The 137,780-nt window shown below is 38.1% G+C and overlaps 6 protein-coding genes and 1 non-coding gene across 11 annotated transcripts; 1 reads left to right on the forward strand and 6 right to left on the reverse strand.

Moving 5' to 3' along the window:
• Window positions 1-4,607: 4,607 nt before the first annotated feature.
• On the reverse strand, window positions 4,608-13,460 carry LOC104597117 (ethylene receptor 2-like). Of its 4 annotated transcripts, none has more exons than XM_088899050.1 (3): window positions 13,003-13,460; window positions 11,428-12,735; window positions 4,608-5,311 (listed from the first exon to the last, which is right to left on the reverse strand). In XM_088899050.1, the coding sequence occupies exons 1-3, from the start codon at window positions 13,075-13,077 to the stop codon at window positions 4,742-4,744; spliced, it is 1,953 nt and encodes a 650-aa protein (XP_088755176.1). In that variant the 5' UTR covers window positions 13,078-13,460; the 3' UTR covers window positions 4,608-4,741. The 4 variants fall into 4 exon arrangements, with proteins under 4 accessions (XP_088755176.1, XP_010256828.1, XP_088755175.1 ...); XM_010258526.3 differs by having other exon boundaries at window positions 4,608-5,290; window positions 13,003-13,456; XM_088899049.1 differs by having other exon boundaries at window positions 11,428-13,459.
• Window positions 13,461-19,676: 6,216 nt separating this feature from the next.
• On the reverse strand, window positions 19,677-19,748 carry TRNAM-CAU (transfer RNA methionine (anticodon CAU)). Its single transcript has one exon. It is a non-coding gene; the product is annotated as a tRNA-Met (tRNA).
• A 19,698-nt stretch (window positions 19,749-39,446) lies between these two features.
• On the forward strand, window positions 39,447-40,872 carry LOC104597116 (uncharacterized). The gene is made up of 2 exons (XM_010258524.2): window positions 39,447-40,223; window positions 40,324-40,872. Exons 1-2 carry the CDS (start codon window positions 39,447-39,449, stop codon window positions 40,870-40,872), a joined length of 1,326 nt encoding a protein of 441 aa, XP_010256826.2.
• Window positions 40,873-45,988: 5,116 nt separating this feature from the next.
• Window positions 45,989-49,677, reverse strand: LOC104597115 (uncharacterized). Its single transcript, XM_010258523.3, has 3 exons — window positions 48,456-49,677; window positions 46,832-47,380; window positions 45,989-46,728 (listed from the first exon to the last, which is right to left on the reverse strand). Exons 1-3 carry the CDS (start codon window positions 49,323-49,325, stop codon window positions 46,621-46,623), a joined length of 1,527 nt encoding a protein of 508 aa, XP_010256825.1. The 5' UTR covers window positions 49,326-49,677; the 3' UTR covers window positions 45,989-46,620.
• A 22,519-nt stretch (window positions 49,678-72,196) lies between these two features.
• Window positions 72,197-75,078, reverse strand: LOC104597114 (uncharacterized). The gene is made up of 3 exons (XM_010258522.3): window positions 74,038-75,078; window positions 73,336-73,896; window positions 72,197-72,615 (listed from the first exon to the last, which is right to left on the reverse strand). Exons 1-3 carry the CDS (start codon window positions 74,875-74,877, stop codon window positions 72,502-72,504), a joined length of 1,515 nt encoding a protein of 504 aa, XP_010256824.1. The 5' UTR covers window positions 74,878-75,078; the 3' UTR covers window positions 72,197-72,501.
• Window positions 75,079-87,332: 12,254 nt separating this feature from the next.
• LOC104597113 (uncharacterized) lies at window positions 87,333-87,905 on the reverse strand. Its single transcript, XM_010258521.2, has one exon. It carries the CDS (start codon window positions 87,903-87,905, stop codon window positions 87,333-87,335), a length of 573 nt encoding a protein of 190 aa, XP_010256823.1.
• Window positions 87,906-107,398: 19,493 nt separating this feature from the next.
• LOC104597112 (zinc finger protein 10-like) lies at window positions 107,399-115,057 on the reverse strand. Of its 2 annotated transcripts, none has more exons than XM_088898840.1 (2): window positions 113,833-115,057; window positions 107,399-107,513 (listed from the first exon to the last, which is right to left on the reverse strand). In XM_088898840.1, the coding sequence occupies exons 1-2, from the start codon at window positions 114,739-114,741 to the stop codon at window positions 107,451-107,453; spliced, it is 972 nt and encodes a 323-aa protein (XP_088754966.1). In that variant the 5' UTR covers window positions 114,742-115,057; the 3' UTR covers window positions 107,399-107,450. The 2 variants fall into 2 exon arrangements, with proteins under 2 accessions (XP_088754966.1, XP_010256822.2); XM_010258520.3 differs by lacking the exon at window positions 107,399-107,513 and adding an exon at window positions 111,284-111,969.
• Window positions 115,058-137,780: the final 22,723 nt, after the last annotated feature.

A 137,780-nucleotide genomic window follows, 5' to 3' on the forward strand; every position in this document is an offset into this window, starting at 1 on the left:
AACCCCGTTGCATTCTTGTGCTCTAGAAGTGTTGCCAATGGAGACACTCTTGGTATGAAATGTAGTGAGATCGGAGGGTAGTGTTGACCCATTTGTTTAGGCTAAGTGTATGTTGTGGTTGGGTAACACTAATGATCTACAGTCAAGATTCAAAATTTGTTTGGTGGGCGATGGTTCGAAATTAGAATAGACTCTGTTTTAAGGTCCGTTTAGATTCAGGACACGGTTTCCGTTCTCTCCATGAACATAGCTGGCAGCAGCTGCAACCACGATTCCATCAGTTGATGTTATCAAACTACAGAGGTTTGAATATATTGAAGTTAATGTTTCATTTTGAAAATTTGAAAGAGAATAATGGGTAAAATAGTCATTTTCATCTTTTCTTTAATGGATGTTAATGTCAATGAGGATTTAGTTAATTGTCAGAAAACTTAGGGGGTACTCTAATACAATATGTAAACAGTAAGAATAGAGTTAGTCAATCAACTAAACTATAATGGCAGTTTAAGAAATTTTCCATATTATGTATTCATCATATTAAACAAAAATAGGTGTGATAGATAAGAGTTATTTTTATTAATGGTAGAAATAGAATTAAAAAGTAAGTTAACATAAAATGAAAATTATTTTTGCATCTAATTGATGGTCAATGGTCCATAGGGAGGCAAATTAAGTGGGCTTGAATCAAGCTCAAATTGATTCAACTCGTTATTTTAGAAAAGTTAGCTTTGATTTTTGGTCTTCAACTTGGGCCTAGACCTAGGCTTAAAAGTTTGGGCTTTTTTTTTTATTTTTTAGGTTGGGACCAAGCCTAGCTCTTAGGTAGCTAAAGTCAAGCTTGATTATATATACATAATACAATCATAAATACATATATAGCACACATTTGCATACATGCATGTACATGCAATTATACACAAATTAATAGAACCAAGTCCAAGGCTAACCCAAGTGCATCAAATTTCAATGCAAGTTGGGCCCAAATTAGATAAATCAGGCTTGAGTTTGGTATGAAGCCTTAGGTCCAATGCATAAGGGTTGGGTCTAGGTTAAGATTAAATTCAGCCCAACCTACTTGACTTGCACCATAATGGTCCAATCATTTGAGTAAATGGGTTAACCAGTGCTGTCATAATTAAATAATAAAAAAATTAAAATAGATAGAAACACAAAAAATAAAAATAGGTGTGGTAAATAAGAATTATTTTTAGAACTAATTATGTAAATGGAATGAAAAAAATATAAAGTTGCCCAAAAAAGAGAGTGGTTTTTTTTTTCAAGTCAAATATGCCAAAACATGATGTCATAATTATATAATAAAAATCCAAAAAAACAAAAATATAGAAAAAAATGTCTATAAAATTTGTGTACATCTCTAATAATATATATTTATCATATTAAACAAAAAATGAATATGATAAATAATAAATATTTTTATTAATAATGAAAATTAAATATAATATCTAAATCTACCAGCACATACACCATGTTGTAATTATTTATCCTTTTTAAATTATTCTAATAAAGATATTAAAATTATTAATGTTATCTGAAATTACTAATTTGCCACATACAGTGCGTGTGCATATTTACTAGTATGACTCGAGAGCACTACCATCATTCAGCAATTACTTGCACTTGTGCTTCTTTACTAACGCATGTATTCTGTAAAGCAAGATTTCAAAATTTGGATATTTCAGCTATTTTAGGTACTCTGTCTGTGATGAAACCTTTCAAACTCTCAGAAAATTGGGTTAATTCTTCTGATAAATTCAAATTAATTTATTAATAATTGATATTAGCTTATAATGAGATTTTTACATTTATACAATTTGTACTATTCCCCGAAAGTGACTCCAATATGTGATCAAATGAAAGAAAGTAGTTTGGATTTTTGGTGGTTTAATCATTTAAGAACATCAGCAGCACCAGTGAGACGTAATTTGGATTTTTGGTGGTTTAATCATTTAAGAACATCAACGGCACCAGTGAGAAGTAATTTGGATCTTTGGTGGTTTAAGCATTTAAGAACATCAACAGCAGCACCATCATTAATATTTTATAATTTTTTACAAAAGCATTACTACTTTTAATAATGTTTTATAAGACAAAATAATAATAATTAATTTTAGTTAAGTTTATTTATCAAACTGATGAAACCAACCAACCCGATCAACCCGATTTGAGTTGCTTGATTTTCTAGTATTTTAAGTTGGCTTTGGTTAAAAAATTTCTCAATTCGACCAACTTGGATCATCAATTCCACTTCAGCCATTTGTAAACCGACCAAAATCAAACAACCTAACCATGGTTATATATTAATATTTTATATTTTAAATATAATTTTTAATATGAAGAAGTGGGAAATTTTCCATATTTCTTAATCTAAAATGTTTTATATCATAAATCTAATTTTTAAATTTATTTTTTAATAATTACATTGTAATTTTTAAAATTAAATTAAATTTTTAAGTTTAAATCTTTTGAATTGAATGACCAAAGTAAAAATCGATCCAAACAGATAAAACTTGAGTAGGTTGGATTTCACAAAAGGTCAAACAGTTTTACCTTACCAACTCCCCAACCTAACCAAGTTAATTTAGTTGGCCAAATAGCCTACGACCAAACCGAACCAAGTCATGAACACTCATAATTTCAGCTAAATTAATAGTCTCATCTCTGATAAATAATTAAGAATAGCTTAATCTCCAATAATTATTGAAAATTTATAGCGAAAATACACAATTATTGAAAATATATTAATAATGAAAAAATACAAAAATTACAAAAATACAATAAGTACTAAAAATATATTAACTTAGTCAATAAATAGTATAATCTCAAATAATAATTTAATATCTTATAAAAATAATCAATAAGTTATAACAGAAATATAATAAATATAATAAATTAAATTTAAAATTTTCAATAATAGTAATTTAATCTCCAATAATTATTAAAAATTTTTGTTAAACAACAAAACAAAATAAATTTATACATAATCATTGAAAATACATTTATCACAAAAATCAATAAATAATTACTGAAATGCAATAAATATTAATTTTAGTATATATAATTATATAATAAATACAAATTAAGAGTTTAAAATTATTATAAATAAATATCATTTTTTAAAAGTTATTTTCTCAAATTATTACTTGATATAATTGAAATCAGTTAATTATAATTTTATGTAAAAATATTAAATTATTAAAAATTTTAATATTATGTTATAATTATTTTTCTAAATTTCAGTTTTTTTATTTATTACATAATTTCTTTATTTTAATTATTTAAAATCTAATTATGTTAAATATTTTGTTACTTAAAATATTTATTTGTTTAAATACTTAAATAATGTGTAAAATATTAATTATTTTATGAACTTAGTTATCCATAAAATCATAATTTATAATATTATCACATAATTTCATTATTAATTTTGTAATATATTAAATTATTATTAATTTCAATATTATGTTATAACTATTTTTCTACTTTGAAGAAATTTTTAAATTTATTACATAATTTCATTATTTTAACTATTTAAGATCTAGTTATGATAAATATTTAGTTAATTAAATATTTAAATATTCTATAAAATATTTAAAATATTTTTTTTATTTGAATTTTATTTATTTAAAGCTATTACATATTGTTAAATATTTAAAAAACATTTAAATTGATAGTCCAAAAAAACATAATTTAAATTGTTAGTTCATAGTTTCTTGATTTATTTTGTAAAAATATAAAATTATTTTTTGTGTTTTTAATAAATATTTTAAAGTTATTATATAATTTTGTTAGAATATTTAAATAATTTTTTTTAATCTAAACTTTCTTTAGATAGATATAGATAAAAAGTAAGGGAGATGATAAATAGGAATTAGAGAGAATTTTGGAGAGAAATTCTCTACTAAATTAGAGATAACTTTGGAGATAAATATGAATTAGAGTTAATTTATAAGATAAATAAGAATTAGAGATAATTTTGGGGAAAGTAAGGGACAGTGGGAGAGGTAGTTTAGGAGAAATTTTAGGAGAAGAGATTATTTAGGTTATTGAGAAAGTGCATTTCATTAGTTGTCTTAAAAATGACATAGAATAAAAAAAATATAAAATGAGAAAAAATGAGAAAATTTCTTAATCACATTGTTTTAATATATATATATATATTATAATTATATAATAATATATTAATAAAATAAACAATTTTTTTCAATTTCATTATACCAATTTATTTAATTCTTGTATTTATAAGCAATTGTATGCCTTAAAATTCATATAAAATTAAAACTTCAAGTTTTTTAAATAAATAGGCAAAAATAGCTTTGGCCTGGTCCATGGCCTGACTTGGGCCAAGGCTTGGCCCACGGGCCAGCCCAGCCTGTGGCATGGCACAGGCCCACGTAGGCCTGGGCTGTGGGTTGTGCTGGGCCGACCCCCAAAATTTTTACCGGGGTGGATGACACGGCCCGTGATGGCCCGCGGGCCAGCATGACACGGCCCCCACTTTGCACGGGCCGCCTGCGGGCACTTTACACCTCTAATTCACCCTCTCTATCTTCTTCGTTTTATCATCTTTTTTGGCATTGTACAAGTCATGTAAAATGACAAACTTCATTTTGGTAACAGTAACACAGAGAGAGAGAGAGAGAGAGAGATTCATTTTCATACTCTAATCACTATGAAAGGATGCCAGAACTTTGCAGGATGATTTATTGTTACTTGTTAATCCTCATTGCAAAAAGGAGGGGACAGTACCAGCACTTCGGAAAACTCTCTGCAGCTCATCTTCCAACTCCGGCAGTATAACAGGTTTACAAATAACCCCATGGATCCCATTCCCAAGACACACATCACGTGTATTCCTATCAGGTCTGGATGTTAATGCAACTATCAGCAAACTAGTTTCCAATCTTAGTTTTCTTATTCGAGCAAACATCTCGATTCCATCTTCCTCAAGAATACCTAGGTCTATTAGCAGCAGGTGATGGTTGTTTCCACCCATGTGAATTGTTTCTAAGCATTGATGCCATGAATTTACAACTGCTATATGGCATCCCAAGTTTACCAGAAGCTTTCTTGTAATGGATTGGTTGAAACCATGAACATCTGCAAGGAGGATATTCATCCCTTTCAGAAGGCATCGGGAAGTATCAGGCTCCATATATCTAGGCTGAATGAAACCACCTCCTGATTGTTGTAGCCGCAATCTGATTGTCAAATTCATACACCTATCCACACCTTCAGAGGCAAGGCCACTCGACATACTCCCATGCATAAGCTGCACGTACAAAACAATGGTCTACACTAAATTCTCAATTGAGTAGAGAGCAAAGATTGTAAACACTTTGAAGTTGGCAGCAGAAGGGGAACTTGAAATTTGAAAGGGTCGTCACAAAGGAAAAATCATTGAAAATATTGCTTTGAATCCTTTTAAGCTAAGCTAACAATAGTAAGCAGGCAGTCTTCAAGGTTATATAACCTTTAAGCAATGAAAGCTCAACAAGGACTAGCTTATTTCCGTGCATAAAAAATGGGTTGTTTTGCACCTTCCTGATATTTCTTTTTTTTTATAAAATTCTAAACCCACTGTAACGTACCAATAAATTTCTGAGTGGGGGGTTGAAGTTCAAATAACAACTCTGCTATTTAGCGTTTACAATAAAACTGGGTTTATTTATGTATTTTCTTATTTTAGATTAATTAATAGAGTGAAAAACAAAATATTACTTCCACGAAGTAATATTTTATAGAACAAGACTGCTGTCAAGAAATTAACTTAAGTTTGTTCACTTTTGATACTACAAATATTGATACACTCCCATAACAAAAAACTGAAACAGCCACCCGTAACCAAGTTAAAAGTAAAAATACGGTCAATAGCATCTGGATTCCTGATGAAATCATGCTAATGTAGGACTACATAGGGCAATAAGCTCTAAAGTGAGATTTAAGATGAAAATACAGTCAAGTAGCATGCTAGCGTTTTGAAATTTAAGGGATTTATTTGAGGATAAGACTGGTGAATGATTTTACAGTGATTAGGTAGTTAAGTTTGATTGACATTCTAACCTGAAATCTTAGAATTCCAGAAAGATTTTAGATTGAAAATTGTAAGTTTATTTATGTTGGAGTTATAAGGAATGAAGTCTAAACAGTTTGGCACAAATTCTAAGGAGAACAAGTTGGGTTTAGATAGAAAGAGTGGGAAAAATTGAAGAAAATGTAACATCACCCTAGGGTTTCAATGGAATCACTCCATAACTTGATTTGTGGTTGGATCATAGATGGCTGCTATAGTTGTCAAAGCTTGAAGATGTTAGAGAAAAGAAAGATAAAAACCTTGGGAATTGCTCAAAGGGGCCTAACATCACCCTAGGTTTCAAAGGAATCATTCCATAAAGCATACACGCAAAGGAAGTGAACATTCAAGATTTCAATCAATCATCAATTCCAGTACTAAAAGACAAAGGAATAATTTATAGGTCAACAAATATGGTGTGGAACACTGTTCATTTTTTTTTATAAATGTGGAACACTGTTCATTGTAATTATGATAATGCCACTACAACCCAATGTGCAAAAGTGAGAGAGCATCTGTATTCTGTAGCTTTCTATCTACTAAACTTGTGACTATAAAACTAGAAACTTAACTAAATAGTGACAAGACAAACAACTTCTATTGACCACATCCTACTAGCAATATATTAAAATGACAAAAACACACTTGCAGGCTAAATCAGCATACTTCCAAGAGTTGGCATCTTACTAAGTCAGAACTTGTTAAACGAATTTCTCCCACATAGAATAAGTCTTCAAAGGCATAGAATGTTCCCCATCACATGGACTAAGGACGTCAGGACTCAGGAGTCTTAACAAAGAAACCATCAAGGAACTAGAAATTTCTTGATATCAATTTAATTGTTGAAAAGAAAACCATTGCATGATTCTTAACTCTCATAATAGAAGGGAACTTGAAGCATAAGGCACATTAACAGTCACTTGACAGAATTTAGTAAAGAAACTGACCAAGAAACTTACAATCACCAAGAAACTTCCCATGCACCAATTATGTTACAACAGTCAGATAAATAGAAAGACAACCCTCACATTTTCACACAAAATTTACTTACCCTTGGGATGAGTATCCAACCTCTGTAATGCTGAATAGGGATGTCAATAGATCAGGTTCAGTATGGTTCTAGCTCAACCCAAACCTGATCCATAGTCACTCCAACCCGAACCTCACTGAACCTACCTAAATGAAGGGGGGTATCGAACCTGAACCAACCTGTCCTAATATACACTACAGCTATACTCAACCAAGCCTATATATACTAATATTTCAATGGCGCAATGTCAATGGGTTGGGTTCAGCATTGAACCACCTCAACCCGAACCCAAGGCTGACCCCACACTAACCCAATAGGGGCCAGACAGTGTGGGTTTACCACTTAACCCGACCCACTGGCATCCCTAATGCTGGAACTCTCCAAATACAACCTCATTCCTTAGTAATTATCTTATGATATCTAATAAAGGCTGGCTTGCATCTGTTTGTCCTAGTTCAAATCTGAAATCCAATTCTATAAAGGAAATCTACCATATGTGCAATGTCTTCGGGTCCAATAGAAGTAGGTGATTCAGTAAGGGCAGAACTTTGGGTAGTAGTATTTAGGGTACAAAAGCTAAAGAAATGGGGGTCGAAAGGTTGATGATTGAGAGGGATTCGAAAGTGGTAGTTGGATGGTTATTCAAGGAAAAGAATGTGATGTGGAATTTCAGAAATGAATTAAGACAGTTCAAATGGCTCTCAAAAGACATGCAAATATGAATCAATACGAATCAGATGGGTACATAGGTCTGCAAACTGTTTGGCCAGACAAAGGTTTAATAGACAGCAAATGTTTTGGGCTCAAATGTAAGAAGGGTGGTGCAATGTGATTCTACTTTGCTCCTTTATTGTATCCACAACCTCTTGTTCTAACTTTTCAATTGTTTAAGGAGCAAATTCCTTTCTTTGTTGCTGATAAAAAAATCTATAAAGGAAATCTGAAATTGATCCTTTTTAATTGGATCAATTATGGATACATCCCAATCCTAAATGATTCAATCCAAATGCAATAGTATCACTATATGTTTGCACATATCTATATAGAGTTAAACCAATTATTGTATTTTTACTAAGGGCTAGTCTAATAAAGTTATTTCTAATTCATTTTAATTATGATATATAAAATATAAAATTTTTGGGATCTATCAAAAAATATAAAATATTCAGGTCAGTTTTTTAGTTTAATTTATAAATGATATATATTACCAGAGTATCCATGTCTGATTTCAGATGCAAGTATATCTAATCTACATCAGGCCCATTTACAGCCTAATCCAGTTGGAGATCTTTGGCAATGCATGGTTCCAGTCAAGGGTTTGACTTGGGCTAGACTGTGGGCCCATATTAAAGGCCTAGAGGACCCTGTGTAGGCAATAAGACTGCAAAATTCTAGCTGGTTATGTGGTCATCAACAAACTCCAGGCCAAAAATTCTTTGGATCAGATCTGAACATTCAGCAACTTTTTCTCTTTGAAATCAACTAGAAGGGGTGTTCTAAATCCAATGCATCTATTTGATTAGATCTCAATTCTCAAGTTCCCAACACTCAACAGCTTTTTCTCTATGAAATTAACTAAATCCAACAAATCTATTATCTTCAATTTTGACCAAACATGGTGGATTGGAAGAAGCTCATTAGTTTGCAGGAATATGACAATATTTGGCTTACATCGAGTACACCAAGATGATCTATTGTATTGCCTTAACGGATTTTCTAAAAGAACAAATAGTAAATTAACTCTAAGCTTACAAAGTAGGTGACGGTCCTTTGATTCTTGTACATCTTGTCAAAATGGTTTCCTTGGATTCTGAAAGAAAAAAAGTACTAGCTCAAACTGAAACCAACAGAATTATGATCTATTCAATTGAATTTTATTCTTTTGATGGGTAAAGTATTAGCAACATATAATAAAATTATAAAGTGTAATAAAATTAAAAAGTGAAAGAAAAGATATCCCATATACAAATTTTAATCATTGTTTAAGTATGGTACAGTGCTTTTAAAGTGAAAGGCACAAGAAAATTAAGGTGCAGGTTTTAAAAATACGTAAACCTGAATTTTAAAAGAAATTATAAGTTTTGAAAGACCTATTAGCTCTAAGCAAAATACTTAGACTCTCTTGGTTTGTAGTGCAAATCTGAACCGAATACAAATTTTGAACCCAATTAGGTTTTGCATTTGTTTGTTTGTAAATTGTAACTATGATTTGTTACACCTACTGGTACAAAATTTGTACTTTGCTCATTTGCACTCACTGCAATGTTTTTTGGAAAATTCTCACTGGCAGTGTAAGTTTTGCATCCCAATTCCAAAAAATTGATACAAAATTTGCACCACCATCATCATACCTCTATTCTCTCCATATAAAGTGGGGACCAAATCATCTTGCTTCCTACAACACCCAAACAAAAAACTCTCCTCCCATCTCCATTATCTTTCATATAAAGCGGGGACTACTTCATTTTAATTCCTATTTATTTCTCACAAACAAATAAGAAAAATTAAAATCTGAAGCAAAAAAGTAAACCAGAATTTACACTCAGCCTATTTGCACGCCCATGCATTTACACCAGTGCAAAAGAAATTTGCACTGCAAACAAACTGAGACTTAAGCACAAAATATAAAACAAATTCAAATTCAGAGTGAATGCAAACAGATGCAGAATATCAAAGTGCTTCAAGCACTTGATAATCAAGTAATGCGAAACTCTCAATGTATTTGTATCTCCTACTTGCATCACCTCAAGTAGCTAGTGTGATGTTAAATGTCTTGCATTCTTAATACTAGGAGGCTACGGCCTTACTGATGGCAAAGAGCCGATAAAGAGGTTGATTTGTGATTTTAGTCAAAGTTTGTTCTATTTTAGGGTCAGTGATCAAGTATCAGTTATATTCTCATTACTTATTTAGTGGAATTTTTTTTTTTTTTGATAAGTGACTTATTTAGTGGAAATTTTACTAACTAAAGGTATCCAAAAGGTCTTTCATTTCATTTTCTTTTCAAAGTTAATATTCCATTACAAAGGTGTAAAACACATAAGAATGTACAAAGACAAAGTAACTAAAAAATCAAACTTAACAATGACTTGTAGGGAATGCATTGCACTTGAGAGAGAGTGTTGGCTGTTGATGAAAGAGTACCTGTTTCGGGTGGGGCGGGGGGGGGGGGGGGGGGTAATGGGGTGATTGGGTGAATTCTGTTCATTCTGTTCATTCAGTAAAAGCTTTTAGCCTCAACAACCACACATTTATTGTTCTTGTGTGCTTAGTCTTTCTACTGTAACTTTCCATAATAGTGGCTTTTCAACCACCACTTTAAATCAAAGAATTATTTTTGTAAACAAGGGATGAAAGTAAGGGGTGGGTTTTACCATATGGAGGATTATAAGCCCATGTATGTAATTGAGTTAATTACATTTATGCATTTTGAACTGATTAGACAGACAATAGAAATTGGTTCAAATAGCCTACATTTCCTAATCAGAACCAGTGATCTAAAAGGTGTGCCTAGGCGCACAGGCAAGGCGCCTTTTAGGGTATGCAACTCGCCTAGGCGTGCGCCTTTTTTAAATTTTACCCCCTGTTTGCTAATGTCGCTCATTCATTCATTTTAATAAAATATCTTCTTAAAAGGCAACTAAAGTTATAAAATCGTTATTTTTTTATGTGAGATTTAAGAATTTAAGACCCTAACATGGACTTGTATGGGCTTGCCTCAAGGGGCGTGGTACCAAGGCGGCTCGTAGAATTAGGAATGCAATATGTTTTACATCACTTTAGCTACTTAAAGTAATGCAATTGAAGAAAAAAAGAGATTATGGGTTTTACATACTTGAAAATGCTTTATATGTTTGATTTTACTTTTAAATTTTCATTTGAATACTTTACATGTTATGTTTATGTATTTTAATTTTAATTTTAATTTTAGATAATAGGTTTTTTAAAACATTTATTTTAGAATTTAAGTTTACATTTTTTTATTAATATTATGTTTAATAATTTTTTGCATTTTTTGAATTTTCTGACATTTTTTATTTTTTAGCATTTTTTTGTATTTTTGTGCCTTACTTCAAAAAGGTGCAAACCTCGCCTTGCACCTTGTCCCTTGCCAAGTCATTATCAGGCATAAATGGTATCAAATTACACTTCAATAATTGAATTTAGCATGAAAAGTTTGGAGGTTGTTCAAATAGTCGAACATGTATCTATGATTTTTTCTTATGCAAGTACCAGTAAAATCTCTAACCTGATTGAAGATAAAAAAAGAAAATGAAAGGTAAAAAGTTAAGCTTCCTGTGCTAACCTGGGCCAACTTCTCGCAGATATTGAATTTAGTCTTTTGACTCCCAGCTTCACCGCTGCAGAGCTCATCAACCGGTAAACTTGAGTCATCATCTTCCATAGAATCAGTTTTAACCACCTTGAATCTCAAGAGAACATACTCTTCACTTCTTGCCGGCCTCCATGCTGGGTAATTAGGATCCAATCTATCCCCAGAGTGATACTCCCTAGAAACACTCAGGGAAACGGTACCACCAACTCCAGAACCCAAAACCTTTCCAAGCATGTACATGACAGCCTGAAGAATACGCGTCTCGTCTCCAACTACCTGATCTGGAACTTCTTTAGAAATATGGAAATCAAGATCTACGGCCTGGGAAGCACATAGAAGCTTTGATACAACCACGGCCTCTTTCAACATGGAACGAAGGCTAAAAGTACGTAATTTAAGTTCAAACCTACTGCCCCTCAAACCAGAAATCCCTGTAGCATCCTCAATGAGAGCAGACAACAGAAGACTCCCTTTTGCCATTGTATCAACTATCCTCTTCTGGTTTTCAGATCTGAAATTCTCATTCTGCAACACCGAGAGAATTGCAGCGACAGATCTGCTGGGAGTGATCATCTCCATAGCCATAACCTTCTGGAAGGAGCGTCGTGCCTCGTTCGCCATCAAAGCCATTTGCCTGGCTTTCTCTAGAGCCATGTTCCGCTCCAATAGCTTTTCCCTCATTAGCAACGATTCTTCAAGAACAGCAGCATGAGACAGAGCCACAGCGACCTGATCCGCAACGACCTCCACGATCTCAAGTTCCTGCGAGCTCCAGTCCCTATTCCCATTCGCTGGAAGGACCAATACCAAAATGGCATAGCAAGTCTCCATCATCTCCGGCGTGCCGGTCTTGAAATTGGAAACTCTGAGCATGGGCATCCGAATAGCAACAGCAGGTCCATTTCCGGCCACCCATCCTAACCTGGAATCAGGTCCCAAAACCCTAACCCGCTTATCTTGGAGGATGTCCACCAGCTCGGGGTCATCGACGGGAATAGAAACCAAACCGTCCCTCCGCTTTAACTCATGCGTCAAATTCATCATAGAATTGAGCTCATCCGGCATCCAAATAGCACAGTTGTCCAGAAACAGAACGTTGGAGAGCTGGACGAGAGTGGTATACAAGATGGTGTGGCGGTCGAGCGACTGGCGGATTTCTCTAGTGAGCATGTGAACATAGTGACTCGCCTCCTCTTGTCTTTTCATCAAACCAACCTCCCGGCCAAGCTCTCTGGTTTTCTTGATCAACAAACCCTCCCTAACCATCACCTTAAGCACCTGAGGAATAAGGGTAACGAGGGTAATGGAGGTGGCGCAGGAAACGAGAGCAGTGAGAATTTTGAGAATGGTTAAAGCAAGCATAACATAGAAGGAGTGAGGGGCATAGGTCCAGATAGTGAGGAAGTGAGTCAAGCCGCAGAGAACTATGAAAGCACCGAACTGAGTGAGGACCCAACGAAAGGGGAAGATGGCGGAGCAGCTAACAAAGTAGAAGAGCTCCAGAGGGATGGAGAAGTAAGCGAGGGCAATGAGAAAGTCACTGACCTTCTGACATTGGAGAATGTTGTCGACGGTCCAGAAGCCACCGGCGACCTCGTCATCGCAGGCGCAGGATAGCATGGTCGATGAAGCTTCGGTTGAACGAGGGGAAACAGGGAGGAAGATGAGGGGAAGAATAGTGGTCGTCGTGGTGTAGTAAACATTCTTAGAATTTAGAGAGAGAGAAAGGGGGGAAGGGTAAGAGAAATTTAGAGAGAGCAATCGGTGAATGGGTTCAAATTCAATGAATCAGCCGCACCCACAGGAAAACAAAGAAGGAAAGGGCGCTCTCTCTCTCTCTCTCTGGGGCACGGAAGCTTTTGCAGTTTCCGTTTTAACTGCAACCCAAATGAATATGACTACGACTATTCATTGATCCTTTCAGACATCCATACTTACGCTCTTCCTTTTCCTTTACTCCACACTCTCGTCTCTCTCTGGTCTGTCTGGGCTTTTGCGAAAAGATAAAAAATAAAAAATAAAAAGAATTAAACTGAACGTCTCCTTCTCATCCTAGGTAAGCAAAGGTAGGTAGGTACTATGTAGCGGTTGATGGTACGTAGTGAGTGGCATATTTAGATATTCTAATGGACTAGAAAGTTTTGACCAAGCAATTGATCGGACGGTCACCTTGATTTTACAAGTAAACGCGAAGATGGTAGAGCCGTAGAGGTGCCCACTTGGCCACTTGCTGTAGAGAGAAGTACATAGGAATCAAAGGGTGTTTGGCTTCTGAATTTTCCACTCTCATGAGTCATGAATAACGCCGAATCACCGTACATCATGCCAACAAAAGGCCCCACCGGTGTGATGTGTCAGGCGATCACGGTCTCAAATATTGAGCCGTTGATTTTGCTGGTAATGTACATTTGTCGTAGACGGGCCCCTACACCAACTAACCTAGACCTTGGGCCCAGGACCACGACGTTTCTTCTTTTCCTTCTGACAAATTCGAGGACTAAGGCCCCAACATTGTTAATTTGTTACATGCCCCAAGTCCAGTGTGGTCTTATAAAATAAAACTGTCACGTATTGTTCTAATACTTCTTACTATTGATTTGATTTTTGTTCATCTCAATCTCAACTTCTCAACTGAACTAACTATATAGCGGTACTTTCTTGTATCAGTACAGCTGCATCGTTAGTAAATTACTTGGGGAGAAATTAGTATTACAATAGAGCTTGTTAACAAGGGAAAGCAGTCAGGAAGAAAAAGACGCTCGAACCTAAATATTTCGGGGCCAAATTTTTAACGTATTATTTGAGACATCGAACCATTTGTAGTTTTGTGAATTTATAGGATGTTTTGGAGGACGGCTTCAGGAAAAAGTTCTCTCTACTCCATTTTTTAGCAAGAGTCCAATTCAAACGCAATGATTAGGGGTGCAATATTTTCGGGTTAGGGTTGGGATTTTGTCAAAATTTCAATAGGCTTATCCTCAAGCCCGAGCCCGAAACAGTGTAAACTGTTAATTCGGGCCAACCCTATCTATGATGCCCTTAAATCTTGATCCTGATAGATTTAATGATCTTTTCTTTAAGAAGTTCTGGAATATTATAAAAAAGGATTTTTGTAGGATAGTGAAGTCTTTTTTTTATATTGGAAAATTGTCTCATTTTGAATAAAACTTTCATAACATTAATCTAAAAGATTAATAATCCTGAAACAGTTAATAACTATAGACCAATCAGCCTAGGTAATGTTATCTATAAAGTAATATAAAAAATTCTGGTTAAAAAGGATAAAACCTATTCTTGAAAATATTATTTTTCCCTTCCAGAGTATTTTTGTTCTAAACAAACAAATAAATGATAATATTATGATTGCTCATGTTCCACTCTAGAAAGAAAAAATGGAGGAAATTAGTCATGGTTTGTAAAATCGACATGGAGAAAGCCTGTGATAACCTGGAATGGAATTTCATTGAAAAAGTTCTTAGTATGGTTCAAAGTATCGATACGATACGTATCGTATCGCCTCTTTTACAGATGATACAGTCCGAAACACCTGTTTTCAGGTGTTTTGGACCCCCATTTTTTAATTATAAAAAATAGCTTATAAGCTTTCCAAAAAACTAAAGTTTGAAAAAAAAACTAAAAAAAAAATAAGTGTTTCGGCCGTTTCTAAGTATCGATATGATACAGCCGAAATTCGTATCGTATCAATACTTTGAACCTTGGTTCTTAGGAAATTTGGCTTCCATGAGAAGTGGATTAGATGGGTCATGGAATGCATCAAAATGGTTTCCTATCAAATTTTGATAAATGGGGCTCCCTCTAGAGGCTTCACCCCTTCTAGAGGTATAAGATTGGGTGATCCTCTCTCCCCTTACATTTGTCTTGTGTGCTGAGGTGTTAACTAGAAAGCTTGAAAAAGCAGCAGAGACTGATGTGAACCCTATTGGGTGTTGAGTCACTAAGGATTGCCCTAAAATTCCTATTCTCCAATTTGCGGATAATTGCATTATCTTTGCTGAACCCAAAATTATTGTAGGCCTGAGGATTAAAGAAATTCTTTCTGAGTTTTCTAGGACTTCAAGTCAAAGCCCAATTTTCAACAAGTCAACAATTTAATTTTCTAAGAATATTCCCAATAGATTTCAAAAAATAATTGCTCAGGTTCTAAAGAACCCCATGCAGTCTGAATCAAGTTTTTATTTATTTAGGAGCTCCAATTATTAACTCAAGGGTCACAAAAAACACTTTTCGATTTGTGAATGACAGAGAGTAAAAGATTGGTTTGATGGAAAAAAGATACCCTATCCTTTGCTGAGAGGCTAACCCTTCTGAATCCTATAACTTCTATATACGATGCCTCAGTTCATTATGAGGTCCTTTAGATTCCCCAACAATATTGTTGAGGAGATTGAAAAAGCCTAGAGAATTTTTCTTTGGAATAACTCAAGGGGTAATAAGCCTTTTCATTTAATGAACTGGAGAAGAGTTTGTACTCCTAAAAGCCGGGGTGGCCTTGGGTTAAGGAATCTTAAGTGGTTTAATGAAGCAAGCCTTGCTAAGCTAGGTTAGAAGATTATTACCGAAGAAGATAATTTGTGGGTGAAAATTGTTAAAGGGAAATATTTAAATAAGGAAAATTTGTGGGAGGCTAAGAAAAGGAATGGATCCTCTTGGGCCTGGAGAGGCATTCTTAGTGCCAGAGTGCTTCTAAAATTGGGTCTTAAATGGGTTGTTGGTAATAGGGATTCTATCAAGTTTTGGATAGATAACTGTGTTGGCGGATTCACCTTATTAGATTATAGAAACCCTTCTTAGGATTCTCTTGAAAATGATATTTTAAGTGATTTTATTGATAAAGAAAGAGGAGTGTGGAAGGATAATAAGATTCAAAGTGTGGTCCCTCTTGATATTTGGAATAAAATTAAATTGATTTTTTATTCCTATGGACAATAAGGAGGACAATATAGTGTGGTACTTGAACCCGAGTGGGAACGTCTCATTGAAATCGGCTTACAATTTGTCCTCTAAAAATAAAGGTGTTTATATATCTCTTCCTAAATAACAGACTTTTGACAAAAGGATTTCCTTAGAAGGAGAGGTCTCAACATTGATGGAGATTGTAGTTGGTATGGTTCTACAGAAGACATCCATCATATTTTCTTTGATTGCCTAAACTCAAAAAAATTTGGGAAATGTCAAATATTAACCTTGCTAGCTTAGATGGGGCTATTCTGAATTTGGAAGATTGGTGGACTAAAATCCATAATAAAGATGTGATTGAGCAGATTCATCTAAAAGAAAAATGTGCCTTCATCCTTTGGTTTATTTGGAAGAATAGGAATAAGAAAACCTTCAACAATAAGGAGGTCCCCCCTCAAGTTATTCTTGATAGGGACTTTAAATCTCTTAATGAGTTTCGGTTCGTTAATGGGGAACTAGACAATAGAAAAGATGTTAAGAAAATAAAAAATGTTTCCTAAGTTCCCCCGAATTTGGGTGAAATTAAAATTAACTTCGATGCGTCTTACACTAGAAATGGCCCCTCTATTGTTGCAGCTATTGCAAGAAACCATTTGGGCAAGATTTTGGATTATAAAGCTTATACCTTGGGTTAATCTTCTATTAATGCTGCAGAGGCATGGGTGGCGTGGAAAGCTCATAATTTGGCTACGAACTTCAGCGAGTTCTCAAACACTATTGAGGGGCATTCTAATCTAGTTATAAAATATCTAAAATGCCTGATCCTTCCTCCTTCGAATCTTAGGAACGTAATCTCAAGCTACTGGCAGATGAAGGAAAAGATGGAAGGTAAAGTTTACTACAGGCACGTGTATCAGTAGGCAAACCAAGAAACGAGCAAGGCTAATTCGTTGTCTAGTGGTGTTATTTCTCTCAATCTTTGTACCCTTCATAGTCATTTAACTTCTATTTGTTTTGGTGATTTTGTGGAGCGTGTTACCCCCTTTCTTGTGTAGCACCTTTTGTTTATACATGTTTATACATCCATATTTATACATGTTTTCATAAAGTTGTAGGATTTCAATTATTGATGATATATAGTTATCTTCTCATGTCGTATCTTTAGCAAAGCAATAGGTTGTTGAATTCTTTTTCTTTGGCTAAGTAGTTGCTGAGCTTCTATATTCTTCTTATTACCCAAAAATAAAAAAAAAAGAAATATAAGAAATAGACAGAATAAACCCAGTAAACCTGGCAAAAAGTTGACGTAATCCAACTCCAAAAATAAAACAAGGTAAGGCCCATCTAAGAGGTGTTTGGCATCAATGCCATTTTTTGAGAAAATGGAACATCGAAGTGCTTCATAAAACAACTTCTTATTTGTCATTGTTTTTTTCATAAAAACATTGCTCTAAACCACGCCTTGGAAATTGGGAAAGTGTGGTATGAAGAAATGCCAAATTCAGTATTTTCTCAAAAAAGAACCCATTGCTACCGGCGTGCAATGATGTGGCATCATCTTGGGCGTTGGATAATATAGACCAATGGTGAAAACAATTATACAACACTCGTATCAAACAAAACTAGTACTGTTTTCCCAGAAAACAGCCTATGTGGCAACATCGATGCCAAACAAAAAAAAATGTCATTTTCTAAAAAAACAGTGCAACAGACCTTCATGCATGCAACACCGTTTTCTCAGAAAACATCTCTAAAGCAACAACATCAATGCCAAACACCTACCTAATGATTCAAATTAAAAGATGAATGAATCGAATTGGATTGAGCCATGAATCACCACCAAGTCACCTTTTTGTGCACCGACATTTTTTTAAACTAGCATTGATATCGACAGTTGAACTGTTGGAACCATTAGAACTAGATGGTTAAACCTACATTTTTCAGTAAAAAAACTGTTGACTTGATTAAAGATCAATTGACCCAGGTGGTTGAATCATTTAACTGGTCTGACACGTGGTTCAATCTTGACTAGAATATTTAGGATTGGGTCTATGACAACACAATCTAAAGCATGACTTAATCCAAATGATCCAAAATCGTCTTGAGGCATAAACCTGACCCAAATCGACCCGACTACCAGATTTAAGACCCAGGGAATCTAACCTAAACCACGTAAAAAAGAAAACATTTTTCTTGATACATTTTTTCTTTTTTCTTTTGTTTTTCATATTCTTTTTAAAACCACATTTACAATGTCCAGGCCCACCTTAGGTTGAGACCTCAGGTAGCATAAGCCCAGCCTAGCGAAGCCCAGTCTATCAGTTTATGTATTTAGATTTATGGAGAATGTCTATATCTAGGATCAGTAGGACCCACACTTTTGGACAAACGTGTACAAACAAGCATATTAAATTATGCATTCCTTATTTGTACAAACATTCTTTTGAAAAATTTATTGCCATGTATCTTTTTTTCTGTATTATTTTTGTTTCTATTTCTTAATCGTCTTATAAGTTATAAAGCCCGATGAAAAGTCAATATACAAAACATGTACTATCAACCTAACCAACCCTCTCAGCCTCAGGCGCAATCAAGCCTTCTAGAGCCTAATCTGTTTGTGCTAGGGGTTTATCTTGGGCCGTGCCAGAGCCCATGGTCCATGCTAAACAGGTCTGGATCTGAATTGATGATTAATTCGATATCTTAGCTTGGATCCATATCCTATCCTTTATGCATTTTAGGGGGAATGGTGGATTAGGGCTTGGATCCTAAAGGAAATTACAAAGTCTACAATGTGTATAGGAACTCAGGCCCAACCCAAAATGCCATTGTATTGTATAGGTATAACTGTTCTTTGACAAATTAGGACGCATCTAATTGTCTCATGCTGCTTGTTTTAGAAGTCCATATATGAGTTAGGTGAATAGAGATGCAGCTTAACAAAGTCGATCGATTTAAAATCTGCCATTAGTGTAGAATCAAAGGATGATCTTGATCTGTTACACATAATTATCCGATACCCGATGCCTCGAACCAGGTAGAACTTGACCTGGGCCAGCCCAACTTTTCAGGCCCAGCTCTATCTCTAGCTATTGAGATTTGAGACCGACAGCACCAATCCTTGGGTTCAGAAGTTGGTTGGTTATTTAAACGAGATGCTGGTCTTATTAACTATTTAAAATTAGAATTTTTTTGTGAAAGCGATTAATGTTATTACGTAGGTTTTTACTAGTTAGGCAGTTATTTATTTTTTCTCAATTTATCCAAAAAGGGCGGTTATTAATGTAGGACATTCTTTTCCATATCAGAGCCAGGTTTCGATCCTGGGACCTGTGGGTTATGGGCCCACCACGCTTCCGCTGCGCCACTCTGATTTGATTCAGTGTAATAAAGTATTGTGGGAATTTATTTTTAGCCATAATCTATGATGTAATCAGCAGTCGATGAGCAGCTTAGTTTGGTTGTTACTTGTGTTCTTAGGGGAATGACTGAATCCATATGTCAGCTTCATTTTTTTTGGACCTATTTGGGGTAGTTTGTGACATATTTATTGTTCTATATCTATAAATAAATTGCTATTTATGTTATTTGTTTCATAATCTCTACAAATTTTACAGAAGTGTAAAAAGAGGAGAATTGCATTAAAGTGGTGTGGTGTGGTTTGAAATCCACTATCTCGTAGATTTATTATGGTCATGTTTGATGCGCCTTTTCGCGCAGTCTGTTGGTTATTTACAAGGATGGCAGATTGTGATTCAGTCTTTTCCTGTTTGGTTTGTGGCAGATCTAGTCACCAAAAGTCGATGCACCAAAAAAAATGCGATAAGCCTAAATTGAGCGATTTTCGGGAAGCTCCAAATGACACTTTTGCGTTTTTTTCGTATTCATCTTTGCATGGAAAGACAGGTGAAAAAACATCCCTTAACCAAATGGGTTTCAGGCTGCTCAGATCTTAATGCAAAAACTTAACGCGTCTTTTGATTGTCAGAACTACTAGAAAATCTTTCCAAAAAGACTTGTCAAACGGCCCCATCGAACACCACCTAAGTAATATCAAACTCCTTTTAACGAAATTTCAGTAAATCTATAACTTGAACCAATGACATAATGACATGCAATAATTGAATCTTTTAACATAAAATAGTACACATCATAAAATGTTAATCATAAATGTACATAAATAAAACATATGATGCCATGTGATTATGTGCAACAAATAATTGCAATGTACCATAGTTGGATTCATGAAATGGAGATCAAGTCAAGTTGAGAAAATGAAGAAAACTTAAAACAAATGCTTTTTTTTTAAGAAGCTTTATGAAGTAGGCGAACCAAGGGGGTTGAGCTGCTCCATTGCTGCGTTGCTTGAACAGAAGAAAACTTCACTACTATCATCAAATCAATTTGAGAAAAATCAGATTTGTCATTAAGATATGAGTGGGAGCTGCTGCATCGCCGTGTTGCTTAAAATTTTAAATAAATAAGGAGAAAGAAATGCATTAAGATAATTACCACTTGCATGTTTTTTTAATGGATAATGGATAACTCACATGGCTACTTGTCCTTGGAAAAAGGGAATTAATTGTGTGGGTTCAAGACTTCGAGTGGGGGTTAAAATTTAAAAAGGAAATAAAGAAGAAAGTTGTGATGTGCCTCAAGTCAAGGCTAAACTATTGGATTGGAATTTGGAATCTTTTAATTTCAAGAATGGCACATGATGAGGATCAAAATTGACCACAAGGGCAAGGATGGAGTAGGGTGTCACCTCCTCTTGGAGTGTCACCTCGACTATTAAGAGAGACCTACAACCATAAGAGATGTCAGAGGCCCCGAGTGATCATAGGGGCGTGAATTTTGATGGTGAAGTCAATAATCACCAAGGGAAAATAAAGTGAACTGGTATGGTTTTTAAAAATGAACCGGTGATCGAACCGGTCAGGGGTCCGGTTACCGGTTTGAACGGTCCGACCGTTTGATCCGAACGGTCAGCCTGTTCTGACAAAAAATAAAAAAATAAAAAAAAATGAAAAATTGGAAAACGGTCAAAACCATTCGAACGGTTCGAACAGTTAACCGGTCGGTTCAGCGGTTTGCTAACCAAAATCAACGGTTTTGAGGGAATAAGCGGCTTTGGAGGAAAACGGACCAGTTCCTGGTTCTTCCGGTCCGACCGTCCGGTCCGATTCAATTTTGAAAACAGTGTGAACTGGAGAGCTTGGTGAGTTGAGGTGAGAGCTTGTGTGGAGAGTTAGAGGGCTCGTGAGGAGAGTTAGAGAGCTCGTGAGGAGAACTGGAGAGCTATATGTGATGAGCTGAAGAGCTCGTAGGGAGAACTGGAGAGCTCCATGTGATGAGTTGAAGAGCTTGCAAGGGGAGCTTGAGAGCTCCATGTGCCGAGGTGTTTGGCGTGCCTTGTTCATAGTAGCGTACTACCATGTTCGGTTGTCCAAAGGAATGAGGGACTCACCAATTTATAGGAGAGAGGCTTCATCCAAGAATCGTTATGCTTCTTACATGTGGTCGGAGCTCAGTTCACTTGTTACGTCCTCAATTGACACATTATGTGCACGTGGTAGGCAGTGGGCCTGCATGGAGTGCGTTGGCATTGATGTTCTAATCAGCTCAGCCACGTGTTTCTTGTCCATGTTATGAGTTGATTTCAGATCATCTCGTTAGGACCAGGTCAGCTCACCAAGATAGGTTAGCTTGTCAATTGACAACTTTACCCCCCAACATGCTACCACTTGACGATTTCTAACTGGTAGTTGGTTTTGGCCTTATCAGTGCCTTTATGTGATAATCAAAATTCCATGTAGGGATTATATTTTGATTTTGTTTCCGTATATATGACTTACAGGAGGTTATTTCCTTAATTATGCCACCCCTTGTATCCTAATCAAATTGGTTGCCCCCAATTAGTAGGGCTTGGGTCTTTAGACGTTGGATCTGATCTTATTTGGGTCCGTAGATCAATTGGTATCATGAACAATATTGAGATTTACACAAAGAGAATAAGTAAATTCATTTTTCCCTTTTGGTTTTCAGGTGAGGTGAGGCCCATTATGAAGTTTAATGTTTCAAGTATAAAATTTTCTATAGAAATTGTTCTTTAAATTCGGACAAATTAATACACTAGTATTTGTTATTTGATGGACTGGTCCTGGACCCAATTGCATTATGGCCCTACCTCCTTGGAAGGACTAGAAACTGGTTCATTCATAGGGTCTTAGTTGAATTGGCTCAATACCATCCTTATTCTTTTGGAATGTTAAATCTTATCTCTAAAATTCTTTTTTTTTTCTTTTTTAACCCCAAATTTTACTCTAGGCGGAGGGGTGGCTACCTTTTATTAACCATTTTCAAAAAAGAAAATTTCGAAAAGCTGAGAACATAGCCCACCTTGCCCCAAAGCCCAATCAAACAAAGCTCCCTCAGCAACTCTAACCTGCCAAAATGAAAGAAATATAATCTAATCAATTTTGAGAATTGGCAAGTTGAAATTATCTTCCGGAATAAACCTTGCTAAATCTCTTGGAATTTGAGAATTACTTTCAAGAACCATTAGAGAGCATCTTTCATCAAGTCCTTTATTAGCTAGGAGATTCTTACACCAATTTCCTTTTCATAAGATATATGTTGAAATCTGATATTCATTCTTTGAATGATACTCTTAATCCTACACAAAATATAAACGGAGTTCCAAAGATAATCCAGGTTACTCAATAGAATGTCAATAACTAACTTGTTGTTGCTCTCAACCTCAATCTCCTTATAACCTCTTTGGAGACAAAGTCTTAGACCATGACACAAGGCCAAAAGCTCCACTTAAATGGAAATAGATTGTCCATAGGAGCTATGAAAAGATAAGAGTCCTATAGTTTCTTAATTAATAAAGCACCTCCTCCCCTTCATGTTCCATCCACATTCAGTTTATGAGCAACTTTATTAGGATATTTTCAAACAATCAATCTGTAGTTTCTTTTTGAGACTTTAGGGTGATGTTCTACACTTAAAGCATTAGAGAGTTATCATCCATCTTTGATGGATCATTGGTGAGAGCAGTGATATCTTTCAGCCCTTTTTTCTTTTTATTTTTTCTATAAGCACCTAGGATTGAGAACCCGTACCTTCTTAGATGTGCTTACATCTCTCTTTCCATATGATCCAAAGGATTATAGACAGAGCAATGCAAATGACTTGGTTTGATTGGGCATCTCACTCCTATAATTCTTATTAAAATGAAGAAAAAGTAAAAAAAAAAAGAACTATTAGTCGTTTCATTAACATACATATCGATACTCAACTTTGGATATTGGATGTATCAATATTTTAATCCTTGTGATGACTTAAGATCTGCTATACAAACAAGATGATTACAATGGGCTACCAAAGCCAATCAGGAGTGAGACACGTGAACAGTATAGATCATTGATGCATTTGTTTTTTATTCAGTTTCATAGCCCATTGTACACATGTTGTTTGCGGCAGATTTAAAGTGTTCTTAGTTCCATGTCAACAATCCCAAATTGGACTATATGTTAAAAGAAAATAACTAAAAAACAAAATATATATCAAAGTTAATATTGATTAATACAAGAAACTAAAAAGTAGGTGAAATTGAAAAATGCTTTCTTCTAAAGGTCTTATTATTTCCCTAATTTGTGATGAACGTTTCTATGAATCAGTCTGGATCAGGTAGGCACAATGTTGTAAGTACGTTCAATGAGTACTTAGAAAATATTTTGACACTTGTCCCTTAAAATACCCCCAGTCTACCATTGAAAAAGATAAAAAACCACTTTTGGTAGTTGTTAGAATATTTATCAAATGCTCATTTAACATGCTTACTATATTGTGCCTACTAGATCCGTTCCCTCCATGAATACCCCATATTACATGCATCGGTTACCTATTAGACTTGAAAATGGAACAACGACAAATTTAATCCTCAAGCTGTACTGTGAGCTCCATTTGTATTTAGGTTTCGTTCGCTTTCTGGTAAGTTACTTATCAGGGTAAATGCACTTACCTTTCTCCATGTTCTTTTATTTCTCAAGTAAATAATACAATGGCCATTTTAGTCATAAAATCCATTATTAAAAGGGACATTTTTGTCCCATCCAAGTGTTGAAAACTTTCCATCAGATGGAAAAATTATTTACACACATAGGAGATGGATAAGTGCTACCTATATAAATAAATTTTCCCTGGTCTCCATTGACCAACTTCTCCCCCTCTCAAAATCTAAAAAACCAACGCTGCATTGGAGATAGCTCCCAAGTCTCAAGATTTCAAATAATTCCTACTATAATTTGTTACTGATATTTCTCTTATGTAGACGAGGATCCAATAGTAGCTCGTCAGTCGTGACTCCCGTTTTGCTTTCTCCTTTTTATTTTCTTCCTCATCTCTATTAGACCTTGTATTAGCCTAGCTTACCTGGTTTGTTTTGGATTTTGTTTCAGCATAGAATTTCCATGAAACAATCTTCTTGGCTTCTGTTATAGCAATGTTGGTGGTCTTTTGGGCCTTTAGAAAGGGGTATGTGTGGGGTCATGGGCCTTCCCAAATTCAACTTCAACCCTTGGTTGGGTAACCAACACTGACAAGTACTCTCTAAGGTTCTTCCTCTGATTCCAGCTAGAGTCACGAGAACAACTCTGCTAAACTTCCCAACTCACCAACAAAGCATGTAAAATGATGCCTCGTTCGAGAGAGAGAGGATTATAAAAACCTAACTCCAAAGTTTTATATTGAATATCTTCCCAATTTAAATTTCAACATAAACCCAACTCCAAAATCCTTGCTAGTATGCTCCATACTTGATCCTTTAATTTGGTTTTGTCAATTTGATGTATATTTCCTTGGCAACAAGTATGGTTTCAGCAATATTGGCGTCCGGAAGTGGTATTCCGCCTAGGCAAATCACTAGCAATATCTGGACTAGTTTTCTATTCACTATACATCTTCCTCTCTACCCACCCCTTCTTTGAATCTTCTTTGCAGCTCTTTGCTTCCTTACAACAAGGATTATGTTCGTTTACTACTAGTCCTTTCGTTGGTTTTGCTACGAATATCACTCACATTGTGTTTGGCATAGCGGCTTTTGTGAATACATGAACAAACAAGAGACATTACTTTGAAGCATGGTGGCGACCAAACATAACTCAGGGTTTTGTTTGGTTCGAAAGATATCCGACAAACTACCTCCCGTGTCCTTCATCTTCTCCCTCTTTCCGTATTTCTGAGGATATCGAAAAGTTCAAAAAATTCAACGAACACAAGATAAACACATGCCAGCCAAATGGTTTGAGTAATATTAGAAACATTCATTGAGGATCAAGAGGATGTGAGATGGTACATGATGGTTGAGGATGACACAGTCGTCATTCTCGACAATCTTGAAGATCAGGTTCTATCTAGATATGATCATAACAAGTACTTCTACATCAGCCATAACTTGGAGTGCACTTCAGCAAATTTGGGAAACTCATTCGAAATGGCATTTGTTGGAGATGGGTATGTGTTAATAATCTAGACAAGTGTATCAAGAGGTATTCCACCTTTTATGGCAGCGATCACAACATAATCTAGATTTCATTTCATTTTCTCTGGAATGGTGTCAGATACGAAAGAATGGCAAGAAATGTGAATAATTCATTAACTTGGTAACACATGTATTTATAGATTAACAAAGAGGTCCACGTGGGCAAATGCATGCTCTAGAAGTTTCATTTTCTAAAGTTTTCGGTAGTTGCAACGAGTGATATTCTCTAACACTAACACTCCCTTCAAGTTGGAGCATGTAAAGTATTGATGCCCAACTTGGATAGAAATTGAGTGAATTTTTCATGAGTTAGAGCCTTGGTGAGAAGATCAATAGGCTGAGAATGATTGGGCAAGTGGGATGTCTAAATTTCCCCTTTTTAGATGCATTCACGAATGAAGTGATAGTCAATTTCTATATATTTTGTATATTCATAAAACACGGGGTTTGCAGCAATATGCAATACTGCCTTACTATCACAATGTAATTGCATAGGGTTGTGTAAATGTATGTCCAAAACAGCTAGGAAGCGCTTCAACCAGAGAAGTTCAGAGATTTTGACAACCATGGCACCATATTCAGCTTTGGCAGAGGACCCTGAGATAAGTCTGTTGCTTCTCTTCCAGGATAGAGGTGATTCACCTAACATGGTGATGTTTCCAGTTGTTGAGCGTATGGTCAATGGGCAGCTCACCTAATCGGAGTCACAAAAACCATGTAAAATGAATTCAAATTTGGATGACGAAACGATGCCTTGTGTAAGTGTCCCTTTGAGATAAAGAACAACACGTAAGGCTGCCTCAAGATGCTCCTGTCTTGGATCATGCATAAATTGGCTGAGGTAGCTAACAACATAACATATATCTGGTCTGGTGATTGTGAGATAGACAAGGCGACCCACTAAGCGGTGGAAGCATTCTGGATCAAAGATTGGTGGGCTATTTGAATAAGTGAAATGTCGTTAGATTTCCATGGGAGTAGGACTGGGTTTGCATTCTGTCATGCTAGTATCTTGAAGAATTTCTTTAAGGTATTTTGGTTGACATAAGAAAACAGCTGAATCAGAATGATTGATTTCAAGGCCCAGGAAATATTTGAGAGGCCCAATATCCTTAATCCCAAACTGATCATTAAGGTACTATTTGAAGAAGGTGACTTTGGATGGGTTATTGCTAGTAACAATAACGTCATCAACATAAACAAAAGTTGTAGTATAGGAATCACCATCTGTCAGTGTGAACATATGTAGTGGATTGTTTGAAGCCAATTCATGTTTTAACTGATACCTTGTGAGAATCATTCCTCTAATTCCTTCCAAATTTCAAATGTTGAATCTATAAACGCAACATTCTCATAGATCTCTTTGTTCAGTGAGTTAAAGATCCAGGCAACAACCGTTGCGTTACACTTGATCCAATCATTTTCATATGCGGATGATCGTGGAGGATGGGGCAAAGATCTGTCTACGAAATTGCATTTGTTCTTGGCACGGAATGCATTTTTCATTGCAACGTTACCAAGTCGGAAATTGTCTCCTGTCAACGGAGAAGGCACAAGAATGCATCTAGGATTGTCAGACGATTGCGAGAAATACAGTGATGATGGATCGATTACATTGGATGAGCTGATATGTGCTGCCATTTTCTTGTGGTGAAGAGAGAGAGAGAAAAGAATCAACAGCCACGAATTTAGAGTACAGTGGAGACAAAGGACAAGAAAATAATTCGCAGTTTCAAATTTAGAGTACGCCAAAAGACGATGGTGATGGACTTTCTTGAAAGTTGAAATAGAGGGAAGAGTCTTATAGTCTTTTATAGCTCTAATACCACGTAAGAATGGTGTCAGATACGAAAGAATGGCAATAAATGTGAATAATTCATTAACTTGGTAAAACATGTATTTACAGATTACAAAGAGGTCCACGTGGGCAAATGCATGCTCTAGAAGTTTCATTTTCTAGAGTTTTCGGTAGTTACAACGAATGTTATTCTCTAATAGTTTCTAATTGCATGTAGACTGATCTTCATGGGGATATATCAGGTTTCTTATCAGCTCACCGTCAAGCTCTTTTCTCTCCCACCACGACCTTGATCTAGTGGATCCCATTTTTCCTTGTATGGATCGTTATCAGTCCCTTGGACACCTCATGGAAGCTGCAAATAGAGGTGTCAATTGGATTGGATTTGGTCCAGTCCAATCGATTCCAATGTGAGTCTACTCACAAATGGACTAGATCCAATACTGTCCAAATCCAATCCAATCCATTAAAATGTAAATGGATTGGATTGTATCCAATCTAAATCGAATGAAATATAAAAAATTATAAAAATATATTAAAATGAAGAAAATCTGAAAATTATAAAAATATACCCTTTCGGTATTGAAAAAACACTTTTGTAAAAGTGTTTTCATCAAAACACTTTAATGAAAATACTTTTGTAGAAGGGCTTTTATAAAAGTGTTTTTATAAAAGTACTTTTGTAGGTGCTTTTATAAAACTACTTTTGTAAAAGGTGCTTTTGTAAAAGTGCTTTCGTAAAAGTATTTCCATAAAAGTACTTTCATAAAAGTGCTTTTATAAAAACTAAAAAGTACTTTCATAAAAGTTCTTTTATAAAAGTGCTTTCTTGTAAAGTATTTTTATAAAAGTGCTTTTATTAAAGTGTTTTCGTAAAAGTACTTTTTATAAAATTGCTTCTGTAAAAATGCTTTCATAAAAGTACTTTTGTGAAAATGGTTTCATAGAAGTATTTTTGTAAAAAATGTTTTCATAAACATACTTTTATAAAAGTGATTTTGTGCCGGTTTCAGTTCTGATCGGTTTCAAATTGGACAAAGGTTTGGCTTCATGATTGGATTATTAGAAATTTGGTTTAGGTCCAATTCAGACCAATAATAATATGGACCAATTTATTTTGGATTAGCCCAATACAATAATTATAATTGACTGTCAAAATTCGATTTAATAAGATTTGAATCGGATTGGATCCAATCCAAAACCAATTGATTGACACCCTTAACTGCAAATGTCGATTCATCTCGACACTTGCAACAAACCATCTATTACGACTAGGAAAAGAATTGGACTTCCATCTCGTGGGGCTATTCTGCTCAAATCAATGAAGATATTCATCATCCAATCAATCTACAGAAATCCCTCAAAACGTTTAGACCATTGGGAAAATGGGCACGGCCGCCTTCCGTGTTCAATACCAGACGTCTCTCCGATGATCCATGCCAGCTTCCCCATGTCTTCTTCTTCCAATCCTTGGTTGAACCTGCAAGCAAGGCTGGAGTTATTAGCAATTACATCCGAAGATCACTGTATAATCTACCACCTTGTTCAAGAAGTGGGAATCATTTTGCCAACCTTGTCTTGAAGATTCGGGTCTTCTCTCCCTTTAAGAGACTCCATTTGGTTAGTTCGTCCTTTGTCTTGAGTGGCTTTTGGATTGTATTATTATCTAATATTAATTAAGCCTTTAACCTATTAGTACGTTTATTGAACTGAAATGGGTCTCTCTGTAACTCTGTCTAACAGATAGTAAATCGAAGGAAATGCTGTGACATAATTCATCCTGCATCTGGAATGAACATTAGGCTCAGTTTGGAAGGAATATAAATATAAATATATAAATTGTAAATACAAATAAAATAATATAAAATACAAGGTTTTACACTCTATAAAATTGTATTTATACTCATTTCAAATTGAGCCTTAGGTCAATTTAAAAAAAATATAAATACAAATATGTACAATAAAAATACATATAAAATAATTCAAAATATAGAGTTTTTCACTCTATATATTTGTATTTATACTCCTTCTAAACTGAGTCTCACGGAAATTAAATTTAGGGATTGCATGAAAGACAAAGCAATGACGTGATTGTAATTCTAACTGATTTATACGCACAAAATTTGAAACCAGATAAGTATTTTGGTCATGGTAATGCAACAGAAGCTAAAATAGATTCAAGCTGCATGACCAAAAAGCAACAGCAGCTAGCTACGGGCTAAACTAAAGTTATATATTGATAGAAGTTGTTGCCATATCTAATCCAAAATTAAGAGGCAATATAATTAAAAAACCTTTATAATAATTTTCAAATAATAGGAGTGATTTGGGTGCATTCCAAATTTATCATCATAAATAACAATAATGATGATGATGATGATGACGACAAAGGGGCATACCACTAAATATTGTTCAGGAATTGAGTGCCATGTGAAGAAGTTAACTCACAAGAAACCATATCAAAGTTATTTTTTCTGTGAATCAAAGGCATTTTGCATAGTCTTATATTTTCCCTTTTGTGCAAGGTTTAAGTGTAATTCCAATGCATCCACGACTAATTAGATTTGACGCAGCGTTGAAGCAATGAGAACCGGAGCTGGCTATGCAAGCATCGGGCGTTCGCTAGCACCTAGCGAATAACACGATTTCTCTAGGAGAGAGAAAATGTGGCGAAAATAGGAAGAAGAGAACTTGAAGAAATTCTGAAATCTGAAGTAAGAAATTGATGAATAACTTTGGGAAAATAGCAGTATTTATAATACATTTGGGAATTGTAAAAGAACTAGGAAAGAACATGAGTCTTGATCTTGATCTTGATCTTCTTGGGCTGTCTTGATAAGGTCGAACCCTCTTGGAATTCTTGGGCTTGATCTTCCACCGTCCGATCTCCCTGGTTCTCCTTATGCATGAATCTGGGAGTCTTGGATTTCTTGATGCTTCTTGGAGTCTTTGTTGGATCTTGATTGAAGTCTTGAATTCTTGCTAATCTTGGAAGAGTCTTGATAAGCTTGGATTCTTGACAAGTCTTGGAGTCTTGGAAGAGTCTTGATGGATCTTGAATTATCTTTTCTTGGCTTATCTTGGACTCTTGGCCTTATCCTAGGAGCTGCCGCCCCTAGGAGTGAGATGGGCCTTGGGATGGGCCTCCATCATTCTCCCCCACTTGGAGAGAACTTGACCCCGAGTCGTGATGAGGATAGGCAAGTGTTATCTCTGGCAGGTACCGGTGAAGGTCAGCAACGTTGAAGGTCTTGGATATACCCATATGATCTGGTAGGTCCACTATATAGGTATTATCATTAATCTTCTTCACGATCTTGTATGGACCATACATCCGAGGCTTCAACTTGTTGTAGGTACCTACGGGAATTCTTTCCTTCCTTAAGAAGACCATAACCTCATCACCTACATCAAACACTTGAGGTCGGCGGTGTTTGTCTGCGGCCATCTTGTACTTGGCGTTGGATTGTTCTAGCTTCTGCTTCACGACATCTTGGACGGACCGGATTTGTTCTGCCATCTGCTCTGCTGAGATACTGGCGCTGGGTACCTTGAGTAGTTTCACTAAATCCAGTGCATGGTTAGGGACCTTCATGTACATGATGGAGAATGGGGATCTGCCTGTAGAACTATGCATTGCATTGTTATAGGCAAACTCGGCCTGGGCTATGGCGAAATCCCACTGTTTCGGCCGTTCCCGGCATATGCTGCAAATTAAATTCCCTAAGGTTCGATTTACCATTTCTGTTTGTCCATCTGTCTGCGGATGGGCTGTATTGCTGAAATTAAGTGATGAATCAAACAACCTCCACAGGGTCATCCAAAAGTGACTAAGGAACCGTGTGTCACGATCTGAAGTAATGGTCTTGGGTACCCCATGTAAGCGAACAATCTCCCTGAAAAATAATTTGGGTGTTGCGGATGCATCTGCAGTTTTCTTGCATGGGAGGAAGTGAGCCATTTTTGAGAACCTATCAACCACTACGAAGATGGAGTCCATGTTCCTCTAGGTCTTTGGCAAGCCGAGAACAAAATCCATGGACAAGTCTTTCCATATAGCAGTAGGAACGGGTAGGGGCATGTAGAGACCTGTGTTCTGGGTTTGTCCCTTAGATGTCTAATAAACATAGCACCTGCTTACTATGGTAGAGACGTCCCTTCTCAATTTCGGCCAGTAATATCGCCCCTTAACAGCTTCTATTGTTTTGTCCCTTCCCAAGTGTCATGCTAGTCCACCCCCATGCAAATCCCTGATGATCTTTTCGCGGAGGGAGGTGCAAGGGATACACAACTGTTCCCCTTTCATAAGAAACCCGTCATAAATAAAGAAGTCTTCTGCTGACTGCTTATTCACACATTTCTCTCATACCTGTTGGAAGTCTTCATCTTGGGCATATAAGTCTCTTAGGCACTCAAAATCCACAATCTCAACGCTGAGGGTCTTGATGAGGGCTACACGCCTACTAAGTGCATCAGCCACTTTATTTTGCTGTCCTGTCTTATACACAATTTTATATGGGAACTTGTCTAGGAAAGCAGACCATCTGGCATGTAAATCACTCCTTAATTGCTTTTGCCCACTAAGATATTTTAGGGCCTGGTGGTCAGTATAGAGAACAAATTCTTTTGCAATTAAATAGTGTTCCCATGTTTTCAAGGCTCTTATCACAACATAAAATTCCTTATCATAGGTAGACCACTTTCTCCTGGTTTCACATAATTTTTCACTAAAGAAAGCAATGGGCCTTTTCTCTTGGGACAATACAGCCCCTATGCCAACTCCACTGGCGTCACATTCAACTTCAAATAATTTATTGAAGTCTGGTAAGGCAAGAACAGGAACAGTACATAACCTTTCTTTTATGAGAGCAAAACTTTGCTCTTGTTCTTCCCCCCATTGAAATTTCCCCTTTTTCAAGCATTCAGTAATGGGAGCCATGATACTACTAAAATTCTTAATAAAACGCCTATAGAAGGTTGCCAACCCATGAAATCGCCTGACATCTATGATAGTGGATGGGGTCGGCCACTCCCTAATGGCTTTCACCTTTTCCTCATCTACTTTCACACCATCCTTGCTTATAATAAATCCCAGGAATAATAAATTATCATTCATAAAGATGCATTTCTTCAAATTAGCATATAATTTATTTTCCCTCAATGTTTTCAGGACCTTCCTAATATGTCCCACATGCTCAGTGATAGACTTGTTGTATATCAAAATAGACTACCACAAATTTACCAATGAAGGGGCGCAATACCTGGTTCATCAGCCTCATGAAAGTGCTGGGTGCGTTGGTTAGTCCAAAGGGCATGACCAACCACCCCAACAAGCCATCTCTAGTCTTGAAGGCTGTCTTCCATTCATCTCCGGGACGGATCCTGATTTGATGATATCCACTCCTGAGATCTATTTTTGAGAAAACTATAGCTCCGCTTAGTTGATCCAGCATGCCGTTCAGCCGAGGAATGGGAAATTTGTACCCAATGGTGATCTTGTTAATGGCCCTGCTGTCGACACACATTCTCCAACTGCCATCCTTCTTAGGTGTTAATAAGGCAGGTACTGCACAAGGACTTATGCTGATTTGAATGTGTCCATTTTTCAATAATTCTTCTACCTTTTCACGTAAAATTTCATTCTCCTTGGGACTCATCCTGTAATGTGGGAGGTTAGGTAGACTAGCACCTGGAACAAAATCAATATGGTGCTGTATATCTCTCATGGGAGGGAGTTCATTTGGTAACTCCTCTGGAACTACATCATTAAATTCATCCAGTAGTGCCTGTATTTCAGTTGGAATTGTATTTTCATCATTAACATATTCTCATTTTACTACTAACAAATGTATCTCATGAGTATCCTTACATTCTTTAACAAATTCAGCATGATGATGGGTGATGGTAAGGAAATTTTTCTCATGTGCCTTTGGAGTATTTGTAATATTTTTTTCTGCTATAGGTAACAAAGTATAGCGTGTACCTTCTTTTTCAAGTTGGTAGGTATTCTTCATACCCATGTGCCTTGCATCTGTATCAAATTGCCAAGGCCTCCCTAATAAAATATGGCAAGCATCCATATCTACAATATCACAATATGCTTCATCATGGTACTTACCAATTGAAAAAGGTACCTTGCAGCGTTCTTCTACTCGTACGCCGCCTCCTTCCTTGATCCACCAATTGTGTATGGGTTGTGATGTTTTTCAGGAATCAGCTGTAATTGTTGGATGACATCCCTGCAAATAATATTTTCCTGACTACCACTGTTAATAATTAAATTAAATAATTTTTCCTTGACAGTACATCTGGTATGAAATAATCTGTGCCTTTGAGAAGTATCCTTATTTTTCTGGGACAACATCAATTTTCTTACCACACAAGTATACTCCTCATGTTCATATGGACACTCTTCATCCTCCCCATCAGGTCCACAATATACCTCCTCCTCAATATCTTCTTCCTCCTCCATTTCTACCATATTAACTGCCTTCCTCCTGGGACAGTCACTGGATCTATGTCCAACCTCATTACATTTAAAACATTTAATAGGAGCAGGCCTTGCATAAGGGTTACTGGGTTTAGGAGGGTTGGAAGGATTACCTCGAGTATGTCCTCCTGTAGTAGCCTTCTCGGCGTTACTTGTACTTGCCGGGTGAGAAGGTTGTATTGCCGGAACTGATTTGTTCCTATCGACAGTTGCCGGTCTGTTGTCGCTCCCGCTGTACCGGCGATAATTATCACTGCATGCCTTGTCCTGGAACATTAATTCTACTTTCAAGGCTAGGTTCCTTGCTTCCTGCACACTAAGAACCATCTGTACGCCAATTTTATCTCTGACAGATGGTCTTAAACCACTTAGATAACGGGCTGCCTGCTGGTTATCACTTTCAGATAATTGATTTCTTTCAGCTAATCTCAAAAATTCAGATGTATATTCATTAACACTACGAGAACCCTGCGCACACCTCTGATAAGATTCAAACATATATTGTTCGTAGTCAGGAGGTAAAAATCTACCTCTGATTAATTGTTCATGCGCCTCCAGGTTCGAACAGGACCCCTTCCTTCTCTCATTTGGGTCTCTCTCATCCGTTCCCACCAAACAGATGCGCATCCCTTTAATCGGAAAGCTACTAATTTTACCCTTCGTTCCTCTGGTATTTCCATGTAATCAAAGAACCTATCGACTTCTGTGATCCAATCTAGAAGTCCCTCTATACCAAGATCTCCACTAAAAGTAGGAATATCTACCTTGAGTTTAAATTCATCATTATTCCTACGGGGGTTGAAATTACCTTGATTGTGCCAATTTCTACCGTTTCTGTCGTTGCCGGGAAGAACTGGAGCACCACCAAATTCGAATTCATCATCACTATCGTCGTCAAGAACTGGACATCAGGACACAGTAGCGACGGGTGGTCTGTCGTGGTCGTCTCCTGCGATCTGCTATGGATTTTCCCGGATTCGTGGGACAACCTCCCGTAACAAGGTTTGCAGTTGTTCAGTCACCTCTGCCAACTGCCGTTCGATGTTACGTGTGGCTGTACGCTGCTCTTCGATTGCTCTCCAAACAACTGGGAACCCCTGATCTCCGTCACGGGGTGGGTTGCGACTGCTACCGTCTGGGTTGGACATGACTGGGCGAATTCCCTGCTCTAATACCACCTGACGCAGCGTGGAAGCAATGAGAACCGGAGCTGGCTATGCAAGCACCGGGCGTTCGCTAGCACCTAGCGAATAACACGATTTCTCTAGGAGAGAGAAAAGGTGGCGAAAATAGGAAGAAGAGAACTTGAAGAAATTCTGAAATCTGAAGTAAGAAATTGATGAATAACTTTGGGAAAATAGCAGTATTTATAATACATTTGGGAATTGTAAAAGAACTAGGAAAGAACATGAGTCTTGATCTTGATCTTGATCTTCTTGGGCTGTCTTGATAAGGTCGAACCCTCTTGGAATTCTCGGGCTTGATCTTCCACCGTCCGATCTCCCTGGTTCTCCTTATGCATGAATCTGGGAGTCTTGGATTTCTTGATGCTTCTTGGAGTCTTTGTTGGGTCTTGATTGAAGTCTTGAATTCTTGCTAATCTTGGAAGAGTCTTGATAAGCTTGGATTCTTGACAAGTCTTGGAGTCTTGGAAGAGTCTTGATGGATCTTGAATTATCCTTTCTTGGCTTATCTTGGACTCTTGGCCTTATCCTAGGAGCTGCCGCCCCTAGGAGTGAGATGGGCCTCCATCAAGATTCCAGCTTTCAAAATAAAACAAAGAATAGAATATTCAATATTAGATCATCCTAGCTATGGTCTATAATAAATACTTAATTATTTTTTACGTATAAAAGAAACAAATTATACATAAAATTTTCCTTGGTAGAGAAAGGCAGGTAGTATACACTCTACAGTGAACTTGAACTCTGATCTTTGGAAAGGGCCAAGGTTTTAAAAGTTAAATGATGTTCTTGAAAGTTTGACCAAATGACCAATTAGATTCTCGAAAAGCAAACAATTAGAGAAAACTTTGGCAATCTGGCCTCCTTCCACAGCTTGTGGATAGTACTATCCACAGGTTAACTCAACGTGACACGTTAGTCATGCCATTGCCTTCAGAGTTCAGAACGGTTAATACTCTCGCATGGATCAAGGAGGTAGAGGCCTGTGCAAAGCATAGGCTGTCAAATGTCAACAGCCTGATTTTTTCTTACTAAGTTGACCATTATCGGTCAAATGTCAAAAGCACTTTTAGTAAAGTATTTTTATAAAATTAACTTTATATGAAAGTATTTTTATTAAAGTACTTTTAGGAAAATACTTTTATAAAAGCACTTTCATAAATTATTTTTGTGAAAATACTTTTACAAAAGTACTTTTATGAAAGTACTCCAATAAAAGTACTTTTACAAAAATACTTTTGTGAATGTACTTTTATAAAAGCACTTTATGAAAATACTTTTTATAAAAGCACTTTTATGGAAGTATTTTTATAAAAGCACTTTTACAAAAACACTTTTATAAAAGTGCTTTTATAAAATCACTTCTACCGAAGTACTTTTATTCATTCACTTTGGATTGGACATTTTGAAAATTTGAAAGAAAATGAAGGACAAAAGAGTCACAATTGATTGTTTAAATACTGATTAGAGAAAAAGACCATCAAATGCCCAATATGAAATAAATGCTTATTTTTTAAAATAAACACTTGAGAAAGTTGGGTGTCAAATACAAATAAGTACTTATTTGAATCAACACTTATTTTAAGCAGTTATTTTTAACAAACACTCCCAAACATAGCCTTAATCCAACAATGCATCGATTTTCTAGGATGATTCAAGCTATGGAGAATACAAGATCCCATATTGTATATAGCACAAACAGGTTACCTTGTTTTGCTTTTAATCCAATAATACTTGCTTCAATAGTTTCAACTGAAAAATAAGATTAACTGAGCTGACTTATATATATATATTAATTCGGTTCAGTTTTGTTTTGAATTTTTAAGAAACTAATAGGATCAGTTCGTTTTCAAAAACATTCTCATGCCGACAATATGATCTAAGCTAGGTCAATGAGTCATCAAAAAGGCCTACCCCAGACCGGATCACCAAGGGGTGTTCGACAATATGGTTTTGTTTTTGAAAACAAAAATAACTGCCGTGTCATCAAAATCAACCATGTTGTTAATTAAACCTTAAACACCCCCAAATTGGCATTCCCTTTTTTCTTCTTCAAGTAAGAGAGAGGATTTGCAGAAAAAAAAAAGTAATAGAGAGGATTTTTTGGGCTCCGCCATTCTTAAACTTATTTTAATTTACTTAAATACTTTCTAAATGGAGTCAGATGGTAAGAAGGGATTTAAAAGTCATTTGATGGTTTTCACCGATCACTCTATCTAAGAAAGAATAAGCCAAACCATTATTATGTTGATACATCCATATCTATACAAATCCCAGATATACTTGATCATTGCTGGGCTTAAGAAAGCCTCAACCTAAATCCCAACCAATGGTAATTCGTGCCCAGCCCATTTTGGTTTTGGGCATGGGCCTGTGCGACCCAAGTTGAAACATTAGGTTTCTGCAGTTGGGCCCACCTAATCAGGCTGAATGAAGATGTAGAGTTTGATTAGTACACCGTGCTATACCCACATACGAAACAGAAACAAAAACAAATCTACGATTTCAACAACAATTTGGGATAAATGGACTGCAATCCTGGCCCACCTAGGGCAATTGGTTCATTTGCTTGAAATGGGCTTGGAGTTGATGAGGCTAGCCACATAAGGCTGCAACTTGGGCCGGGTTGGCCCGAATCCAACCCTAATCCAACCCGAAAATGTTGGGTTGGGTTGGGTCGGATTGATGTTTGGGATAGGGTTAGGGTTGAAATTGATGAACCCAATTTTACTTCAGGTTGGGTTAGGTTTGACTTAGGCAACCAGACTCTATAGTACATGTCATATATAAATATATGTTATATGTAATATATAACACATTGATTTGTTTAAATGCATGGTATTTGTATAGCCCCACCACATAGTATCACATATTTCTTTTAAGATAATCACTTCACTTATACTAATGAGAAAGACTAAAACCTTAATAACATTAATTTATGTTTTTTGAAAATTTTATTCTTCATCTCCTCTATGTTGTTTGCCACCCAAGAAAGATCTATCGTAAGTCATAACACTTGTTTTTCTGAATTTTGTACCAAAAGAACAAAAAAAATGTCAACAAACAAGTACTAATGAAACATATGATTAATATATGTACTGAAAGTTGAGTTAAGATCTAAAATCGAGAAATTTCGAGGTTTTAAGGGATGGAAAGAAGGTTGGGTTGGGCCCAACCCGAAATTGACTTTGGATTGGGTTAGGATTGAAGGAATTTAGTTAAGGTTAGGGTTAGGGTTGAGTTGATCGGATCGAAGGTTGGATTGGATTAGGGTTAGGATTGGGGGTTTAGAACTTAGGATTGGGTTAGGGTTAGCCTCAACCCGACCTAACCCAGTCTAACTTGCAGCCCTATAGCCACACTTCAATTTCACATGCATGTTAATAGGCTATTATATCACGTCAACTCATGCAGTAACTTATCTCTGAAGAATCTCAAATTTAACTTGAACACTAAAAATAAACAGTTCATGTGATATATTACCTTGTCTCCAAAAAGTCTTCTTTCTTTCTTTGCTTGTAGGTTTCCAAACATGTTATTTCCATACAGGTTAAGTAATCTTCCGGTATACCCTAAAAACTAAGGGTCACAAGTCTCGACCAAGCAAATCGGATTAAAACATACGTGCCTTTGGTGGTATCCTTATCCCTATTACACACTATAATGTCTATCATATTTCTAACTTAATATTTTTTATTTTTTTCATTTCATCTTATAGGGGCTTGATTAAAAAAAACAGTCAAGAGTGTAAAAAATGGTATATATCTTTGGAGCGCTAGCTAGACTAGGTTTTCCTCGTCAAGTGTAAACTATATGTTCTTATGTCTCTAATGCACGATAGATTGGTCCATGTTGAATTTCAAAGACTTCATAAGTACTACGTTCCCAATATTGAATTCAATAAATTAATTTGGTTGGCTCATCATCAAGCGATAACTAAGATTTAATCTTGAAAATGTTCATATATATCGCCCTGAAAGTCTATATATATGAAATCCGGAAATCGGATATCCCATCCATTTACAGTAAATAGCTCTAGGTTCAGCAACGTTCATGGGTAGAGGAGGTTTATGCAAATCACTGCTAATTGCTGGACTAGTCTTCTCACTAGTCTACATTCTCCTATCTAGCTATCCTTGCTGTCAATCTTCTTCTCACCTCCTTTCTTCCTTTAGTAAGGGATGGAACTCTTATGCTCATGGCAGTTCTGCCATTCAACCCACCACTCCTACTGACATTAGCCACATTGTGTTCGGCATAGCCGGTTCTGCGAGTACTTGGAGAAGCAGGAGAAATTACATTGAAGCATGGTGGAGGCCAAACGTGACCAGGGGATACGTCTGGTTAGAAAGATTTCCCACAGACTACTTCCCATGGTCTCCATCTTCTCCTCCCTTTCGGGTTTCTGAGGACACCGGAAGATTCAAGGATTACGACAGACACGGGATGCGATTTGCAATTCGAATGGTCCGTGTGATCTTGGAGACTTTCAGGGAGGATCATGAGGATGTGAGATGGTATGTGATGGCTGATGATGACACAGTCCTCGTTATTGATAATCTAGTGAAGCTCCTCTCTACCTACGATCATAACAACTATTTGTACATCGGCCATAGCTCGGAGTGCACTTCAGCCAACGCCTTGAACTCATACGAAATGGCATTTGGTGGGGCTGGCTATGCTTTGAGCTACCCTCTGGCAAAGGCGGTGGTCAGTCATTTAGACGAGTGCGTCAAGAGATATCCCACCTTGTTTGGGAGTGACCATATACTACAATCCTGTATTTCTGAGTTGGGGATCTCGTTAACTCATGAACGAGGTTTTCATCAGGTGATTAACTTGCTTTCTTGTTCTTCCTTTTTTCATTTACAACTTACAAGAGTATATTTAGAAACAATGAAGTTGCATGCAATTGGTTTGCCATGTACAGATCGATCTGCGTGGGGACATATCAGGTTTCTTATCAGCTCATCCACAGGTTCCCTTCATCTCCCTCCACCACCTTGACGTGGTGGAACCCATCTTCCCTTCCATGGATCGTTATCAATCCCTAAGACACCTTATGAAGGCTGCGGAAGCCGATTCTTCTCGTCTCCTGCAACAAACCATCTGTTACGACAAGAACAATAGCTGGAGCTTATCCATCTCTTGGGGATATTCTGCACATATTTATGAGAGAATTCAGTACCCCAGCATTTTACAGATGCCGATCGAGACATTCAAGCCATTTAGCAGCTGGGCTAGGCCTGCTTTCGTGTTCAACACCAGGCCCCCATCCCGTCATCCATGCGAAGCTCCCCATGTCTTCTTTTTTCAATCCGTAGTTCCAGCCAGCGCAACCGAATTTCTTACAACTTACACTCGAAGATCTCCACGATGGTTACCGCCTTGTTCCTCAAACGGCAATCACTCCGCCGATCGGATCTCAGAGGTTCGGGTATTCTCCTCTGCAAAGAGGCTCGACTGGGTGAGTACGTGATGCTCACAAGCTTTAGCAATACAAAGCAGTAGGGATGTTGGTTTACTGATCTCTCTCTCTCTCTCTCTGCAGATTGGAACAAGAAGAGAATGCTGTGATTTTGTCGGTAACTCTGGAATGAACGTCTCCGAGGTGAGAATTAGGACATGTATGGAGAACGAAGGACTAACGTGACGTGACCACAAGACTCTCTTGCTTGAGGAGGGGGACAAGTCAACTACACTTGGATATTGAGGGAAAGAAACTGAATATATTTTCATAACTGTCCTCTGTTTTTACTGAAGTACCATTACGTTTTGTTTACCAAAAAAAAGAATTACCCTTACGTTTCTGCAACTGGATATACCAAATGTTATTAGACCTGTTCATGGGCCGGCCTTTCAACTGGGTGTCAATGTTATTAGACCTTTTCATAACTGTCCTCCTAAGTTTTCACTCTTCACAAAGAAATGACCATATACAAAGAAACCACAGAATTCAGATATAAAATGAACAAACAATCAAAATGACTTACAGTACATCACAGTAGCTGTAACATGTACAAAGAAAAAGTAAGAAAATAAAATAAATTTAGCAAACAAAGTGATTAGCAACCCAAACTAGAAACCTCCGGCTTTATTTGTTTTTGTTGCTTCGATACTAATCCGATAGACTAATGCAGATTGAAACCCACTAATTTTCATCTTTTACAGGAAAGAGCGGGAGAGAACAGAAACAAAGCCTAGTCAATAAAGGCTTTACCATTAGTTTGAGGTCCAGTCAGTCATCGTCGATCTTGGTTGCCCGATACCGGTAATGCAGGATGTGAGAGTAGGGTTTTGCTTCCCGTTGCCGCTACTAGGGTTTTTTCTGGTAGATGCTTGCAGGCTGCGTAGAAGGGTTGAGGAATGAGGAGGGGACTCAGGGGTTTGCTCTGGTTGCCACTGCTGGTAGAGGTGGCAATTTGGTCAGGTTGGGTTGGGTTGAAACTCAATCCAATCCATCTAACCCGTCAACCCATTAATGATCCAATTAGATAGAATTAAATGGGTTGGGTTTAATCAAAATCTACCTGAACCTAATCCAACCCATTTAGATAAAATAATAAAAATTACATAAAAATAATATAAATTATAGAAAATAAAATAGAAATTAAACAAAAACACAAAAATACATAAAATTAATAGAAATTATATAAAAAGTTGAAAAAATAGAAAATGCAACTTTCGTTGTCCTTTCTATACATGTGAAAAAACAGTATTACTGTGAAAATTACAACACAGAGAATATAGAAAACTATTAGAAATTACAAAAAAAAGCAGAAATTATATAAAAATAACAAAATTGTAAAATAATATAACAAAAATCATAAAAAAAATAAAAAATAAAGGAAAATTTGTAGAAAAATAACAAAAAACCACACAAAAAACAAAAACATGAATATGCAGAAACCATATTTATATAGGTGAAAGGGCTCACATTGAGTATTTCTTCGCAATTGGCAATGACGTTGGAGTGGGAGCTCATGTACCTCATCATCAATTACAGTACCCAGCCCAAACCCTTGAGTTCATCGTTGTGTGCTGTGATTTTTTCGGTTTGTTGAGCATCTATTAAGAAGTGAAAGATGAAATAGATGAATCAGAAAAAAGATAGGGCTTTGCTACCGCTTTCAGAAAGCCTTTGATGTTGTTTCCTTAATCGATTTGATCACCATTTACAATTACAAATCATTGGAGAAAACAACATTTTAAAAAACGACTTGAAAATGGAATCGTTCTAGTCACCGGTTTCCAGGTTGATTTGACAAACAAATTAAAAAATAAAAAATGGTCAAAACCATTGAATGGGTCGACGGGTCAACGAGTTGTTGACATTTTCAATGGTTTTTGGCCAAAAACCGGGTTTGGGGTGAAATGGAACCGCTTGCTTGGATCGTTCCCGGGCCAAACGGTTCGATCGTCTGGGTCAATGGCAGTTCGAAAACATTGATGATTTCTTTTCTCCCAAGGTTTTCAAACTGCTGCTGACCCGGACAGTTGGACCATTCGGCCCGGGAATCGTCCAGGTAAGCGGTTCCGTTTTACCCCAAACCCAGTTTTTGGAAAAAAACTGTTGAAAAAGTCAATAACCCGTTGACCTGAGTGGTCGAACCGTCGACCCGTCAACCCATTCAATGGTTTTGACTGTTTTTTATTTTTTTAAATTTTTATCAGAACGGATCGTCTGTCGAACCGGACGGTCAAACCATCAAAATGGAAACTGGTGGCTAGAACGGTTTCGTTTTTGAGTCATTTTTTAAACGTTGGTATTTGTCTAATAGAAAAGACGAATGGGAATAGATCAATAGAGAGAATGCCTATGGAAATATGAAGAGGCTAATGGATTATCCATTGGATAACCATGACCCAACCCACCCAAACAATTAAGCCTCTCCCTTGTTGGGTTACCCAACCCACCCGACCCGGGACTAAGTGGATACAATCCAACCCACCAATTAATGGTTGGGCGGGTTAGTGGATTGGGTTGAAAAATTGCCACCCCTAGCTGCTGGGGTTTGCTCCGGTGGATTCTCGCCTGTTGCATAGAAGGGTTGAGATGAGGAGGAGACTTGGGGGTCTACTCCGGTTGCCGCAACTACTAGGGTTTGTTCCAGTAGATGCTCACCATATAAGGGTGAGCATTCGGTTTATTTGGTTAAAAACCAAACCAAATAAACCAAAATTTAAAAAACTGAACTGAAAAAATAAAAACGAATCAAAATCAAATTTTAGAAAAACCGAAACCAAAATTTTTAGTTCAGTTATTTCGGTTAAAACTGAATTTTAATAATATATTCAATATTATATATATTATAACATAAAATATATAATATATATTATGAAATCAAATTTCATTATTTTAATATATTAAAATATAGATAAATAATATATTATATATTCTATGTTGCATATTATATATTATATCTTACATATTATATATTACATATTATATACTAAAGTTCAGTTTATTCAATTAACTGAATTTATAAATCTAAAAACCAAAACCGATATATTCAATTACTGAATTAACTGGGTGGAATTAACCAAAAATTGAACAAATTGAAACCGAATTTTTTGGTTTTAACCGAATAATGCTCACCCCTATCGCCGGCTACGTAGAAGGGTAGAGGAATGAAGGGACTCAGGGGAGCTATCGAAAGGTTGGGGGAGGGAGAGTATTGATTAGAAATTTGGAATTAGGGTTAGATTTACAAAATAAAAAATATTATATATATATATATATATATATATATTGTTGGGCCAAGCCGGGCTTTCATATAAAATCCCGAGCCCGGCTTTAAATTAGGCCAGGCTTAAAACATTAGGCCCGAGCTTGGGCCCAAGGACCTAGTAATATGTCCAAACCCGTCCGGGGTTGGGCCGTTGTGCTACTTGGCCCATTAACAGGTCTAATCGTTATGTGTGTGTAGTGCACGACTATGAGCTTTCTCCGGGTCTCGAATGGAGAGGATTGTAACTCGATTGAACTCCTTTGATGAACGTAAATAGATGATCCTTCAAATTAAGGGGGTGTTCCCCCATGAATGATGATATAAATTTTGCTCCATGGGCATTTATAGATGGCCTATTTATTGCTTTAAACATTTGTGTGTACAATTTTACTTTAAACATTTTAACCTTTCTTGTTTTTGTTATTTGGTTGGAAATTACTTTAAATATTTTTTACTTTCCACTTCAGATTAATACTCTACAAAATATGTCACATAAATATTTCATTTCAAGAAATATTGGGGTGGGGGAGACAAGAATTTTACATTTCCCCAAATGTCCCATGCACATAAATCAAATCATTTCAGTTTTTTTGTTTATTTGTTTAATAAGCTATGAAATAAACCAATATTTTCATATATAATAAACGCCAACAGCTATAAAACGTTGATACGATTGCATTTTTTCAATAAACGCTCACATAACCAAATAATAGTTTCATATACAATAAACGCAAATGCCTATTTTTGTTTTTCTGCCACGCACATCAGCAAAAATGTTACTGAAAAAGCACGTCAGAATTTGTTGATATACGTAAAATTATTCTGAATATAAATTTATCATCCACGGTCTTCTTAATTCTTATATTGAAAATTTCTTAATTCTTAATTCTTATAGATGCGCCATAATGAAATACGACTTGGTAATTGACATCACCATGGACAGTACGCTTCTAATTTAATGTATGAGGAAGTAGAGCCCCTAATTTGCCACGTGTTCAATCCTGAGTCGATATCAGGATTTGTTGCACGAGTTTTTGGGCCCTCAAAAAGATTCACATTGTGGGAAGCCCTAATGTAGTTCAGCGTTTGGACTTCTCCGAGGCATGAATCTGCGGGGCTACTGTTGAGAATTATTAAGCCTTCACGGATCTACGGGACGGAACCTGATCCAGCTGAAAGTGATAACAAATTAAAGATGGATATGGCATCCTTTTCTACTGTCACTTGATGTTGATTTCATACCAAAAAAAAAAGAAAAAAAAAAACTATAAAATGACACCACATGAAAAACTTGGCAACGGGGTAGCCCATCCCCATACCCTTAACTCCCAACCCATTGAAATTAAAAAAAAAAAAAAGAAGCAAAGCCCATATTTTGGCCCTCTAATTAAAAAAAAAAAGAACTTTTATGAATTATGATCCCTCATTTATATAAATAATTATGTTACGGTTTAATTACCTTATACATAAAAGTATCATACCTCCTCCATAGGTAAATATCAAGTCAAGTTATTAATGGACAATTAGCCAAAAAGGTCAAATTAAAGGACAAAATATTTATGACCTACATTAACTAAGATTCTATCCATGCGTCGCCTTGACGACCATGTTTGATGTTTCCAACCTTATTTGTAAAATGAATTCTAAGCCATCCATTTTCACACTTCACACATAGCTTCAATCAAATACCCACCACTCGATTGATCTTACCATCGAGAATGATGTGTAAAACTTTGTTTCCTATAAGGATTTTGGGATCAACCTTTCCGTTGCTCTACTCTCCAAACTCCAAGAGTACAAGGGATTATAGTATGATCAGTAGTTGAAAATTATCTACATTTAGAGATTAAAGGATTTCAGAAATTCTCAGTAAGCCCATTGAATGTTGGTTCCAGCAACAAAATTTATTAATTTGGACAAAAGGAATAAAGTTAAATTAACATGGATGAATGTTTCCTCTTTTCTCTTTCTTAATGTTCTAATGTTCTAGTACATGAATATGAACCGAAATCGGCTTCAGTCAGCAGCCTTTGGCAATATCTCCATACCTATATACTTTATTTGGGAAATATTCACAAATGCAAGACCATAAAACCTTCACCGACTGAAGTCGTGTCAGAAAGAAATCAGACATCTAACTCTTATATCATTTTTCTTCTTAAAAGTATTTTCTCTCCAGTCTCCACAAATAAGTGAATAACTAAAACCAAATCCTAACCCCACAACAAGACACGTGGATGTCCAGCCACACGTTACCTGATTAGCTGGTTGAATGCGAACCGGAAATGGAAGAGCATAGTTTGCAAGATGTGACCTGTTCAGCACGTAACGTAGCGCTAGCCCACCACGTGTCTTGGGTCGAGGAGTTGACTGTAACAGTCCTTCGACCAGGGCTGATTGTATGATTAACATTTTCTTTTTTTTTTTAATAAATAGAATAAACAAATATTTACACGGAGATGAAGGAGAAGCAATGTGGCCTGTGGGTTCTCTCTCTAAGGCGGAGTAACGGATTCCCGGGGTTTACAGCTTCTGATTCTGATCTGAACAACGCTATCCACTCCATGTGCATGGGTTATCTCGCAACATTGTCTACGTGGTGCCTGCTTATCAAATCATCATCGGCGTAAGTTACAAAAGGAATGTTTTCATGGATGTAATGATTTGAGCGATACAAAATTGCAAATGGACGAGTACAATTCTCACCTTCTTCCATTCGTCAGTCTCAAATATCGAGGCAGAGACGTTCACGGAGCGTACAGTCAACGCAGCGTCGTAGTAAGACTGGTTACAAACTTTGCCGGGATCTTCCACGAACCTCTTATAAGACGTCAGAGTCTGGCCCGGCCCTACTTGATCATTGACCCGGTCCAAGAAGTAAATGAGCGGCCTTTCACATGGTCGAGCACTCAAGGGCCTAGTGTTGAAAGTGAATGGCTCGTTACTCCAGCTCCTCCATGTCCGAAACGTTTGCAGTGCGGTCTCCAGCTCCTTGGCCGTCAACAAGTAAGGGTATATCTGGGCGGTGTAGCCCCAAGAAACGGAGACAGACCAGTTCCGGTCGAGATCGTAACAGAAGCTCTGCTGCAGGGTTCGACCGGGGTCCGCCTTGTACGCCCCAAATAACGATCTTAGCGATTCCAGCTGAGTCTGGTTTGGGAACAAGGGCTTCACGTAGCCGAGGTGGTGGAGCGACACCAACGGCGCCACCGGATGTGACGCTAATAGACCGTATGGATCTCCGCGAATATCGACCTGAAATTGATATCAACTGTCTGTTAGTGATTTCTTCTTGTTGGGTAATTTTCTTTTCTGTTGAAATTGAGCCAATCGCCAACTCGAAACGTTGTGCATCAAGAGAATAAAGTGAGTCCCATCACGTCCGTACATGCATTCATACACGGAAGAAAAGGAATAAATGCATGTCTAAACACGTGGCTCGCATCCATAACGTCCGAAGTCCGAACCCAGTGGGTCCATCTTTTTCAATGTTAAGGAGCAGGGTCAAACTATCCACAGACACCTGCCACGTGCCTTCAACATCAACATTCATGGTGACATTTTGAAGCGCATTAAAGCATCCAATACAAACACGGCAGAAGCCAGAAGGGAAATATAACAAAAAGTGAAAAAAGGAGAGAAAATTGAAGCGGATTATACGGAGATCCAAATGCGGCAGTCACGAAGCGTCTTAGGTTAGGAGAAAATCCTAGGTGCAGGGTCCCTCTCGGTCTTGGGGATTGGGCTCGTGGTTGTGGTTGGTGGCCCAACTCCACAACAGCAATAACAGTATCCATCAGGTCTAAGTGGACGGTCCGTCGGTCCGGACGAATTACCGGAAATAAACGTCGCTGACATGAATTGCTTTCGAGTATCGACTGATTTGCCCTAGCTGAGAATGAACCACCACGTGTCTGTTCTGTTGGGGAGGACTGAGGCTTTACCATACCGCTTTAGTTGAATTTGCTTTCTTCGAGTTTCGAGAAACCACCATAAAAGAAGTCTCAACTCTCAACGGAAAGCAAAAATGGGTTATTCTGTTGTTTTACAAAAAAAAAATAGTTTTTTGATTTCGAGAAACCACGTGGAAGCCCCTCCAAAAAAAAAAAGCATTAGCCAATCAGATATTATTTATCAAAATTCTCTCATGAATTTTAATTGGTCAAAATTCTTTCGATACCAATCAAAATCACCTGATTTACCTCATAAATTTTGATAAATAATACTAAATTTGCTATCATGATTAAATTTTGATGAATAATACCTAATTTATCACATTTATGATTTCAGTTGATTATATCATATATTTTTCATATCATAATAATAATACCTGATGGAAACCAAGTTCCTTGGTGACGGGGACCCCGATCTCGCTCAAGCATGCCTGGATCTTCTGATCAGAACCGTAGAGAGATGCGTACCGATCAATACACTCGTCCAGCACCTTAACAAGCTCGGCAGCGAGCGGGTAACTGATGGCGAATCCACCACCTCCAAAAGCCATACCGTACGAGTGTATAACATCTTGTTCTACGCTTTCTGAGTTTCCCCCGATATAATACATCTGATTGTGATCGTACTTCGATAGGACCGATACTAAAGTCTCTACGAATAACACCGTATCATCGTCTCCCATCACGAACCACCTCACATTCTCTAACCCCAGTCGGAAGCTCTCCAATACGATTCGAGCAATACGAACTGCGGACCGGGAGCCGTACCGACTGGTGTACTTGAACCTTGACGAGTCCTCTGAAACTCGATACGGCGGTGAATTTTCTGGCCAGGGCTCTTTCTCGTCGGGTTTCTCGTCCAGCCAGACGAACCCACGAGTGATGTTTGGTTTCCACCATAACTCGCTGTAATGCCGGCGGTCCTTCCATGTCTTTGCTGAGCCTCCGATACCAAACAGGATGTGGGATACGTTCGTCCTCCCGTAATCGCCACCGGCGGAAATACGACGGACGGTTTCACTCTGGTCACCGGGGTTGTTAACTCCGCCTTCGCATCGAGAGAATCTCAGCCATCGGGATTGGCTGGAGAATGCAGAATAGAAGACGAGAGATGTTGAAGCGAGGAGGAAAACCACAAATGTTACTTTCATCGTTAGAGAGAATATGCCGCCGTTTTTTTCTGCAGGGGATGCAAAAAAATTCCACGATTTAAAGAACTCCTGACTGGTTTCCCGAGTCTGAAGCATCTCTTCCGAGCGGGAAAAAGACGAATTTTTAAGAAACCGATATATCCAGAAATTCAAACAGGGTATCCGACGACAGAAAAATGAAAACCGAAATCCAGGAAAACTCTAGCTAAAAGGATCACGCTTCCCTTTTGCTCGAAGCCCACGACCAGGCGAGATTCTCGTTTCTCTCTTTCTCTCTCAAAATCTCTGTTTCCTCTTTTAAAGGTCGCAGCTTACCAACGAATTCTGGCGGCGTTTTTGAAATGGGCAGCTCTTCCTTTAAATATTCCTCCTTCAAACTTCCTTTAACAACAGCTCTCTGTAATTTCCAATTTGGAGTGATAAGTTAGAAGTAAGCACTAAATGATCGAATAAGCTCCATTAAAGGCATTAACAACGAAGAAACGCACAACCCCCCAAACACGGAATATATTTTAAGTTTATATTACGATTTTGTCCTGCGAGTAATATTATAATTACAAAAAATACCGTTAACAATGGAGGAATGGAAAACTACAGGCTTCCGGTCAAAAAATTGAGTTGTTTGAATGTCTCTCCCTTGATCCTCGTTCCTAGTAGCCAGTAGGGGTGAGCACTCGGTCTAAGTACTTGCTTAGATGGGCATCCAGTTGTTCTTTACAAAAGAATAAAAGTAAATGTCAACTTCTACTATTTTCTCATACTGCTTGTCTACTACTAGTTTATAGCATCACTTTCACCCATTAGAGGTTTATACCTTGGATTTGGAGCAGAAGCAGACACTGAAAGTTTTACACAATCCTTTAGATCTTAGAGACGGTGGTTATAACCTTGGGAGTTAGATGACGGTTACTTTGCCTACGGGATCCTAACCCGATCCACATCCTTTGATGGATGTAAATCACTTAGTTTATTTAATTGACATTATTATTATTATTATTATTATTATTATTATTATTATAAATTAACTTAATTGACCTAATAGGTAACTTAACTAACTTAAATGACTTAATGCTTAAATAAATGATTTAACTTAACATAATTTATTAATTTGAGTTAATTAACTTAACTTGATGGACACAATTGACTTAATTAACTTAACTTATTTAATTGATTGAATTTATTTAATTTTAATAACTTAACTTAATTGAGCTATCTACCTATATTTCACTTAAAATAATATAAAATATTAAAAAATAAAAATTTATTTTTTTTAAATACAGTTTAGGTCCATTTAAAACTGATGAAAACATTAATAATTTCAATACTACTTTTAAATTTAAAATAATACAAATTTATCTAACAATGCATAACCCAAAAATAAACATTTGCATTGGACCGGGACCAACTCCAAGTCAAAATGTCTTAAGTATTTAGCCTCTACTTTAATTTCACTTAACAAAGTGCATGCATTGCAAACAATAAATAAATAAATAAATAAATTTTCATTTAAATTTAATTGAAAAGTGATAAAAAATCAAATTTATCGAACAAGAATAAAACTTAATAAACATTATTAAGAAATAAATGAAAATTAAGGCAACTTTATCAAACAATACATAACAAAAAAAAAACTTGAAATGGATTTAATCTGACTTTACTCAATTACGAATATCATAAGACTCTTAACTCAATTTCTCACAACAAAGCCCATGTATGATGCATCACATGGGTCCGACTAATAAAACCCCAAACCCAAACTTCACGCCCAGAACTCTTCGAAGTTCAACTCCACCCAGATCTTAATTATTCCAAATTCAACGCGTTTGGTTCACGTCTGTGGTTTGTTGTTCGGCAACTACGTGCGGATATATAGGGTTTAAGAAAGAAATCAAACAACTATAGAAACTTTGTTTATCATGGTAATTGGGTCGAGTAGGTGGCGTGGCGGTGGCAATCAAGTTTTGGTCAAAGCCCATTCCTTCTCGCCTTTCAGTTCAACACGATCAGGAAAACGCTAGTCCGGCTTCCATTGGTGGACCTGGTCTTACAAGTTCTGGCTAAATAATATTCACTTTCCTGTAAGGAGATGTCTTTGTGTTTTTGACTTACCCGTGTTCAGACAAGTTCTGCAACGATCCTCTTCGGTAACTGTAGCTGTAGGAACATGATAGGCCACGTCACCCTTATACCTGGTGGCTGGTGAGGTGGTCATGGTCTACCGTAACTCTTGCAGATTGCGTATACCATGATCTAGATCTGGAGAGATTATTTATGCCAACGTTAATCTAACCAATAGTTGGATGGAAGGTGCATGATTAACAGTCCTCGTATACCAAACCTGGGTTGGCCCCTGTTTTCATTGGACTGTTTAGGGCTTAATTTAGTATCTGATGATGTGATCCACACCCGTGAGACCGGTTCAATTATTCAAACCTTTGGGCGGGCCATCCATACCACTGATAAGAGTAAGACTTTGACGCGGTGCAAACGGGCCAGACGACAGAGGGAGGGGTTTCCCAGACATCCTCACACGATGTTTCCTGTCCGCACAGGGATGGTGGCGCCTATATATGTCAGGAAAAATAAATCAATATTGAAGATCATTTCTCATTTTCTCAAGCAGCTCTAATACATTGTGGTATTGGGTCCCACAGAGAAGTCAGAAAATAAGAAATAATAAAGGGATTTTTGGACTGCAATCATAAAATCCCCAAAATAAAACTTGTGGGACCCACATAAAAGGTATTTTGTTTTGAGAATTAGATAACATCAACAAAGTAACATCTTAAAGAAAAACGGAATAATTAATATATATATATATATATATACTATTTTAAAATGGAATAATTAATAATTTAATATATATATATACTATTTTAAAAAGCACCAATGGTCTCAACAATATTCTGGAATTTATGACAAAATTTACTCGTCTATATTTAAATTTATTGATAAAAAATCAGGATAAATTATTGGAGATTAAACAACTATTATTTAACTTTTGAAATTTAATTTATCGCATTTATTGTATTTTTGTTACAAATTTATTTTTAGTAATTATGTATTTTTTATAATTTATTGATTAATATTTATAAGAGATTAAACTATTATTTGAGATTACCCTATTTATTGACTAATTTAGTATATTTTTAGTAATTATGTATTTTTTATAATTTATTGATTAATATTTATAAGAGATTAAACTATTATTTGAGATTACCCTATTTATTGACTAATTTAGTATATTTTTAGTAATTATGTATTTTTTATAATTTATTGATTAATATTTATAAGAGATTACCCTATTTATTGAATAATTTAGTACATTTTTAGTATTTATTGTGTTTTTGTAGTAATTGTATTTTTATTAGATATCTATAGTATTTTCAGTATAAATTTATTTTCAATAATAGTGTATTTTTTCTAAAAATTTTCAATAATTATTGGAGATTAAACTATTGTTATTTTTTAGAGATTAGACTATTAATTTAGTTGAAATTAGGAGTGTTCAAGGATTGGTTGTTTGGTTGCAGGCTGTTTCACCAACCAAATAAACTTGGTTAGGTTGGGAGTTTGTCACCCAAAATTGATTGACCATTAGTGAAATCCTCCAATTTGGGTTGTATCAGTTTGGGTTTATTTTCGGTTTGGTTTGTTTGTTTATAGTGTTATTTTAAAAATAAATTTAAAAAACTTAAATTTATGATATAAAATATTTTAAACTAAGAAATATGGAAATTTTCCCACTTTCTTATATTAAAAAAAATTATATTTAAAATATAAAAAATTTATATATATATATATATATATATGATCCAGTCGGTTCGGTTTTGGTTGGTTTACAAATGATCAAATCGAAACTTACCTAACTTGGTCGAATTGGAAAATTGCTAAACCAAAGTCGATCGAAAATACTAGAAAATCGACCAACTCTGGTCAAATTCGAGATTGGTTATTTTAAATTTAAAATATAAAGCAATTATATACTCCTATGTATTTCTATTGTTTAACTTTTGTTTAACAAAGCACGTACATGGCACGGTTCCCCGCTAGTATATATATATATACTAGCATTACGATCCACATCAACGTGCCTCTCCTTGCTCCATTACCCCCACCCTGCATTCTCTTTTACTCTCTATCTCCTATCCTCTTCCCACCACTCCCATTAAGCCATGTCACCATTCACCATTCCCAACCTAACTACCTATAATCTCTCTCCTAAGGTATCTCCTCTAATAAATCAGCTTCCCTTAGGGAAAGCCCGTGCCCACACCGTTCCAACCCTCATTCCAACCTTACATTTGCAATCTCTCTCCTAAGGTATTCTCAATGCAAGGCTGTAAAGTTTGCACTAATGGGCTTGCCCTGGTGTGAGCTCCTCCTCTAAGCCATTAGGAACATATCATGTGACCCCACTCCCCAATCAATTCCTAAAATCTCTCCACAGTCTATATCCACTCTCTCTCATTTAAAATATTCATATTAATTAATAACTGGTTAAATACGGTTAATGTTTAATCCAACCCATAATGAGTATTAAATAGTGTTATTACCAAAAGTTAATAAATAAGGTTAGTAAATTACCAAAAATGAAATATTCTTATTAGTATAGTTAGTAAATTACCAAAAAATAATAAATACTGTTATTAAATAACTCATCATGAATTTTTAGGGTATTTTGGGTAAATACCGCTATATTCATGTTTGATGTTGTGCGATCCAAACACTCCTACCTGGAGGAAACCTGGCTCCTATCTGGCGACGGACGGTACCTGAGAAAAAGAGGGAGGTGAAGAATTCCCAGGGAGCTCACCCGGCGGGAACACTCCGATGCTTAAGTTAGAGCTCTGAGAGAACTGTAGGGAATGCAAAGAGAGAGCTAAGAGTGCAGATGGCGCAAGTTCAGTACTGGGTTATGCGAGCTAAAAGTTTGTTTGCTAGTAAGCTAGTGAGCAAATAATCGTGCACACCCTATGTCATTTGGGTTGGTGCCTTTATATAGGCATTGTTTGGCGTAGGCTTCACGCACCGCATCTGAGATTTCCAAGAGGTCGTACCTTACCGGTCCGAAATCCTCAGAGGTAACCGCTATGCATGTTGACCATCATTCGAAACATTCGATACGCGGGCCAACTTCAGAGAAACCTGGGAGTGTTGGGGTATGCATGCCGAGTTTGTTGACGAGCACATCTCGTAGGTCACCGCTTGGTCCTCAGTTAGGTCGACAAGCCCTCGAGAGAGGTTGTGCCTCGCATCGAGGTCACTTCGGCCGGTGACGAGGTGCTACAAGTCGACCTAAGTTGTGGTCGAGGTCGCCAAGTCAGCAATAAAGGCAGGTCGCCAGGTTGGGGCGAAGACGAACTACGATCTGGGACTCCAAATCATCGCTTAGGTGGCATCTGGGTGTCGTCCAGCTGTTTCGGGATGCCATGTATCATGAGGTTATTGGAGGGCCAAATCCGCCCTCATCAATTGCCCCCCACTCCCGAGCTGAGGGCAACTCAGTGAAGGGAGTAGATTGTTCCTTTGGCCCGGACTGACTGTTTGATGAGCTCATAGTCGTTGGCTTCAATCCAATTTGCTCTTCAGGTCGGAAGAGTCCAAGTGTTTGCAGCCTTATGCAGGACCTCGCAGTCTTGATTATCGGGTCACAAGAGCAAATTCATTTGCTCGAGGATAGGTGCAACAGGTACCCCGATGACATCTACCTTATTAGGGATGCGACCATCAAGGGGTTCTGCAATCTGACTAAGTACCTCAAGAGCAAAGCTCATCATGCCGTCCTCAAGAAGGGGTTTAGTGTGACAGCTTTATCAGGTTGCTCCACCTAGGTAGACTTCGACGCAATGTCCCTCAAGTTGGTTCTCAAAAGAGTAGCTAGTGAATTCAATGTGGAGCCTAAAACCGAGGTGGAGGTCTACTGTGAAGAGATCGGCCAAGTTTGCGTCTGTCATGGTCTAGTATTTCCTTTGTTTCTCTTTCTTGTGCTGAATTAGTCTTCGTTCCTTTGCTTCTTTTTTTGTCCTTCTTTTTCTCTTTTTTCTTCTGCACTCCGATGAGGCTGAGGTGGAACAGTATGTACCCGACCTGTTTGCACACCGATGGGGTTAAATGCAAACTGCTTTTTTATTCCGCTTGTGCCGAAGAGGCGATTGGGTCTTATTCATGTTTAGCGCCGAGGTCACTATTTGTTTGGTGTTGTGGCCCTTGGGCTCTGGGAGCGACTCATAGTCCACTCCCCATAATATTATTTAGCCGATGTGCGGCCTGACCTCTCTGCCTAAGCGGGTGGTCATTTTGTAGTAACTTCTCAAATGGCTATTTCTATGTCATCCCGTAGGATTATCTTCCTAGGTGAGTGCTTGCGAGACCAAAACGTACATGTTCTGCCCCCCCCCCCCCCCCTTGTGAGGGCTGTTGATACATAAAGTTGTTGTCGGCGTGAGTCGGAAGTTCGGGGCCACGGCTGCACTGCATCAGCCTCATAGTGACGCCGGTCATCCACTCCTACAAGAAGTCACTAGGAGCTCGACCTGTAGGGGCAGCACTATTGACTTTAGGTCACCAGCTCGCACGGGAGCCTTGGAAGGCTTGACCTACAAGGGCGTCCATGCAGTCTGTTGGCCGTTGGCTCCTGCGGGAGCCACAAAAAGTTTGACTTGTAGAGGCAACCTCACGAAACGGGGTTGATGAGGCCTTGTCCTGGCTGATTGCTATTGAGGATGAGTTGAGGTCGTTTTGCTGCTATCTACATCGAGCTTCTCCCATGCTCAGATATGGAAATCCATGCTTCATCTCATAGAATTTCCACGCTTCAATCTTGGCGGGAGCTGCTGATAGTTGTACCGTGGGGAGAGGGGCGTTCACATGTGGTAGCGGTATATTTATCTGGGGCACTGGGAATGTTGGGTTCGGCTTGAATTTGTTTGATTGTCACAAGGGATTTCTCAAGGTTCATCACAGATGTTCTTCACCCTAGTAATTGATATTCGTTCTGGATGTTGGTGCTGCTAAAAAATGCTTTTTTTAGTTAATAAAAAATGAAAATTAGAGAGTGAAAACTTAAATTTTTAAAAGGCGAGATCTTAGCTTTCTGGAAGATGAGGACTTAGCTTTTTAGAAGGTGAGAACTTAGCTTCTTGTAGCGTTTCTCACAGACGGCGCCAAATGATGCTGCATGATCCGAACACTCCTAGCTGGTGGAAACCTGGCTCCTAGCTGGCGATGGATGGTACCTGAGAAAAAGAGGGAGGTGAATAATTCCCAGGAAGCTCGCCCGGCGGGAACACTCCGATGCTTAAGTTAGAGCTCTGAGAGAACTGTAGAGAATGCAAAGAGAGAGTTAAGAGTGCAGATGGCGCAAGTTTAGTACTGGATTGTGCGAGCTAAAAGTTTTTATGCTAGTAAACTAGTGAGCAAATAATCGCGCACACCCTGTGTCATTGGGGTTGGTGCCTTTATATAGGCATTGTTTGGCGTAGGCTTCACGCCCAGCATCTGAGATTTCCAAGAGGTCGTGCCTTACCGGTTCGAAATCCTCGGAGCTATGCACGTTGACCATCCTCCGGAACATTCGGTACATGGCCCAACTTTAGAGAAACCTGGGAGTGTCGGGGTATGCATGCCGAATTCATCGACATCTCGTAGGTCACCGCCTGGTCCTTAGTTAGGTTGGCAAACCCTCGAGAGAGGTCGTGCCTCGCGTCGAGGTCACTTCGGCAGGTGACGAGGTGCTGCAGGTCGGTGTTATGGACACACCACCCGGCAGCGCACTGCGGCGCAGTCATAGGCAAGCACACACAGCGGGCCGCCCAGCAGCACGCACCACCCGGCAGCCCGGCAGCCCGGCAGCGCACCGCACACACCGCCTGGCGGCACAAAGCACGCAGCGTCGCACAGCGCCCGGCAATGCGCAGCACGCACCGCTAGGCAACAGCGCGCACCGCACGCACGCCCGACACCACACGGCAGCGGCACCATGAGCCGCGTGCATGCACTGCGCGGCAGCAGCACTGTGTGCATGCACCCGGCAACAGTAGCAGAGCGGGGTTCCCACGACAGCTTATAGGGGTGGGCCCACCCTTATCTGGACACGTCAAGCCAACTCGCCGCCAGTTTAATCTTATCCCTTATCTTATCCTTATCTTATTTTATCTGCTTAAGTAAGAGTTATGAGTTTTAGTTTGAGTAGGAAATTAGGAGTTTTAGTTTGAGTTGGATTACCCTAGCCTAGCCGAATCCAACAAGGAATTCTCTTTTTCTAATCTCCTATTTAAGGAGCTACGATTTGAAATAAAGCATTCAGTTTTCCAGTCTAGAAAAGAGTGAGGAGAGTTCGGGTGGTCTCTTGGACAAATCACCCACTAGATAGTCAAAATAGGGTCTGTGCGCAAGGCTAAAGGCATGGGAAGATCAGGGGTTCCTGCCGTGGAACGACCCGTGACGCGATCCTACGCTCGGGCCCATAACAGTCGGCCCTAGACGAGGTGCTACAAGCCGACCTAAGTTGTGGTCGAGGTTGCCAAGTCAGCAATAAAGGCAGGTTGTCAGGTCGGGGCGAAGACGAACTACGATCTGGGACTCCAAATCATCGCTTAGGTGGCATCTGGGTGTCGTCCAGCTGTTTCGGGATGCCATGTGTCATGAGGTTATTGGAGGGCCAAATCCGCCTTCATCAATGTTAATTAACAACGTTTTATAAAAATTGAAAACTCTTTAACAAATTTCTATAAAATTGAGAATTATATTTAACAATTATAAAAAAAAGTATAAAATTTTAGTTATTGTTATTATTATAGTTAATAACCAAATGCAAATTGGGGAATATAATATTATAATGTTGGAAAAATAAAATTATTAATTAATTTATATTGTAAAATAAAAATTAAATTGGTGTAATTTTGTTAGTAAAATACATAATAAAAATGAATATTTAATAACAATTTAAAATACTTTTCAATAAATCTCCATAATTACACAAATGTAATAAATTTTTCAAAAAATTTCATAAAACTACATTTTTGTAAAATAACATTTTGAAAATTAAAAGAAATAAAATTTTTAAAGTTTATTTAAAATGTATTACATAATTATTGAAAATTATTGGAATATTTTGGAAATTTTAGTAACATTTATTATATTTGATAGGTTTTGGAAAACTATTGAAAAATTAAGAAACTTTCATTGTAAACTATTAACGATAAATGAGTATAGAAAAGGGAAAGCTATAATTTGAACCAATAATCACCCAAATTATTAAGATAAATTAGTATACTATTGGAAAATGAAATTATTGATTAGTTTATATTAGAAAATGTTGGATAAATTAGTGTAATTCTGTAAGTAAACCATTTAAAAATAAAATAGTTTATTTGATAACAATTTATAAATAAATTTGAATAATTTTTCTAAATTACACAAATGTAATAAATTTTCTAAAATTTTCATAAAATTATATTTTTGAAATTTAAATATAATTTGTGTACTTTTAAAAATTTACCTTGTGGTAGATACTCACTATACTGTTTTGATCATTTTTGTCATCAAATTTAATATTGGGTTGACAGGGAGTGGGTGTTTTGCCTTGAACCTACCTGACATTGGATACGAGGTGGGGAAAATTTGAGATTCCTCATCCTTGATGAGGAGTTGGTGTCTTACCCTGAAATCACCCAACCCACCCCTTTGCCATTTTTATATAATTGTTAATTATTAGTGAAATTAATAAAAATGTTAGCTTTTATAATTATTTTTATTTATTTAAAGTCAATTAAAATTTCATTTAAAAATATCAAAAATAATATCAGTTATTAAAATTACTACAAATGATTAATAAAATTAAATTTATTAAAAAATATTTATTCATATTAAATTAATAATAATTATTTTCTGTAAATCAACATTAAATGAACAGACAATTATTAAAATTTTAAATATTAAAAATAACTTTAAATTCTTTTAATTAATTAACAACAAATTTTGATTATTAATTCATCAATTAATTAATAATAAATAAAATTATTCAATCTTTTAGATTTTCCTATACATCGCACGAGTCCCTACTAATTAAAAAATAAAATAAATATATACTTTTTTTATGTATTTCTATTATTTAACTTTTACTTAAAAAAACTCATACATCGTAAGAATGCCTACTAATAATTTAAAACTTAAGACATAGGAGGAAAGCCCAGCGGCAGCCATATATCAGAACTAACAGATTTACAAAACTGGGCCACTCTATGAGATGCCTCATTTAATGACCATGAACATGTATAAAACCCACCAGGCTGAATATATTTGTAGATACATATATAAAATACCTTCCACCAACATCCAATTATCTCCAATCTATATCAAAAGATATTTGAAGTTAACTCATTGACTTCCATAAGACCATTCCAGCAAAAAGGATCCAGCACCCGTACCTGTAAACGACAATTTATTATACAACTCTTTATATTGTTTTAACTTAAGACACGCTAGTACGCTACAAGCTTTTATGGGCTACACCTGGTAGGCCCAATAAAGCCAAAGCCAAGAATCGTATAAATCCATCTAAAATCACCCAAGAAATGGTCATGGCATGAGTTACCATTTCAGGTCTGCAACTTGCGTTGGATTGAGTTTTTTCATTTTATATTTCTTCAAGATCGGACTTTCAGATCGGGTTCATTCAAATTTTAACAAAACCCCAACATAAGCCCATCCCAGTTGCATCCCTACTGAAACCTCGCCCTTTGGGGAGAGCAAAGAAAAAGTCAAAAAATCGAACCAAAAATTCGGTTAATTAAACTGGCCGATTCGCTTTCAGTTCAATATTTTAAGAAAATCTAAGGTACCGGTTTGGTTTCAGTTAATCCAAATAGAAAACTGATGATTAACCGAATCAACTGGTATACGTATATTTATATATATTTTATATTTTCTATACATTATAAATTAATAAATATGCAATATATATAAATATATTTTATCATTTATCATTTAAAATATAATATTATATATATTTCTATTATTTTATTATATATTTATATAATAATTATTGTAAATAATAAAAAACCGATGAACCAGACTGACGGTTAACCAAATCGGTTAATCGATTGGCTTCAGTTCTGTTTCGATTACTGGTTTTCCGAAAACCGATAACCCCAGTTCGACTTCAAAGATTAGCCCACGGTTTTGTTAACCGAACCGTGAGCACCGCTACTTGCCCTTGAAGTTTCTGGTTGTTGCCAAAATCTTCGTGAAGTTTCAATTCCTTTGACTAGATCCCTTTGTTAGAATCCTTTATAAAGAGGCATGAAAATGTCAAAAATATCCAGGTAATTACTTTTGACCAAAATGTTTATTTTCCAAATTTTATATTCATATGAATCATTAGCCCAAACCCATCCAATCACTTTTTTGAAATTGATTTATTTTCCAAATTTGCCCTTATATAAATCACTCAAAGTTAAAGTTGGAATTTTAAAATTTTCTTTTTTCTTTTGTTGTTTATAAAGTTTGTATTACCTTATTCCATAGGAATGATCCTCAATAGTAACTGCAATAGGCATTTTGGACATTTTTGTTCCTCTTGTTAAAGGATTCTAACACAGGGGATTTACTTGCAATTGTGTCATAAAGTTCAGAGGAGTTGGCCTTCCAATGACATTGCACCATGTGGCACTTCCAAACTATTGCATAACACTTCGGCGCCACATTGCCAGTGATGCACCCTTGCCAAGTCAGTTGGAGCCACCTTGGAAGTTTTTGAGAGTGAGTGCTTAGTACTACCTCATCTCGAGCCGAGGAAGGCATGGCACCACCTTGTCCAAGGGTATGCACCTTGGATTAGCAAATTGGGGACCTCAGCACGGGTAGACCTGGGATCTCGACAGGAGGGCCGACCTCCTGTTGGGCGCCTATTGACTTGACCAAGGCCCGAGGTGGTGACATGGCAACCACTACATGAGATTTATCATCTCCTAGTCCTTCGTGATCACGCCGCATCACCGGTAAAGCTAACTTCTGTGCCACCTGCTTCGGAGATCATCATATAAGTATTATTGCTATTTGTGGAAACCACCTCTGAGCGTGGTGGCCGGATAAGCCACGTCCTTCTGGAGATATTGGACGTGTTATGTGAGATCCACGCCTACCCATGCCTGTATAAAGATTCCTCCTTCAACGACATAAGGTACGTGCGATTGTGCACTCATACTCTTTTGCTTTATTCACTCTCATCGCTGACTTAAGCATTGGAGTACACACCTTGGGTAAAGAATCCCAAGTATTCTGACTATTCTCTTGCACCTCGGCCTGCCAACCTCACTAGCCCGATGTCTGATTTGCCCTACAACAGGGAGCTACCAAATTGTGCACCATCAATGATTGTAATTACCGAAGTTCATGAGAAGTTTCTTTAATGGTGAAAAACTTCAAAGGAGGGTTTAGCAATTTACTCTTTTTTTGTGTATGATACCAGAAAATTTATAACCAATCAACAAGTCTAGATTCCCTATCCACATCTATTCACATAACATCGCAGCCACACATAGAAAACATCCCATCCTCTTTCATGTTATTATACATGGGAGGCATGTCCGTGGGTAGGTGATCCAGAATCCTAATCAATTGGTATCAAAATTTATGACAAATTTTGATTGGTCAATGTTCTTCCGGTATAATTCTGGCATCATAGATTTTTTTTTTTGAGACAAGATGTTATATTAATATAAAGAGGGAAAGAAGAGAGGATAAGGCTTTCTTTGTAAATGGTTATTGATGAAGGAAGATTTGGCCCGACCTCGTAATCACTCAACACGTGGCAAAGGCGAACAGTTCGAAACAACAACGCGCCCAAGGCGCGAGCACCGAAGGGAGGAACCAGCTGTCCGAACTCCCTACAAGGAGCCCGAACTCTCCCTTAGGCCCCGAGCCTCACACAAGGCAATGACCCGAACTGGCCCGCCTCATGGCAGTTCGGGACACTCCCCTATCCGAACTCAAGACTTCACCTCGCTCACCACTCCAGCACTTCGCCTCCAGGACGCCGAGCTGAACAAACGTACCATACTTGACACTGAGGAGGTCCGTATCCAAGGGCGGCGCACCTGACTGACTTGGGATCTGACGCTTGACAGACGCACTTCAACGGCCACCTGCCACCATCATCGCCAGTCGCAGAGACGGCTCCAACAAAGAGAGCAGTGGCGGTTCTGTCCAGCAGAGGGGATGACACCGAACTGGCAGGGGCCCAGAGGTAATCATACCCGACCTGATAGAAGCTTAGAAGTGAGTGCACAAGGTGGTTATAAAGGCTCCCTTCCCCCCAAGAACAAGGTATGCGAACTTTGCGCCATCTGGTTTTATCTTGCATTTGAGAGAATTCTAACTTGAGCTTCAGAGCATTCATACCGGGTTCCCCACGGAGCTTCCTCATCTTCTCCGTTTCAGTCTCCCTGTAGCTCCGTTCAGAGGCAAGGTCGTTGACAGCTAGGACCAGCCGGATTGCGCACCATCAATTGGCACCGTCTGTGGAAGTCGCTTCTAATAGCCTCCCTCTAAACTCTCATAACCTCTTTCCTCCAAAACCCCCAACACTCATGGCTTCTTCCAACAACGCCAGATGTGGCACGGAGACAAACACCATCGGGGAACAACTTCAAGTCCCCGTGGTGTGCGTCGGACAGTTCACCATCCCCCTTTTGGTGGATGGGACCCCCAGTTTGAATGCGCCACAAGCAGTGGCGCCCGTAATCCTTCCTGCCATGAGCATCCCCTTTCCTCTCCCTATCGAAACAACCTTTACTGAACCAACTTTTGTCCCCCTGGCAACCAGCCAGAACCAGTTGGACGACCTGATGCAATGCATGCGGGCAATGCAAGCCCAAATGCAACAATTCCAGCAACACCAGCTCCAACAGCACCAAGTACTGCACAACATCTCCCAGTATCACTATCAGCAGTAGTTCCCCCAACTGCCAATGAACCAACCGCTACTTCCACCTCGGCACCCTGCTCCGAAGCCGGTTAAGGCCTCCCCTTAGGGTGGACGCCCCCACCAGGGAAAAGCCTCCCGACCCCAGAACCCCCCTAACAGCTAGGCCTCATCCCCAGGCGGGTCAAGAACCTCGCCCGCAAGGTCAGCACCTCGGCGCTCTAGGCCCGAGTTCCCGCTCACAGAGAACCGATTTAGCGCCCTGGCAGCAGACTACCAACGTTCCGGGCCCATCGAGCTCGGCAACATAGAGGCCAGCAGCGCCAGTACCAGGCCCACTCAACAATGAAGGCGCTGTCGAAGTTGCCGAACTGCCACCTGTGTCCTGCCCGAACTCAGAGGTAAGGAAGAGACGAGCTCGGACGAGGTAAAAGCTGCCCCGATTCTCTCAGTTCCTTCCCCCCTCGCATCAGAACTCCTAGCAGTCCCCATGCCCAAAGACTTCAAACTCCCACCATTGGACAAGTATGACGGGTCCTTTGACCCCAACGACCACGTCGATGCTTTCCAGTCCCAAGTGCACCTCGCTAGGGCTAGTGAATCATGCATGTGGGTGGCCTTCACCACCACCTTCAGGGGGGTAGCCCGCACCTGGTACAGGAACCTTGCCCCAGGGTCAATAAGAAGCTGGACCCAGTTCGTGTAGGTCTTCACAGCACACTTCGTTACCAGCAAGCGGTGCCCAGAACTGAGGAAACCATCTTCGGATTACTCCAGAGAGAAGGAGAATCCATCCGGGGCTACATCAAGTGGTTCAATTAAGCGTGCTTGCAGATACCACGATTAGACCCTGCAGTTCAGCTCGCAGCGGCCAAGAGAGGAGTGGCGCACAAGGAGTATGGCACATGGTAGCCAACTAGCCCGCGACCGTGGCCGAATTCCTCAAGCTCACGGACAAGTTCATGAGAATAGAGGAAGAGATCAACCAAAGGACCGAAGGCGGGGTCGAGAGAAGGAAAAGAGAAGGTGAACCCTCCAACCCAAGTGACAGAAACCCGGCCTAGGAGGCGAAGCCGAGCCAGCCGTCCCGAGCTCCATTAGCAGTTCGGACGGAGTATACGCCATTAAACACGAGGCGGGCCGAGATCTTGATGACGATCAAAGACGCCCCATACGTTAACTGGCCACCTCGCCTAAAGGGGAATCTAAACGAGAGAAATAAAAATCTGTACTGTAGTTTTCATAGAGATCACGGTCATAGTACCGAATAGTGTAATAATCTCTGGGACGAGATAGAGGGACTCATCCGTCGTGGATACTTGAGAAATTTTGTACAACATAATAATAATAATAACAATAAGGCAGGTCGGAAAGGGGAGCACGGAAAGGACGCCCCCGAATCCAGCAGCAGACCGGTCGAAGCATTACAACAACAGCCTCCGGAAGAGAGGCCAGTTCGGGGAACCATCCATGTGATAGTGGGAGGTTCGGTGGTAGCAGGGTGTACTTCAGCAGCAGCCCGGACGTCAGTTCGCGAGGCAGCCCGAGAAGAACAGAACCCTCCAAAGAGGCCGAAGACAGAAGAACCGATCTTCTTCACGGAAGACGATGCGCGAGGTGTCCACTACCCCCACGATGACGCGCTCGTCATAAAACTAATGATCAACGACTTCGAAGTTAGGCGCGTACTTGTGGATTCACGTAGTTCGGCAGACATCCTCTTCAAGTCGGCATTCGACCAGCTACAATTGCGGAGAAGCGAGCTGAACAACGATTTCCTGTGGAGAGGAAGTCAGGCCCCTCGGAAAGATAACAGTACCTGTGGAAGTCGGCACATGGCCTTGTGCGGTCAGACTCAACAACGATTTCCTGGTGGTCGCGACCCCCTCCCCATACAATGCCATAATAGGGCGGCCAATTACGCATGTTCTACGGGCAGTGGTCTCCACCTACTATCTGGCAATGAAGTTCCCTACAGACTTCGGTGTGGGGGTAACGCGGGGCGACCAGCTTGAGTCCCGCAAGTGTTATGTTGCCACCCTGAAGAGTAAAAGCAAGGCGGCCGACGACCTCGAGCTGGGGCGACCTACGGAGCAGTGCAAGGAACGAGCTTTGCCCACTGAGGAAACGGTCGCAATCCCGACCTCGGCTACGGATCCGGCCCGAACGCTATAGATCGGTGCTTTCATCAAGGAGCCTCTATGAACCGAACTGATGAGTTTCTTACTTCAAAATTTAGATATTTTTTGCATGGTCCACGGCCGATATGCCCGGTATTGACCCTGGACTTATAATTCACAAACTTAACACTGACCTTGTAGTTAGACCCATGAGACAGAAGAAACACAACTTAGCCCCAGAACGCTGGAGGGCGGTCGACGAGGAGGTCGAAAAGCTCCTCGCAGCTGGCTTCATAAGGGAAGTTCATTACCTGAGCTGGGTAGCCAACCCACTGCTGGAGAAAAAGGCAAACGGCAAGTGGCGCATGTGCGTCGACTACACCAACCTGAACCGAGCTTGCCCGAAAGATTGCTTCCTCCTCCCCAGAATTGACCGCCTAGTGGACGCGACCTCGGGACATGAGTTGCTAAGCTTCTTGGACGCCTACTCGGGCTACAACCAAATCAGGATGGACCAGTCCGATGAGGAAAAAACCAGCTTCATAACTGAGTTCGGCCTGTACTGCTACAAGGTCATGCCCTTCGGATTAAAAAATGCCGAGGCGACCTTCCAAAAACTTGTAAATAGGCTATTTCGGGCCTTAATTGGCACGAAAATAGAATGTTATGTAGACGACATGGTCGTCAAGATGTAGTTTTCACAGGAATTAATACAAGACTTAGATTCTGTCTTCCAAATCCTGCATCAATTTAGCATGAAACTGAACCCTAACAAATGTATTTTCGGTGTCACCTCGGGCAAGTTCCTAGTCTACATTGTCAACCGACACGGTATTGAGGCCAACCCGGACAAGATAAAGGCCATCCTAGATATGAGACCACCCTGGAAAGTAAAAGAAGTTCAGAGGCTAAAAGGCCGTATAGCCGCTCTGATGCGCTTCATGTCCAAATCAGCAGACTGCTGCCTGCCTTTCTTCAAAGCAAACAAAGGCAAAGGGTTCGAAAGGACCCGAGACTGCCAGCTCGCGTTCGACGAGCTAAAAAGCTACCTCGCTAGTGTGCCAATCTTAGCTCGGCCCGAAGAGGCCAAGGTCTTGGAACTGTACCTCTCGGCAAGCGACGAGGTGGTCAGTTCGGTACTAGTAAAAGAAGTAGATCGGGTTCAACGACCCATCTATTATGTTAGTAAAATTTTGCAGGGAGCAGAGACAAGGTACCTGCAGATAGAAAAGCTAGCATACGCACTGGAGATAGCAGCCCGGAAACTCCTCCCATACTTCCAGGCTCACACTGTCATCGTCTTGACTGACAAATCTCTGAGGCAAGTTTTACTCAAGCCCGAGGTTTCCGGTCGTCTGACGAAATGGGCCATCGAACTCAGCGAGTACGACCTCCAGTACAAGCCACGAACTGCTATTAAGGCCCAAGCCTTGGCAGATTTTATCACCGAATGCACGTTTAGCCTCGAAGCCCTTGGGTCGGTCGAGCCCGAGATACCCAGTTCTGGCGAACCCGGAGCTCGCAAGCCAATAGAGTCTGAACCCCGTGAAGTAGCAGCTAGTGTGGCATCTCTCCTTGGTAGGCCAAACGCGAACTGGGATGAGGAGCCCTGGATCCTTCACGTAGATGGCTCCTCGAACCAGTAGGGTAGCGGGGCCGGAATAGTGTTATGCGGCCCGGGTGGCATGAAATTGGAATACGCACTACGCTTTGAGTTCGTGGCATCCAATAAATGAGGCGGAGTACGAGGCCCTGATAGCCGAGCTGAACCTAGCGCACAAGATAGGAGCAAAGCACGTAGTTATCTGTAGTGATTCCCAGCTCGTGGTCAACCAGGTTACGGGCGAATACGAAGCACGCGAGCTCACTATGATTGCATACTTGGCAAAAGTAAAGGAGGCTCTGCTCAACTTCCAGTCACATTTCATCAGGCAAATCCCGAGGTCAGAGAACACTGAGGCCGATGCCCTGTCCCGGTTAGCCAGCACAAGTCACAACACCATGAGAATCGTGTACATAGAGGACTTACCTCGGCGTAGCATTCTTGGTGGGGTAAAGGAGGTCACTCCCGTCCTTGAAGCAGAGCTGAGCTGGAACGACCCACTCGCGGGCTTCTTGCTAGAAGGAACCATCACTAAGGACCGCAATGCAGCCAAGAGGGTACAGCGCCAGGCAGCCAAATATGTCATAATAGACGAACGGTTGTATCGACGGTCCTACACGCTCCCTTACCTGCGTTGCTTGCGACCTGCCGAAGCCGAGCTCGTACTCCGTGACACTCGTGAAGGCCTATGCGGCGGACACCTGGGCGGCAGAGCCCTCGCCCAAAAGGCATTTTGACAAGGATACTACTGGCCAATGATGAAGGCAGAGGCTGTCGAGCTCGTCAGAAAATGCGACAAGTGCCAGAAGCATGCCAATATCCACCATCAGCCTGCTGCCGACCTCAAGTACCTCACCAGTCCATGGCCCTTTGCACAATGGGGCATCGACCTCCTGGTGCCATTCCCGCCAGCAACAGATGGGATAACGTTTCTAGTAGTGGCAGTAGATTACTTCACAAAGTGGATAGAAGTTGAACCTTTGGCAACAGTCACAGCCCGAAACATACATAACTTCTTTTGGAGGAACAAAGTATGTCGCTTCGGGCTACCTCGGGTACTGATCTCTGACAATGGCAAACAGTTCTATGGGCTCCCCGAACTATGGAGAAAACCGCCATGGGAGAGACCCCCTTTAACCTCACCTATGGCACCGAAGCGGTAATCCCAGCGGAAATCGAAATACCTACACTACGACTAGAAGCATATGATGATCAGACAAACGGAGATGAGTTACGCACCAACCTCGACCTACTGGATGAGGTAAGAGACCTCGCACACATCCGAACAACGGCAAAAATTAGCTCGGTACTACAATGCCAGAGTAAAGAAGCGAAGCTTCCGCGTCGGCGAGCTAGTTCTCCGTAAGATCATGGTACCCGAACCCGACGTGGGTAAACTCGGACGAAATTGGGAAGGACCCTATAGAGTAAAGAAAGCGCTCGGGGGGGCATACGAGCTCGAAACCTTAGAGGGTAAGCAAGTACCCCGAGCATGGAACATCGTCAACTTAAGGCGATACTACCTATAGACCACCAAGCGAAGTGGATAAAATCGCCACCAAAGCCTAAGGGCTAGGATGCCGAGCTAACGAAGGAACCTCGGCATAGGCAAGCAAAGAAAAGTCAGCAAAAGGCGAAACGGAGACAACGAACTAATAGGGACATCGGCATCTCAGAGACAGTTAACACCAAAGCCGGCCACGCGAGTGCAGTAGCCCGGACAGGAAACAGACCGGGATGGTCAGTTCGGAAAATACGTTCAGTTCGGGAGAAAGAACAACCAACACTTAAAACAAAAGAAAAGTCATTCCTTTACAAAGTAAGAGTGTACATTTCAAAAAAAAAATTTAATAGGCTCAGAGCTACTTCTTCATTATCAGAAGGCACTTCAACAATACCCGAAGGTCCCGTCTCGCCCTCGGAATCTGGCTCACCGTCTGCAACATTGGCCATCTCTTGAGTTATGCGCGAAGTGGATATGGCACTAATATCAAGCTCGGGGTACATATTCTGGATCATCCACCGGCTTAGCTTGAAACCCCTTCGGTACGAGTCCACTATCAGATCGTCAAAGCTCGGCGAGGCGATGTACTCATCGACGACCTTCTTCTTAGCATCTTCAATACCTTGAGAGAAGATTTGCGTCCTCTCCCTAATGTCCTCCTAAAGATATTCAACCTGATGCTGCAAATCCAGCCTCAGGTCCGCCATGTCACTACGACTCCCATGGCCTCGGCATCTCTCTAAGACCTCGCCTGCCTGGCCTCTGCAGCACGAGCAACCGCCTCAGCAGTTCGGGAAGTCGCCTCTACATTATGAGCAGCCGCCTCAGCAGCTCGGGAAGTCATCTCGGCAGCACGAAGAGCCTCTTCGGTAGCTCGCGCCTGCCTCAAGCTCCTTTCCTCCTTGGCCGCCAAGGCATGGATAGAAGAGTTCACCTACCAAAAAGAAAGAACAAATGATTAAAAGAACGACAACAAGAAGGATAAAAGCAAAAGAGCTCGAGAAAAAGTCCGACTTACCACCATGGCATGAGTAACAGCACGACAGGCCACCTGGTGCAGGGGGAGATCAGTCCACACCATGACCTCCTTGGGAAAAATGGCCTCCTTACTCTTCTGAAGAGCATCGGTCGGTGACAGCACACTCTTGGATTCCCCCGAGGCCCCCGAGCCCGAGGGCCCAAAGCACCAGAGTAGGTGGGAGCCCCCGTGTAAGTAGTCTCAGCATATGGGCCCCCCTGCCACTTCTTGCATTGGAGGAGACATCTCGGGCTCCCTGGGCGGATCCTCTGACGGGTAGTCTGGTACCTCGGGCTCTGCATCCCGGGGCAGCTCGGTGCGAGTTCGCTTGGCAACTCGCTTCCTCCTCTTCATGCCTTGAAACAAGTGCCCACCATGAGTCCTTCCTGAGTCCATCACACCTGCAAAAAAGAGTTCGGCATCAGAAGAAAGCAATGAGCTTGTCCTCCGTCAGATACTGTTGGCACTTTAGTCCAAGCCGCGCCCATTGCCGGAGGCCCTTCACCGTCTCTTTGTCAAGCGTAACACCGGACTCAGGGGCGGCCATCCCCCACTCGGTCTGAAACGGCCACCCTAGCACACTTCGCACCCCGAAGTAGTCCCACTTCCACTCCCGGACCTTATTAGGAAGTTCATGTAAAAGCTTAAAACCCGGGCGAGGAGACAGGTAGTACGCCCGCCTACGCCCAGGGAGGAGACCTGCTTGCTTCTTAAGCATTAAGATGGAAGAGAAGATCTCCAAGTCTAAAGGAAAGCCCTATTCGCAAAATAGGGAGATTGTCCCCACCAAATTACGAATGGAGTTCTGGTGAAGCTGGCCGACTGTAACGCCGAAGTGATTGAAGACCTCGACAAGGAGGGGATGGAAAGGCAATCGCAGCCCCGCAGCGAGCTGCTCCCAGAAGGTGGATTCCAAGAAGGTACTCACTCGGAAAAAAGCTTGAACGAAACTACGGGAACTTGAACGAGCAAAAACCTTGAACGCGAGCTAAAACCTAGACGCGAGCTCAAGAGGCAGCGTAGAAGTGACAAAGCGACTAGGGTCCCCCACTATTTATACCCCCAGTGACCGAGAAGCAACAACGCAGATCAAAGCCGATCCGATGGCCCGCAGTCGCGCTGACCGCACGTCCCCTGAGACCGAGACGTGATTGACGCACGTCTTTCTGAAACTGACATGCGTCGGCGCACGCCTTTTTGAAACTGACAGAAGGCCAGCACACGTCTCCTCACATTAAAGGCGGCGGCGACATGTTTTCAAATTTGAAAAGACTACTGCTGTCACGTCTCCCAGCGGCGCACTTTTTGAATTTTTTAAATAAAGAGTGCGTTGCCACGTCTGTCAGCATTTGTAGGCAGGTCGGCGCGTTTCCCGCGCTATCAGTCAATCAAGATTCGAAGTACGGGACAAATCCACTGCCAGCTCGCGAACTCCCCGCGCTAGGGCAAGACCCTTAGCACGAGGAGTGGGGGGCAATTGATGAAGGAAGATTTGGCCCGACCTTGTAATCACTCAACACGTGGCAAAGGTGAACAGCTCGGCACAACAGCGCGCCCAAGGCGCAAGCACCGAAGGGAGGAACCAGCAGTCCGAACTCCCTACTAGGAGCCCAGACTCCCTACTAGGAGCCCGAACTCCCTACTAGGAGCCCGAACTCCCTACTAAGAGCCCGAATTCCCTACAAGGAGCCCAAACTCTCCCTTAGGCCCCGAGCCTCACACTAGGCAATGACCCGAACTGGCCCGCCTCATGGCAGTTCAGGACACTCCCCTATCCGAACTTAAGACTTTGCCTCGCTCACCACTCCAGCACTTCGCCTCCAGGACGCCGAGCTGAACAAACGTACGATACCTGACACTGAGAAGGTCCGTATCCAAGGGCGGGACACCTGACTGACTTGGGATCTGACGCTTGACAGCCGCACTTCAACGGCCACCTGCCACCGCCACCTGCCACCATCATCGCCAGTCGCAGAGACGGCTCCGATAAAGAGAGCAGTGGCGGTTTTGTCCAACAGAAGGGATGACACCCGAACTGGCAAGGGCCCAGAGGTAATCATACCCGACCTGGCAGAAGCTTAGAAGTGAGTGCACGAGGTGGTTATAAAAGGCTCCCTTCCCCCCAAGAACAAGGTATGTAAAGTTCGCGCCATCTGGTTTTATCTTGCCTTTGTGTGAATTCTAACTTGAGCTTCGGAGCATTCATTCCAGGTTCCACCTGGAGCTTCCTCATCTTCTCCGTTTCAGGCTCCCTGTAGCTCTTTTCAGAGGCAAGGTTGTTGACAGCTAGGACCAGCCGGATTGCGCACCATCAGTTATTGTCATACTTTTTACAAATTGTTTACAATATATATACTTTGTAAATGGTTATTACAAATTGTTTATAATATATAAATTCTGTCGTCATATATTTACAAATTTTTTATAATGGTTACTTTCATACTTATACTTTGTATATAAATTGTTTATAATATATAATCAAATTTCTTGAGGGTTTCAGCGCCCACGTCTAAATCGAAACCTAAACAAACGTTTCGCAAGAAATAATAGTGGGGTTATTTGAAACCCGAATAATTTCGATTCAAAAAACTTCAGTTATTATTTGTTTATTTATGCCCTTTTTACAGGGAAAACTAAAATTTAGTTTACTACCTAATTATAATTTGTTTTGATGTAAATGGGAAGGAAACAAGACTTTTGCTTTAATTTCCTCGCTAGTTGCATCAATGCAAATAACAAGGGTAGAAATCGAAGGTTTTTGCTGTGAAAGGAATGGAAATAACAGATGAGATATTTCAATCTTAAAATTAAATTGTATGGAGAAACAAATTGAAGGTATATCCATAGTAAACAGTGCAAATTCTTTTCAAAAGTACAAGACAGCCGGTTCAAGGCAACCACCTATATATAGGGAAAGAGGAATATGCTTGCTGGAAAACCAGAGCTGATTGTAGAATTTGCGAGATCCCAATATATCTATGACACGTACGTAGTTGTTCAGCCACACGTTCAACATGACCAGGGGGCTGGTTGTAGGATTAGCATTCCATGAAGTAAAAACATTTACGGCCAGGAGAGGAAAGGGAGAAGCGATGTGGATTTATGTCCAAGGCAGAGTGAAGGTCTCATTGGGTTTACAGCTTCTAATCTTGACTTGAACAATGCTGTCCGTTCCATTTGTGTGGATTATCTCGCAACATTGTCTACGTGGGGCCTGCTCTTCATCAAATCATTATTCATGCATGTTAGTTTCTAACTCTCTAATTAAAGCCTCAGTTTCAAAACAAAACAAACACAAAAATACGTAATATAAGGTCTTATATTCTAATTTCTATCTATCTATTTGTATTTATACTTGTTCCAAACTGAGCCTAATAGCTCGTTCAATGAAATACAAAAAGGGTGTGTTTTTAATTTTGGGTCATTTATTTAGACACCGCCTATTGTGAAGGCGCATTCATTAAAAAATCAGTTTGGATGGATTGGATTATACTAACAAGACATTAAATTGGATCAGTCCAAATTTAATAGGTTGAATTGGATGGTTTGGTTTAGATATTGAATTATACCGGTCCAAATGTAAAACATTCCAATGAATATGTATTCATTGGATTAAATTGGACCTGGTCCATTTGTAATAGACTCCGTGTTTCAGTCACATTAAATTGGATTGGACCAAATTCAGTCTAAAATGATATTTCACCTACTTGTATTATTAAAACATCCCCTATTACTTAAGTTAGGAAGGAATTGTGATTAGACCCCTTGGTGTGGAAAATGTGAAGGGCCAAATTCATGGTTGCCTCTCTAAGTAATTGGTCTGGTCTAGAGTGAAGGCATGCATATATCATCAAGTGCAAGTGATATGATAACTAGTAACTAGTACTGGCCGGAATGAAAAACCATGGACCCATGCATTTTCAAATATTCTCACCTTCTTCCATTCCCCACCATCAAACTTGGAAGCGGAGACGCTAACGTAGTATGCAGCCAACGCAGCACCGTAGATGGACTGATTACAGACCACCCCTGGCCCTGGATCTTCCACAAACCTCTTATAAGTGGTCAGCGTCTGGCGCTGCCCTATTTCATCATTATTAACCTGCTCCAGTAAGTAAATAAGCGGCCGTTCACATGGAGCTAGGCCACTCAAGGGCCTAGTGTTGAAAGTGAATGGCCCGTTACTCCAGCTCCTCCATGTCTGAAACGTTTGCAGTGCACTCTCCATCTCCTTGGCTGTCAACAAGTAAGGGTATATTTGGGCGGTGTAGCCCCAAGAAACCGACACAGACCAGTTGTGCTTGATGTCGTAGCAGAAACTCCTCTGCAGGGTTCGACCGGGGTCCGCCTTGTACGCCCCATATAGCCTTCTTACCGATTCCAGCTGGGTTTCGGTTGGGAAGAAGGGCTTCACGTAGTCGAGGTGGTGGAGCGACACCAACGGCGCCACCGGATGTGACGCTAATAGACCGTATGGATCTCCACGAATGTCCACCTGATATTTGAGTTGAAGAACGACGACGGGGGATATGATATCAGTAATTATCTCTTTAGTTACTCTTATAAATTGGTATCTCACAAGTCTAAAGGGCACTGTGAAAGGGAGACTGATACTACTGATTCCATGCATGCATACCTGATGGAAACCAGATTCCTTGGTGAGGGGGACCCCGATCTCGCTCAGGCATGCCTGTATCATCTGATCAGCGCCGTAGAGAGATGCGTACCGATCAATGCACCCGTCCAGAACCTTAACCACCTCGGCAGCGAGGGGGTAGCTGATGGCGAATCCACCACCTCCAAACGCCATATCATACGAATGCATGACATCTTGTTCTACGCTTTCCGAGTTTCCCCCGACGTAATACATCTGATTGTGATCGTACTTGGATAAGACGGAAACCAAATTCTCCACGAAAAACACCGTGTCATCGTCTCCCATCACGAACCACCTCACGTTCTCTAACCCCAATTGGAAGCTCTCCAGTACGATTCGCGCAAGGCGAAGTGCGGGCCGGGAACAGTACAATTTGGCGTACTTCAACGTCGACGAGTGATCTGATACACGATACGGCGGTGAGGTTTCAGGCCAGGGATCTTTGTTGTCGGGCTCGTCGTCCAGCCAAACGAACCCACGAGTAATGTTTGGCTTCCACCATAACTCGCTGTAATACCGGCGGTCCTTCCATGTCTTTAACGAGCCTCCGATTCCGAACAGGATGTGGGATACGCCCATCCTCTCGTTGTAGCCTTCGCTGGAAATGCGGCGGACAGTTTCACTCTGGTCACCGTAATTTCTAACTCTGCCTTCGCATCGAGAGCATCTCAGCCATCGGGCTTGGCTTGAGAAGCTCGAATAGAAGACGATAGATACTGAAGCCAGGAGCAAAATTGCTAATATTGCTTTTATCAATAGTGAGAATATACCACCTACTTTTTCCGCTGGAGATGCAAAAAATTTCCAGGATTTAAACATCTCTTCATAGAAGAATTAAAACAACTCAAACAGAGTATCTGAAGATAGAAAATTAAAAACCGAAACTCAGGAAAAATCTAAATGAATAGGCTTCCATTTTGCCCTCAACTAGCCAGAATTTCTATCTGAAGATAGAAAATCAAATCTACCCAATGAACTATGTTGGTTTTGATTTATAATTGGATTGAGATAAATTCTTGCTGTTCCGAACCAGTAATAATGCATAAAGATTGTCAACATATAAAAACATCACTTATTTTACTATCATTTTATTATTAATTGGTTCCAGTTTGTGTAGGTGTAATAATAGTGACGGAATTTTTTTAAGCAAGAAAAACTACAAGTATTTTTAAAGACTTTTGAATAAGTAGGCGGGCTTACCTAGGCGGTGTGCCCATTAATAAAACAAGCCCTAAACCCAAACTACACGCTGATTTTATTTACTCCCATTCCCAGTTGAACACGTTTGGGGTACGTTTGTGGTTTTCTGTCCACTCATCATGTCTTTCTCTCTCGGTCTCTCTCCTGACTTGACTTGTGAATGTTACAAGACGAATAAGTTGCCAAGTTGGAAATGCGCTCGTCTTCTACACGGTGATAGAATTTTCTGTAAAGAATTTTGCAGTTTCCTCCTCTTTCATCACCAGCTTCAGGAAATTGGTACTCAAGTTTCCACAGCGGGTCCTGCTCTAAGAAATTCTGGCCAGCTACACGCCCATGTGAATAGCCATATGGCAAGGACAAATGTCGACTGACTGACTCAACTACGGTATCAAATTCTATACACTGGAGCAACAATCTATATTTTGTGATGTGTTACATTTCGATATCAATCAATTATGTCAATGTCTGTTTAACTTTTAACAAGTGTGTATATATTGTGTAGGTAGCAGATGATAATTATAGGAATACTATATTTAAAAATTTTTATAAATTCTATTTTTTATTTTTTATTATTATTCAATTGCAGATTGTAGAATTCAAATCTAATTACATAAATATTTCTTTCAAATATGTGATAATCAAATCTAGTTGTGAAGTTTTAAGTATCATTGATATATCTACTTGCTTTGTTAGACTCTTCTTTCTGTAGTGTTTGATCTTTTTTGTATATATTTTTTCTTTTGTTTATTTATCAAAAAAATGTAAAATTTAAATAAAAGGAACGAAGCAAAAAATAGTTCTATTTACAATTTAAACCTTATAATTAAATAGGGACTAAATTAAAAAATGAGTATTTTAGTCACTGCTTTAGAAATCGAACCAGACCGAACGGTTGAACCATTTTGGCCTAAGAACCAATTAGGTCACTAGTTCCATTTTGTCCTTGAACCACCAATTTACAAAAAAAAAATGTTGAAATGGTCAAGGAATCATTGATCCAGATGATTTAACCATTAAAATGTTCAACCCAATTAATGGTCATCGGGTTGCTTTCAAACTAATTTCAATTTTTTTTTATTTAATTTAAAATAGAATTTAGAAAATAAAAAATGAAAAAAAAGCTTCATATCTCATAATCTTGTTCAATTAATCCCAATGGCTAAAATTAGTTAGGGTTTTTAGTTTTTTTTTTTATTTTGATTTTTCTCATTATTGTGATTCTTTTGAAGTTGTAGCAGCAAAAAAATTGCAACTATAATGAAGAAATCGAATAATCGATGCAAGAGATGAAAGATTAAACACCGATCTTATATTAAAATTTGAGATACACCAAGTCACTAATGAATCAAACAATTTGGGAATTGAGAGAGATTTAGAGAAATGAGAAAGATGTAAGAGGGCAAATGGTGCAGTGGTGGCGGTGATGATGAACATAGAGATAGCTACCAATGGCTTCTTTTTCTTCTTCTTCTTCTTCTTCTCAAGGCAAAATGGTTATGCAACAACAATCGGTAAACATAGTGACAACCACCTCCGACGACGCTTGTATTCTTCTTCTTCTTCTTCTTCTTCTTCTTCTCCTCTCTCTCTCTCTCTTTCTCTCTCTCTCTTTAACTTCTCAACTTTAACAACCACCTCTTTCTCAAAGTCTTATACTCTCCTCTCATAATAATGTATATATATGATGAAATTTAACATAATCCTAATCTAACGGTCAAAATAAAAAGTTACATTATATTTTACATCTTACTAGTTTGACCGCTCAAATTGGACAGTTGAACTCCTGACCCGGAAACCGAAAGCCAAAGCTGATCCATTTTTGTGTCAGTTTTTAAAACCTTGATTTTAGGCAAAAGAAAGTTCCACAATCTTATTCATATTTTTATTAGTAATGTAAATATAGAATTATAGATGTGTTCAATTTTATATATATATATATATATATATATATATATATTTTGCATTTTTGCGTGTAAAAATAATTCTGAAATGTCACACTTACATTTTGTTTAGTATGATAAATACATGATATTATATGTGTACCTGAATTTCTATATTTATTTATATTTTAAAAAGTTTATTACCTAACTATGACTTCATAGGTTGAATTGCTTAGCCACCACCTAGATAAAGAATGATTTTGTTTTTGAATAAGTTTTAAAATATATGAGTTTATATTGTTAAAAATATTGACATAGATATAATTAGTTTCATTTATTAGTGAAAAATAACTTAAAAATATAGGATTTAATAAGAGAAAATGAGATTTAATACCTTATGTATAAGACTTAATGAGAGGGGATTAAATGAGGTGGAAAGTAATAATTGAAGTTTCATTTTCAGCCTTTACAATTAGAGATGGACTAAATACACAAACATGCCCATTATAGTTGTCATTAAAACTAGCATTAAAACTATAATAAAATGACTTTTATACCATTTTTTTAAACAAAGAAATAATGGATAATTTTAGTCTAAAAAAAAGTTTCACACTGAATTCACACTTTTATAGATAGCATAGATTAAACATGTCATTGGAGGTGTTTTTAATAATTTGATTGGTCTCGCATGGTGTTGATGCCATGTCCACATCCTCTTTGAAAAACATAGGATACACGACTATTTAGGATAGGCCATGTCAGCCTGATCATAGAAAGGAGCTGATGTGTTCTATGGTGATTGCCTCAGTATTTGGACTTGAACTGTAGGATAATGGAATTTCATACCATAGACTCCATGTTGACATGGCTCTTTTTATTGGGCCCATGGATCAATCACCAGTGATAAGTGTATTATTATTATTATTATATTTTGAAACATGGAAAAGAAAAAAAGTAGAGTTAACTCGAAACTCAAAAGGCTTGAAAGGGAAACCCGATGACTTGCCAATAAAATACGTTCCAACACTCTCCCAACATGATTCGGCACCGCACATCTTATTATGAGAGTGGGGCCCACCATGTATAAGAAGTGTAGTGTCTTTTCGTGGGACCCACATTATTTTTCTGTTGAGGAAATTTTAAGTTTTACCCATTTATATATTATTTTTAATATTTATTCATTTACATATTAAATATTTTTTATTTTATTCTTGATAATGTATGAGATTTAACATGATATAATTTCAAGTGAGATCAACTTATAATTTTTTTCATTTTTTTAGTTGAATAGTGACACATCAGCATTTCTTCTTCTTATTTTTTGATTAGCAAATCTATGAACTACATTTCTAATGTCGTGTATTTTTGGCTAACGTTGGTCTTTCTATCTGTTTGAGATTCAAAATGGCTCTTTTAATTCTTTAGTCCAAATTGACATTTCACAAAATTCAAGAGTTGTCGGATTCAAAAGTCCTTTTTAAAATATAAAGTTCCTATCTCCAATTTACCCTTAAATTAATTTGATGAACGCCCAAAACATTTTTTTTTTTATGCGATGGCACTCAACCAATCTTCTTTAAATTATATTCATATTATCAATAAAAAGAATAAGAAGAGTCACATATTGTTAATACATGTGGACCATAGAGCGTTCGTATGTATAAATAGTTTGAAAGTTTTTGGTTCATGGGGATGGGACTACACAACGGGGATAACCCATTCTCTATACCCATACCCCAACCTTTTTTGGGATCCATAGTAGACCTGTTCTTGGGTCGTGTAGCCCAATGGATCAGCCCGATCTGTGAACAGGTCTTATCCACAGCAGAGGTAGCTCATCCCCAATACCCATAACCTGCAACCCTTTTTGGTAATGGGCTATATACTAGGGTGAAGCCTATCCCCATACCCATCACCTCTCGCCCATCCCGACCTTTATTTATTTATGGGTAAAAGAGTTAAATACCCCATGTTTTCATAAATTAACTTAAACATACCCCAAGTTTTTAAAATAGACTTAAGTATACCTCATAACTATTTTACTCTTCATTTTCTTTCAAAATTTCTAAAAGAAGCAAAGATATTTAACAACTTTAACTTTTCTAACGTTCAATCTGGATGGGGAATATATCGGGCTGCACCTCCTCTCAATTCACTGTTCTCTCACCATTGGGGCAACGCAACATCCTAGTAATCAGTTCGAATCTGTTACTCAACTGACATGACAATTGCACATTGGGAATATCTCCCTTGTCATTATTCATGGGGAGATATTCTTAATACATGGTGGTAGTGCTCTGTGGGTACAACTGGTGGGTAGGAGACCCCAAATCCACCAAAACGCCACTCGTGTTTCCCACCATTGGACAAGAGGCGGTAGAAAGGAATATAGTACATCCGTGCGTTGATTGATTTATATATGAAAGCTATGAAGGAATATAGTAGATCAGATATGCCATGAATATAGTTCAACATGCCACTAATATTTAGAACATCATCCGGCTTATATCTTCCCAGATGGGATATTTAATACTAGCTTGGGAGATCCGATAGAAGAGAGAAGGTCTAATCACTACTAATGTGTTGGAGATTGGACAATATCATATTTCAAACACTCATCATCAAAGGCTACTGTAAGCGATGGCGCTGAAGAAAGCAAATCTGTTCCCAATCAACTTGGCCACCAACGTGATTGAGCATATTAATGTTATCTTATTCTACTGGTACCCCAAATTCATCATTGGATGACCCTGATTGTCTTGCTATCTGCAAACCAAGAGCTCGGAAAACCTCCATTCGATCGGAGTTCGGACGGGCAACTACGAGAAACTCAAAATCCTGCAACACTTAAAAAATAATTATTTTTTGAACTTTGGCCATTCGGAAGAATGAAAGAAAAGTTGTATTTTGCAACTCAAAGTAATGTTAGATTACGAGAAATAGTTGATTAAGGAAAGGTATATCTACATGTATATCAGGTCTTTCAACACACCACATCATCTGAATATTCCGTCTCTTTAACTCTCACACTCTCTTCCTCTGTTGGAATAAGTAGAGGAATGTCGCCACAAGGATCATAATGAAGAGTGAGGGGAAAGTAGGATTTTATTAGTTCGCATGTAACATTTCATTGATGAAGGGTATGTTTAAGTCCACCGGAATCAGCCCATAAGTTATATTTAATTCTTTTAAAAACTTGAGGTATGTTTAGTCAGTTTTTTGAAAACTCAGCGTATGCTCAAGTCTTTTACCCTTTATTTATTTATTCAATCCAACACTCAACAGGGGTATAACCCAACCTTCTTTTTCGGTAATGAAATAGCCCTTACGTGTAGTTACTTAATGGCGAACAAGATTTTGATGGGCTTCGGTTGGTAGGCCCAAGAGATTGCAGCTGTATTTCATAATAGACAAGGCCCACATTAAAAAAGTTGATACAAATGTGTGGAGTTATTTGAAACCCAAACATGCATGCCTCCTTTACGGGTGTCAATTGGATCGGATTTGGTCCAATTTGATTCGGTCTAATATGAGCTCATTTTAGTGCTGGATCTAGGACCTTCGATCAGAGGGGGCATATTTTTGCTTGGCCTCATCTCTTAGGCCATTTAAAACCATGAATGGGAATAATTGTAAAAAAATTAGATTTCTTCATATACATATAAAACATTTTCAAACCTCAGTGGGGGCAATTGCCCACACTATCTTCTATATAGGTCTCCCACTGAGTCCACTACAAATGGACTAGGTCTAATCCAATTTGATGAATACTTTGAATCATTTTGGACCAATCCAATTAAATATCTGGACCATTCAATCTGTTCAAATTGATTTTATTTTAGATTTATTCTAATTCAAACCTGGTCCACTGACACCCATATTCTTCTATCAATAGATCAGAAATTTGTTCAATCTTACCCATTCAAAAATAAATCCATTATAGATGGACCAGGTCCAATCCAATAAATACATTGGACCATTAAGTCTAATCTGATCCAATTCAATATGTCCTATTGTCTCTTCAGTCTGTCTAAATTGATTTTGAATTGAACGAGTCCAACCCAAAACTATTCCATTGACACCCCTACCTCCCTCTACCTCTTAAATCCATTCTGAAGGGGAGCCCAGAGGCTATGTATATGTTTTGCGTGTTAAATGATTTCCTTTTCCTTAGGCTGCATGTGCTTCTTCTCAAAATAAACTATAAATATTATTAGATTCAAATATATTAGTTATTATGCCACTCCTTTTTACAGAGAAAACTTTGTTTTCAACCTGTTCTAATTTGCTTTGATATAAATGGCAAGGAAAATGTTTTCACTGTAAAATGGTATAAACTGTATTCAGATACATGAACCTGACAAAAAGCCTCACCCATTTTTAGGGGTGAGTAAAAGAAATCGAAAAATCGATCGAAACTGAACCAAAAAATCGGTTTAGTTTTGGTTCGGTGTTTTTAAAAGTCCAAAGTATCAGTTCAGTTTCGGTTAACTAATATAAAAAATCAGCAGTTAACCGAACCGACCAGTATACTTATATTTTATATATTTTGTATATATTTATGTATATTATATTATCTTATATATATTTTTTATATATTATAAATTAATAAATATGTATTATATATATTTATAATTTATTATTATATATTTATATATTTTTATAATATATATTATAAAAATAAAAAAACTGAAAAATAGACAAACAAAACCGACGGTTAACCAAACCGGTCAACCGATTAACTGACTGATTTCAATTCGATTTCGATTATCGATTTTCCAAAAACCGATAATATCGGTTTGATCCTAAAAAAGTACCCTACCCCACGGTTCAGTTAATCGAACCGTGAGCACCCCCATTTTATGTTAAAACTTAAGATTCCGCTTTTTGTTTCGTGCGGTAAAAATTTACCAGTTGAGGTACTTGTCCTTTTACATCCGAAACAAATTAAATGGATCCTTATCAAACTATATTGGTGGAGGTCGGAATTTCCCTCCAAGATACAAGACAAATAACTTGAAGGAACGTATTATATATCAATACTGTTTAAAAAGAATATATACAGGAACCAAACTAACAAAAACGAAGAAAATGCAGCTAGCCTGGTATAGAAATTAAAGGATAAAACCAATGAGAAAATATGCAACAGAAAAATGCTTTTTCTTTGCTTTTATTTTCTTATTAGGACCCACTGCATTAAATTAATTATATAAGAAAGATCGTGATGACTGATGAGAGATTTGGAATGGTATGTTTAATGAAATTAACTTTTAGAAGCTTTAGTTGGAAAGCAGTATAATTTTGTTTTCCTTTTGAGGAATTCTTGCACTGCTTGCATGTAAAGAGACAGTTGATTAAGATGGTTAAACTAAAAAGATTAACCTTGAAAGACTAACTGCATTTCTTTATAACCTCTTTCCCTTTCTCCATTCTAGAAAGAAAAGCTCAATTGGACCTTCACCCTTGCAACTTGAATGTATCTAGTCGATCCTTTTGGTCAATTTGGGACTTAGAGAACCATTCTTAGTCTCTAGAATTTATACCTAATCTCCCATTATCTCAAATTTGAAATGGTTGAAAACAAAAAAATATTTATTTGTAATTTATCTCTTTGTAGCACTACTGCTTGTTTTGCTATATTGTTATTACAAGCAAATTAAATATAAGAATATTTAAATCTACAAAAGTTTCTAAATGGTTGAAAATTTTCAAAGTATTTTGATGAGTTGGCTTACAAAGAAAAGCATATAGCAAGGGAAAGTCTACAACAAAGCCTGTGATGATGTCTTTAGAAGTTAGAACTACTACTTCTAGAGGGTGGGCCTTGTCAGAACGGTTGAATTGTTTCATTGCAACCTGGGTGATTAGAGTTCAAATCTTAAAAACAGTCTGTCTATGTATCTCTACTTCTGTAAGACTAAGGTTGCATACATCTATCCCTCCCCAAACCCTAAACTGGCAGAAGCCTCGTGTATTGGGCTGCCCTTTTGAATTAGAACTACTACTATAGGTATCTTATTTATGTTTATTTGGATATTTAATAAGTATAACTGTTAACAATTACAAAGCAATTAAAATTATATATTTCAAAATAAATAATAATGATCATATTAAAAAAAGTTTCACGATACATTTCTAATTTTAGCAACAATTTTAGATTTTCACATGCAATTCAGGCAAGATATTATAATATGTTTCTTCTGAAAAAAAAATGTTAGCTATGAACAGTAAGTAACATAGTAGGGGTATATCCCCCCTCTATATTATTTATTAAGAGATGGTAACACCCTTAGATTCTCCAACTCTCTTATCAGGGTATTTTCATCATAGAATTTCACAGAAAATAAATAATTCAAAAAAAATATAATCATTAGCCCAATACTTGTTAATGTACATTGAAACAAAAATCTGATAAATAAAAAAGAGAATATTTAATACCTTAACATTATAAGTGCTTCAAACATATATTCCTCTAGGACAACAATATAATTTTACTGTAGTATTTTATTAAAAGTTCTATGCAACAAAGAGATTAACAGGTTGGGCCTGGATCAGGTTTTCTTTTAGGTTGGGCTAGGTTATAAATGATCATTTCTAGTTATGAGTGATAGGTGTGCTCATGTTTCAGTTAACCAAATCATAAACACATTTTTAAAACTGAATGGATATCACCGATTTTGCATTTCTTAGAACAAAAACAAGCGGTTAACTAGTTAGTTCATTAACCTCTCTTTGATTTTTATGATGTAATTTTCGTTCAAAAAAATCTTCTTCCAAAAACAAAGAGATTAACAGCGGTGGTGTGGCGGCAACCAAGTGCAAAAACAGAGGAGCCTTCAATTTCAACCTTTAACCAAGTCCAAAAGCAAAAAACAAAGGTAGCGGTTTTAGCGTTCCTTCTTCCTTGTGTGACCAGATGGAAGTAATAGAGAGAGAGAGAGAGTGAGGAATGGAGATTAGAGAGAGTGAGGGACAAAAGAATTTTTGGGTCGCATTCCTTTTCTTATTCAATATTCAGACCTCGAAAAATGATCGCCGAACCAGTGTTCTTGTCTCTTGTGGAGAGTAATGATTCCACCAAGAGGGCTAACGGCAGAAAGCCGGAGACTGGAGGATAGGTTCGGTGCTCGGGGAGTTGGTGTGTTCTTCTCCAGTGTTCAGTATTCCATGAGTGTCTGAGAGAGAGAGGTGAGATTGGGAGCAGTTGAGAACGAGGATGCTGCTATCTTTCAAAAACAAAAGGCAAAGGTGAGCTGTGAATGGGAGGAAGGGAAATAGAAATTTTAAATTATTAATTTGAAATTTTAAAATTACAAAACATTGGTTTGGTTAACAAGAATTTTTTCTAAGTTAACTGAAAATAAAACTGGTCTTTTAATATTTTAAAAATAAACCGACTCATTCAATTAACTGGATTTTTATTTATTTATTTATTTTTTTGGTTTTTGATGAGCACCCGCAATGAGTGGACTCTCCCCTTGCAATTGTTGGCATATTTTAGAGACATTAATTAAGGCCTCGTTTGCTTTTTGTTAAGTTACTTACCTGGGTAAATGCAATTACCTGGGCAAGTTTTTCCTGGGAAACACTTACCCAAATAAGTATATTTACTTATGTTCTTTCATTTCCAAGTAAAAAAGAAAATGACTATTTTAGCCATAAAAGTCCATTATTAAAAGTGGCATTTTTGTTCCATTAAAGTGTTGTAAACTTTCCCCCTTGGTGGGAAAATTATTTACTGGGTAAGAGATACTCAAGAAAATAAACTTTCCCCGATCTCCACATTAATCTGAAAAAAGAACATGGGATTATCCCATTGACCAACTTTCTCCCCTCTCAACAACTCCACGAGGTGAAAATATAACGTAGATATACAAAACATCACTTAAGCTCAATTTGGAAGGAGTATAAATACATACAAATATGTACAGTATAGATATACATAAAATAATACAAACACAAGATTTTGCTCTCTACATATTTGTCTTTTTACTTCTTCTAAATGGATCCTTAGTTGCTTATGTAATTCTAACAGAAACCCTTGTGAAAGGTGTTAAACAACATCAAAGTTAAAATCTATTTCAAATTCAACCAGGAAAAATTTTATGAAAAAATAAGACGAAAAGGAAATACTACCATGACCACTTATTTCTTCTGAAAGACCTGGGAAATTTGTAGGAAGCCTGAGCTAAGATCTAGATTGATTTTAGCAAAATTGGAAATTATCTTATCTAGTTGTCCTACAAACTTGATATTATCAATGGTACTTAGAGTCTAATGTTCCTTTACAAAAGTCAATCTTGTATTTAGGTTTCATCATTATCAACAACATTGAGGTTCAGTAGGAAAAACTGAACTGAAACACTAATTAGGAAATTTGTTTCAGGTGGTATACAATTACTCGTAAGCAAATGGCTGATGGTATGAAGACTGCACATAACAAGGTTTAGTGATCATGTATAATGAAAATACATATTTCCTGTTAATCATTTGATCTTCACTTGAAAGGAAAATTATAACTAACAAAAACTCCCTTGACTTTACTGACAATCTCTAAGTAGGTGTGTGGCATTGGTGTCGGGAACATCGCACCGTTTTTTATAAAAACAGTGCTTATTTTTTTTTTAGAACTGGTGCTGCCACATAGGCATTTTTTAAGAAAATAACACTGGTTTTTATTTGGTACCAGTGCTGGCAGGTGGCAGCAATGTTCTCAACATTGATTTACATTATCTAATGTCCAAGATAATGCCACATCATTGCACTACTGGTAGAAATACACCGTTTTCTTAGAAAATATTGAATTTGGCGTTGCTCCAAACCACACTTTCCTGATTTTCAAGGCATAGTCTAGAGCAATATTTTTTTTCCTAGAAAAATGGTATCAAACAAGAGGGCATTGTTTGAAACACCGCTTTCTCTGATGTGGCACCTACATGGTGCCGTTTTTTCATAAAATGGCATTAATGTCAAACACCTACTAAAACTTCCCATGATTTTCAGATACCTCCAAGGATCCCTTCCATGAGCTTGATGGAATAACAAATGAAAATGCAAAATTACTACTCTACCCATCATCCTTTTTATAATCTTCATGCATATGTATCTAAATATACCCAAAATACCCCTTAATAGTGACCATTTTTTTGATAGGTAAATAAAAATTTATTGAAAAACAGATGGTCCTTATCAATATTTAAATTTATGAAACTGGATAGGCAACCCGCTTCATTGATTACATTTTGGCTTACCAATGCAAATGCAGATCAACGTGTTTCCCTATTATATAAGGCTTATAATATATGAATTTCAATAAAATTAACAAATTAATGTTGCCAGATTCATGACCCTACACATAGAGGGTCTAAGATCCTAGGGGTGTGTGTGCCTGTGTTACCTTTTCTTTTTCTTAGTTGGGGACCGGGGGGGGGGTTAAGGAAGAGGGAGAAAGAGAGGGTATGGGTTTTCTATATTGTGTTAAATTAAATGATTATATTTCCTTTGGTTGCCCAGAAACCTTTGAGAAATGCTACATAAAAAAAAAACAGATTGTAATTAACGTGATAATGGGAAGATGGTAAAGGACCCTTGTTCATGTGTTGTATTAATTACTCATATTTCATGATAAAAAATAATTTAAATGATTATATTTTGTTGAACCTTCTGAACTGCAGACCAGTATTAGTGCACTCTTAAGGGTAATTGTTTCTCACATATTTCTATCTCATTGCTTTTGTAGCATGAAAATGGAAGAGATGAGGAAGCTTCAGGATGGAAAATGCATCACTCTTTAGAAAGGAACATCAGAAAGACGTTGACTTGGGCTGGTGCCTTTTCAGTCTTGGAGAAAGACATGAAACCAGAGTAATTAAAGATCTATACAGTTGATACCATGTGAAACTAAATAATATTTCTGATCAGTTGTTGATTGTAAAAGAAGCTTGGTTAATTTGGACATGGGAAAAGGGTATACAATAATATATTACTGTAGAATCAACTACGGAAATAGACTTCTATTGGTAGTCTTATCATGTTTCTTCGATGGGAAGAAAGCTCGTGACAAGATTGATTAGAAAGAGAATCAGATAAATTGCCTTTCCCTGTGAAACTATATAACAGTTATTATCTTGGAGCAAAGATAATCACATGAAGAAGAAGATGGAGAAGAGCCAAGAGATTTCGAGTTTCAAATTAAAAGAACTCTATGGTACCCGTTGTTGATGTATCTTGAGGCTCAGGCCCCAGCCGAAGTTCCAAGTCTGGCTCCTCTCTTGCCCAATAACCATCTGTTGATTGCATCCTCTCTTCATGCCCATCACTCGATGATTGCCGATGTTCACCGTCTGAAGGAGTCTCTTCAAACAAGGACAGCTGCCGGAGTTCTCCCACATGAGTTTCCTGCTGTCTGGCTGCAGCAACATCTTCTTCTCTGTTAACAATCCATGTCCAATTAAGAGAGCTGCCACTTCTCTCTTCCCTAGACTCCAAAATGGGTGATGAGTCATACCCCGAGGAAAGCTGAGGATGGGAGCTGGGAATTTTCTTGGCGATATCCAAGGTGAGATGGCTTCTGATATTCGATGGTTGTTTGAGCTTTGCCCTATCTCTTCTATGAATATTCATATGGCCCCCTAGTGCCTGTGCATTAGAGAATCCTCGCTTGCAGAAGGTGCATTCGTAGGACCTAGCCGGGCTTGGGCCCTGCTCATCTGAGCTTCCGGCCACCTGGTCTGAAATTTCAGGGCTTGGACGATCAGTTTCCATTTAATTTCAACCAGGCCAGCAACGATTGCAGCATGAAGAAGCAGATGACAGGGGAAAGGAGGCCTGGCTCGGTAGGGATGCCCAACAGGTAGGTGACGATGGGAGGGAGGATCCATGTTTTGTTGAGTATTAATTCTATTTTGGCAATGGCCTATTAGGGTTGATTTCTGGTCTTCCAATGAAATGACATAGTCAGACTACACGTATTACTTACCAGTCCAGATCTCCTGCCCACATAAATTCTGCCACGTCTACCCATATAACATCGCATCCACACAAATAGAACATCTCATCCTCCTATATAGTATCATGTAGGGGGAGATGTTCCTAATTCACGGGGGTAATGTGTTGTGGGTAGACGTGGCTAGAGTTCTTTTGGACAGGAGATCTGGAGTCATTACTACAAGGATTATACAATTAATCTCGAATGACCAAAATACCCTTTAGTCAAAGAATCATTATTTGCCTGATTTTTTTTTTTTTTAATTTGGGTGGTTAAATCTCTCAAGCTAAGGTCTAAGGGATAAAAAACTGATATATAATAAAAGAAAATGTTTATGCAGTTAAAAAATCAAGATGAAATATTAATAACCTGAAAAGATGTTTTTTTCTTTTTTCTGATGAAGGGGGTGTTATCCAACATGAATTGTTGTTTCCTCCACTCTGCTGTTATTTCAAGAAAATTACACACATCCAAGATTTAGATTCTTGTTCAGAAAATGAACCATCTACCCAATAAAAAAGAAAGAAAGAAAGACAATGAACCCAACCACATTTTGACGACAAATTAAAATCATTGTAAGTTCATTAAGTAGTAGAAAAGTAAGCATTAAGGTTCTATGCTCGGTCTTTATGAGACCTCCTCTCTGTATTACCGACCTTTATTAGATGAAGTAGAAAAAGAAAACAAGAACCAACCAACCACAATAAAGATTTTTTTCGCAACATGCCCCCAGGATAATGACCCTACTGCGAAACTCCTCTAACTAAACATTACAAAACTGATTCATAAATTTCTATTAACGTTTTTAATTATTTAACATGCATAAAAATCTCAAATGTTGTCTGATTCTTATATAACTTTAAATCTTTTGTGTTTTTTTTTTTTTTAAATTAAAAATTCAACCAACATCTCAGAACCGAATGTTTAACAACTTCTTAAGATCCAGACGCTAATAGAGGTTGTTTTCTGTAGACTATACATGTAGTTGGATCAATCAGTTCAATGCAACAATAACTTCAAATATTAATATTGTTAAATGCAAAACCGGCGCGTGCAACTCTCTGTGTTCTATTCGTGACCTCATCGCTTTGATCAAGTACGTCAACCATTCGAGCAAACAAAGTCAAGACTAATTAACCCCATTTCATTTGTCGTTTGTCATGCATCAAAATTCATACCACCAGAGAGAAGAGAGATTCATTGGGTTTCAAGGAAATTAAATGAAAATCCCATTGACTGGACAAAACCTAAAATCCTTCCAACTGGTGAATACAGTTGAGTGATTATATATATTTATGAAAAATGGACGGAGATACAGTCTAAGTTCAGATCCATATTCCATCAACTATGTATTTGTTCATTAAACTAAACTGTGTTCTTATTAGTTAGAATAAAATGGAAAGCTTAACCACCCTGTCTTTCCTTATTTTCCGTTGACTTGTTAGTTGTTGCAACGCTTATTAATTCTTCGGTTCAGGTATCCCCATCGAGGTGGCGAGGGTAGGTACGTCAAATTGGATCTAAAATATGAGCTCCGTCACCTTCTGTGCGACGTCATGTAATGTAATATAATGTCGTACGTGTTTGAATCTGTTTGTTTTTATTGATTTTGGCCGTTCGGCTTTGGCCGCTCCCAGCCCTCCATTTCCTTTGCTTTTTTCAGTGATTCAATGCGAGAAGCCACTGTTAAACAAAAGTTGGAGATAAGGTGATTCGAACCAGGTGGGGTCATTGGGTTTTCCACGTGGAAACACCAGATATGAGATGTAATCTGTAACGAGCATATCCGGACTCAAAGCTGAGTATTCCACATTCCACAGTATATTAAACTAGCAGACCCCGTGCCACGGGATGGGGCACTCCTCCCTATCCCGGTGGTGGGGTGGGTTCGAGGCGAGGCACTCATTCCTAATCGGGGATGGATAATTCCAAATTTTCCCCATCCGAGGACCTAAAAATGATAATTTGTGGATATTTTACAAATATGATTATGAGAATTTGAGGGTATTTTATAAATAGAATTTTCAGATGCTAATATTATAAGAATACGAGGAAAACTTATTGATATTTTAAAAATCAATATTAAATCTACTAATATTTTACTAATTTACCATCGGGATTGGAGAATTATAAGCAAACCCTATCCCTTCCTCGTCCTTGATTTGGAGCAAAAATATTTTCCCCGTCCCCACCCTGTCTCTTCCCCATCCCTATTTAAAATTCAAGAAAACTTACTCCGTTCAGGGTGGGGCAGGATAGGGCCCTAGTTTTATAGGGAAAATTTTTGTTGATTTGCAAAAATGTATAGTAAATTAGTTATTTATATAGCAATAAATTAATGTGAATTAATGCAGATTATTTATTTTTAAGCCTAAATCATTTACTATTAATCAATGTGATGTAATTATAGTAAATTAATGTAATTATGGTAAATTACATTAATTTTAATTAAAAGTAAATCATTTACTATAATGGGTTGTTATCTAAATAAATTTCAACCAGGTGGTTTAGACATAGATTTAATAATTTTACTTAATTATTTCATAATTATTTATTAAAATAATAATAATGGGTTGTTATCTAAATAAATATGAAACAATTTTTGATAGATTAATTTCCTAATTTATTTTTCCTAAAATTTTAATAATTATTTAGTCGAATAATAATAATGAACTATTATTTAAATAGTTTTGGAGATTTTTTTGTAGATTAACTTTTGATTTTTTTTAATTATTATTTATTTAATTTATTAGTTAAATAGTTTTCCTAAATTATTTGATAACTGTTAACTATAATTGTTGATTTTATAGAAATTAGTAAATTACACCAATTAGTAATATCTTATTATGAATAAATAATTGTTATAAAAATTTAATGAAAATTTATTAAATTACAATGATTAATGTAAATTATGTTAAACATTAAAATTTTGAACGTTTATTAATTAACCAAATCTTAGTTTTCACTAATGGTTAGTCAGTTTTGAGTGACCAACTCCTTAAGCCAACCAAATCAGTTTGGCCAACCAATGAATTAATCTCTAACCTGAAGTGAATTGCCTAGTGAATACTCCTAATTTTAGTTAAATTAATAGTTTAATCTCTAACAAATATCAATAGTTTCATTTCCAATAATTATTGAAAATTTATAGTGAAAATACACAATTGCTGAAAAATATATTTATAACGAAAATATAATAAATAACTAATAAAAAGCTTTAATACCTCTAAGTTAATTAATATACTTCCACTATTTCAATAATATTTATGTTTTCATGTATTTATATTTTATATTCTTAATAAACATTTAGTCATGTTAAATATTTTGTTATTTAAATATTTAAATAATACGTAAAATATTTAAAAATTTTCATTATTTGAGTTTTATTTATTTTAATGTTGTTACGTAATATTAAATCTAATAATATGAATATTATTAAATCTAATAAAATTAATTTTTGTGTTTTGAATAAAAATTTTAAAAGTTAGTGTTTAATTTCGTTATAATATTTAAATAATTGTGAAAATTTTTAATTGACACTTTCTTTAGATAAATATGGATAAAAAGTGGGAGAGAGGATAAATAGGAATTAGAGATAGTTTAGGAGAGTATCTTTTTTCTAATTTAGAGATAATTTAATAGATACATAGGAGTTAGAGATAATTTAGGAGATAAATAGGAATTGGAGACAGTTTAGGAGAAAGTAAGGGAAAATGTTGCCAGTTGGCCAAACATTAGAAAAGTAAATCCCTCATTCTTAATGGTTGTTAGAAATAATTAAGCCTACCTTATTTTTTTATTTGTTTAATATATAATTATATAAAATTAAAAAAATAAAAAAAGGAAATTAAAGAGGGTTTAATGAAAGGAGAGGCATGATGAGTGAACTGTCTTGTTACATATATATATATATAGATATTGCTTTCATTTCTTCCTTCCCATTAATATTATATCATAAAGGAAAGGAAAAGGAGAAGAAAATAGAGAAGCATGACCGTCCGATTAGAAGATTACGTGGGCTAACATCTGAATGTGTTTGGCATTAATTATAATTAGCAGTGAGTGGTAATGCGTTTCGTGGAAGACATGGCGTCTGATGACGTACGATCTTAGCGACAAGACAATGTTGTTGTTATTGAATATCGATGAGGTGACGCTTTAATTTGATAATCAGATGGATTCCAATTCCATGATGCGCTACTATGGCTTAATTTCTTGCCGAGAAGAAGAAGATGAATAAAAAAAGACCAGACACGTGTAGATTAACGAAAGTCTAATACCCACCCAATTTTGTAATGTGATCTAATCACAGTCAGATCGTGAATCAGACAACAACACAGTAACGTAATCAAGGAAAGCGATAATGGTTTTAAGTATTAATTCTCTTCTGAGTCCAAAACTCTGAATTGAAATAGTCTTCCGTCCTTCTTTTATTTCCTGAAATATAATTGAAATTCCATTTTGCTAAACCATTGTCGCCTTTGACTGTTGCTTTCAGTTTCAGCATCATGATCTATCACTGTAAGAAATATATATGCATCCCTGTCTAATTAGAAGGAACACCAACTCTTTAAAACTATTCCACGAATCAGAATAAGTAGGGCGATATATACATCACCTGTTTATCAAGTCATCTGATCGATTAATACCCATCCCCTCTTCAGACTTCAGTAGACCTTGGTAAAGAGGAACAAATCATCATCATTTGTCTTCTTCTATTATTCCTCTCTATTGCCTATACTTGTTGGTAGAATATATATATATATATAGTTTGCTCTGCTGGATTAATACTTCTGACCTCGCCCAAATTTAGTATCAGCTGATGTTCATGAATAACAAACACTTTAGGCATCATATCTGGATATACATGATGATGATGATGATTGATAATAGGAGAATTGGTATTTCAGGCATATGTCACTCGAGAACTTTTTCTTTTTATTTTTGGCCTCATGGATGGACGAAATTGAAGTTAATTCAGACCACTCACCAAATGAGGACCCTTTGGAGTTTGAATTATATTGGTCAAGCAACCGCTTCCTCATCTCCCACACCATCTGTATACCCACCATTCAGATTGATGAACTAATAATATGATTGTTAAAAGTGTGAAATTTAAATAACAAAACAAACCACTGAAACGATTTTTAATATATGGTAGGTAAATAAGTCAGTGTTCGTTACTAAATCAGCTTAGAATGATTAATTCCATTCATTTTGGTCTCTTCTGTCTCAAGAATAGGTGGTCTTGATTAGGGTAGACTTTGGAGCTTTTTGTGGGGCTGGTTGGTGTTATTTTGTTGCTTGGATCGAGTTTTTTTGCAGATTGTATAGTTTCTTTTGTTTGGGGGTTGGCCTTTGTTTTTTGCTTTTTTTTTTTTTTGTGTGTGTGCGCGCTTCTCCCTTTTGGCTAGTGAAGTTTGTGAGGCCGAAAATTGCCCCATAAGCAGATTGGGTGAAGCAATATAAGCTAGTGAAGCTGTAAGTTGTTATCATAATCTCCATTTTCTTTTATTAATAATCAATTTATAATTGTCTAAATATGTTCCTACTACTATATATATAAAAGGAACCACTTTGTTACTTTCCCTCTGCTATACTCGTCAGATTGATCTTTCAGGCTTCAGTCAATTTTTACTCTCCAAATCTTCTTTAACTTAATCGGATAAATGTTTCTGTCCAACCACCAAGAAGTTGTTAGTCATTTTTTAATTACCTTCATTTTCTTTAACCTAATTGGATAACTGCTACAATTTGACCGACCAACCACAATTCACAAACAAGCAGCAGCAGGTGTTCCACCCCTCCTGGTATCTTAAGAAAACCTACCTAATCGGTGAGGCCTACATGTTTGCCATCTTTCTTAATTAATCACTCTTAATTTTATATGTTTAAAACTAAACAAAATAAGTTTAATTTCATAATTTTAGAAGAAGATAACCCTAAGGCCTTGTACCTTAAAATTTTTAAATTAAATCTTTTCTGGGTAACATTTACTTATTAGAGTAAATGTTTACTGAGCAACACTTAGATAAGTTCACTTATTCATGTTCTTTTGATTCCCACAAAAATAATGTAATGAGTTTTTTTACTTATAAAAAGATAATGTTAAAAAGGATAAATTTGTCACATCATGTTTTATAATTTTTTTACTCAAGGTGAAAAAGTTACTTATCCACCTAGGTGAATAAATTTTACCAATGTAAATAAAACTCCTTTTATCATGGGACCCAATGCTTAATGCAAAAAGAACACCATAAAATTAGATAATGAGAAAAAGATATCCATTTACCAACTTCCCCCCTCTTATTTACCGATAAACAAACAGGGCCAAGTAACAAAAACATATACTCACACCCCTCTCTTTTCCCAAATTTGTTCTCGAATCCCAATTACATGCACCTGGCACCATTTAGTGAAATACTTTCAGCAAAGTAATATTTTTAATATAGCACTCAAGATTTCATTACATGAACCCCGAAAGGTAAGCATAAAAATGGCTTGTCTCAATCCTACTTAATAGAAACATATCCATGGAAACATAGGGAAATGAAGGAAAATGAAGCTGGTTTGAGGAATCCCTGGTTTATAGTTTATGACGGGGATCAATCAATGACATCAGGGTGGTTTTAGTTGCTTATGGGTGAGACATAATCCATCAGATATGATCGTTTAACTGTACTTTCAATTATATTCATTACATGTATAGTTGCTTGCTTAAAAGAATTCAAAGGAAGAATAGAATGAGAAGTTGATGTCTAATCATCTTAGTTATCTTATAAATGACTACGAGGTTTATGCCTCAAATCTTCAAATTAATTAAATTCAGGATTTTGACTCATTATGTTTAATTGGCCCCCTTATGATTAATATTGTATAAGCAAATATAATCTTATAAGTAAAAAGGAATTAACTTGGTTCTAAGGTTTATAAATAATATTAAAAACTTTATACTAACTAATAATCTATCAAATAATTTTTCAGTTGATATTGAAATGTATTTTGTATAAATCTGTTAATACATACATAACATAATATCATATATTTGCATACTTATTGGTTTATATATGTATGAATACACACATATAGAAAATCTCTCCATACACATGACTAAGCTGTATTCATACAAAAATGGACTAAATTATATTGGTATCATAAGAAATCCATCCCAGAGGATTAACCCAACCAAATTTCCTAAGTCAATTAAAAACCCAGCTCTAAGACTTCTAAAATTTGCTACATGTAAGTTGCCCCATAATATCTATATTAAATCAAGAAATCCAATGGGACGTTTTCTCCTTAATCCAATGAAGCAATCCAAGTGGGTTGGTCTTAAAAAAAATAAGTTTTAATTCAAGATAAAAAAATACATCTAGGTAGAACTGTTTATGGGTCGGGTTGGGTCGGTTTATTAATGTTTGAATTGGTTTGGATCGGTTTCGGCTCTACTTAGTGGTGACTTAATTGCTGTTCAAGTGTTCATTTCTGCCTCCACATTCCCAAAGGAAACCAACATTTCCTTAATGTTTTGTGGCCCATCCATGGATCCAGTTGTGGAAGGAGTAGAGTTTGAGAGACAACTTAGTTAAGTAGGTTGTAACTAGGATAGAGACAACTTAGTTAAGTAGGAACCAAGTAGGTTGTAACTACTAATTAGGAACTAACTACTAAATAGGAACTGAATCATTGATTTATGATTTTTTATATCCCAAAACTGACCGATGCTGAAGAAAACCCGACCGACTCGGGTTGAATTGGTCCAGGTTGATCGGTTTGGTCGGGTTGGGTCTTCTTATGAACAGCCCTACATCTAGGGTAGTTTAGTTCGAATTGAAAAGGTAGCTCAAATTCTTTAGGCTGTGTGGTTGTGATGCAACTAAATTCTTTAGGCTGTATTTGGTTGCAATGCAAATGATTTGAGTGTAACCTATTTTTCTTTTAAATTTTATCTTATTTTGTTCAATTATAATACAAATGAAGTAAATTAAGCAAAATATAATAAATCCCAAAATAAAATTAAACAAAAATTTGCACTTTTTTTTCATTTTCACTCCCATGCATTTATACAAGAACAAATAAAATTGCACTGCAAGCAAACACAGCCTTAATAACAAAGAAAATCATATTAACTTTCTGAATAAATAAATAAAAAAAAACCTAATCTAAATCAAATGGCTGAAAGGCTTACCACATAAATTGTGACTCATAAAGAAAACAAACCAACTTAGTCCCCTAAAACAAATAAAAAAACAGCGCAAAGCCAAGAGTTTCTCTTTCTAATGAAAGATAAAGAGAAGGCCAAATGTCTTTTTGTCGGTGATGTGTTTTAGCCCCAGGACCGACTTGGACTTTTGGACTTGGGTCCCGATGAAAGAGTGGTTTTGATTCAGTATTTGAAAACTGAGAAGAGCCAAATCTTGGATCTGGTGACACAATACGAGTAGGTGGGTCTGGGCCTCCACTTGAGGCTGTGCTGATCTCATCAGTTGCGAAATTACCAACATTAGAAGAAAATTAACTATGGGCTGATGGCCATCTTATTTTTAGTGCATTTAACTGGACGACAAGAAAAGGTTTTACTTAAAGCTAAGGGAATTCTACAGTTAATAAAAAAAACAAAAAAATCCTCTGAACACGCTGGCTTTTTTGGCAAAGTCAATGTTGTTGATGGGACCCATTGGAAGTGGGTCCTGGTTCTTAAAAATGGGACAAGTGGCAACACAGATCGAAACATCCTTTGAATAGACACGGATTACAGGTAGCAATTTTCCAAGACTTGGCATAGGTTACAAACGGACTTGTCCTTCTCTCCTGTCCCAGTCATCAAGCCTCATACGCATGCCCAGCCCGGCCGATATGCAGGTCTGACGAGCAGTAAGCCTTGCAAAACCGGGTGCAAGCGTGCAACTTGGGATTGGATTAGGTTGACAGTGTGAAATTTTGAATGAGTCAGAGCCTGCATCCGAACGAACCTGATGTAGTTGAAATTCAAATCAGAAAACCTGACTTGCACCCTTTAATTGGGTGTCAGAGACTCAGAGGGGCCTTAGGCTCGGTCAGGACTCGGGGCCAGCCCATTGGGGACTCGGGGCAGTCAGTCTGAATTTTGGGGTTGTAAATAACAGGTTGGGCCAGTGTGCATTCCAGGCCAGTCTGAAAAATTGTGACATACCGGGGTTGTAAATAACTGATACTGCCTTTATTTTGCTGATTGTAGGCTGAAACGATTTACATTTTGCTAAATCTGTTCCAGGATGAATTAAAAAGTGGCCGAACCATGCGAATCCTACAATCTGGGCCCCGCTTCGCCAAGAAATCTGAAAAGATATCTGATGAAGGAAGATTTGGCCCGGTCTCGCAATTACGCCACGTGGTAAAAAACAGGTAGTTCGGCATTTGAAGCAGCATACCTAGGGTGCAAACACCAAAGGGAAGAAATCAGCAGTCCGAGCTCCCCTCGAGGAGATCGAACTCCCTTCGAGGAGCCCGAACTCCCTATGAGGAAAGCCCGAACTCCCTAAGAGGAGCCCGACCTCCCTACTAAGAGCTCGAACTCCCTACGAGGAGCCCAAACTCCCTAAGAGGAGCCCGACCTCCCTACTAAGAGCTCGAACTCCCTACGAGGAGCCCAAACTCTCCCTTTGGCCCAAGCCACACAAAGCAGTGACCCGAACTGGCCTGCCTCATGGCAGTTCGGGACACTTCGAAAGACTTCGCCTTGCACACCGCTCCAGCACTTCGCCTCCAGAGCATCGAACTGGACAAACCACACCGTACCTGACACCGAGGGAGTCCTTATCCAGGGGCGGCGCACTTGACTGACTTGGGATTTGACGCTTGACGGCCACACTTCAACGGCCACCTACCACCGCCATCTCCAGTTACAGAGACGGCTCCGAAAAAAAGAGCAATGACGGTTCTGCCCCAGCAGAGGTGATGACACCCAAACTGGCAGAAGCACGGAAGTAATCATACCCGACCTGACAGAAGTCTAGGAGTGAGTGCGCGAGGTGGTTATAAAAGGCTCTCCACCCCCCAAAGAAGAGGTATGCAAACTTTGCGCTATCTGGTTTTATCTCGCCTTTGAAGGATTCTAACTTGAGCTTCGGAGCCTTTATACCGGGTTCTCCCCGGAGCTTCATCATCTTCTCCGTTTCAGGTTCCCTGCTACTTAGTTCAGAGGCAAGGTTGTTGACAGCTAAGACAGGCCAGATTGCACACCATCAATTGGCGTCGTCTGTGGGATACGGTTCAAAAAGCCTCCCTCCAAACTCTCATAACCTCTTTTCTTCAAAAAACCCAACACTAATGGCTTCTTCCAGCAACGCCGGACGTGGCACGGAGACAAACACCACCGGGGAACAACCTCAAGTCCCCGTAGTATGCGTTGGACAATTCACCATCCCCCTCTCGGCGGATGGGATCCCCAGCTTGAATGCGCCACAAGCAGTGGCGCCCGCAAACCTTCCTGCCATGAGCATCCCCTTTCCTCCCCCGATTGATACAACATTCACTGAACCAACAGTCGTCCCCCTGGTAGCTAGCCAAAACCGGTTGGACGACCTGATGCAGTGCATGCGGGCAATGCAAGCCCAAATGCAACAGTTCCAGCAACACCAGCTTCATCAGCACCAAGTACTGCACAACATCTCCCAGTATCACTATCAACAGTAGTTCCCCCAACTGCCGCTGAACCAACCACCACTTCCACCTCGGCACCCTGCTCCAAGGCCGGTTAAGGCCTCCCCACAGGATGGACGCCCCCACCAGGGAAAGGCCTCCCGGCCCCAGAACCCCCCTAACAGCCAGGCCTCGTCCCTAGGCCGAAGAGAGAGAAAAATCATCCCCGCCTCGCAGCTCGCAGGTGGGTCGTGAACCTCGCCCGCAAGATCGGCACCTCGGCGCTCCAAGCCCGAGTTCCCGCTCACGGAAAACCGATTCGGCGCCCTGGTAGCAGACTACCAGCATTCCGGGCCCATCGAGCTTGGCAACACAGAGGCCAACAACACCAGTATCAGGCCCACTCAACAACGAAGGCGTCGGCAAAGTCGCCGAACTGCCACCCGTGTCCTGTCAGAGCTCAGAGGCAAGGAAGAGACGAGTTCGGACGAGGTAGGAGCTGCCTCGGTTCTCTCAGTTTCTTCCCCCCTCGCGTCAGAACTCCTGGTAGTCCCCTTGCCCAGGGATTTCAAGCTCCCACCTTTGGACAAGTATGATGGGTCCTTCGACCCCAATGACCACGTTGACGCTTTCCAGTCCCAAATGCATCTCGCCAGGGCCAGTGAATCGTGCATGTGCGTGGCCTTCACCACCACCTTCAGGGGGGTAGCCCGCACTTGGTACAGGAACCTAGCCCCCGGGTCGATAAAATGTTGGGCCCAGTTCATGCAGGTCTTCACCGCACACTTTGTCACCAGAAAACGGTGCCCCAGAACAGATGAAAGCATCTTCGGAGTAGTCCAGAGGGAAGGAGAATCCATCAGGGGCTACATTAAGTGATTCAATGAAGCATGCTTATAGATACCACGATTAGACCCCGCGGTGCAGCTCGCGGCGGCCAAGAGAGGAGTAACGCACAAAGAGTTCAAGTGGCACAAGGTAGCTAACCAGCCTGCAACCGTGGCCGAATTCCTCAAGCTCGCGGACAAGTTCAAGAGGACAGAGGAAGAAATCAACAAACGAACCGAAAACGGGAATGAGAAAAGAAAGAGGGAAGGCGAGCCCTCCAACCCAGTCGACAGGAAAAACCCGGCCCGAGAGCCGAAGCCGAACCAGTCGTTTCGGGCTCCCCTAGCAGTTCAGACGGATTACACACCGTTAAACACGAGGTGGACCGAGATCTTAATGACAATCAAGGACGCCCCATACGTTAAGTGACCACCTCGCCTAAAGGGAAATCCGAACGAGAGAAATAAGAATTTGTATTGTAGTTTCCATAGAAACCACGGTCATAGTACCGAACAGTGTAATAATCTCCGGGACGAGATAGAGGGGCTCATCCGTCATGGATACTTAAGAAATTTTGTACAGCATAACAATAAGGCAGGTCGGCAAGGGGAGCACGAAAAGGATGTCCCCGAATCTAGCAGCAGACATGCCGAACCGTTGCAGCGACAGCCTCCGAAAGAGAGGCCAGTTCGGGGAACCATCCATGTAATTGTGGGAGGTTCGGTGGTAGCAGGGTGCACCTCGGCAGCAGCCCGGACTTCAGTTTGCGAAGTGGCCCTCGAGGAACGGAACCCCCCAAAAAGACCGAAGACCGAAGAACCAATCTTCTTCACGGAAGACGACGCGCGAGGGGTCCACTACCCCCACGATGACGCGCTCATCATTAAACTAAGGATCAGCGACTTCGAGGTCAGACACGTACTCGTAGATTCGGGCAGCTTAACAGACATCCTCTTCAAATCAGCATTTGACCAGCTACAGTTACAGAGGAGCGAGCTGAAGCCCGCGAACACTCCTCTGGTGGGTTTCAGCGAAGAGGAAGTCAGGCCCCTCAGAAAAATAACAGTACCTGTGGAAGTCGGCACATGGCCTTGTGCGGTCAGACTCAACCATGATTTCCTGGTGGTTGCGACCCCCTCCCCATACAATGCCATAATAGGACGGCCAATCAAGCATATCCTGCAGGTGGTGGTCTCCACCTATTATTTGGCCATGAAGTTCCCTACAGACTTCGGTGTGGGGGTAGCGTGGGACGATCAGATCGAGTCCCGCAAGTGTTATGTTGCCGCCCTAAAGGGAAAAACCAAGGTCGCCAACGACCTCGAACTAGAGCACCCTGCGGAGCAAGGTGAGGGACGAGCTTCGCCCACAAAGGAAACGGTCGCAGTCCCGGCTTCGGCTATAGACCCAGCTTGCACACTACAGATCGGTGCTTCCGTCGAGGAACCCCTACGAACTGAACTGGTGAGTTTTTTACTTCAAAATTTAGATATTTTTGCCTAGTCCGCGGCCGACATGCCCGGTATTAGCCCCGGCCTGATAACTCACAAACTTAATACTGACCCTGTAGTCAGACCAGTTAGACAGAAGAAACGCAACTTAGCCCCAGAGCGCTGGAGGGCGGTTGATGAGGAGGTCGAGAAACTCCTCACAGCAGACTTCATAAGGGAAGTCCATTACCCAAGTTGGGTAGCCAACCTAGTGCTGGTGAAAAAGGCAAATGGCAAGTGGCGCATGTGAGTCGACTACACCGACCTGAACCGAGCTTGCCCGAAAGATTGCTTCCCCCTCCCCAGGATTGACCACCTAGTGGACGCGACCTCGGGACATGAGTTGCTAAGCTTCCTAGACGCCTACTCAGGCTACAACCAAATCAGGATGGACCAATCCGATGAGGAAAAAACCAACTTCATAACCAAGTTCGGCCTGTACTACTACAAGGTCATGCCCTTCGGATTAAAAAATGTCGGGGCAACCTTCCAAAGACTTGTAAATAGGCTGTTTCGGCCCTTAATTGGCACGAAGATAGAATGTTATGTAGACGACATGGTCGTCAAGACACAGTTTTCACAAGAATTAGTACAAGACTTAGATTCTGTCTTCCAAATCCTGCGTCAATTTAGCATGAAGCTGAACCCTAACAAATGTGTCTTCGGTGTCACCTCGAGCAAATTCCTAGGGTACATTGTCAACCGGCGTGGCATTGAGGCCAACCCGGACAAGATAAAAGCCATCCTAGATATATGAGACCACCCCGAAAAGTAAAAGAAGTTCAGAGGCTAAACGGCCGCATAGCCGCTCTAAGCCGCTTCATGTCCAAATCAGCAGACCACTGCCTACCCTTCTTCAAAGCAATCAAAGGCAAAGGGTTCGAATAGACCCAAGACTGCCAGCTCGCATTTGACGAGCTAAAAAGTTACCTTGCTAGTGTGCCAACCTTAGACCGACCCAAGGAGGGCGAAGTCTTAGAACTGTACCTCTCGGCAAGCGACGAGGTGGTCAGTTCGGTACTAATAAAAGAAGCAGACCGGGTCCAACGACCCATCTATTATGTTAGTAAAATTTTGCAGGGAGCAGAGACAAGGTACCCGCAGATAAAAAAGCTAGCATACGCACTAGTGATAGTAGCTCGGAAACTCCGTCCGTACTTCTAGGCTCACACTGTCATCGTCCTGACTGACAAACCTCTAAGGCAAGTTTTACTCAAACCCGAGGTTTTCGGTCAACTGACGAAATGGGCCATCGAACTCAGCGAGTATGACCTCCAGTACAAGCCAAAAACTGCTATTAAGGCCCAAGCTGTGGCAGATTTTATCGCCGAGTGCACGTTTAGCCTCGAAGCCCCCGAGCTAGTCGAGCCCGAGATCCCCAGTTCGGGCGAGCTCAGATCTCCCAAGCCAATAAAGTCCGAACCCCGTGAAGTAGCAGTCAATGTAGCATCTCTCCTGGTTAGGCCAAACGCGAACTGGGATGAGGAGCCCTGGATCCTTCACGTAGATGGCTCCTCGAACCAGCAGGGCAGGGGGGCTGGAATAGTGCTACGCGGCCTGAGCGGAACAAAATTGCAATACGCACTACGCTTTGAGTTCGTGGCATCCAACAGCAAGGCGGAGTACGAGGCACTGATAGCCGGGCTGAACCTAGCACACAAGGTCGGAGCAAGACACGTAGTTATCTGTAGTGATTCCCAGCTCGTGGTTAACCAAGTTACAGTCAGGAGCGGCCATCCCCCACCCGGTCTAAAACGGCCAACCAAGCAATCTTCGCACCCCGAAATAGTCACGCTTCCATGCTGGGACCTTGTTGGGGAGTTCATGTAAAAGCTTAAAGCCCGGGCGAGGAGACAGGTAGTATGCCCGCCTACGCCCGGGGAGGGGACCCGCTTGCTTCTTAAGCATCAAGATTGAGGAAAAAATCTCCAAGTTCAAAGGAAAGCTCTCTTCGCAAAATAAGGAGATTATCCCCACCAAATTTCGAATGGAGTTCGGGTGAAGCTTGCCAACCGTCACGCCGAAGTGGTTCAAGACTTCGATAAGGAGGGGATGAAAAGGCAATCGCAGCCCCACGGCGAGCTGCTCCCGGAATGTCACGATCTCATCAGGACCATGTTCCCAAGGAAAGCTAACCGAAGGTATGAAATAGGCGTACTCCCCAGGCAAGTTATAGTAGGTAATGAGGGATTAGAGCCCCTCAGGCGTCATGGTCGAAGGACAAAACTTGTCTAACATCCAACCCCGACGAGAGGTGGACGCCAAACTGCCCGAAGCGCCTCGGCCTACGAGTTCGAACTCTTCCTCGAGCTCTACCTCCGGCTCGCTTGGGCTATCAGGGGATGCTACTCGGTTCGTAGAACTTGCATCAGACCCGCTGGAAAGACTATCTGAGCTAGACATCGGGGAGTGAGATGGGATCCAGGAAAGTACTCACCCGAAAAAAGGCTGTAGACCACAGGAGCTCGGACGAGCCTTGAACGCGAATTGAAGAAACCTGGACGTGAACTGGATGCGAGCTGAAACTCGGATGCGAGCTGAAACTCGGACGCGAGCTCAAAAGAAATACATAAGTGACAGCGACTGGGGTCCCCCCCCCCCCCCCCCCGCTATTTATACTCACAGTGACCGAAAAGCAACGGCTTAGATCAAAGCCAATCCGACAGCCCACAACCGCACTGACTGCACGTCCCCTGAGACCGAGACGTGATTGGCGCACGTCTTTCTAAAACTGACAGAACGCCGGCACACGTCTTTTCGAAACTGACGGAACGCCAGCGCACGTCTCCTTAATAAAAGCGGCAGCGGCATGTCTTTTCAAATTTGAAAAGACGCCCGCTATTGCGCCTCCCAAGTGGCGCGCCTTTTTGAAATTTCAAAATAAAGCATGTGCCGCCACATCTATCAGCGTTTAGGCAGGCCAGCACGCTTCCCGCCTTTTGGATGCTTGAAGAAACCCAAGGAACCCTGACAACGCACCTCGCGCCGTCAGAACCATGATTCAAAGTGTAGGGCAAATCTACCTGACGCCTTGCGAACTCCCTGCGCCAGGGCAAGACCCTTAGCACGAGGAGTGGGGGGCAATTGATGAAGGAAGATTTGGCCCAGCCTCGCAATCACGCCACGTGGCAAAAAACAAGTAGCTCGGCACTTGAAGCAGCGTACCCAGGGTGCAAACACCAAAGGGAAGAAACCAGCAGTCCGGGCTCCCCTCGAGGAGACCAAACTCCCTTCGAGGAGCCCGAACTCCCTACGAGGAGCCCGAACTCCCTAAGAGGAGCCCGACCTCCCTACTAAGAGCTCGAACTCCCTACGAGGAGCCCGACCTCCCTACTAAGAGCTCGAACTCCCTACGAGGAGCCCGAACTCTCCCTTTGGCCCGAGCCACACAAAGCAATGACCCGAACTGGCCCGCCTCATGGCAGTTCGGGACACTCCCCTATCCGAAAGACTTCGCCTCGCACACCGCTCCAGCACTTCGCCTCCAGAGCATCGAACTGGACAAACCACACCGTACCTGGCACCGAGGGAGTCCGTATCTAGGGGCGGCACACCTGACTAACTTGGGATCTGACGCTTGATGGCCGCACTTCAACGGCCACCTGCCACCGTCACCTGCCACCGCCATCTCCAGTTATAGAAACGGCTCCGACAAAAAGAGCAGTGACGGTTCTGCCCCAGCAGAGGTGATGACACCCGAACTGGCAGAAGCACGGAAGTAATCATACCCGACTTGACAGAAGTCTAGGAGTTAGTGCGTGAGGTGGTTATAAAAGGCTTTCCACCCCCGAAAGAAGAGGTATGCAAACTTTGCGCTATCTGGTTTTATCTCGCCTTTGAAGGATTCTAACTTGAGGTTCGGAGCCTTTATACCGGGTTCTCCCCGGAGCTTCCTCATCTTCTCCGTTTCAAGTTCCCTACTACTCAGTTCAGAGACAAAATCGTTGACAATTAAGACCGGCCGCCGGATTGTGCACCATCAATATCTAGGCCCAGGGCCCAGGCCTTGTATTTCAGGTTAGGCCCACGGATACAAGTATTTATTTCTTTTTATATGGAATTGCACAGTAAAGATTTTTATGAAATAAAAAGACCAGCAAGGGACAATGAAGAAAAAATACTTGAACAAAGTACAAGCACCAGCGCTTAAAGAGTTACAGCTAGTGGGTCAGATTTATGGTCAATCTGAGTCCAAACTTAAAATTTGGGTTAAGACCTGAATCCGAGGTCAAGCCCAACCTTTTTAACCTGAGACTAACCTGCAGTTTAAGTTGATGCATTCTGGCTGGTTTTGGGATCAGGCTAAGTTTAAATTGGTCAATTAATCTATTCTAAAATTATAAATACATACACACATAATATATATATATATATATATATATTAAATAAATATGTTTATATATGCAAAGTCTTGTGTCAGAACCTAACCTGATAACAAAAAATCTAAGCCCATCCTATATAAAATATCGGACCAAATTGGTCCAACCTCGGGTTGAGACCGCCCAAATTGCACCCCTACTCCCAGAGCCTTGACATACATGGACCCAGACTATTCACAGCCAGGTGTTCGGCAAAAGGTCGCAACAGCATAGTCTCACCTTCTTTATTTGATTCATTCCCTCTGGTGGCGTGACATATTGATAGTGGTAGCGCATAACCTGCGGCTGCAAGTGAAGGGACTACTTACTGCCAATGAATGCGTGGTTTGACACGAGTGCAAAAGAATCCCCATACAAATATTTTACTTTTTCAAAGAGGAGTTGCATCAAATTGGCTGGTGAGGGTGATGAGGCTCTGATCTTTTCAAGTGAAAATGGATCCAAAGCGTCTCGCTCAAACATGCTGACTGTAAACAAAACATTGACAACTTGTAGCACGAACATCCGTCCTTATTGGTGCTCTACCGACCCCAACACCTGTGTCCGGCCGAACCGAATCGATCCATATTCATTTTCATGAATATTCAGATTTCTTCGAAAGTCAAGCCCTTGATGCCATCATTCCTTGTATATGTAATGTGCTCTATCGGCAAGTGCATATATCTACGCTTCAGTGCCCTATTTCCTTCCTTTGCTTTGCAGAAAAAAAGAAAGTTTCCATAAAGACAAGAATATTGTCTCATCAGATGAGAGAATTGTTCACTATACAACTTTTGCATTTACTGTTTATTTAGGATCCAAATGAATATTTATTAATTGATTGGATAGGGGTAGATCTCCACCACATGTTTTATACCTTTTAAAAGTTGGGACCGATAGACATAACACACATCTAAAGGCTAATGCCAACGAATCTCATAGTCGCACACGAATAACACACAGAGATATCCACAATCCCCTAGTTAGGGGTGTAATTTGGGTGGGATTGGGTTCAGGAATTGTTAAAATTTTAATGGGCCCTGTCCGAAAAATCTTCCCGGGCCTAATGCTGTGTACTCTTCAAATCGGGCGTCCTACTTACACCCTTACCGTTAATTAATATTTTAAATTTTTAATATAAAAAGGATTCGACTATGATATAAGAAAGATATGATATCGGAAAAATAAAACTTACAACAAAATAACTAATAAACCGACATCATAAAAATGGTAACGAATCAGGTGGGTTTTCATCAGAATTCATGCGCTTTTTGGTAAAGGTCGAAGTGGCTGAACTGAATAAGTTATTGATTTGTCTTTCAATAGATTAAAAATAAAATATTCAAGTGATTTATCTTTCAAACAATAAGTCATTCAGTTTGGCTACTTCAGCTGTTATCAGAGGATGCCTTACTCTATAAAGTATGCAATTTATCATCTCCAATTGAAAGAACGTTTCAAGTTCCTGTCTATGCAGATGCAAGGACATTACAGAAAATTAATGGCACCCCAAGATATGGAAATTGATGACATTTTGTGCTAGTTTCTTCCCATTTTGCCAAAAACAAAAATTGTTTCCTTGAATGTGATCTGAAATCGCTTCTATCCAAGAAAACAAGTTTGCCATGGTCAACTAATCTAGTCATGTTAATATACACTGTTACTTTTTTCCACCCTGAAATAATTTGAAATTCCTTAAATTTGTGCATTAACTCTACTCTTTATTCCCAATGAATCTTTGTCAATTAAGCTTTCGATTGACGGAGCATATAATATAACTAGTCACTAGTCAGGAGCGACTTTTTCTGTTGAATCTATAAAGCACTGAACACTAAGATTACACAGTCTAATCAAATAAATATTCGATACAAAGCAAGTAGTCCGAAGAGGGAATCAGAGCATTACAATGATAAATAAAAAAAAAAAAAACAAATAGAGGACTGACTATACAGAAACAGTGCTCGGCCCCAGATCTTCCAACTCGTCAAATGTTGGCCGCTGAATTTCGCTCAATTAAGTAGTAGGCTCATACGTCTTCATCAGTTTCTAAGCTTTCATTGTCGAATAAGAATGCTGTTTGATTCGATATCTGTTTTTATAGATATGACCCCAGGAAAAAGAAAAGGAAGAAAAAAAAATCAAGTCATAAGTCATAGCTTTAAAGTATATATTGAGGAGTCGAAAACTTGACAAGAAAGTTACTAATCCCCGTGTACTAATAGTTTCTGATATTGTTGACAAGAAGAAAATTGGGCTGAAAGGCCAAGTGGGGAAGGGAGTTTGAACAGATCGACATATTCTTTCTGACTTGAAGTAAGCCCATCATCGATCACGAAACAAACCTTTTGATCATTTACGTGGATATGTTTCTTGCGATGTCAGTCATTGGAACGAAAAAGTTGTACAAGACCCCAATTTCATATAACATTGTTCGTCTTGTCTCCGACCTTTATTTTGGATTCATTAAGCCGTGGGGCCATGGCCCCTCGTAATTCTTACGCCCCTGGTGCAGTTGTTGCATCAGAATCAACAACTTAATTACTGTTTGTTTTAGCAAAAACTTTATATAAACTTCAATAAACATAGTTGGTTATTATGACTGAAAGTGCTTTTGGGAGATGGGCAGCAGAAAGCACAAATAGTATTTTTGTTCTTTGGAAGCATTTTTTTTTCTCAAAATACTTCCAAAAGAAGCACTAGTGTTTTACACCAAATGATGCATGCCTAAGTTTCAATTGCGTGGTTTTCAAAACCAGTCCGGACCGGAAAAACCGGGAATTGGTCAGGTCCGTTTTCCCCCAGAATCTTTATTTTGTCAAAACTGTTGATTTGGTCAGTAAATCATTGATTTAGGCGGTTGAACCATTCGAACTGTTCAATGATTTGGCCATTTCTTTTTAATTTTTTTGTCAGAACGGGCTATTATTTGGTTTGAACAGTTAAATCATTCGACCCAAGAACCAGATCCGTGACCAGTTCGTTGTCCAATTCAGTTTTAAAAACTTTATGTAGAAAACTGAATTTGATAGCAGATTTAAATATATTACCTAGGATTAAATCTGTTTTGGGTCTTCACACAAGCTCTCCTGGAATTCTCTCAGCAAATTAAATAGACTTCAACCCTGAGATCACTGAAGCTCCCTTAATTTGGTTGATGAGAGTTTAAGAAAGTCAAAGAAAATGTAAGAAGAAAATGAATGAAGAACATTTCGTACTTTCTTACAGACATTTTATATATTGACAAGAAAAAAAAAAAAAAAAAAAAAAAACTTCGTTAGTGGGGAGTACAAATACAAACTGAGGGAATCATGAATGAATGCATTGGTTTAAATAATTGATCAAAGGCATAAAATTCGTTCCTTAGGCTCTGTTTGGAACGAGTACAAATACAAATATATAGGGAGCAAAGTCTTATATTTGTATTAATTTTTATGTATTTGTACTCCTTTCAAACTGAGCCTTAGGCTAATTGGAAGGAGTACAAATGTAAATATGTAGAGTGCAAAATTTTATATTTTATATTTTTTGTATATATTTACGATGTACATATTTGCATTTGTACTCTTTCTAAACTGAGCCTATGAGCACAAGTACAAATATGTAGAGTGCAAAACCTTGTATTTTGTAATATTTTGTATGTATTTATATTTGTACTCCTCCCAAACTGAGCCTTACAAATACAAATATGTAGGGTGAAAAACTTTATATCTTGTATTGTTTTGTATGTTGTATTCGTGCTCCTTCCAAACTGAGCCTTAAGCTTTGTTTATTAGAAGTATAAATCTGAAAAATATACAAATTTTGCATCTATTTGTTTGTAATGATGATTTGCACTTCTACCTTATATGAAATTTGTATTTTGTGCCATTTGCATTTAATAGCAATGCAAAATTTTTACATAAATCAACTAATGGTGCAAAACTGGCACCACATTCGTCCTACCTCAATCCTCTCGCATATGACGTGGGGACCAGATCAATTTGCTTCCTAGCCACTCCCAAACAAACAACCCTCCTCCTAGGTCCTTTCTCTTTTCTCTTTCACATTATAAGGTAGGGACAACATCATTTTACTTCTAACAAACAAATAACACACAAAATTAAGTGGAAAGCAAAAGTAAATGAGAATTTATGTTATGCTCAGCCTATTTGCACTCCCATTCATTTAGACCAATAGGAATGAAATTCACAATGCAAGCAAAGTGAGCCCTGGTGAAAACATTTATTTGCTCTCCCATTCGTGGAAGTGAAACTTTTCAATCTACAGAGTTTCAGTTATATTCCTGCCTCTTTCTAATGGTGAAAACATTTATTTGCTCTCCCATTCATGGATGTGAAGCTTTTCAATCTACAGGGTTTCAGTTATATTCCTACCTCTTTCTAATGGTGAAAACATTTATTTCCACCCTTTTTAATTACATAGAGACAAATGTACATTAGGCTGCGTTTGGTTGCAGTGCAAATCTGAAACAGATTCAAATTTTGCATCTGGTTCAGCATTGCATCCATTTGTTTGTACCAAAGGGTCAAAATTTTGATACGGGTGAAAACTCACCCGTATTGCATCCATTTCTGATCCATGCATCTGGTTCAGTATTGCATCATATCATATCGGTGGCTTCATGATACACCTTTTTAAAGGGGTTTCGGGAACCATTCTTTTTTAATAAAAGTTTTGATTGAAAAATATGCCCAAAAACCAAATTAAAAAATTAAAAGAATATAAAAGCGTGGTAGTTTAAGTACTGATACGCCCCTACTGATACATAGGGCGTATCGATATTTTGAACCTTACTTGTAACTACGATTTGAACTTATGCTTGATGCAAAATTTATACCTTTTTTGTCTTATTTGCACTCATTAGCGGTGTAAATTTTATATCTCAAATTGATACAAAATTTGCACCACCATCCTCCTACCTCAAATCTTCAATTTTCTCATATAAAATTGGGACCACACCAACTTGCTTCCTACGTCACTCCCAAACAAATAACACCCTCTTCCTACCTATCCATTCTCTTCCATATAAGGTGGGACCACACTATCTTACATTTTTACTTTATATATTACTTTTTACAAATAAACACAAGGTCAAATCTAAAGAAAAAAGCAAACTAGATTTACACTTTATCCTACTTGCATTCCCATGCAAATTACACCAGAACAATTTTTATTTGTAATCGTCGTGCTAAAAAATCTAGACTAATGAAAGTTTAAGGATGTGAGGAAGAGATGTCATGAACATCTTTTTTTTTATGGTGAAGAAAACTTGGTTTTTATTGAGGAGACATGAGCATTATTTTGTTAGGGAAGAAAACTCGTCAAAGAAAGAAATATTTCCCCCTTTCTTTCGTGGGCACATATTTTTTAAGGACCTACCTAAGTACCATTAACTTTCTTCTTTTGCTTCCTCTACTGATTTCGGAATCGTTGTCCCACTTACATTATTTCAAGGTTCGTTTGGCATTCAGTGCCGTTCTCACCGTTGTGGCGTTGTGTTATTTCTCATCAGGAAAGTACTAATAAAGTAGAGAAACACCAATCCTTTTTTTTTTTTGAGAACCATATTTAAGAGAAAACCCTAAATGGTTCCTCAAATAGCCTGTTTGGAAGCGAATCATAAGATCCTACTTCTACACAGCAATTGAACTCAGAGGCAGAATGAATCATGTACCACAGTTGGGTAATTTTGAAAATGATTCCATTTTCTGAAAATCTTTAATAACTTCATTTGGACAATTTTTTATAACATCTGGGCAACAGTTGCATTTTAGATATTATATATATTTGTGCTTTTTAAAAGCAAGAAAAACCACATTGAGGTGATTTCATGATATTACCATAGTATCAAAAAAGGCCATGAATAAAAGCTCCACAAACAGTACCCTAAGATGCCTTGTTTCTTACCTAGCTCTCTTATAAAGTGCTAATTGTGTTTAACTTAACTCACTACCTGATCACACCCAGCTAGGCCAAGATTCGTCAGTACAAATTTGTTGTGGTACTTTCTTCTCTGAATTTCATTAATATATGAACCATTGAACCAATCGGGGTCATACAACAGAGCTTTATGGCATTCCTGATGGTGCTCGTTAATGTAATTGTGCATGTGTGTGTGTTGTAAGTTCTGTAAGAGAGAGAGAGAGAGAGAGGACTGTGTGTGGAGCCATTTTTCATTTTTCTTTTGAGCTCGTCAGAGAGGAATTCCCATGCAAATATACCCTGAGTTGTCAAAAGTTTTAAAACTAATAAAGAATCAAATTAAAAAAATCCAAAAGCAAATACTCTAGAATTTTGTTTAGGGTTTTCATTAATATATCAATACTTTGGAATCTCAAAATGAATTAAACAAAGAAACGCACACAAGCGAGAATAAGTATTCATTCCCTTACTGAATTCCATAACTCTTAAAGAAACAAAGAAACGACATTAGATGCCCATGTGCACATCTGTCACAGCTCTAAAACCTCACACAGGCGTCTCTGCACTCATCAGTCCTGGCTACCTGTTACTTGAGAAAACCAACCCAATTCAACAACGTAACCCTGAACAAAGACAAAACCCAACCAATCACTATTAAGCCTTCTTACACGGATGTAGCACTTCGTAGAAACCAAAGCAAACAATCTCATCTTCCCCTATTAACACTTGTTATATCACGTCGGAATTGAAACAAAAACCGATCGATCAATCGACTTCCAAAGTAACTCTCACAACATTAAAACCATCTTCAGTTCCCACTCCCAACCTTCTAATTATGGAAATATTTGTCAGGTATAACATAATAACCCTTCATTTACAGCTCTTTGTTGGTCTGCAGAGTGCAGACCCATAAAAGTCAAACGTGATCGATGTTACATCTTCACCATCAATCTTCCTTGTAAAGACGCGATCGAAGAGAAACAACACTGAATGATCGCTCTATATCCTGCACCGAACCTTCGACATCAACGGGAGGCTACTGGCTACAGGACTAGCTACGAATAGGGTAGCTAGGGTTTTGTCTGGGTAGGGTATTTAGTATTATTTTCCTGCCTTCCTGGTATATATTTTTGGAACGTCTCGGGTTCCCCGTCGATAGGGGTATTAACAAATAATAAGTACAGAAGAAGAAACAAAAGACGCGTAGAAAGCGCCTTTGATAATATTCTGTAATATTCTGTCTGGGATTAAAAGAGGGTCGTCTCGTCTCGGATAATACTTAAAATCCATGGATTCAGCGCAGTTGGTGGCGCTTTTGATGCTCTCCTTTGAGGAGGAGTAAAAAGTAGAGGAAGAGTAGGGAAGCGTGTGGATTTTTGTGGAGAAGTGCAGAGTGGAGATACTCTCTCTAGCCAGTGTCTCTTCTACTAGCTATATAAAAATGAATATATAGTGTTGTAAAAAAGATGCATGTGGTCATTCGGTGACGATGATAATTATCAAATACAATATACAAAGCAAAGAAAAGGGAATCAATGTTGTAATGTATCTGGCTTTATACGTGGTTAGAAACCCATCTCTCTGGATTTGTTTAGACTTTAGATGTACTGATAGAATGTCAGTGAGCTACAGAGCGTGGAAAAGAGCTCACGTTGTCCCATGCAGTTTTCAGTCAGTCGTTTCTTCCCACCCATAAAACCCACACACATGCTCATATCGTCACCAACCTGAGCCTTACTATTACAGTTTACAGTTTACTGAACTCTTGCAGAGACTGACCCAGCCATCTTCTCTCTCTTACCATCTTCTCACAGCAATTGCCAACTTGATCTCCACTTGTGAGAGTATAGAGTGTAGATGATATCAGACATGTTCCAGCATCTATCCCCAACTATTTCACCCCAGGCCCAGCAATTCTAAACTTAGATTTATGAACCAGCTCTCATCAATGTGGTTCCCAGCTCCCAAGTATCACTTTTAATTTCTTTAGGGAATAGGGCAGAATGTTTGCACTACAAGAGTATATCCACAAGGCAATAGAGATCATCATCAACCTTCATCTCTTACCTTCCTAAATTGAATCACCTTTTGGGTTTTGTGAAACCTACCAAATGGATAATTGAGTATAGATCGAAATAGAATACATTAAGATGTAGAGACAACAGGTGCGGTAACTTGAGATTTTGTTGATGAAAAAGAACTTTTCATTCTATTATGTGATTTTCCATATGGTTATTATTGTTACAACCAGCAAACTTGGAAGGACTTAAGAGTAAGGCAAGCAAAGCGACCTTGGCCATAAGGTCAAAGGCATATGCAAAGAGAACCAAAGAAAATGGAAAGATAAAGAAGAAGATGAAGAAATAAAGAAAAAATAACAAGTGTATGTATGGAGAAGAACTGAAGAAGAAATTACGAACACAATGAACAAGTAATATATATATATATATATATTTAAACCCATGAGTTTTGCAATTCTACTTCACCTTAGGCCGATCGCCGAGCCTTAGCTCAAGATCTAAGTCCTCCATGGAGCCCGGGCGAACAGCAACTACTTCCGATTGAATATGGTGTATATCAACTGAACTTGGTTGGAGAAGGAAAGGCAACGTTGATGCATCGGTTCTCCTTCTCTTCCTACTATTAGCCTCCTCTTCTTTGTCAGCCGACTCTGATGGTCGGTCCCGATGGACAACCAAATTCAAGCTCACAGCCAAATCTGGCTTAACATAATCCCCCAGAACATGGCATCCTGATTCTTGCGTCTTGGGTTTTTTCTCTCCATCAATCTTTGCCGCATCCGAGAGAGAAAGAACCCTAACAGCAACAGTGTCCGACCACGATGATGGGGGAGACAAAAGGGAACTCTTTCGGTGTTCTTGAGTGATAGGAGAAGTATAAGAAGGAGAAACCAAGGCCTGTTCGCTGCAATTCTCTTGAGTAGACGGGGCCGAAACCCTAGAAGGTGACAGAGGTGATGCTATAGCACCTGGGTTAGAGTTAGGGTTAGGACTGTAAACCAAAGTGCAAAGCTGAGAAGGGTATTGAACACCCAAGGATGTACAGGGGTTCTGATGATTAGGGTAATGATTCTGGTGGTGATGATAAAGAATTTCATCGTGGGGAGTTGGAGGAGATTGTTTGAGCCTAGCTCTGTCCCTCCTATGGACGTTCATGTGACCTCCTAGAGCTTGAGCAGACCTAAATTCTCTCCTACAGAAGCTGCAAGTATAAGATCTTGGGGGCCATATGCACCCTCCAAGATGTCCAGCTGAGTCTTCTGCAAAGGCTTGTTCTTCCCATGAATCGTTGTACAAAGAGGTCGTGGACGGTGGAAGATGAGACCCCACACACTGTTTTCTCTTCGTCCACATCCAGTACCGCCCTTGTTCCATTGCACTTCCACCTGTGACCCTGATCAGGTCGGCCGATGGAGCCGTAAAAGAAGAGATGGCTTATTATATATGGTGGGTAGGAGCTTCTTTAGAAGAAGTGGTGCATATACATGGAAGCTAATAAGAGATGATGACTGGTGAGCATCTCTAGACGAACCAAGTTGGAGACATGAAAGCTACATGGGAATCCATGAGGAGGGGGAGAGAGAGCTCAGCTGAAAAAAGTCTCTGCTATGTTTGGGAAGGCGAATTGTTGGGTGGTCTTGTTTGGCTGCTTTGGTGAAGCTAGCTCCCTTTTCTTTCCTTTTCTTTTTTGTTTATTTTTTGGTTCTTCCTTCTCCTGTAGCTGGTTTGCTCAATAGTACACACAGTCGTCACTGCATGTGGATTGTGGAAAAATCATCTTCTCTCGCCCAAATTGCAACCTTCATCTCGTGAGATATTGATCATGAATACATGAAAAACCTAATAACGCGTCTGTGTACAACATGGGCTACCCCACGCAAGGAGAGGTTCACAATAGAACATCACTGTTGTGAGTCTTGGTGGTTCCCTTCATTGTGGGGTAGCATTTCGCTGTGTTAGATTGCTAGGTAGACCTGTTATACGATTGGGAGGATCTTTGGGTTTGTGTATATATTTTTGTCCAATAAAAGTAGAGAATGACAGTACGCGAGACTCACCGATCCTCTAAATCTGGGACCCAGTATTCCATACCATACGTCTCCCATAGGAGATGTTCAATCTGCTGAGATCATATACGAAATATTGTTGTTTTTTGACGTGGGACTAATAACTAAAAATTAAGCATATTTTGTTTAGAAAATATATATATATATATAATAACATGGATTTCTCATTCGACAATGACTCATTTTTGCACTGGAAATATCTGGTCCGATGGTTCTTATTTTTTAGTTTCGAAACAATATTTTTCTCTTCCCTCTAGTTTTATCGATATTTTCATCATTATTTTTCTCATCAGTTTGTTCGTCCTTATAGTTTATACTGAAATAGAAATAAAAAATTATCTTCGAAAGGAAAATAGTCCAAAACTTTGGAATTCTTTAATCCTCTTGGATGGCCAGTGAAATTGTCATGGATATTTCTTGTCTTGCCAGTGTAAGATTCTCTTTAGATAGACTTAGAAGCTTGCCAGTTGGGCATCAGTTGAATGGAATCACCGTTGGCAACAAAAGAATCCACTTGGCAATAACATTTGTCTTTCTATAGCTGTTGATATCAATCAAAGCTAAATACACTTGCCTATATATCTCACTGACATCTCTTTTCCTAACTCAACAATCCCAACTCTTACAAAAAGACTGAAGTTAATGCACTAGCTAACCTCATTTGACTACAGAGCTAAGAGATCTACTAATTAAGTGGTATCCAATAAAAGTTAGAAGCTACAGAGGTGGCAATGAGCTGCATCGATCAGGCCAGTTTATTGCTTAAGCCCTTATCAATCGGGATGGGCCAACCATAACTCAAAGAAAAATGGGAGGATCAGTGGGCCCTTTATAAAAAGGGACAAGTTACCAAACCTAAAACGGGATACTGACATACAGCGACTCAGTGAGTGTAAATGCTAGAAAATATTCGAACCATATTTAAAACGGGCTGGGATTTATCAGTCCTGAAAGGGAAGGGCTGGCACAGCCGGTCCACCAAGAACTGCCACCCCTCATGGAGACAGCACCTCTTGCTTGTGTGTGTCATTTTTCTACGTCTGTGGATTTTTTTAATTATTATTTTCTACAATAGTCCATTTTTGTTAATTAATGATCGATTTTAGAGCTGAAGATGGTGTAGGTCTTGGAGTGTAGTAAATAGAGTTGAAATGGAAGAGACTCAAGGTGACACCATTATCGAATTTGCATGTTTATGAATTATTAATGATTTTTTTTCTTTTTTTTGTTAAACAAAAGATGAAGTCATGCATTATATAGAGTTATATATGGACAATGCCTAGCTGTTGCATTGATATCTTCGACGAGTTTATATGATTATTTGATGGGTGTCCAATTGTCTATAACCCCAACTCTATATCCAAGTAAAAAAAATAAAAATAAAGGGAGGGTGGTGACTTGGGGACACCCCATGTTCTGATAAACCAGCCACGTCTCTATTATATAATTAGTGAAAACATACACTTTTGGAAGGACAAATTTAGCCTTTAAGGCTTAGTCCGGAAGGAGTACAAATATAAATATGTAGAGTGAAAAATATTGTATTTTGTATCTATTTGTATTTATACTTTTTTCAAACTGAGCCTAAGGCTGCTTTTGGTAGTAATGCAAATCTTGACTAGGTGCAAAATTTGTACCCAATGCAATTTTTCTTTTATTTTTATTTTTATTATTATTATTATTATTATTTTGCATACACTGGCATGTAGCACAAATTTTTGATCCCAACAATTGATGCAAAATTGGTACCATCTTCTTACTACCTAAATTCTAAAGTGGGGAACCACATCACTTGGCATCTTACCTTGCTCCGTCCTCCTAGCTACCTCCATTCTCTTTCATTTAAAAAGTGGAGGTCATTTCATTTTACTTCTCACAAAAAAATAAGACAGACAAATTTGAAGTAAAACCAAACCATAATTTACACAGCCTTTTGGAACTCCTGTGCATTTACACCAGTATCATAAATATGGTCCTACCAAGTGTAGTGAACTATTTGTTAAAGGGTTTGACTATGATACCATAAAGACATGATATCTGAAAATTTTGTGACTTATCAACCAGTATCATAAATGCATGTGTTAACAAATTAGGTGGAATTTATCAAAATTCATGGGTGGGTATTGATTGGTCAAAACTCCTTCAATACCATGTCTTTCTAGCATCATAGAATTTCCCTTTGTTTAATATCTAATAATTTGAAAAATAACTTCCTCCACATATATGTAAAATGATATCAACCTCTATTTGTAGCTTATTATTCAATGTAAGAGTTTTATCTAAACAAAATTGAGTGTTTTCAAATAGTTTTTATTATTGTAGACTTCTTTTAATAATTTTTATTTGTTATAGAAATAAATTAGAAAAATACTTTTTCATTTATTTCATGGTCAAAGTAGTAAGAAATGATTTGTGCTTATAATTTAACAATGGATATGACATTAAATAGAGCATAATGATGAAAAAATATTCATGTAGCCTCCCCCATATGGTTGGGGACAAGGCTAAAATGATGATGATTATGACTTTTTGGTTTTTTACTTATTCTATGTTCTACAACATAGTCATGATTTCACATTACTCGCTTATAAACTTGTCTTATTTTTACTATTTGATCTGAATTAGGAAGGTTATTCAGGATTGAAAGAGTTGTGGGAAAAGAAAGACTTGTTTGGAATAATTGTTTCTTGAGGAGATCTAGAAAGTTAACCGTGTGCTAAAGGAGAAGCACTTCTCTCTTAAAGTTTTGAATTGATTTAAAATGTTTTTTTTTTTTTACATTTTTTTCAGTTTGGAAAAAGTGCAATATGTATATGCAAAACCTATTTATATTTCTAGACTTTGTATTTATACTAAATATATTTGTATTTTCACTCTTCCTTTGGAACTAAAGCTCAATAATATTTTATTTTTACATTAAAAAACATTTCAAATCATTTTCTATGATGAAAGCCTCATTAGACTACTTTAGGCCACACGTGTGACTATGTGAGGGAAAAGAAAACGGAAAAGTATCGACAAACCTAATAGAATTCCCTTACAAATCTATAAACATTCAAAAAGTCAAAAAACCACACTCCATGCATCCATACTTGCCCATTAATTAGTAGCAATTTCGAACCGGCACCTATCCCAACTGTACTTTGGGCCTACGAAGTTTGATCCTAGGCTGAACGGTCATTTCCGATCACATCAGAGCCTCATTGGAAGCATCTCCCATATGAATCCGGTACTTGTCATTGGGAGATGATCCCAATCCACGTTGGGATGTGCTTTGGGGCGACGATGTTAACTTCAAGAAAATGGAGCTAAGGAAATTGCTCACGTGGCCTTTTTCATCAATGACACATATGAAAATGACAATGATAAATAAATGGCCTCGTGTCCTATCCTTCTCTCGCCAAGTGGGTACCGTTTACGGTGTTGCTGCTCGTTTCGGTGGCACTCCCCAAACAGCAAAACATCCACAGACTTCCATCTCTCTCTCTATCTCCTCCCGATGCTGATACGGTGATTCTAATCACAAAATGCCCAGACCAGTAGAAAAGTCATGAGTGAGTGACTGATGACCACTCCCACTCCCATCGCCGTTCACCCAATTCTTCGAGTATCGCCCTCCAACAGTCTAATCAACCCCTAATACTTTGTTGTATTCCATCCATCCGTAGTGTGATGAGACACTCGGGGCCCCACCTTGATTAGACCTCAAATAAAGTATATATTAACATGCTAATTTATTCGGCCATCAAATCAGACGGCGGCTTGTTGCGTGATCATCTCCCAACGAGGAAGAAGTCACCCTAACAAAGATAAGATGATTCGCTCGTCCGGGCCCCAGTTTCCCTGCATGTGAGCCATAGATTCTGCTTTTGATGCCGTTACGACTCGTTTGCGTACACTCCACTGGGACCATAAGGCCCGCTGTCAGGCTGACTTTCCCTCCATCAACCACGTGGAGAGATGACGTGGCTAATCCTAATAGTCCGCATCGTATGTTCGGTCCTTGTCCTAAAACGCCCAAGACAAGCATTCGCAAAGCAAGGAAATACTTTTGATCAATACAGTGATTGTCTATGATTGCTATCAACTAATGAAGTAACACCCTCCTCTTCTGAGTTCTGACAATGGGGAATGATTGAGAATTTCTGTCATGTTCTTCAGAACAATTAACAATATACTGTTTTTTACACGTGGGTGCTAACATGGCAATCCATTTTAAATTTTCAAACTATTTCCTCCTGCCACGTGGCAAAAGAGGTATTTTTTCTGAAAAAGGAAAGACTTCCATCGACAAAAGTTCAAAGGCGGCCATGTTTGACTAGGAGAGAAATATTTACTGCATATTTTTCTGAGTGAGAGGTTCCTGCTATACCATTCCTGTATGGGTTCTAAAGTAAAGATTTCAATGATGGTAGACATGTAATAGAGAATGACTTCTCCTTCTATACTACAGGAAGAAAGAGAGAGAGATGATTTGAAACCCAATATATCCTTCCCACTGAATCGATCGAATGGAATTTAATTAAGCTTTGAAATTCGCAAGCATGAAGCATGAATCATCTCTATTCTCTACAATGGAATTGGAGCCAAACAGCAGAATGTCCTGAACCAAATTCTATCTCCACTGCAACCCATCAGACTTACAGTCTTATTTTACGCATTTCAAACGAAAGTACAGTAAAGAGACATAGTTAGGATCATGTGGTGAAGTTGATGCGTGGGCTGGATAATCTTTTAGCTAGGGCCCATTGCTGGGAAATATGACTCTTAAGCCTTAAGTCTTGACACGAGACACACACCACGGACCACGGTGAGGTGAGGTGAACCACTGTCTTTAGACAATGCTCTGTAGCTCGAACCAGCCCCACCGACAAAGACAATAGAATGGTACAGCCTAAATGCTTTGACTCAAGGAATAGGCTGTCAGGCTGTCACAAACAAAACACCTTTTTAACTTTGTATGTATATCACATCCTCCCTACACTTTTTTTTTTTTTTTAACTTCAAAACAACTGAAACCTGATTAGCAAAAATAGTTGTCTAATGTACACTCATGTGACTCAATTCTACGTTTGTTTCGACAAGAATTCCAGTGTTTCTATTCGCTGTGGGACCCTAGCCCCCACTCTAGCTTGGGTTAATTTCAAACTCCCAGAGTGTTTGGGTCCCACTAACAACAACTCTGTGAATCGTCACTCTCATGTTCCTTCTGTCTTGCTGGCCGGTTGTTGGTTAATTGTTGCCCCAAATCTCAAATTATCCTTCTGGACCTTACGGCTACCTTAAAATCTATTAATGAAAGAAAAGAGTATTTCATATATATTGTTTTTCTTTTTCTTTTTTTTTGTCCATAAAACAAATAATTTAAATTGTTTCAATCAGGGAGATCTGATCAGCGCCCCACAGCACCTCCCACCTATGTTCTGATAAATACAGGAGATATTTCCAATGCACGGTGAGATGTGTATGTGGAGCATCATCTATGGGGCACCAATGTGATCTCCCAATCAGGGGGATTTCTTGAGGTTTCTTTTTCTCTCATATTAAAATTCATTGCATTTTAAACATGGACAAATATAGACTCTTCGATATCTTGTATTGAAATTAAATTAATTATAATAGAAGTAATAAGGGCTGAACACTAGACCACTTGATTAAATTGACTTTAATACATACCATCTCAAAAGAATTAATGGTTTAACCTAAAAAATTAAGCAATTAGGAAAGGTGTCTGACTAGTAGGGGTGCTCACAGTTCGGTTAATTGAACCACAAACTTTTTTTTATATCCGATCAGTACTATTGATTTTTGGAAAACCAGTAACTGAAACCGAACTAAAGTCAATTGGTTAACCGATTGACCGATTTGGTTTGTCGGTTTTCGGTTTTTTTAATTTTTACAATATGTATTACAAATATATATATATATATATATATATATATATATATATATAATAGTAAATTTTAAATAATAAATAAAATATCATATATTATAAATATATATATGTATATATAATACATATTTATTAATTTATAATATATATAAAAATATATGTGTACCGGTTGGTTCGATTAACTGTCGGTTTTCTATATTGGTTAACTGAAACCAAACCGGTACATTTGATTTTTTAAAAACAACAACCGAAATCGAATCAATCGGTTCGGTCAACCGATTTTTTAGTTCAATTTCGATCAATTTTTTCATCGATTCAATTTTTCAATTTTTTTCCTTACCCTTACTGATTAGTATGTATTCTTTTTAACACTTTCCGTCTGTGATCCTCAGAATATAACCAATTAATGCATAGGAGGAAAAGACTATATATATACATAGATAGATAGATAGATAGATAGAGAGAGAGAGAAAGAGAATAGCAACACTGTTAAACTTATATGAAGAAGATGAGATCAGACAAGACAAACCCTTGCAGACTAGTTTATTAATTAAATTATTAAGTATAAAGCTTGATCAATTAAATAATGAATGGAGAAAGGTGACCGTCACTTATTGAGTGTCCCATTTGGGTTGCTCAATTTACAAGAGATCTCTGTGCAAAATCTCTCAATCGTGCTATATATGCTAACAGCTATAAGTAGGTTCCAATTAAAAAAAAAAAAAAAAAAACTTTGAGTGAACATAATTAATTAGCTAAAACCTTGATTAGTGGCTTTAGTTTTCTTTCTAATCTACTTTACGTGTTTGGAATGCTCAAATCATCCCCTGAAGGATCAAATCAATATAAGGAATCATTTTAAGGCATCTCACGTACATTTTTATTGTTATTCATGCAGTATGGCTGTTGTTATTTTATTAATTCTTTTTTAAATTCTTATTTGGGTACCTTCACGTCAAACCTCCTTTCCGGGCATTATGAGCTGCTTATATTAATAAACAGATTCAGGCTCTGTTTGGATAACCTTTTGGTTTTGAGTTTGGGGCTGTTAAAAACAAATTAAAATGAGCCCAAATGTATTGCGACCGCTTTATTAAAGTTGCTTTAAAAACATAATAGTAGTTTTAAAGCCAAACACTTTCAAGCCCAAAACAAAATGTTTAAAACTGAGATTTTGGTCTTCTGGAGCTTTAAAAGCACATATCCTAAAACATTTTTTAGGTATAATATGTAACGAAGATTACCCAAACGCAACTTAACCTAAGCCTATAGCTTATCTTCATCAAGGGGTGCTTACGGTTTGGTTAACCAAACCATGGGCCTATTTTTGAGACCAAACTGATACTACCGGTTTATGGAAAACCAATAACTGAAATTGAACTAAAGATGATCGGTTAACTGGTTGGTTGGTTCATCGGTATTTTGTTTTTATAATATATATTATAAAAAATATATAAATATATAATAAAAACTAAATGTATATATAATATTATATTTTAAACAATTAATAATATATTGTATGTTATAAATATATATTTATATATAATGCATGTTTATTAATTTATAATATATAAAAATATAAAATATATATAATATTAAAAATATATGTATACCAGTCGATTCGATTAACCATTGGTTTTCTATATTGATTAACTGAAACCAAACTGATACCTTCGATTTTTTAAAAATACCAAACCAAGCGATTTGATTAACCGAATTTTTGGTTTGATTTCAATTGGATTTTTCAGTTTTTCTTTCTCACCCCTACTTTGATGTACACGGGATGAGAGAGAAGGTTTTGTCATTGTAAAATTAGAGGGGATCAAGGGATGGATGAGATTAACCCTGCTGTGGAGGGGTCTAGCCACATGGCTTCACTCGTGGCACATGAGTCCATTGGGAGACAAAAACCAATGTGCTCAACCTAGGGAATCTCACTGAGACAATCAACCAAGGTCGGGGGTGATGAGCTATGCTAAGCTAATTGGCTCATTTTTGCTGAGGATATATCACAAATGGAACCAAACCATGGACATATTTTGCAAAACGAACCAGTGGTACTGATTTTTTCATTTCTCCAAACTGAAACTGAACCAGTACCACTGGTTAACCGGTCTGCCGGTTTTGGTTTGTGACCGGTTCAGTTCATTGGTTTTTTGGTTTTTTATATTTATAACATATATTGTATAAATATATGCATAATATTATATTATAAATAATAAATGATATATAATATATTATAAATATTTTAAAAATATATAATATATTTATAAATATAATATAAGTATATATTTATATATAATATATAAAAAATATGTGACATATATTAAATATATATAAAATATACATATAAATATATATACCGATCGGTCTGGTTAACATACGATTTATTTATAGGTTATCCAAAAACCAAACCGATCCTTCAATTTTTCATGGACAACCCTAATTGTAGATAAGAAAATGAGCTGAATGGTAGACCCAATTAGAGCACTTGAATGTTTGGTAGTTTGCATTTTGGATCCCTCTCTCTCTCTCTCTCTCTCTATATATATATATATTCTTTTTTGTGATCTTGTAAAAATGCTTGTTTTCATTATTACAGATTTTCTTACTTTGTTATCTTCTTTTATTTATTGAATCATACGAGATTCACAAGTATGTACAAGGAATTGAGGATTTATTTATCCGTGGCCGTGAGACATTGTTAAGCGTCCAAGGGTAAGATAAATCCGATGGAACCATCACAACGCATTTAGTTGGGGCTTATTGCAATGGTTGAACCAACCCGGCCCATCTTCGAGTTGAGGAAAATCATAATTAATTAAGTCCCCACGCATTTGGGTTCACATGTTGCCTCTGTAATTTTATAGTTAAAACAGCTCATATCTTGAGGGGAAGACAAAATACGGAAATCCTCAGTGTCATTAAAAATAAAATAAAATTAGAATAAAACGTTTATATGACAAAATAGTACAACCAGTTGATTAAACTTTTGGGTGAAGAAGAAAGACTGAAAGAGCCCATCTCCTTAATCAGTCTAAATTTTAATATTAATTAAACACAAATTTTGATTTATTTAATTAATAAAAAAGTTACAAAAGTATACTTATGCTCTTCAACAGTCATTAAACTGGCTAGTTGCTTAGGAGAGAAGATGCTGGTTCCTATTTTATTTCTTTTAAGACCAGAATCCATTAATTCCAAAAGGTTAGACAAAAGAGAAGGGACACATACCTTCCCCTCATTATCAAAACTACCATTTCAATAAGGGCCAATGCTTCTTCTTTACTAAAATACTTATGATATCGTCCTTTCTTGGCAGATTCTACCTAAAACGTCTGTATTCTCCACTTGTTTGAAAAAAATAGAACATATTAATTAATCTCTCAACCCCCATTTCCTCCCTTTGAGCTTCTCTCTTGATCATGAAACAACAAAATGAAAGATAAAAAAATGGAAGCAGAATTAAAAAAAAAAAAACCTTTATAAAGACAAACAAGGACTATTTATAATAGAACTTAGGAAATATATTTAACTAGACATTATCTCTGCCGACTACAACATGGAGGGGACCCATCACCCATGTATAATGGGTGTGACATGACACTGGGTGACTGGATCAATTGTTACAATGATTTATAATATACACTTTTGTTAATTTGAGGAAACATTAGCATTTTGTGCCTGCAGAGAAATCATTTCTTCTCCTTGGTAATAACTCCACTCCTAACCTTATTGCCTTACTTGAATTTCTTTAAGTAAATTCTTAAGGAGGAAAAGGAAAAATTACTAAATGGGGTTCAAAATTGAGACTGCTTAATTAAGAATAATTGATAACAACCTTAATATTAATTTAATGGTACTGTTTATACAATATTGATAACTTTGAAATGAATTGAATCAAGACTCACATTTGGCATTATTTTTCTTCATTTTATTTTTTATTTTTTATTTTATTGATTAATTGGTAAGGCACAAACAGAGAGGCGACCTCATGCTTTTTTTTTTCAATTTTTTCTTTTATGCAACCTAATAGTCGATGTGTTGCATCAACCAAACAATAAGTTCAAACTCTCAAAATGAATTAATTTCAAGCTTTTCAGATGGAGCAGAACTACTCCAACCATGATGAATCAATAAAATAAATCTAGAAGGCATACTAACCAAGATGAATCAAATCAAAACTCTGCCAGTTTATTTTACTAGATTAGACTGTGGACCCATAATCACTTATTAAAATTATCTTGTTATTTTTCCATCTTAAAAATATTATTTTAGTTATATTCAGTCTTAATAAGTAATTAATTAATTGACTCAAGAATCACCAGTACAGTGATTCCATGGACCATGAAGTCGACTTAAGTTTCTGGTGTTAAGACATTGATTTAGAAGGTAAAACAAATTATTTATTAATTATATGCATAAATTGCATTTTTTTACACCTAAAGGGAAGTCATTCATAAATGCTCAGGTTGCAAAGTAGAAAAAATTAACAGGAATGAAAATACAACCAAAAAAGCATGTTATGCATGCTGAGACAAAAATCGGTAACCATGAGCACAAGGAGAAAAAACAACTTGAGAAATCTCTACAACTAACGTAAATTTAAGAAATGCCAAAAAAGCCGGTTAAATGCCTCCAAAAAAGATAAAGCCAGCAAGTGTGTCTCCCTACCAAATGAGTCTGAATCAACTATGCAAAACCCTCAAGGTGTATAGAGAAAACAGGTACTATGGCATTCAATCCATGGTAATATTGTAAATGAGAAAGCGGGAGAGGCCCAAGCGGGATTGAAAACAGGTACCATGGCATCCCTAATGCTCCACCTTCCAAACATTCAAAGAATAGGCCCCTACAGAAAGCTAAAAGTGCACAAAAGAAATTATAACTTGTAACTATATGGACATAAATTGCATTGACTAATTAATCATCCATGCTTGCTTTCACATATGTAAAGAGACCATACAACTAACAGATAAATTGCATTTAAAAATCCAATACAAACAAAGAACCTTACTTGTTCTATTTTAAAAAGTAATGGATTACTTAACTAATTGCATTTAGAAAGACTCCTAATCAAACAATTGACTAAGTAATAATCTTCTTCGACATTTAACCCTTAAATTCTGCCATGGAGATCAAGATGGTCTAACCCTAATTCGTCATTTGACTATCTCTTTTAAAGTTCTTCCCAGCCAAATTAATGTCCACGTGTCAACTTTCTTTTGCATGGGTCTAAAGTCTAATTGGAAGTGATCCATCATCCGAAACTAACTAGTAAGCTTGATGGTACCCAATTATATTAGGATACGTGGTAAAAGAAATCTTGTCTATGATATGTACTGAACTATTATTGCTCTTCATCAGCTCTTCACCTAATTAATTATTAATTTATTACTGCTTTTAGGTTAGGCAATGTTTTCTTGAGGGGTAAGATGGGTTTATTAATAAGTGTGTTCTAGTTTTGCTTGTTTCTACCTAAAAGATCTAGGACCTTGTTTAGACAATTGGCTGCCACGGCAGCTCATAATTAATGGACCCATGTGCTTCTCCACATATCGCAATTCTTCCTTCTTTACTTGTTAGAAGAAGCAAGAGAAAATCCCAAGTGCTACTTCTTGTAGGAGATTAAATGCCTAATTAATTAGTTTATTGGGTTGATATAGACAAGGAATTATAGGCCATTTCAATCGTCTAGATGGCAGAAAACCCATCATAAACAGTTGCAGAAATTGCATATCCCAGTGCAAAATCAGTCCATATGAACCCAAGACTTCAAGCTTTTTGCTTGGTCAGTTGGTCTTCCTCTCTTACTTATTCCACCAGAAAAGATATTGATTAATTAATGTATCCTACAATCTGGACAAGAATTTCATTCTATGGATCATGCTCTAATAATTAATTAAGCAAATTCGAAGGTGAAAATTACAGAAGATGCATTAGAATTTCAAACTAAATCCAAGTTGAGATTCAACACAACCCAAAAACCTTAGAGATAGGAGAATTTGACTACTTGAACATGTAGTGAGATTATTGCAGAATATCCAACTTGAACCACGAGCGGAAAGTGATTGCAATCTTATCTTCTAAACCCATACGGTTTAAGGATTTTGATATTGAGACTGGCCCTGGCCCTCGATCTAATTTTATTAGTCTTTTCGGACAACTTTCAAGGAATGAGAATGAGATCCAGATTTCAAATAACAACACACATTATTAAATAATGAATGTAACATGTAGAGAATTATATAGAAGCACATGCATGGTACTGGATTTTTTCAGATCTTTCAGGGTTTTTTTTTTCTAATTCTCTTTTGGCTTTTGGTAGTTCGGGGGTGATTTCCACGTTTGGTTCAAACAAAGAATGAAGAAACTAACGTCTTACCAGAGTTCACGACTACGTGTAGAAAGTAGAAACAATATGACGTTTCCTTGGATTACGTCAAAATGAAGGAAAATGATGAACTTCTGTTATAAGAAAGATGAATTTTCTCATAAATGAACTGTTTGGGCTACGGCCAACCACGTTCATTGTTTCGTGAGCTCATCAAATTCCACTCTCCCCCTCAATTTCGTGGGCCTTCAATTAAATTATTAGCCTTTGTAGGAACTTTAAATCCACCAAAACTTAACATGGAATAATAACTGATGCATGCCTTAGTTTTTGAATTCCACCCGCCCTGTTACAAAATTAAAAGAACCCAAACAACGAAGTCTGAAAACTCTCTGCTAGCATTCCAGTTCTTGATTCCTCGATCCCCTGATTAAAAGTTAAAACTACGCCGGCTAGCTAGAATTGTTCCAAGTTCTAACAACTTACTTCACTAACAACAACAGCGTAACAACAAGGATGGCGACAACGGTGATGACGATGTTACAGGGAAAAGTATTCCAATAAGTTGTTGCCGTCTTTGAAGCTGGCCTGTACTCTATATCGTGAGTTTTTTCTGCCATGTGAACGGTTGATATGACAGCATTTGTCCATCTGCGTATGGATTCTGTAGATCAAACATGTCAAAGGTATCCATGCCCATATCATGATATCAACCCCATTCTCAAACCCTATATTTTCCTCTCTGAAAGTTGCACTTAGCTTTCTTGGATCATTCTGAGCTTAAAAGAAGCAATAAAACAAGATACGAAGTACCTTTCAGCAGAGGGTTATTAGTCTGAAATTAGATACAAATGAAGGTGTTGTGTATTGCGTCAAAGAAGGTTGCTTGCTCCTTGGCAGGACATGCTTTGTAATTCCCAACTGAATAGCCTCTGCATAAAACATTATCTTGTTTTATGTTTAAACAATCTGAAAATGATTGAAAAATTAAGCAATGTTTTGGGTGCCCAAATGTTTTAGTTTCTGAGTTTTCCCCTAATACTGAAGCCAATAGCTTACATGGGAAGAACAGCAGAAAGCCAAACCCAGAAAAAAAGAGTTTCAGAGAAATTATCTCTTCAAACAGTTCACATGGGATGGGAGAGCAAATGAATTGAACTTAGATAAGTATGTGAGATTTTTTTTCCCCTACTGGAACAATGGTCAGAGAAGGTGTGTTTATAACTTTTCAATAATACTAACTAGCTAGTCCTTTGCAGTACTCCCATCCAGAAAGAAATAACTAATTAATCTGGATTATAATTTCACAAGCGCCATTTTCCAACATTGGGATATCATTTTTAGTTTACAATTTTGATTATTCGGCATGCATTTACGTTCTTAATTTGTAATCATGCAAGCTTAAAGATCTCAATTCTTCTGGTTGGCATAGGTGATGTTTGGCACTAATTGTCGATTCCTCCAATGAAACCTTTCATAAATCACTGATTTTTTAGAAATCAGAGAAATTGTTTGTTTTGGTATCATTGGTGCCATGTCAACCAATTTTTGAGAAATTGGCAATATGTTTGTTTAGTAGTGATAATAAATAGTAATTTTTATTTTATGGGAAATATCTCCTTTATCCACATCACATGCCATGTCATCCAAAAAGTTGGAATGGGCTTAAAAAGAGGAATCATCGAAAATGGTGATTCTTCTTTTAGGTCCAATTTTAATAATCATTTTCTGAGCGATTGACATATCATAAATTGGCCAACCAAACAACAAATTCATGAACAACTTTTGAATCACTGATGTGGCTCTGACGTGGTGCTGATTTCTAACAAATCGACAATGATATCAAACATCACTACAGAAACTCCTGAATAGTGTAGAAACATGTTGGTTTATCTAGAGGTTTGTAGGTCTGGGTTGTTTCCACAAGAAAAAAAAAAGGTGGACAGATATTGATGGAGGATCTTCTTGAAGAGCTGATGTGAGCAGACCAAAAAAGTGCTTGGACCAGAAGATCAAAACCACTCTATATTGGTCATGATTCTTGTCAATTTGAAAATATAGATGTGGGTTAATTAAGAATTATGGCCTGTTAGGCAAGTCTTTTTGGAAGATTTAGCATGACCAAAAATATAGGGAAAATATAACTGCTAACATAGAACACACAACAAAATGTCTATACCCAAATTGCCCTTAATGTTAGGTGATTTGAAAATAAAAAAAGGTTTCAATTTCTCTCCCTCCCCTTCTATCTCTTGATCTCCCTCTCACTCCCAGAGTCGTCTCTCTTTGCTCAACGAACTCTCTCTCACAGTCGTCTCTCTCTGCTCAATGAACTCCCTCACATAGTCGTCTCTCTCTGCTCAATGAACACCATCTCACAGTCATCTCTCTCTATCAACAAAATCCAGTTTTTTTTTCTCTTCTGTTCCAATTCATCTCTCTCTCTCTCTCAGTTTTTCTTAGTTGTACTCTATCTCTAAGAGCATTAAAAGACAAATTAGACCTTCTATTCTTACATCCAACCATTAACCTTCTAAGCTTTTCAACTGCTTTACTTTATACAATCTGATTAATACTATATAAGGACAAAAAATAATGTCTAAATTTAAATGAACTTGGTGTGGTAACTTATCAAATTAATCAACTTGGTCCAGAGTTTCTTGTAAATTTTTGTCAAACTTGTATAATGATTTATGAATTTCATCAAGTTGATCATATGTTATTTATACGGTTTGGTTAATATGGTTTAAGTGTTTATGTTAAACAAGGGACCAACTGCTTGAGGGAGAAGGAGAGATCAACCGATAGAGATTAAGGGAAAACGAAATATTAACAGAGATAGAGAACGAAAGAGATTGAGGGAGAAAGATTGAAAAATAATGAGAGAAAACGGAAATCCAAAATGAAGGAGAATGAGATGAAGAGATTGATAGAAAGAGAGAGAGAGAGAGAGAGAGAGAGAGAGAGAGAGAGAATAGGTGATTGACATAATGATTAAGAAAGAAAGAGAACGAGCAGAGCAAGAAAAACAAAAACAAAAATGAGTTCCGTTAAGCATAGAGGGACGATTGTGAGACTGATAGGGAGATCAAGAGACATATGCATTTTGATGTGTCCAACAAGGATTAAGAGTCCCATGTTGGCAATAGCCACATAGGCCTCCAATGACATGGCAGGGGTTTTATAATTTGAAATGTATGGCTGACTATTAGAGTTTTGCTTATTTCTGGCACAACCTGTAGCATAATTTGAAATGTTGAACCGGCTCTAACTATAATTTTCCAAAAAAAAACTTTCTTTTCCCATTTGGCAAATGGAAACTTGTAGACCAAAAGAGTGGACCTCATTAACCTGAAATGGGTGAAACCAGGGAAGATCAAAATGAAGCTTCCACGCATTTTCAGTTGGTTGCATTACTGAGAACCATTCGACTGACAAAGTGATTCGAAGCCTCAAGTATCTTCCTTCCCTTCTTCCTTCAATCTTCCCCCTCTTAACTGAGCTATTTTTTTTAGGAAGATTGGAATACTAACTGTAACCATTGTATTCAGGTACAATCAACCTCCAATGCTCTTTTTTTTGTTTTGGAATTGATATTTAGGCTCAGTTTAAATGGAGTACAAATACAAATATATAGAGTGCAAATCCTTGTATTTTGTGTTATTTTATATATATATTTGTACTGTACATATTTGTATTTGTACTCATTCCAAACTGAACCTTAGGTTGTGTTTGGTTGCAATGCAAATAAATTTGCACTGATGCAAAACTATGGCAGTGCAAATGACTTGAATGTAAATTCTGACCTATTTTTATTTCAAATTTTAACTTATTTTGTTTGATTGCAATATCAATGAAGTAAATTAAGACATAAAGCAGAATAATGTAAAACCCAAAATAAAATTAAACGAGAATTTACATTTTTTTTTTCATTTGCACTTTTATGCTTCTGTACTAGTGCAAATAAAATTGTACTACAACCAAATACAGCCTTAGGGTTTAAAATTTCTAAGGTTTCTATTATTGGATTAAAAAACCTTGTTTGTATTATCAATTCTTTGCGTGGATATAGTTCTTTTGATTCTTCTTGATGATATTATTAAAAAGTCAACATTTTCAATTAATTTAAAAAAAAAAACAAAGTCATCAGTTTTTTATATAGTTATTGTATTGAACTATTGATTATTATAAATAATAATCTGAAGTATGGGTCGTAGGTTTTGAGAAGTGAAATTGGATATGAAAGGTCAAGAGTCTTGGTAATTAATGTAAAAGTAAATAATAGAAACGTTTAGCTCTCTTCTAGACCTCTATAAATAGAACAATCTTGGGACATCCAACAATACAAGGATTAAGAAATACTTATTTTTTTTTTTTGAAAGAAATAAGAGTTCAAGCACAAAAAGAAGTGCAAAGCAGTGCTACAAGTGAGAGGGTCCAGAGAAAAAAAAAGGTTTAAAAAGAAAGCAATGGGCTTTCTCTAAATAGGTTGTTAGGGAACTCTGTACAGGCCCAAAATGGGCTGTACATCTTCATGTGGGATTTATAACAGAAATGGAGATGTATAAAAAATAACAAAAAATATATTTATAAAAAGTAGAAAGATTGTGGGGGATTTACGGGGAGAGAATTATGTAATTTTTACTGTTAAATCATCGGTTCCTTTTAATACTTTTTTCTTTTCACAATATCCCTACACTTATAAAAGAAAAGAATCATTAGTAGGGGAAGGGAATTTAGATAATTTATTATGATTTAGATTTTAAATTCCATTTTCTTATTTAATTATTTTGTTTAACATTTTCCACCATTTGCTTACATTGTAAAAGAAAGACGGAAAAATGAGAAGTGGCGGAGAGGTGTCACCACCATCATCATTACCTCCGGTAATGTGATTGCAAAACTACTCGCTCCCTACAAAGCACAAACCCACAACCAATATTTCAAAGTAATCTGGTTACTAGGTGTTCCATAAATAACATTTTCAATTAAAGCATTGTTTTTTCCAGAGTTGTAATCCTGTTGATTTCTCAGTTATATTCAAACAGTCTTTTGGGGTTTTTTTCTTGTTTTTAATTAAGAAATGTCAAATCAACATGCCAAAATTCCTATATATGTCCTTTTACAAGTACTTGTGTGAAGACTCACATTTAAATGAATTTAGAAAGTATATATAAATAAATAAAGTGATCAGAAGAAAACATGTCTTTGAAATTAAAAAAAAAAAAAAGTGAAGAACACGTTTCAAATTTAAGTTTTGGAAACAAGAAATACACCACAAGAAAATATTTTCTGTGTTTTTATTTTAAGAATTGAAGTTCAAACCAGGTACAGGACTTGTCTTTAGAATTTATTGACATTTGACAATATTAGGGCAAAAGTTAACCATTTGCAATGCATTCATACCCAGTTGTTAATAAAATATTGAAATGAGATCATTTCTCTTTACAGGAAAAAAAATGAGTTCGATTTTGCTTTTTTATTATTATTTTTTTTCCTAAACATCCAGAACCTGAAATTCAAATGGAGGACCTGAACTGTACGGAATATTTGACTCGTACTATTGTGGGGGATATGAATTCCAGCACATCCATTTTACACTCTAGGTTTAGGGGTTTAAGATTTAAAGTTTAAAGGTTTAGAGTTTAGATTTTAGAATTTTAGGGTTTAAAAGGTTAGGATTTAGATTTTAAGGTCTAAATTTAAAAACCAAAATGTCTCTAATGTGGTAAAAGCCAAGTATTGCCCTATTTCAGTGGATCCAACCAAATTTATTTATTTATTTATTCTTGTCTGTAGTGTCAATTATCAATTTCATGCCGTGTGACGCTCATATAACGTCAGAGTGAGATATTCACGGGGCCAGTTGGTGTTGGCGCTCATGTTCCCACATGGCACAACCTCACCACTCATGTTGTGGGCCATAAACATTCCATGCATTAGGCTGGGCCTGCTAGTCCATCTGGTCTACCCAACTTGGATGGTGGAGGCCCCATTGAATTTTCACGTACATGATGTCTTTAATTGGATATAAATAAGATGACTAATGGAGAGATAGTCAGTTTCACTGAAATAGATAAAATAAAATTAGAGTAAAATGAAAAGCCAACAAACCATGAAAATACTACATCTTTCACCCTCTTAACACTGTTATAGAGTTTCTCCTACAAGTTTATTTCTCCTATCTGATCATTTTTCTTTCTTCAAATATTTATCGTTTATTTTAATGAAGAAAGAATCGGAAAAAAAAAAGGAATGAGAAAGAAAATAGGTTAGGCCATGTTTAGTTCAATTCTCATTTTTTATTATTCTTATTCAAGATGAAATTTTAAAATGAATAAGAATGGTAAAAATAAGAAGAATGAGAAAATATTGCTATGCAGGGGTGAAACCAGGGGGTGGCGGAGGGAAGCCATGGCCACCCCTATGCCTTCAAAATTCCCTTTAAATCTATTTAAGTTTCACTTGTATTTTAGCCCCTTTACTCATGTTTCCTAGTTTTTGCCTCCCCCCATCTATGTTTTCTAGGTTTTGGCCCCCCTCAATAAAAAATCCTAGTTCCGCCCCTATTGCTATGAACTAAACATTTTTTTTTCTTAAAAATGAATTTTTTTTAGACTGACAAATATACTATGTAAAAGTGCTTTCATAAAAATACTTTGATAAAAGTACTTTCACAAAAGTGCTTTTGTAAAAGTATTTTTATAAAAGTGTTTTTATAAAAATATTTTCATAAAAGTGCTTTCATAAAAGTATTTTTGTAAAAGTGTTTTTACAAAAATGCTTTCATAAAAGTATTTTTCTAAAAGTTCTTTCATAAAGTACTTTTATAAAAGTGCTTTCATGTAAAAGTACTTTTATAAAAGTGCTTTCATAAAAGTGATTTTATTAAAGTGTTTTCATGTAAAAGTACTTCCACGACAATCTGCTAGTAAACATCTATGGCGATAAGGGTGTCAATCGACCGGTTTTGGGTTGGATCCGATCCGATCCAAACCTTATCAAATCAAATTTGGATGATCCATTATAATTATTGGATTAGGCTAATTCAAAATAAACCAAATTTCCAATAATCCGATCATGAGGCCAAATCCTTGTCCAATTTCAAACGAATTGAAGCCAACATAAAATCACTTTTATGAAAGCACTTTTACAAAAGCACTATAAAAGTAATTTTACGAAAAGTACTATTATGAAAGCACTTTTATAGAAGTAATTTTATAAAAGCACTTTAGGAAACCACTTTAATAAAAGCACTTTTATAAAAGTATTTTTTACAAAAAGCACTTTTATAAAAGTATTTTTTACAAAAATACTTTTACGAAAGCACTCTCACAAAAGTACTTTTATGAAATCACTTTTACAAAAGAACTTTTATGGAAGTATTATTATAAAAGCACTTTTATGAAAACTTTTACGAAAGCACTTTTACGAAAGTACTTTTATAAAAGTACTTCTGTAGAAGTACTTTTATGAAAGCATTTCTGCAAAAGCACTTTTACAAAAGCACTTCTATGGAAGTACTTTTATAAAAGTACTTCCACGAAAGTACTTTTACAAAAGTAGTTTTACAAAAGCACTTATACAAAAGTACTTTTATAAACACTTCTAAGGAAGTACTTTTATAAAAGAAATTTTACAAAAGTGCTTTTTCAATGCCAAAAGGGTATATTTTTGTAATTTTCAGATTTTCTTTATTTTAATATATTTTTGTAATTTTTTATATGTTCTGTTTCTTTATATAATTTTTTATATTTGGTTTGGATTGGATCCAATCCAGACCATTTACATTTTAATGGATTAAATTGGATTTGGACTAGATTGAGTCCAGTCCATTTGTAAGTGGACTCACATTGGACTGGATCGGGTTGAACCAAATCTAGTCCAATTGACACCTCTATATGGCGGCAGCTTTGTAGGCAGAGTTTCCTCAAAGAATGAAAATGAGCAAGATGGAACATGATTATTTTTCATGGTGCAGGCTACCTCAATTTTTGTGCTATGGGCTGACTTTTCATTCTTAAAAGACAGTGGCCCAATGTAAGAATTTTGTAACCAAACACTCTAATGTTATTCATCATTGCTCATTCTTGCCCAAAATGAACAGAAATTAAATAAATGAGGCCCAGAGCAATGAACCAAACATGGCCTTATTTGTTACATTCCTGCAATTAGGGGTGTCAATGGGCTATGTTTGGATTGAACCTCATCCAAATCAAAATCAATTTGAATGAATTGAATGGACCAATAAGACATATTGAATTGGATCAGTCCAAACTTAATGGGTATTTATTGGATTGGATTAAACCTGATCCATGTTTAATGGATTTATATTGGAACTGGGTCCATGTTTAATGGATTTATATTGGAACTGGGTCCATGTGTAATGGATTGACATTGGATCTGGGTCCAATTGAACCATTATCTGGTCAATTGACAGAAGATAATAGTACAGGTGTCAATGGATCAGGTTTGGTTTGGACCCAATTTAAATTAATACCAATTTGAACAGATTGGATGGTCCAAACATTGCATTGGACAATTCCAGAATGGTCCAAAATATTCATAGGACCGGGTCGGGTTGGAGCAATTGACACATGTACACTTAACTCACCCCACCATATGAATATTACAATATCAAAATCGGTAAAAACCCAATCTCTTGTATTCATTAACGCTATGTTTGGTTTGAAGGAAAGAGTAGGGAAAAGAAGGGAAATACAGAGAAACCTATACAAGATTTGTAAAGGTTTCCCTTCATTTTCTTTCCTTTCCCTACTTTTTTTCCTTCAAAGCAAGCATAGCCTAAGTGAATTCCTAATCTTTTGCTGCTAAAGACCTCTTAGACTCAATATCTGCTATTTTGTATATGAGATGAACTATGTTTATTAGATACCTAATTAGATGTTACAAAGGGAGTTGAAAGTATACAACTCTATGTATGTACTGCCACAAATCCTTGTCACCTCATAGGCTCATATCCATAACTCATTTTTCTCACAAAAGTAAAACCTGACTTTAATCTTCAGTGAGATTTTGGGATTCATCATTTAGTTGCTTGAGTAAAACAAATTTCAGTGTTTCGGAATTTGATTAACTCGATAGAATATCAGTGAATTTCCTCTGCATTGGCCCAAGGCCCTTGAGCCAGGGCCCTTTATATTTTGACAAATGCTCCAATCCAGGCTTGTCCAAGTTGAACCCATAGCCCAATGATAGGGATTGTGGGTGAAATAGGAGAGATCTCAAGGAGTTCACTGATAGACTGTAATTGCTTTAAAATGTTTTGTGGCTCAGTAGTTTTTCTTAGCCCTAAAAACACTTATAGGCGCAGCTAACACCAACCCTTTCTTTGTAACCCTTGCTTTATTGTCTAAATGAAATTTTCAATCCAATGGGTTGATAAAATGAAGGGCCTAACAGGATATATCCCCAGTTCAAATTGTGATGTAGAAGCATCAATCGTCCTATCAAACCATATTGATGCATTGGAGCTTTCATCTGTCTTTGTTGAATCACTGCCCTCTTTGAAGCTTAAACTTTAAACCATTCATTCAATCAGCTGCCTTTTTAGTCCACAAGGAAAATTCCATGCATTCAACTGTCACTATTTCCTTTTTCGTCAACTAATTTCCATTTTGTCTTGTTAGGGAGAGACTTTAGGCTAAATATTTGACAATCTAAATAAAGCAGCTTCTTTAAAGCTGAAAGAAGTCTCTTGAGGATGTATGCTAGCCACATAGGTGCAATGGAGCTGTCAAAGCTTTCCCCCTTTTTTTTCTTTCTTTTTTGTCTCAAAGTCAAGTTGTGATCTAGAAGCTCTTTACTTTAGGCTGTGTTGGTTTTGAAAGAAACCATTTTCTTTCAAACCAAACACACCCTTAGAGTTAACACCTGATTAGGACTGAACTGATTCGTGATGAATCATTCAAGCAAATTCTCACACGTCTGTGCACAGCCATTTGCAAATTTTCTTGACAGCGTTTCCTCTTAGTCCCATTCCTAATATGACAGATATTAAGCAATTGCTTTCATGGGAATAGTCCTCTTCATAGACCGGGTAGCCCAACTGGATGGCCCTCCCTGGCCTAATCCGTTTTTTATTGGACTTGGACATAGC

The sequence above is a fragment of the Nelumbo nucifera genome, chromosome 2 (assembly GCF_055504915.1).
Source record: "Nelumbo nucifera cultivar China Antique chromosome 2, China Antique-T2T, whole genome shotgun sequence".
NCBI lineage: Eukaryota > Viridiplantae > Streptophyta > Magnoliopsida > Proteales > Nelumbonaceae > Nelumbo > Nelumbo nucifera.

Coding starts and splice junctions, on each gene's coding strand:
- LOC104597117 (XM_088899049.1), bottom strand. CDS start 13,077: ATGCTATCCTGCGCCTGCGATGACGAGGTCGCCGGTGGCTTCTGGACC. Junction 5,312..11,427: donor TCTGCGAGAAGTTGGCCCAG/GTTAGCACAGGA, acceptor AATTTAGTGTAG/ACCATTGTTTTGTACGTGCA.
- LOC104597116 (XM_010258524.2), top strand. CDS start 39,447: ATGGGTAGAGGAGGTTTATGCAAATCACTGCTAATTGCTGGACTAGTC. Junction 40,224..40,323: donor ATGAACGAGGTTTTCATCAG/GTGATTAACTTG, acceptor TGCCATGTACAG/ATCGATCTGCGTGGGGACAT.
- LOC104597115 (XM_010258523.3), bottom strand. CDS start 49,325: ATGCTTCAGACTCGGGAAACCAGTCAGGAGTTCTTTAAATCGTGGAAT. Junction 47,381..48,455: donor AGGAACTTGGTTTCCATCAG/GTATTATTATTA, acceptor TATCAATTTCAG/GTCGATATTCGCGGAGATCC. Junction 46,729..46,831: donor AGACTGACGAATGGAAGAAG/GTGAGAATTGTA, acceptor TTTGATAAGCAG/GCACCACGTAGACAATGTTG.
- LOC104597114 (XM_010258522.3), bottom strand. CDS start 74,877: ATGTTTAAATCCTGGAAATTTTTTGCATCTCCAGCGGAAAAAGTAGGT. Junction 73,897..74,037: donor AGGAATCTGGTTTCCATCAG/GTATGCATGCAT, acceptor CTCAAATATCAG/GTGGACATTCGTGGAGATCC. Junction 72,616..73,335: donor ATGGTGGGGAATGGAAGAAG/GTGAGAATATTT, acceptor GATGAAGAGCAG/GCCCCACGTAGACAATGTTG.
- LOC104597113 (XM_010258521.2), bottom strand. CDS start 87,905: ATGGAAACTGATCGTCCAAGCCCTGAAATTTCAGACCAGGTGGCCGGA.
- LOC104597112 (XM_088898840.1), bottom strand. CDS start 114,741: ATGGAACAAGGGCGGTACTGGATGTGGACGAAGAGAAAACAGTGTGTG. Junction 107,514..113,832: donor GGCTCGGCGATCGGCCTAAG/GTGAAGTAGAAT, acceptor CTATAAAAACAG/ATATCGAATCAAACAGCATT.